The sequence below is a fragment of the Opisthocomus hoazin genome, chromosome 1, assembly GCF_030867145.1.
Source record: "Opisthocomus hoazin isolate bOpiHoa1 chromosome 1, bOpiHoa1.hap1, whole genome shotgun sequence".
Taxonomy (NCBI): domain Eukaryota; kingdom Metazoa; phylum Chordata; class Aves; order Opisthocomiformes; family Opisthocomidae; genus Opisthocomus; species Opisthocomus hoazin.
This window is the reverse complement of record NC_134414.1, coordinates 58,301,654-58,445,832: the sequence shown is the minus strand read 5'-3', so window position 1 is coordinate 58,445,832 and position 144,179 is coordinate 58,301,654. Positions and strand designations below refer to the sequence as shown.

The 144,179-nt window shown below is 40.1% G+C and overlaps 1 long non-coding RNA gene across 3 annotated transcripts; it reads left to right on the top strand.

Moving 5' to 3' along the window:
• The first annotated feature begins 49,331 nt into the window (after positions 1–49,331).
• LOC142361651 (uncharacterized) lies at positions 49,332–140,914 on the top strand. Of its 3 annotated transcripts, XR_012764289.1 has the most exons (6): positions 49,332–49,418; positions 73,277–73,369; positions 112,305–112,420; positions 114,271–114,332; positions 115,309–115,364; positions 137,840–140,914. It is a non-coding gene; the product is annotated as an uncharacterized LOC142361651 (long non-coding RNA). The 3 variants fall into 3 exon arrangements; XR_012764290.1 differs by lacking the exon at positions 115,309–115,364; XR_012764288.1 differs by lacking the exon at positions 137,840–140,914 and having other exon boundaries at positions 115,309–118,751.
• The last annotated feature ends 3,265 nt before the right edge of the window (positions 140,915–144,179 follow it).

Here is a 144,179-nt window from a genome sequence, read left to right as displayed (position 1 = left end):
CTGATTTAAATCTTCACATGAGCCTTTATCCACTCTCAGTAAAAGCAGTTTCACTAAATTAAATAGTTATGTATGCTCTTAAAATTTAATAGTGTTGCTTTCTGGCAGTATTTGGATACAAAACATATTAGGATAGCACTGTTTAACAAAATGCCATTAAAGGAGCACCAATTTCTGTTTCTAATCACTGGTATTGATTGTAGAGATACCATGAACTTCCTGTGCCTATTATTGCTTTTCAAGTATGCTAAATATGCATCCACACCATACAGCTTACCATACATGAAGTTTATCCAGATTGAAGGTGTATTTTCTACTTTCATATACTTTTCTGATGTAGTTGACATGCACAGTAATATACTAAGCCCAACCAGTTAGTGTTATGTCCACTGTGTAGCAGAGAATTAATCTGTTTGACTCTTTCTGTCCATTTATCTCTGTGATTTTTATAGTAGCTGTTATTTTCAGTATATAGTTACCTTTTTATCTTCTAGAACCTGATGCATTTATATGAATCCTCAATAACTCAGTACCTCTGTTTAATTTTTAGCCTTTTCCCTACTCTTCTTACTACTTGTGTTTATGCCTCATTGTTCTGCTGGCACAGTAATAAATGTGCTGGCTGCTTGTAGCCATTGAAGAAATTATGGCCTGCTGTACACTTTTGTAACACACATTAATAACTGTTCTTCAGTGCTCTTCTGGTGAGTTAAAAGTGTCACATATGAAGTCCTCCCTTTAAAACCTGTTCCTTGAATTGCTAGGGTAGTGTTCAGCTGTTCAGTGAGAGAAAATTGCAATGTATGTCCAAGTCAGTAGGAAAGTTTTAGAAATAAAGTTTTGGAAAACTTCTAAAAATAAGTCTACGAATGTGAAAATACAAGTCAGCTTGAAAGGCTGAGGAAAAGCAAAAGATTTTGTTTTCTGTACGTCTCCTATTGTTGCCTTTTATGTACACACAACATGACAGTGCCTTCCGATTTCTCATTCCCACACAGCACTATGTGGCAGTCTGACATTCCTACCTGTCTACTAAGACTTTTGAGAAGAATCACATCACCAGTTTCACAATGAAAGCTTAAGATGAGCAATATATTGCTCTGTAGAGAGACAAAACACTGTTTGTGTACTTAAATGTAGACATCTTGTGTCATTTGAGATGTTGTAAGTTTTCAAAAACATCCCCATGGAGTTGGGAGATATGTCACAGAAGAGGCAAAACAACTCTGTACCACTAAGGTGGTAGTTGGAGATTGGGATTGGACACACTCAAGCATCTGAGATGTCACCAGAACCGTTGTTGAGGTGGTTGGAGAACCGTGAACTGACTTTAAGAGACGAGAATTATAGCACTCCAGAAGAGAAACTGTCCATTTGACTGTCTACTTTGCAGGTACCCCTGACCATGGCTGTATTCGTTGCTTCTGATCTTCATGTCAGCTTGCTGATCTGACTTCTTGGTTTTACCTTGGTCCAAACCTTCTGGTCTCTGTGGTTTTCTCTAGTGATCTATTGGCCAAGTGTGGTTAATGTCACCAGGCCTGCTTTTCTCTGCTTGTTGTGAGACTGCACCCTTACTATCAAGTCCACTGCCCTGTCTTCTACCCTGTCACCCTCTGCCCTGGGCTCCTCGTCCTTGCAGAGCACCCCAGGCTCACTACTCGCTTACATGAAGAATGCAAGAAAAGCTCTTTGGTAAAGGATTTCCCAACCATTACCAGCACTTTTCCCACATCATCTTCTTCTTTAACTACAGAATCAATAGTTTAATGACCACAGTGGAATACTTTCCTAGTGTTGTGGTTTAGCACCAACGAGGTGAGGAGGAAAATTGGAAGAAAAAGTCACAACTCGTCGGTTGGGATAAGGACAGTTCAATAGAACAACAAAGGAAGCGAACAACACAAAAACAAAGGAATACAACAGAGCAACTCTCTCTCATTTCCTGATGCCCAGAGCACTCCTGAGTCATGATTCACCTCCCCCCGGCCAGCTCCCCCACTCAGAACTGAGCACGATGTCACATGGTGTTGAATACCCCAGTTTTCTGGCCAGTTTGGGTCAGCTGTCCTGGCTGTGTCCCCTCCCAGCTTCTCGTGAAATTAACCCTATTGTAACTGAACCCAGTACACCTAGAAAAGGGATATCCGACAAAAAATAAATAAATAAATAAATAAAAGTACTTTTCCTAGCTAATTTATTTCTCTCTTGTGTCTAAGCTGTCTTAGAAAAAAAAAATTTACCTTTGCATCTGGATGTGTGTACTCTGATGAGTGAAGAAGTGCCGTTGCAGTAAATAGTCTCAGGTTTTCTTCCACAGAATAAGTATTAATATTTTTGAAGTATACAGAAAAGAGTTCCTCAGTTTTGTTTCTTACAAGAAGTATTCCTTTTCCATTAAAGAGAATATGCTCTCTTGTGAGACCCCCACCTGGAATACTGTGTCCAGCTCTGAGGTTCGAAATACAGTTAAGATATGGACCTGCTAGAGCAGGTCCAGAAGAGTGCTATGAAAATTATCAGATGTCTGGTACACTTGTCCTATGCAGAAGACTGAGAGTTAGGCCTGTTCAGCCCGGAGAAGAAAAGGCTTCAGGGAGAACTTGTTGAGGCTTTTCAATACTTACAGAGGACCATATAAAGGCAGAAAAAGACTTCACCAAGACCTGCAGTGACAGGACAAAGGGCAATGGATTTAAACAGAAAGGAGGTAGGTTTAGATTAGACATAAGGAAGAGCTTTTTCACGAGGAGGGTGGTGAGACACTGGAACAAATTATCCGGAGAAGTTGTGAATGTCCCATTATTGGAAGTGTTCCAAGACAGGTTGGATGGAGCTTTGGGCAAACTGATCAGGTGAAAAACGTCCCTGCCCATGGCAGGTGGGTTGGAACTGGATGATATTTCAAGGTTCCTTCCAACTCTAACCATTCTATGATCCAATGATTCAATGGTTCGATGATTCGATGTTTACCCTGGATTAACAAAAGAGAAAAAAAACAAAACCAAAAAACACTGAGTAAGTGAATCTCACCTTATATGGAGATTTGTAAACCTTTTTCTAATGATGAGTTGAATTTGTGATGCTGAAGATAAATCATGTTTTCCAAACTGGCAATATCTCTCAATTTATAAAGATCAATAACAAATAAGGTTCTGAAATTGTAAACCTGTGTATTTATCAAAAAATCCATTTTGCATTACAAAATTTTAACTTCTTTCAAGCTAATGGCAAAAATTTCAACAAAGGGGCACATTTTGGTATATTTAAACACTTAAATCATGAAGCACTAGGCTACTATCTACCCAGTCATATTTAAAATTATTTTAATTAATTGCTCCTAGATCACATACAGAGCAAGATGTAACATCTTGTTTTAATAATTTAAGAATACTTAAATGAATACTTTTGAGAAAAATCATGAATTAACTTGGAAGTAGAAAGTGAAAAAGATTTTGTTGAATAAAACATTTATTTCTACATGCTCGTATGTACTTGCACTGCCTTATCACTCAGTAAGGCATGCAAATACAGGATAACAAGTTTGAAGATATTAATTAGGGCATTCAGAACTTCATTTTTCTTCCTAAATGAAGTATTCATCTTCTGGTTGCTGTTATTGAATTCATACTCCTCCTCTGCAACTGTAAATATTTGAAGGTCTCAGCTGACTGCTTTTCCTATGTGGCCCTCCAGCCTGACATAAGTAAATTAAAAAGACAGAATATCATAGAAATCAGAGACTATATTGGCAATATACATTTATCAGACAGAAAATCATTATACAGTTCTTAAGTTCATAAATGTTTTGTCTTTCCATGGATATGTCATCTCATCTAAGGAAAATGAGATCAGGCTTTCACTGTACTCCAGAAGTTTCACAAATCTGCTTTTATGCAGATTGCCAACTGCCTATAATAAGAATTTTGAAGAGAGTTGAATCATCTGTATCAACTGAATTAACTAGGGGAGGTATACTTGAAAATTTGGAGTAACCCAGAAGGGAGTCAATCTTCTTTAGTACACAATGAACAATATTTAGTAACTCGTATCAACTATCTATTTCCTGATTAGAAATGACAGCTTAGTTACTGGCACTCTTAATTAACCTGTTTGATAGAATATTTCCCTTAGGGAATAAAAAAAAATTTAATCCTTCTAGATGAAATTTAACTGGGACAAGTAAGTCTACTTACTCTTTTTTATTTGAGAGTGAATAGGAAGACACTCAGCACTTCTGATTCATTTGAACTGTTACAGAAGGTGAGTCAGAGATGATGCCTAATACCAAGAGGAATTTAAATTTATTCCTGTGAAGACAGAAACATCTTATCCCAATAGATGAGAGATACCTCCTCACTAGAACTATTTAACATATTCGTATCAAATTCTCTGCAGTAAACCAAGAGTGCAAACATTAACCCTTTCATTCCAGTTGCCAGCTACTTCTTTCTGAACTGCTTACAGGACAGTAGTGGCTGACTTAAAAATACTTCTTGTAAAAAAGCCAAACCGGACTAATCTCCGCAATGTTTAAAATGGAAAATTCCATTGATAACTTGTGAATATTTTGACCCATTAATTAATTTCAAGATATGCTGTCAGTGTGAAAGGGACAGAAATTTTGAATAAAACAATCTATTTAAAATTGACATAAAATGCTTACATTTCGAGTTTAGTTTTTGTCTTTTAACATGCAATCACCTCTCTCTTTTACTCCTCCTTCTTTTTAGCCTTACTTCTCATATGCATGCCTGTTCATCATAAAGGGCCATGATTATTTTTACAGGGTGATGCTTCTATCTACTTCACTTGTTTTGAATTCAGTCCAGTGAGAAAGATGACCTGCAAGGAACATGTACGGTTTCCTCCCTGAAATGTGAATTTCTTATAACTGGGAAATAGTAGTTAATTCTCTTTGAACTTTTTCTTTTTCTATGGCCTCCACCTTACTCAACTTTACCTCAAAGGCTTCAGCAGCATCATAACTGATTTGTTTGGAGATGTCTTGATATGAAAAATTTTCCATGGAGTTACTGGTCTAAGAAAATATAAAGAACAGTTTCAGTTAGTTTTAAAGTATCTTTAAAGGTCCATGCTAGCCTGCAGGAATGCTTTTGCCAAAAGCAACAAAGATATAAAAGACATGGTTGAGGAGCCTGAGGCCTTGCATATCAACTATGTGACTGAAACAGCATAAGTAAAATATTGGCAGCACAGTTCCAGTAGTACTGTAAGAAGTAACCACTGTTTTTGTCATATGTCTATACCAGAGAAGATCCTTAATCCGGAATGGATAGTACTATGGAATTTTTGGAGCAGCCAGATGTGGCATATGAGAGTTCAACACACAAAACTAAGGAGAACAGAAGTTATACCATACTGATAGTCATCTATCTTGATTGATTTTTTGTTTCCTCTAAACTTTATAAATACTTTGCAATCAGTTCTTGCTGAAAATGATGCTGCTAAGTGTAGAAGATCGCTATGAACCAATTTTGTCTCGACATTGCCTCTGAAAAAACTGCCACAACGACCTGCAGGAAAGCGCTTGCGCACAGAGTAGCGCGTGGACGGGCAAGAGCGGACTTGTCTAAGCGGGCAGCACGCATGGCATGAACTGCACGTACGCGGACATACTCTGCGCATGCGCACATGACCCTATAAAAGGGCAGCACATGCTCCTCAGAGCTCTCTCTCTCTTGCTCTCCTTGCCGCCTCGCTGCTGGGCTCCGCCCTCGCCAGGGCTTCCACGCCTGCACAGAGACTGAGCTGACTGGACATCGCTGGACATACTGTCAAATCTGTGGTGGTGGTAACTGATCCCATCCCCCCCGCACTTCTTTTCCTCGCCCACTAGGGTTTTTCTGACTTTACTCCTTTTTTTTTTCTGTCTCGTCTTGTCCCCCCCCCCGCTGCCATCCCCGCCCGACCTCCGATTCCCGGTTCACTGAAACAAAGTTTACAAGGTTGCATGGCATATGACTGCGTTTGCGTCTTAATCTCGTCTCCTGGGATCACATCAAAACCTCCCCGATATCAGATCAGGAAACTAAGGTAGCTAAACCTTTCAAACACTTGAAAAATATTCTTACTGAATGTGATTACTGGAGGGCTTTAAAATCAGTTATATCAAGCTGAAATGTAACTTCCGTGCTATGAATACTTACAGACTGAAGGAGAAATTCAAACTGTAACTGCTCAGTATTGGTAATTCATACCTAAGGAATGATTTGGCATGAAGTGCAGGAACACCTAATGAGATGATGAGAGATGATATACTACAGCATTGTCGTGTAGCAATTATGGAATATGGGTGCTCAAGAGCCACTTTCAGTAAACAGATCAGGCACTGGGAGATGAACCCAACAGCAGGCTGAGGTGCCTGATGTTGACCTTTAAATGATTAGTGCTGGTGCAAGTGTGTATAAGGAATTGACTTGTTCCATATCTTTGCAGGCTCCATGTAGAACTGCTTATGGTAGTAGGACTCCGCCCAATGCATTGTTCACTGAATCTTTTTATAGTTAAGCACAAAACTATGTTTAATTCGCCTCAAGAGGTACAATAAAAAATCCTCAACAAGACTATTGATATCCTTACATAATACGGTAGAGTGATAACGAAAGTCTTGTTAGCCTTTGTACAGGCATACACGCAAATACAAGAGCCTGCCTTAGTACACAATTAAATGCTTATTTGTTTGTGAACTTTTGATAAAAGTTGTGAAAATTTCTGTTTATTAATAGATTTTGTGCAAAGGATTTTACGCACTTTCTAAAAAGGCTTGAATCACAGATTAGCACTGGATCTCTTAAAGGAATCATCAGGACTACATACTTTCAATTTTCAACAATCAGGCCAAGGTCATAAAAACTGAATTATGGAATTCTCAATTATGAAGATTGATGTTAAAAAATACAACTGTAGTAAATTGCCCTCTTCTATATATTTTGTAGCACCAGCCATATTACATCTCCATTCATTGTAATAGTGAAGAAATTTGATAAAATCCAGTTCTAGTCTATAAGAAGCAAGATTTTTTTAATAATCGATTGAAGACTGTCAATCAAAAAAAAATTAAAAAGAAAAAGAAAAATAAGTCCTGTCATGTGCTGTGTGAGTGTTTTTCTTTTCCTCACAGAAATGTAACACTAAAAAGAAAGTTTCTTTGTTTTTTAAACGATGAGGATAAGGTTTATTTCCCATATTTGGATGTTTACAATTGACATCTGAATTTGTCCTTATGATCAATAGCATGAGACAAGCACTTTAAGAAACTTAGTTGTCTGATGTAGTGTGGGCAGTCACTTTGGGATGAGGTGAATAACAGCCTACAAGTGCTATTTCTTGTCATGGTCTGTAAAGGAAGTCAGCTGCCTAGCTCAGGTATAGACACCACATCTCAATCTACTTGCCTAAACAGTCACCTAGTGCCATGCTCCTGCAAATATCAAAGATACCTACACAGCATTGTCAGGTACCACACAGTATCAAGTGAAAATCTGAACTTATTCTAATATATCAGAGGGACATTAAAGAGGACATACTGGGTGTACAAATTATGTTGGATGCCTACATTCATACAACACGATTGAGTCATATATGCCTGTGTATAGTTTACTGAACTGAATAGGAGTCACAGAATCACAGAATCACAGAATGGTAGGGGTTGGAAGGGACCTCTGTGGGTCATCTAGTCCAACCCTCCTGCCGAAGCAGGGTCACCTACAGCAGGCTGCACAGGACCTTGTCCAGGTGGGTCTTGAATATCTCCAGAGAAGGAGACTCCACAACCTCCCTGGGCAGCCTCTTCCAGTGCTCCGTCACCCTCAGAGGGAAGGAGTTCTTCCTCATGTTCAGACAGAACTTCCTAAGCTTCAGTTTGTGCCCATTGCCCCTTGTCCTGAGTCAACTTGTAGATATAGGAACATTAATAAAATATTAGATAAACAGAGATTTGTGGAAATAAATTTGTATTGTTTAACTTGCTGTCAAATTGTTAGAAAATAAACTTTTCATTTTTAGTCACTACTTCATCAAACAGACCACTGACAACTATCATACTATTGTAAATGCAGTTCCATATTCTATTTTTTAAGGACTATAAACCACAATACAGCCAATTTGCTTATGATTTATTGAACTCTGGTCAACAGAATTCAAGTAAATCATATTGTTTCTACTGATCAAATGAGTGTAAATTCATGCTTAGAACGTATCAAATATGACTACATCCATTTAAGGCCTGTTTTGCACCATTGATTGAATTTAAAAATTTGAGTCAGATCATTTTTGTCTCCAAAAGATTTAATATTAATTTTAAATATCTGAGAGTTCTCTGTAATTCACAAGCGATCCGCCTAGTTTTACAGTTGAGAACTACTTTCTAAATGAAAGTAAATGTCTCTAAAAGACATTAAATGTGCAAAAGATGATACAACTTAAAGAAAAATAAAATCACAAATCTTTGAAATCTCTTCGTTACATTTTTTCCCAAGAGAATGAAAAACATATTTTTTTATATGCCGTGACTCGAGTATTTTCGTTTTATATAATGCTTTCATATTATTTTCTTCCTTATCCTTCCATCATCTTTCTTCGTTACTACTACTAAAAAATACAGTGCTTAAATATAAAGATTGATTTGACATTTTAAGTTATTTGATGTTAGTATTGTTAGTATTAATAGGAGTAGTAATAGTAAATTTACTAGTAAGGCTAGTAATAGTAATAGTAAAAAAAATAGTAATCTATTAGAACATATATATTTATTATTATAACTATAATAACCATTTTAGTCATCTCAGCAAGATATGAAAAGAAAGACAAGTCAGATGTTCAAACATGAGATAATTTCTAGGATAACAAAGGAAGTCAAATATGTTAGAGCCACAAGTACCACGAGCAAAACTAAAAGATCTCTGTGCCTAGAGTATACAGCATAATTATGTTCTGTCACTATTACCTGACATAAAACGCCTCATTATCTATAATATCTTTGCATACAAGTATAAATCAAGGACAAAAATAGATGTAAGTTCAAAACTCTTTCAGTAGGTAAAAAATATCTTTAATAAGAACTCAGATAATCAGCCGACATAATTCAGAAAAGTTCACCTAGTTCACTAGTTTACAGCAGCTCTATATTTCACCTGTTCATTTTTCATTTAAATATCATAGTTTTGTTGCAGTAACAGTGAAATACTTGAATAGGTATGCAAGTCCATTTTCCGTAAAAGCAGTACTTAATCATCAGTTATTTTTTAAATAAATGATTCTGTTTATCTTTGTATTAAATGCAGCACAGTCTTATTTAGTAGTAAGAATTGACAGTTGTAGTGAAACGTTCCCAAATGAAGTTCATAGAACTCGTTGCTAATGATTGAAGACACAGGCAAGATGTGTAGAAATTTTGAACATGGAGTTTTAACAGTTGGTTTTGTGGATGAAATTTCTAAAATACTTACATGCATATATGAACTCTCAGTTCGTGCAACCTTAGCAAAGTGGTCTTGAAGTTCTTTTTCAGCTGTGTTAATTTCTTACTTTTGATTTGCTATGCTTAACAGTTCTTTGAAATATTTTTGAAGTATGATGGGCATTGGTGAATAAGATGTTGCATTCCTAATAGTTATATATTCCTGGTGATCACTGATTGCATATTACTTTTTGGTTTGTCACTTTCATTGCTTCAATCTCAAGTGCGATTGTTATTTCAAAACAAACACCCATTCTGCACAGAAAAAGATATGCACCCTTTTTTCCATTTACGAATAATTTATAATAAACAACTGTTTTGTACCACATAGCTGCTGAAACAAAATTGTTTACACTGTCAAAACCTAGAAAAAGAATATGCAGAAAGAAAGTTTTGCTACACAAGCAGGGAAAGACCTTCCACTAGAGACATGGGAAGACTCCTGATTTTCTGTCACAAAAAGGGTCTCTTTCAAGTTGTTTTGATTAAAGTTATGTACCTATAAAAACATATACACAGTTCCACTAATGTAGGAAGAAATCCTTTCATTTTGACTTAAGCTAGAGCGGCTGCATCAGTGCAGAGGGTGACTTCTATTGCTAGTTCCAGTAACTCTTTTCCCACTTCTTTTTCCCTGCATATGAAGTTTGGAATGGTTTAGATATAATGAGGTCAGTGCCCTGTTGTGCCTGATCTATATGGGTCTGTAACCACTGGCTATTTTTGTCATAAAGAAGGTCAGTAATTGCAGTACTATCAGAGAAAAAACAGTGTCTGAAGAATTTTTATAGATCTTACAGTAGATCACTAATGGAAAGCTGTTTTGAGGGTTCAGGCTTTTTCCCACTGTAATAAATGCAGTAGGAGAACTGGGAGGATATAGTTCCCAAAACGCCTACAGGAGTTGATTTCCTTCTCTGAAAAAATCTACTTTTCCTAAAATGACTTTTATTATCTCTTACACAAAGGCAATTTTGTCTCAGTTCTGAGTCAGTGTCATCAGTTTTTGTATTGTTTCAATTGCTAAGAGGGGAAAAAGAACCATAGCTGAATAAATTCCCTGAGCTGCCGTGATATTGTCTTTTTGTTGATGAGAACAATCTGATAAAGGAATCAAAGAATGCTCATCAAACCTGGAAAAAACAGCAGAGATTGGATATGCGACACAAGGGGATATTTTTGGAAATTCAACAGCTGTACATCCAAATTGCAACCACACTTCAAGGGTAGTTGACTAAATCAAACACCAGCGAGTAGATTACTTGACAAACCACAAAAAACAAAGCTAGATTTCCATTTAATGATTATAAATTTATACTTACATATATAGGAAACCTGAGTCATCAGTTTCAATTCTTCATATACAATTCTCAAGCAAGGCACCTGCACAAATACTCATTGCTGTTGCACTCTTACAGATGAAGCCTAAACGTGGCTCTGCTTATGCTGTAAATTAGGGGAAGCTTCTGCAGCTTGTTGTGCCATTCTGTATGTGCCCATCTGTATCTGACCGAGTTATGCATTCCTTATAAAAAGCCTGGAAAATAATGCAACAGAAGGTTCATAATTTTAGAGATATGTAGCTTCCTCCAGCAGGAGGTTGCTATTTTTCTTCTGGATATAACTTTCTGATAGTATAATTAATGGCACCATTAACACAATTAAGCAATTCATACCTCTTTGTTATATGATCATTACTTTTGTTATGCCCTAAAACCAGTTTCTTTCAAGGGCTGTAATCCTTTAGTGATCAATAATTGGCCATCTGTGTTTATAGCCCTAGGACCTCTGTTATCAGCCCATGCTTGTATTCTCAGGGTACCCAAAGAAATATTCACTCTACATAAATTCTTATTCTAAGGTCATTGTTAGTTCATTCTATTCAGCAACTGTTCCTTAGAACACTGTATATGAATATGTATGCAATACTTCCTCAATTATGCGTTATTCATAGCTAATTATTACTACAATTATTGTCATTATTATAATTCTTTGCTTAAATTCCTTTGATTTTCTTCAAGGTACAACTTTCTGTTAGAGAATATTAGACAGAGAAAATAATTATTCCTAAGTGGTGGGAATGGTAAACTTGTAAACTTTACAAATGCCACCCTCAAGGTGCTCTAGTCACCACACTGACTGAAGAAACTATCTTTAAACAAAGTTCTGCTAATAAGTAAAACTTCACTACTTTACGTACCAACCAGCAAATTTATAACAAATTAGAAATAAGTAGAAGCCCCTATAATTCATTGTTGCTTTGTTGGACATATACGTCTTGAAACATTTGTCATTTCTCCAGGAAATGCAGAAAAGGAATGTATCCTTCAGGAGTGATCCTCTCTGTTCTTGAATTAAAAATAAGATCAGAAAGACCACTTTTATCTTATACACATTTGTACTCTTTTTGTGTGATGAGGTTATGGTAGCTGTGGGGCTACAGGGGGGCTACATTATCAGCCTGATTTGAGCTGGCAAAATTTGCACTTATTAGCCAGATGCCTATATAGAGAAAAGCTCCATAAAGCTGATAAAACAGAAAATCCAGAGTGATGAAAGAAAGATAGTGGACTGTAAAAGGAAAGTATATGAGGAGAAAAGAAGCTGTTTCCCATACTTCACACATTCTAATATTTGCTGATTGGTTTTTCCCTCTGACAATCTGTTGAATCTTAAGAAGAAATTGACACTGTGGAGACTAAATGCACTCGGACACCGAGACACTTTAATCATAGATATATACATTTCTTTTTGAGAACCATGTGACCCTCCTGTCCCACAGACAATAGGGTCCAGCAGAAAAGTCAGCTGTTGTCATCGCTTTCAATTTGCTGTCTGGGAAGTTCTTGATAGTTTGCAGCTTTTATAGTGATTGCCAGGTTGTTTAAGCTCAAGGTACGGCTCAACAGGGTTAAGTGAAGTTTGTGTGCTAATACTGCTGTCAGTCAAGCCCAGCCCATGTCACCAATGATACATATGGCTCCTCTTTCTCTGAATGTAAATGCTACATCAACTTAATTGTGCTGTTAAATTACTGGAGTGTAAGTTATATCATGTTTGAATGGAACAGATCTTCTTAAAATATTCTTCAGTTCTCTTGACACTTCTCTACTAACAAAACCTGGCATCAGCAGAAAAAAAAGAAATTACATGGAGCACTGTGTCTTCTGTAAATCCTGCCTGACTGCAGACAAAGAGGATCACTCGTAAATGTTAAGCAACAAAGTGATAATTACACTGCAGGAGAATCTTCAGAGATAATGTTTCAGATTAATCTCACTACAGTACCAGGTCATTTGAGTGAGGATGTCAGGAGAAACACTGTTCTCACCTTCTGAGAAGCATGTATCTCCTCAAATGGCTGACTTAATTCCCATAGATATTTTATATCTGTAGCTGGGTACAGATATGCATGTACATAGATGTATAGTCTCTTTATACATAGTTAAGTATGTAAACTCAACTTCAAATTGTTGTTATTTCATACATACATACATATGTGCAAATATATACACACATGCATATATATTTAGAGACTGAAATCCAGACTTATGCATTCTCGATTCCTTAAATATTTCTTGCTATTAGGTTGGATCAGTACCACATTTTCTCTTGAACTTGAATAATTGCTGAGAAATTTAGTGCATATGGGAAATCAGTAGAATATATTACAGAATATTTGAAAGGTTTAGGTTAGAAGGGACCTTTAAAAGTCATCTAGTCCAACCCCCCTGCAAAGAGTAGGGACATCTTCAACTAGACCATGTTGTTCAAAGCCCCATCCAACCTGACTTTGAATGATTCCAGGGACGGGGCAGGTACCATATCTCTGGGCAACCTGTTCTGGTGTTTCAGCAGGCTCATTGTAAAATATTTCTCCTTTATAATCAGTCTAAATCCACCCTCCCTTAGCTTACAACCATTACTCCTTGTCCTGTCAAAACAGGCTTTGCTAAAAAGATTGTCTTCATCTTTCCTATAGGCCCAAGGTAAGTACTGAAAGGCTGCAATAAGGTCTCCCCAGAGCCTTTTCTCCTCCAGGCTGAACAACCCCAAGTCTCTCAGTCTGTTCTCACAGGAGAGTTGTTCCAGTCCTTGGATCATTTTTGTGCCCATCATCTGGACCCACTCCAACAGCTCCATGTCTTTACTGTACTGAGGGCTCCAGAGCTGGATGCAGGACTGCAGGTGGGGGTTTCACCAGAGCAGAGTAGAGGGGCAGAATCATAGAATCATAGAATGATAGAATCATAGGTTGGAAAAGACCTCTGAGATCATCAAGTCCAACCATCAACCCAACATCACCATGCCTACTAAACCCTTATCCCGAAGTGCCACATCTACACATTTTCTGAACAACTCCAGGGATGGGGACTCCACCACCTCCTTGGGCAGCATAGGCTGACCACTCTATCAGTAAAAAAATTTTTCCTAATATCTGATTTAAACCTCCCCTTGAAGCAACTTGAGGCCATTGCCTCTCGTCCTATCGCTAGTTAGTTGGGAGAAGACACCAACACCCACCTCACTACAACCTCCTGTCAGGTAGTTGTAGAGACCAATAAAGTCCCCCCTCAGCCCCCTCATCTCCAGACTAAACAGCCCCAGCTCCCTCAGCTGCTCCTCATAAGACTTCTTCTCTACAGCCTTCAACAGCCTCATTTCTATTCTCTGGACTCACCCCAATAACTCAATGTCCTTCTTGTAGTGAGGGGCCCAAAACGGAACACAGTACTCCAGGAGTGGCCTCACCAGTGCCGACCACAGGGGCACGATCACCTCCCTACTCCTCCTGGCCATACTATTCCTGATACAGTTCAGGATGCCATTGGCCTTCTTGGCCACCTGGGCACACTGCTGGCTCATGTTCAGCTGGCTGTAAACCAACACTCCATAATCCTTTTCTGCCGGACAGCTTTCCAGCCACTTCTCCCCAAGCCTTTAGTGTTGCATGGGGTTGTTGTGAGCAAAATGCAGGACCCGGCATTTGGCCTTGTTAAACCTTGTAAAATTGGCATCGGCTCATTGATTCAGCCTATCCAGATCCCTCTGCAGATCCTTCCTACCCTCAAGCAGATCGACACTCCCGCCCAGCTTGGTGTCACCTGCAAACTTACTGAGGGAGCACTCAATCCCCTCACCCAGATCATTTGTAAAGACGTTAAACAAGACTGGACCCAAAAATGAACCCTAGGGAACACCACTCTTGACTGGCCACCAGCTGGATTTAACTCCATTCATGACCACTCTCTGCACTCTGCCATCCAGCCAGTTCTTTACACAGTGAAGAGTACACCCATCCAAACCATGGGCAGCTAGTTTCTCCAGGAGGATGCTGTGGGGAACTGTGTCAAAGGTCTTACTAAAGTCCAGAGAGACAACATCCACAGTCTTTCCCTCATCCACTTGGTGGGTCACTTTGTCATAGAAGGCGATCTGGTTGTTCAAGCAGGATCTGTCTTTCATGAACCCACGGTGGCTGGGCCTGATTCCCTGGTTGTTCATCACATGCCCAGTAAGAACACTCAGGATGAACCGCTCCATAATCTTGCCCAGCACTGAAGTCAGGCTGACAGGCCTGTAGTTCCCGGGATCCTCTTTCTGACCCTTCTTGTAGATGGGTGTTACACTAGTGGTCCTCGAGTCATCTGGGACCTCCCCTGTGAGTCAGGACTGCTGATAGGTGATGCAAAGTGTCTTGGACTTCTGCTCCGCCAGTTCCCTCATCACTGTTGGGTGGATCCCATCTGGCTCCATAGACTTGTGAGTGTCCAGGTGGCATAGCAGGTCATTAACTGCTTCCTCGTGGATTATGGGAGGTTTATTCTGCTCTCCTTCCCTATCTTCCAGCACTGGGGTCTGACTGCCCCGGGAATAAGCAGTGTGACTATTAAAGAGTGAGGCAAAGAAGGCATTAAGTACCTCAGCCTTTTTCTCTTCCTTGGTGGTAATATTCCCCTCTTACATCCAATAAGGGATGGAGACTCCTTGGCCCTCTTTTTGTTATTAACATATTTGTAAAAAAATATTTTTGTTGTCCCTTACAACAGTGGCCAGTCTGAGTTCTAGCTGGGCTTTTGTCTTTCCAATTTCCCCTCTGCATTACCTAACGAGACCCCTGTACTCCTCTTGAGTCACCTGCTCTTTCTTCTATAGGTGGTAAACCCTCCTTTTTTTCCTGAGTCCCAGCAAGATGTCCCTTTTCAGCCAGGCCAGTCATCTTCCCTGCTGGTTGGTGTTGCACATGGGGACATCCTGTTCCTGTGCCTTTAGACTTTAGACTTCCTTCTTGAATGTCCTGGGTTCGGCCAGGACAGGGTTAATTTTCACTGGAATCCAGGAAGGGACATAGCCAGGCGGGCTGACCCAACCTGGCCAAACAGAGCTGGGTATTCCATACCACGTGCCGTCATGCTGGGTTCTGGTGGGGGGGAGCGGGGCGGCGGGAGCAATTGTCTTAACAATTATGGAAAATGTTTTTGTCATTCTGTAAATAAAAGTGTTCTTAATAGAAGCTGAAAGTATATTTTTCTTGCAGAACAGTCGTATATGTAGTGCCTGGTTCCTCCTGATGGCACTCTGAGGTTCAGACTTCACCTATTGTGCTCAGCAAACATTTTAACCTTACTGAATATCATACTTTTAATGAACTCACCAAAGTTTATGTACATATGGATAAAAAAAGAGTTTGGTTCCTGGCTCACTTTTAAGAAAGAGACCTACTTTAAAATATGAATAATTCAGCCTCCCTTCCTGCCCCCCTATCCTATATAGGAATATGCTATATTTTAAATAAATTCACTTACTTTTTAAAAGCCAAGTTTAAAGCTCTGTTTAAAGTGAACTTCATACATCTCCTGCACATGGCACAGTAATTTTGCAGTTCAACCAACTCTTTATGAAAATGTCTTATGAAAAGACAAGCATAGACTCAGATAGAGGAGGGGGAGCAGGTCACCTGTTCACACTCTTCACTTCCTTAACAGTACCCAACATAGTGGCACATACTTAAGGTCACTAAAATGCACATCTCTCTGACCAAGACCATGCCAATTCTGACTAACTTGGTGGAAAAATTTATCTAAAAACTACGTTTAATTATTGTGGGTTGTCTTCCCCCCTCCCAGCCCCCAAGTTTTTAGAGGGTTTTTACCTGAACTAATTTCAGCCATTATAGTTTTGACCAACAAACCAACAGTGTCATACAATACAACATCAAAAAGTCATTTCGTTTTTCAGCTGATTGCAAAATATGCCATTGATACTTGCTGCCTGCTATAGTTTGACAAATTGAGTTAGAACTGCCAACTCTGCAAAACGGAGACAGAAAACACATTGCAGTGGGTAACTTGTTTATGCTCAGACACCGTCAGCTGGTTAAAAGAGGCAGATGGATTTACACTTTTTAAGCAAGAAAGTCTTCACAGAAGATAATCTGGTTTGTTATCTATCTGCTTTGCTTCATGCGAGCAGTCCTTAGAAGGAGCACAGCTGCAAAATAGCACTGTAATCAAGAAGACAAGAAGTACCAACACAAGAGAGTTCTGTAAAACCCCAGGGATGAGGAAGCATACTTTGTAAAACTCTCCAAGATGTAAATTAAGTTCAACCACATAATGTATTGGAACCCAATTCATATATACAGAATTTGATTTAAAAAAAGAAAGAAAAATAATATATCGGAATGGCCCTGGTGTAGTTGGGCATCACAACATATTTTGGGAATATAAAAGGTTATACGATTACACCTGAAATTGCAGTAATAATTGGAAAAGTAATTGGAAACAAATACAGTTTGACACCTACTGTTAACATTTTAACTAACACTACAAGAATGGAAGAAATCCCTAAAGAGTCACCAGAGTATGTTTGTACTAACCTATTGAATGTTAAAATGCTGGTGCTATAGCAGTCTGAAAACAGAAGAAAATACTCAGCTCTTTTTCTACTTATCTTTTGGGATGTGTTTTTGTACTCAGGACTTGTGCAGTAGACAATTAATTTGCTTTTCTTTTTTAGTACCAAAGTACACCTGGAATATGTCTTATACATATTCAGAAGATATTATTTATACTGATGTCCAGACTACTTTAATTAGCCTGGATCATACTTTTTTTAAGAAAAACAAAGAACTGTAGTTCTCTACTAAGACAAATAATTTTATCACCTACAGGACCTAAACCTTGCATTTCTAAAGGAGCTACATTCTAGACTATTAAATGGTTCAGTCCCCTTACTGAGCTCTCAGCTGAGAAGTAGTGTTACTGAAGTTAGTTGGTTTGTTTAAGTTACTAAGTACTCAACAGTAGGAATAAAATTGCACAATACTTCTGTTATTTGTGGCTCAGTGGTGTCTGTAACCCGCTGGACTTTTTGCATGACTTTGAACACCTTTTTTGAAAGATGATATTTAAACACACTTGCATGCACACTTTGCTTTTTTCTTCTTTCTCTTTTATCCTTTCTTCTGAAGCACTGAACTCAGGGTGTGCAACTAGAAGTAAGTTCTGCAAAGGACTGTGGGAAATATGTGAGATCAGAGAAAGGTAGTGACATAGCAAGTGTTACTAAGACTACAGTAAAAGACACTTCTTTAAACCAATCGCTGAAGAGTTTTTTCAAAGCAGGAACACTGTACTGTTGATTTGCTGCTAGTAAAAATAATAAATAAATGAAGTAAAAGTAAACCTAATCCAAGCAGTTACAAAATGAGAATTAAAGGTCAGAACCTGAGATGGTTGCTGCATGAGATGTGTTTATTTAATGACAGCCCTATCTAAGAAAGCAGGATTAAATGTTTTCCTCAGAAAGAAGATTGAATATCCATTGCTCCATGAGCAGGTGCTCTAACCATGAGAATATTGTATTAAAGTGGAAAAATGGGAACTCGGGATCTAGATTCGAGTGTCTGAACGCTGTTATCAAGTACTATCTGATACGGCCTAAGAGCTGATGAATGTGACCTTGGGCCTGTGGGACAACTGTGCCCTTTCATCCTGTCTGTGGGAAGCCTCACCGCTTGCCCTGGGGAAGCCCGGGAAGCACTAGGAGCCTATGCTTAGGCAACTAAGTTGCAAAGGAATACAAACTGTGTTTTGGATTACATGTAAAAGAGAATTATCAAGTGCAAACTTTAAAACACAAAGTTAGATTTCTTGCCATAAATGCATAAAACAGGGACTATCAAGCATAAGTAAGTGTCCGTCTTGGTATAGTCATAACTACTTTGGCTATCAAGGGTGCTTATTTAGTTAATGGAGAGGAGTCAGGTATTTAACTTTCTCTCGGAATTCTGCATTTGCCTCCTGAGCTCCCTTGCAGTGCTCCTTCAAGACAATGACAAAGCCAGGAGCACTGGGCACAAAGGTCTGTCTGAAACTCATAGCAGTCACCTCTGTTTATCTGGCATTAAAAAGTGGAGTTAGTTGAAGCAGGTAACATCTGGGAAAGAAGAAAAAATATTACAGAAGAATCCTCCAGTTTTACCTGTAAGTAGCTCAGATTTTCATGGAGAAAGTAGGTCCCAGAACATAGTCAGTTGAAAGGTTTAACTGTAATATTCTTGCATGGAAATGTGCATGCACTACTCCAAAAACATTAAAACATTTTAAAATTACAATAAATTAAAACTAATTGATGCTGTTCTGAGACCTTACAGGTTTGGAAGAAGTTAATTAAATGGGTATTGTGCCTCCTGAAATTTTTCTTGTCCTGAAGGGTATATATTTTATTTCTTTATTTCTGTGGAAGAAAAAAAAGGGGGGGGGGGGGGAGAAAAAAAGGGAGAGGGAAGGTTTAAGAATGTTTGAAAAAATTTTTTTATATAAAGAAAGTTTTTTAAGCAGGTGAAATTATATGTCTTGTTTTCTCAGAACTGTGGTTTCTTTATGTTTTTGTTAGGAAGGAAAGGAGGTAAAGGATTCCTGTTCCCATAGTTTTGAAATGGACAGAATAGAGATTTTTTTCCCCATTCCAAGACACTGCATTGCATTCCTTGGAATTCGTCTCCTCTTTTGCCACGCAGCTCTGTAAACATGGTGCTGCCATTGACTATGAAAGGTCACAGGCTGCATGTTAACGTCATAACACAATTGCTGGGACTTATCACTTTGTCTGAACTTGCCTTGGTCTGTCTGGAGAATTGTTTTGGCTAGTAACAGAAATTTATCTATTGAGCAGGTGACTATTAGCTTTGCAAATGGTTACCCAGCTTTTCTTTGGCCAAAACCTTGATAAAAATATTTCATGAGGTAGGAAATTGGGTGCAAATATTGTGAGAGTGTGTGTGTATGTGAAATGCACAGAAATCTCTGGTGGGGCACTTGCCCAAAACTGATCATGCTAAGGAATAAGATGACTATCAGCAGGATTAAACAATAATAAGGGAATTACAAAGAAAGAGTCATCCTGCTAGGAAACACAGAGGGAGAATGGACATGTGTGACATAGGGAGAGACAGTGGAAAGGCAGCAGCAGCCATCAGAGGGCGTTTGCCCCTGCCTGCAGTGTCCCAGGGTCACCCCAACCCATGACCAGGCTGAGTAGCGCAGCCTCCCCTTGGGGTGCAAGGAGCAGCTGTCACCCAGCTGTGGGCTGGCAGAGCGGGGACAGCAGGCAGGAACCCCCTCTTGGGGTTAAGGGACAGCTTCTGGGGTGCCTTCTTCATGGCGAGTACGTCAGTGCGATTTTGGGAACCTCAGGGGGGCAGATGAAGCTGGAGTAGCTGCATCTCCTGCAGGAGGGGTGTACGTCCACAGGATCCCCCGCAGCCAGGGAAGGGATGATGGTAACCTCTGTGGCTGAAGGTGTGCACAAATGGTGTGAAAGATGTGAGCATGTAACAGTATGACTGTGTGTATGTATAGTTAGAACTTTTGTCATTAATTACAGAAAAGAGTTTAGAACTGTAGAAGTATTTATTAACAGTTTGTAAATATCTATGATTGTGCTTTATCTGTTTTATTGCTGATATTGATCCTGAATATATGGTTCACTTATTACTAGCTGATTGCTTTCTTAATAAATCAATAAACCACTTTGATCCTGAGCTGAAGAGTTTATTTCTTGAACAATTACTTACTATGTTTCAGCTTTTGTGAACTTTCTATAATTTTTTGGTATAATGCCTATTACCTATATTTTGGAACTAATAGGTAGTAATAACAAGAAATAAGTACAGGCCTGGTATGATATTGGAGAAAAGGGACAACACAAGAAAGTTTCCAGATATGTCATTTTAATTGTATATAGCTTGAAATAAGTGTTTACATCATTGTAACTAGATTAATCAGAATTCTTTGTTAGACTATTTAGGCTTCAGATAAACTAAAACAATAAAAACTTTTAGCTTGGTGTATACAGTATATATCCTTTTGCCTGTGACAGGATTTGAGTATAACAAACTGGTGGGAATGCAGTCAATCTATTCTGTAACTTTGGTGCATCAACTTGGCAACAGCTCAAAGGCTAGGCAGCAACTGAAAAAAGACTACAGTTGTAACTTCTAGTTTTCAAATTAAGTGTTTGTTTCTCACCTAAGTTCAGTCTTAATTATCTATATCCTTTTTTTTTTTTTTTTTACTTGACCAGAAGCTTTGTTGCATTTAAAGTCTATTTTAACTGTGGATAGTCAATTTACCTTTAGTTCAACCTTTGTCTGAAAAAGATGAAAGCTAGAACTTTTTAAGCAAACTTCAAGTTGACCAAATCTCTATCTTTTCTTTTTATTTAGATACTGTTGCTACTGTAAATTGCTGTTTAATAAATGTAAGAGCAATAGTTCAAAATGCAGGACATTTACAGAAATGAACATATTTTTAAGCCATTAGGATCAAATGAAACGCCTTGGCTACCTTAGGGTGCACCTAAGCTACTAAAATAAAAGGGTCCACCATTGCTTTCTGGCACTAGCAGCCCAGGTCTTTACAATGTAACTCTCTTTGTCTGTGAAGAACTGTGACTGAATCTGCTTGTCAGGAATAGGTATCAGACCATGCTAACTTTAAAACTCTCCAGGAACTCTTTGGAGGAATTCTAACTTGTCAAAGACAAACATGTCAGCAAACATCCTAATCATTTAACAGTAGCGATTACTGAGTTCCCATACCTGGAAGTATTTCCCACTTATTTTACTAGTACATATGTACATCTAAATAATTTACATGGTAAATATAATCTTCCTGTGGGTGTACTTCAGTTACCTCAAAATGGGAACCTAATGTGAGAAAATCATATTTAGGTTTGTGATAGTTTTATGGGTTTGTGTGGCAAGGTTTTAGTAGCAGGGGACGGCTTCTGTGAGAAGCTGTTAGCAGCTTCCCCATGTCCGATACAACTAATACCAGAAGACTCCAAGACAGACCCGCTGCTGGCCAAGGCCAAGCCAATCAGCGATGGTGGTAGCACCTCTGTGATAACATGTTTAGGAAGAGGAAAAAACTGCTGCGCAAGAGCAGTCAAGAAAGAGGAGTGAGATGATGTGAGACAAAAAATTCTGTAGACACCAAAGTCAGTGAAGAAGGAGGGGTAGGAGGTGCTCCAGGTGCCACAGCAGAGATTTTCCCCTGCAGACCATGATGAAGACCATGGTGAAGCATTCTGTCCCCCTGCAGTCCATGGAGGCCCATGCTGGAACAGATATCCACCTGCAGCCCGTGGAGGACACCCCCTCCCCGAGCAGGTGGAAGCACATAAAGGAGGCTGTGCCCCTGTGGGAAGCCCATGCTAGAGCAGGCTCCTTGCAAGACCTGTGAACCCATGGAGACCACCACACTGGAGCAGGTTTGCTGGCAGGACTTGTGACCCCATGGGGGACCCACACTGGAGCAGTCTGTTCCTGAAGGACTACACCCTGTGGGAAGGAATCAGGTTGGAGCAGTTTGTGAAGAACTGTCACCCATAAGAGGGACCTCATGCTGGAGCAAGGGAAGGGTGTGAGGAGTCCTGCCGCTGAGAAGGAAGAAGTGGCAAAGTGCGATGAACTGACTGTAACCCCTAGTCCCCCTGCACTTCTTGGGGGGGAAGGTAGAAAATCGGGAGTAAAGTTCAGCCCAGGAAGAAGGAAGGAGTCGGGGGGAAGGTGTTTTTAAGATTTGGTTTTATTTTCTCATTATCCTACTCTGATTTGATTGGTGATAAATTAAACTTTTTTTTTCCCCAGGTTCAATCTGTTTTGTCTGTGACGGTAATCAGTGAGTGATGTCTCCCTGTCCTTATCTCATCCCACAAGCCTTTCATCGTATTTTTTCTGCCCTATCCAGTTGAGGAAGGGGAGTGATAGAATGGCTTTGGTGGCCACCTGACATTCATCCAGGCTAAACCATAACAGTTAGACACAGAGTTAGCCGCAAAACACATGGTTTAACACACAGGTAGCCGCAAAAGTGAAATAGTTAATTGCATTATAAGTATTACTTTTTTAAAAACATACATTTAAAACCAACTTCTAGTAGATGTTTCTGTGAATCCTATGAGAGTTCAATATTTTCATGTATTGAAAAATAAACTTTGATAGGTATTTGAGTGAAAACTATGAGAGTTTGGTGACTAAATAAAAATAAACAGTAGCAGTATGACCCTAAATACTTGTCTTTTAACATTTTACATTAATTACACATTAAGGCTATATACCACAACACCTCAGTCAGTTTAGAGGGAGCTTTCTTGAGGGTTCAGCTGAAATCCCTACAGATTATTACAAACCACTGTTTAAATTTATAAAACTTCACTGATCTATCTTATAATTCTGTACAGTATACCACATAGTTCAATGTATGCACACGTCATTTGAACCGTGCCTACAAATTTAAATAAAATTGACCTCATTTTCAAGAATTAACTGATAATGATGAATGCTTTTTAAGTTAATGAAAAAGATTCTGAAGATCTTCCACTGGAAAAAACCTGCTAGTTGAGCACTGGAAGATTGGCTTAGAGCTTCATTATGAGTGCCTAGATTTGGAAAAATCTCCCAAACCAAAACATCCCAAGCCAAAAAAAACCCATAAAAGTTTGCTATTCAGCAGAGGAACTATATAGAAACTGTGCAGAGATGTCATTTGCTTTTTCCTTCTCTTGTCCTCTTTGCAGAATGTTGATTTGCCTGCTTTTAATAGGATTATCAGCTTCATTTCTGTAAGGGATAGATACATGTAGTGCAATATATCTTCTTAGCTCATAAACTAAGCTGTATATTAGCTTAGTCAAATATGACATGAAGTAACGGACACAGATTTTTTTCTTGACTAATCATTTGACAGTATTTCTGGGACAGATAATACTTGGTAATCAGACAATTAATTCTTGTAAGAAGTTAACCTACAATAAGCAAATCAAATTGCATGTTAGTTTTTTAGCTTTCATGACTTTATACTGGAATCTTATGTACTTTTCCATATGTATGAGTTCAGTATTAAATTACGTCATCTTAGAACAACACTTGAAACATATATCAGAATGTACTCACAAAAAATAGCTGTTTATCTCACTAATACTACTACATGCATGTGCCCCTACTGTTAAGATGATTCATCTTTGCATTTCTCCCACTTCCATTCTATACACCGTAGAGATAAAGAAGATAGATGACTATCAGTGTTTTCAATGGAATAATAAATGTAGAATTTCCATAGCTAACTCTGTTCACAATTTAAATTTTTATATCAGTACCATAATTTTCAAATAGCTTTTTCACAGAGCAGTGAATTTTTTTTAAGAAGTAGTATTAGGACAACAGCTAATAAAAGTTTGTTGAGTATGGTGCCATTGCTAGGTTTAATACTATACAATAGTAATTATGTATTACATAGAAATAATACCTGAATGGCATTAAAAATATTTCAGAACAGTGTTAAAAATATATTTGTCATTATGCAACAAACACTAATTATGTTACTCCAAAATCAATGACTACTTTCAAGGCAAATGTTAAATCATTTTCTTTCCCTATTTCTACCATGAGTGTGTGCTGATAGTGCTGTTTCCAGACATAGGACAAGATTAGCAGTATAGGAAGCAGAGAACCTTCCAACCCTGTTTGGGGGTTGGAGACAGTACTGTCAGGCATAAACAAGGAAAACTGGAAGACAAAGAAGATTGGTTACCAGCCTACTTCAGTCTCAACTTTCATCATTGATGAGCTTTCAGACCTAATCACCTCTACCTTATGGAGGAACCACCAAGGGCTGCAGCCAACAGCACTAATAATACGACATGAGCTCCATGGCATTGTGTATTCACAATTAACCTAAGAAAAGATTGTTGAAGGGTTGTGTATATAGTGCAATGATGATTACCACAGTGTATAAATTGATCCTTAGCACAACATGTGTTTCTGATGAATGAATGCAGTAAAGTTTTGCTTCAAAATCTAAAATTAATTCAATTTTTCAATCTAGTAAACACTCACATCCCCACAAACTTTAATTCTGACTAACTACACTGAAAAAATAATCATGTCTTACGATCCCAAAGGTATCACATAAAACTCAAAGGAAACCATGAGGCAAGTGACATGCAGTGTAGCAGCTTTTAAGTATAAGCCAAGGTACACCATTTAGTTTGAAGCTAGTAATGTCCTGGAGCAGATCAATTTCTCTCTGTGAATGTAATCACAGAAGCCACTTTCCAAAACAGTAAATATGCAGAAGACCAAATGAAGTGCTAACTCAGGAATATTTCCGTAGAGCAGATGCTATATTTTGGAAAGAACAGGTCATTACAGAATCACAGAATTACAGAATGTTCGGGGTTGGAAGGGACCTCTGTGGGTCATCTAGTCCAATCCCCTGCCGAAGCAGGGTCACCTACAGCAGGCTGAACAGGACCTTGTCCAGGTGGGTCTTGAATATCTTCAGAGAAGGAGACTCCACAACCTCCCTGGGCAGCCTGTTCCATTGCTCTGCCACCCTCAGAGTGAAGAAGTTCTTCCTCATGTTCAGACGGAACTTCCTATGCTTCAGTTTGTGCCCATTGCCCCTTGTCCTGTCACTGGGCACCACTGCAAAGAGTCTGGCCCCATCCTCCTGACACCCACCCTTCAGATATTTATAAGCATTTATTAGATCCCTTTGCAAATGTTGAAGTATTGTTTTGTGTTGAAGTACTGTTTTGATTTGAGCTATTAATCTTGGAAATACAGAAAGCATAGGCAGTCAGTAGGGAAGCACTTGTAGCGCACACTGGATGAGGATAGGAGTAAGATGGGAACTGCATTTTTTTAAACACTTGCTGGAAAAGGTAAGCCAACAAATAAATTGCAAGGAAATTGGTTGTGTTTCCTTACACTGTAATCAAGAAGATATTTTTGTTTATATAATACAGTGATATAATGATATACTGATTAACATTATTGAACAATCAAATACTTGACTCATATAATTGTTTTCTTCTCCTAACAAAAGTACTCCAGCAAGGCCCAAAATATTTGAAAAGTACTGTGGGCTGAAGTCAACTATGCACATTATTTATCCATTAACACAAATGTGTGCTGAGGTTTGATAATCTGTTACTGTTTCTGGGTAGATGATTATGGAGATATGATTAAAAGGAGATTTTGCTGGTACTATTCTTCATACGGTAAATCCAATTGTAGTAGAATAGCATAAGCCCTGTACATAACAGGTTGAAGTATAGGGTTACACAGAAGTTAAAAACAAAAGAACAAGCATATTAGCGCAAAACAAATGCTTCATGCAGACTAGTATGCTGCTTTTAACAGTAATCTACAGATTCTTGCAACAAAAATGTAAGAAAAAAAGACAAACAAGTTTCCCTTTGAAATATCCTGCAAACTTCTAGTCATTAAAACTTTGCTGGACTATTGTGTTTACTAGCCTAAAAGTATCCATTCTGAATTTGCATACGTTATGTTTGAAAACACTCATACTTTTACAGTTACTAGCCAGTGTATTTCATAAATTAATCATGTTATATATCCAAAAGTTGGTTTTCAACCTGCTACTTTATAATTTAGTAGGAATGTTTTCGTAGGGTTTTTTTCACACCATGAGAAATAGTGAATAATTATTCCCTATTTGCCTTTTCTACCCATCCGTGAGTTTAGACCACTAGCATATCCTCTGTTAGCTGCTGTTTTGTAAGCTGATAGTTCCTAGTCTATTTAGTTTTCATCTCACTAAAGTCGTTCTGTACCTCTGATAACCCTTGGTTTTCTTTGTGTCTATTCTATATTTGTTTTGCTGTGGTAAGAACTTCAGGCAAGTTCCAAGGACTGTATGCCTCATAGATCTCTATGGTAACAGTGTTGTGTTTTCAGTTTCATTCCCTTCCTTTTCTGAGATACTTTCACATTATTTGCCAAGTGGACTAATACTGACCATTTAACAGATGCTTTTGGATAATTATCCACAAAGACTCCAGTATTTGTTTACAGCCTGCTAAAAGCAACTATACAGAAAATAACACAGTATTTTTCTTTTCTCTGTGCAACTCTCCAGAGACTTTATTGAAACATGGAATTGTGAAGGCAGTTCTAGTGGTCAAGAGCTTCTTTGAGAGTATTAGGCTTTTTCACTGGCAAGATACAATGCTATTTTAAATTCTGAACTGAAGACAATTAGCCAAACTATATTGTAAGTAGATATCTCATTAATGAATAAGGAACTCTCCCTCCTAAATAAGAGGGTAAGTAATAGCTAATTTGGAAGTATTTGTTACAAATTGCCTTACACTGTTTAGTAACTGAGGAATATTTTCATTCAATGAAAAAAATGTTTCAGAGTTTCAGCTGTTCTCATATGAGAGAAACAATAATAATTTAAGTCCAATGTTAAACAAATCAGAAAAAAAATTATACCACTTTATTTTTTCAATGTGTTACGTAGAAATTAACCTTCAATTATTTGGAATATTTAAATAATTGTACATACAGTAGCTTGGAAGAATGATAAGCCACTATCTGTTTTCCTATCTGTATGGGTAAACAAAAGTCCAACAAAGAACAGGTTTGACAAATAAGACAGTTAAGGACAGATGATAAAACAGCTCACAGTCACCTTTGTTCCTTTGCAAGAACTCAAAGCAAATAATGACCCTACACATACTGCAGTGGAAACAATTCTTTTCTCTCAGTCTAAATAAAAAAGTCGGACCTCAGAATCAAACCTTCTTAGTAATGCAAGAATGAAAAATAGAAGAGGATGGATATCTTGTATTATATTTCTTTTCTTACATCAAGACTGAACAGAATGTACAGCAAAGAGCTAGATGAAGAATGAAGGAAAGGTGTAGAAAACTGAATAGTTCTGAGCTTTGGTCTTGCAGAAGTAAAGATTTTATGGGCTTGGATTTGGTTTTCCTGAACTATATTGTGCAATTTTGCAGACTATATACTTTAGTAATCAGCTTTTCTTTGATACTGTTTTACAATACAAGTTCACTACACTCCCATTCCTCCTTCAAGTAGAAGTTCAGATTCAAATTTTGTACAACAGTTCCTTTGAAAACAGCTTGGATATATCATAGACAGCTACATTCTGCAAATTCTGGTTGTATGTTATGCCATCATCATACTCCACACAAAGATGTCTGATTATGTTAATAAGAAGCAGTTTCCATACAACGGCACAATAATTTTTAAATTTGTTCACACTTAAGAATGATGGAGAGGATGGAAAGCTATTATCCACTGTATGTGCCACAAGGTCTTCTGTTTGTTTACATGGATCCATTCTTTTTTATTTTTCTCATTTGTCTTCAGCAGTAAAACTAGTTTAAAATGTGGTAAAAATTGCAAGATCGGTTTTTCATTTTTGGACGTGCTCTAATTTAGAAATTTGTTTGCCGTGAACTTGTGAACACCAGAATAAAATAACTTAAAAGTGAATGAAAACATTTGTTGATACAGAAAAATAAGATTATTTTTTGAATATTGCAGACCGAACAATGGAAAGTAGGCAAACTACATATAGTGTAAGTCACAAGCAGGCATGTACCATTCATTATAGTGTAACATTCTTCAGAAATTTACCCACGTGAAAAGAAAAAATATCTTCTGTATTCTTTCACAACATTATTTCCATACTATACTCTGATGTGTTATGGGGACATTCTAAATTAAAGGATATGTTCCATATGAATACTGTAGTGGTGGTGTAGTTTTTTAATTTTTTTTTTAATGGAATACAACACACGTTTTAAAATGATACTTTTCCCGAATACAATGTGCCAAAAGCAGTAGTAATGAAGGTGGCTGAAAGTCTGAGAAAACAGCCAATATGCTCATTGTCTCATTCACTCAACTACCTGATTATTTCAATTTATTCAATTTCCCCACCCCATTTTAATGAAAACAAGTGAAAGAATGACGTCTCATTTGTTTGGAGATTAAAGGAAACTTTCAGATAGTCATACATACTTCATTTATACAAGAAAAAAGAATGAGAATGCAAAAAATAACTGCCTTATGAAATTTGATGCAAGTAACGACTGAATGATGGCAAAACTACATTTCCTGGAATTACTCTTTCTTCCTTCTTTTGAAGCCTAGTAAAAAAAGAATCACTTGAACATAAATTACGCTTCCAGTACATAAAATGGTTCACTAGAAAGGTATATCGTGTGTTTAAATCAAGGTGTATAATTAGTATCATTATTTATTTGAGCTCTGACACATTTTAACCACTTATTCAATAAAATCTGTTCAATAAACATCAACTTCTTTTTTTCTTTTTTTATTTTAATGGAGCACAGTGGTTGTTAGTTAAAAAAACCAAAATCCAAAAAAACCAATAAATATTCTTGGCACACTAAAAGTTAATCAAATAATCATTTTTAGTCCAACTCTTCTGTCTGAAGAAAGTTCAGTAAAATCAACTTGTCATCCTGACAGTTTTACTAAAAGCTGAAAAAATAGCCCCATAAATTAAAAAGCGCCTTGGTTAAAATAAGACCATTTGTAAATCATATAGTGTAGCATTTTGGGGTGCTGGTATATAGTTATTCTATATGCACTATGTGAATTTCAATAAAAATTCCTATAATAAAATTATTTGTTGAGAAACTTTGTGTAAGATTTGTTTTCTTTAAAAGAACAGAATATGTGGGATTCAAGCATTTCATTCAACAGACCAATTATGTTTAGATTCTATCTAAATGTCTTTAAAAATTTCGTAGCTTTTCCAGAATTTTCCAGAAGGGTTGTTCAGCCTGGAGAAGAAAATACACCATGAAGACCTTCTTGCAGCCTTTCAATACTTAAGAGGGTTCCGTAAGAGAGAAAGGCGTTTTACCAAGGCCTGTAGTGACAGGACAGGAGGCAATGGTTTTAAACTGAAAAAGAGTAGGTTTTGATTGGACATAAGAGCTTTTTAAGTGGAGCATGGTGAGACACTGAAACAAGTTGCCCAGAGAACTTGTGGATGCCTCATCACTGGAAGTGTTCAAAGTCAGGTTGTATGAAGCTTTAAGCAACCTGATCTAGTGAAAGATGCCCCTGCCCATGGCAGAGGTGTTGGAACTGGACGAATTTTAAGATGACTTCCAACAGAAACCTTTGTTTGATTCTGTGATTCTGTGATTAACAGATAATACTTTAACTAATAGAAAACACTAACATCATTGCCAATATATGAGCAAACAGCATGACAGAAAACAAAGTAACAAAACTTTGAAAATTCACCCAGTCCATCTTCCTGATACGCAAATTGTATGATCTAAGATATCTTAAGCACTACTGGTACCAAACTTGCTTTTTTTTTTAAAAAAATGACATAAACGAGCAAAGAAGATTTTGCAGCCTACCTAAGCAATTCATACTAGTATTTGACTGTTCTTACCATTACAAGGTTATACTTAAAATACAATTGAAAACTTCCATAGTGCTGTATGTCATCATACTCTGTCATCCACATGAAGAACACCTTCACCTTTGCTGTTTAGATTTGAAAACTATTTTTGAAAGTGGGAATAAATGTGACAGTTATCTTTTCTTCTCAGATAAGTTCTAGCGACTGCTTACCATTTATGATTTGCTGCTTTGGAGTCTATGCTGTTGAGTTACTTCCTGCTAGAAGTATATCACACAAGGCAGAACAGAGATTTCCAATCATGATCTTACCAGTGGTGAATAAAAGACAGTTCTCGCAGGCAGCGAGCGCAAGGAAGGCGGAGGCCCTCCCCCAGCTCCCGAGGCAAGCTCAGGAAACTCATCTGCAGGAAGGAAGCTCAGCCATGGCACCCCACCGTCAGAAGGCTGCTTCTTCTCTGCTGGTCAGAAAGGAAGCCGCAACCCAAACTGAGGTCACTGGAAAGAATGCAGCTGTCCAGGTCTCTGGCTGCAGCGAGTGCCACCAGCTAGTGCCCTTGTCCTGTTACTGGACACCACTGAAAAGAGCTTGGCCCCATCCTCCTGACACCTACCCTTCAGGAATTTGTAAGCATTTATAAGGCCACCTCTCAGCCTTCTCTTCTTCAGGCTGAAGAAGTCCAGCTCCCTCAGCCTCTCCTCGTAGGAGAGATGCTCCAGTCCCCTCACCATCCTTGTAGCCCTCCGCTGGACCATCTCCAGTAGCTCTTCATCTTCTTGAATTGGGGAGCCCAGAACTGGGCACAGTACTCCAGATGAGGCCTCACCAGGGCAGAGTAGAAGGGGAGGAGAACCTCCCTCGACCTGCTGGCCACACTCCTCTTGATGCATCCCAGAATCCCATTGGCTTTCTTGGCAGCCAGGGCACACTGCTGGCTCATGGTTAACCTGTCATCCACTAGGACACCCAGGTCCCTATCCGCAGAGCTGCTCTCCAGCAGGTCCGTCCCAAGCCTGTACTGGTGCATGGGGTTGCTCCTCCCCAGGTGCAGGAAGCTGCATTTGCCCTTTGTCGAACCTCATCAGGTTCCTCTCTGCCCAACTTTCAGACTGTTGAGGTCACGCTGAATGGCAGCACAGCCTTCTGGTGTATCCACCACACCTCCCAGTTTGGCGTCTTCAGCAAACTTGCTGAGGGTACACTCGAACTCTTCATCCAGGTTGTTGATGAAGAAGTTGAACAAGGCTGGGCCCAGTACTGACCCCTGGGGGACACCACTAGTTACTGGTCTCCAACTAGACTCAGCACCGCTGATGACAACCCTCTGAGTTCTGCCATTCAGACAGTTCTCAGTCCACCCCACCGACCACTCATCCAGCCCACACTTCTTGAGCTTCCCTAGGAGGATATTACGGGAGACTGTGTCAAAAGCCTTGCTGAAGTCTAGGTAGACAACATCCATGGCTCTCCCTTCATCTACCCAGCCAGTCATGTCATCGTAGAAAGCTATTAGATTGGTCAGGCATGATTTCCCCTTGGTGAATCCATGCTGACTACTCCTGATATCCTTCATTTCTTCCACTTGCTTGTTGATGACCTCCGGGATAAGCTGCTTCATCACCTTTCCAGGGAAGGAGGTGAGGCTGACCAGCCTGTAGTTCCCTGGGTCCTCCTTCTTGCCCTTTTTGAAGATTGGAGTGACATTGGCCTTTCTCCAGTCCTCGGGCACCTCTCCTGTCCTCCAGGACCTCTCAAAGATGATGTAGAGTGGCTCAGCAATGACATCCGCCAGCTCCCTCAGCACTCGTGGGTGCATTCCATTGGGGCCCATGGATTTGTGGACGTCCAGATAACTTAAGCGATCCCTCACACAGTCCTCCTCGACCAAGGGAAAGTCATCCTCTCTTCAGGTTTCTTCTCTTACCTCCAGGGCCTGAGATTGCTGAGGGCCAGTCTTAGCACTGAAGACTGAAGCAAAGAGGGCATTCAGTAGCTCTGCCTTCTCTGCATACTCTGTCACCAGGACACCCGCCTCATGCAGCAGTGGCCCCATATGGTCCCTAGCCTTCCTTTTGCTGCTGATGTAGTTGAAGAAGCCCTTCTTGTTGTTTTTGACATCCCTTGCCAGCTTCAATTCCAGGTGGGCCTTGGCCTTCCTCGTGGCATCCCTGCATGCTCTGACCACATTCCTGTACTCTTCCCAAGTGGCCTGTCCCTCTTTCCACATTCCATGGACCTTTCTCTTCCACCTGATCTCCGCTAGAAGCTCCTTGTTCATCCATGCAGGTCTCGTTTGCTCGATTTCTTTCTCAGGGGGATGCATTGCTCCTGTGCATGGAAGAAGTGTTTTTTAAAGAGCGACCAGCACTCTTGGACCCCCCTGCCTTTGGGAGCCCTGGCCCACGGGATTCCTCTCAGTAGCTCCTTGAAGAGGCCAAAGTTAGCCCTCCTGAGGTCCAAGGTTTTGATCCTGCTTATCGCCCTGCTTCCTCCACGCAGGATCCTGAACTCGACCATTTCATGGTCACTGCAGCCGAGTCTACCTCCGACCTCCACATCCTCCACCAGTCCCTACTTGTTTGTTAATACAAGGTCCAGCACAGCACCTTTCCTTGTTGGTTCCTCCACCACTTGCATCAGAAAATTATCATCGATGCTCTGTAGGAACCTCTTGGATTGCACCTGCCTAGCTGTGTGGTCTTCCACAGGCAGTGGAAGCAGGCACCGGCTTCCTGGGAAGAGTACAGGGAAGCTGCCCGCTTGTGTAGGGATGGGGTCAGGAAGGCCAAGGCACAGCTTAATCGAACTTGGCAAGGGATGCAAAAAATAACAAGAAGGGCTTCTACAGGTATGTCAGCCGGAAAAAGATGGTCAAAGAAAGCGTATCCCGCTCATGAGCGAGACCGGCAAACTAGTAACAGCAGATGAGGAGAAAGCTGAGGTACTCAACAACATTTTTGCCTCAGTCTTCACTGGCAACCTCTCTCCTCAGCCCTCCCGAGTCGATGGATGGCATGAAGGAGACCAGGAGGGTAAAATCCCTTCAGCTGTAAGTGAAGACCAGGTTCAGGACCTCCTGAAGAACCTAAACATACAGAAGTCCATGGGACCTGATGAAATGCATCCCAGAGTCCTGAGGGAACAGGCTGATGTAGTTGCCAAGCCACTCTCCATGACATCTGAAAAGTCATGGCAGTCAGGGAAAGTTCCCAGTGACAGGAAAAAGGGAAACATTGTGCCCCTTTTGAAAAAAGGTAGGAAGGCAGACCCTGGTAACTACCTACCTGTCAGCCTCACCTCTGTGCCTGGGAAGATCATGGAACAGATCTTCCTAGAAGATATCCTAAGGCACATGGAGGCCAGGGAGGCGGTTCGAGACAGCCAGCATGGCTTCACCAAGGGCAAGGCCTGCCTCACCAACCTAGTGGCTTTCTATGATGGTGTAACAACAAGGGTGGAGAAGGGAAAACCAATGGACGTCATATATCTGGATTTTTGTAAAGCCTTTGACATGGCCCCCCACAACATCCTTCTCTCTAAATTGGAGAGCCATGGATTTGATGGGTGGACTGTTTGGTGCATAAAGAATTGGTTGGATGTTTGCATCCAAAGAGTAGTGGTCAATGGCTCAATGACCAAATGGAGACCAGTGATGAGTGGAGTCCCTCAGGGGTCCGTACTGGGATATATTTATCAATGACGTGGACAGCGAGGTCGAGTGTACCCTCAGCAAGTTTGCAGATGACACCAAGCGGAGTGGTACCGTTGAGACACCAGAAGGACGGGATGCCATCCAGAGTGACCTGGACAAGCTGGAGAGCTGAGCCTGTGTGAACTTCATGAGGTTCAACAAGGCCAAGTGCAAGGTCCTACATCTGGGTCAGTGTAATCCCTGGTATCAATACAGGCTGGGGGATGAAAGGATCGAGAGCAGCCCTGCCGAGAGGAACTTGGGGGTACTGATAGACGAAAGGCTGGACATGAGCTGGCAATGTGCGCTGGCAGCCCAGAGGGCCAACCGTCTCCTGGGCTGCATCAAGAGAACCATGGCCAGCAGGTCGAGAGAGGTGATTCTGCCCCTCTACTCTGCTCTGGTGAGACCTCATCTGGAGTCCTGCGTTCAGCTCTGGAGCCCTCAGCACAAGAAGGACATGGAACTGTTGGAGCGGGTCCAAAGAAGGGCTACAAAAATGATGTGAGGGCTGGAGCACCTCTCTTATGAGGACAGGCTGAGTGAGTTGGGCTTGTTCAGCCTGGTGAAGAGAAGGCTGTGGGGAGACCTGATTGCAGCCTTTCAGTACTTAAAGGGAGCCTATAGGAAAGATGGGGACAATCTTTTTAGTAGAGACAACAGTGACAGGACGAGGGGTAATGGTTTTAAACTAAAACAGGGTAGGTTTAGGCTAGATATAAGAAAGCAATTCTTTACAATGAGGGTTGTGAAACACTGGAACGGTTTGCCCAGAGAGGTAGTGGAGGCCCCATCCCTGGAAACATTCAAGACCAGGTTGGACAGGGCTCTGAGCAACCTGATCTAGTTAGCGGCGTCCCTGCTCGCTCGGGGGGGGGGTTGAACTAGATGACCTCTAGGGGTCCCTTCCAACCCAAAACTTTGTATGATTCTATGATTCTATGAAAAGGTTTATCTGTAGCTGGAAATATTATTAACTGAAAAATGAAAGATGTCACCTTTCATACTCCTACCTTTTGTGTTCATTTGAGCCTACTAGTATTCCCATAGTGGTTTTTGAGAGCCAATATAATATTTGGCGCCTGAACTTCTGTGTGTCTCCTCAAAACGGTTGCTGTTTAAATTCACAGTGGAAGTGACTTGGTAAGAAAAGTGTAGATTCATTAAGCCAAGCCATGAGTCTGACATTTATTTAATGACATGATCTTGATTAAAGCTGAAACAGAAATATTTATTTGTAGTTTACATAAATTAATGCATTTCCTGATGAAATAACTTGTTAATTGTTAATATTTGGGACCGTCAGAAAGCAATGATTGCTTCTATTTTTCTGATTTTGTCAAAGGTATACTGACAAATAAAAGTCTCAGAATCCTTAAGTATAAGATTTCATTAATCAAGATAATCTTATCTAAAGAATTAAAAGTAAAAGTTGCTTTTTGTAAAATCCTGTGACATATGATGACGGTTGACTAGAAAAGAAATCCAAAAAAACTAACATATTAAACAAAGAAAACAATTTGTAGAAGTTCTAAGAAATCTTAAGTACATAATCCAGCTTCATATTTTTATCTATATTTCAGAAACTTTACTATCTATTAAAATAATATCATAAGAATTTCTTTTAAAATGGCTTGTGGATCTATATTGGCTTGTGGATTGATATTCTGTCAGAATCTAAACATATGGGTAATTTCCTAATGAAAACTGTCTCATTAAATGGAATAAATCTTCCACAGATATAACTACTACTTAATGCAGGGCACAAACAGATAAAAGTGAATTCAAACCCATGTCTGTCTCATCTAGTAGTGTATATGCTAAATGTACAGAATGAAAGGATCAGGGATTTTGGGATCAAAGTTACCAAAATTAGCATTGCTCAAATAAGAAAAATACTTATCTAAGTAAAACCTTACAAAACTCATATCCAGCCAGAATAGTTATTTAATATACAACCATAAGAAATAAACATTAAGAAACAGATCTGAAGTACTCTATGCATTCCTAAATTTTTTGAGATTTCTTAACTACCTTTGCAACATAAATCCTGTATTATGTGATCTCTTCAGCATTGATGACGCTGCATTTGGAGTACTGGGTCCAATTCTGGACTCCCCAGTACAAAAGCGACATGACTTTACTGGAGAGAGTCCAACTCAGGGCCACAAAGATGATTAAAGAACTGGAGACTCTGACATGAGGAGAGGCTTAGAGAGTTCAGCCTGGAGAAGAGAAGGAAGAGAAGCGAAGGCTCAAGGGAGATCTTATCTATGTGTATAAACACCTTATGGGATCTAACGAAAACAAGGGAGCCAGACTCTTTTCAGTGGTGCCCACTGACAGGAAAGGGTCAATGGGCAAAAACTGAAATGCATGAAATTCCATCTGAACACAAGAAAGTACTTCGTTACTGTGAGGAAATTCAAACACTGGAACAAGTTGCCCAGAGAGGTTGTGGAGTCTCCATCCTTGGAGATATCAAAAACTTGAATGGACTTGGTCCTGTGCAACATTCTGTAGCTGACCGTATTTAAGCAGGGGACGGGAGCAGATGATCTCAAGAAGTCCCTTCCATGCTGGATGGTTCTGTGATTCTGTGTGATTCTGTTATCTCTCTATTGCAATTAAATAGCGATGGAGGTTTTGAGAAAATAACTAGCCTAAGTGAAGGCAGAGAGAGATCAGAGACAAGTGATGTTAAAATCATACACCTCTCCTTAGTTCCTAGTGAAAGAAAACCACAAACAGCTTTGTCTTATTCTTTGTCTTGGACTAATATGGGTTTGGTACAATGAGAAAAAATGATAAATCCTAACCCTCTGATTCTCTGACAGTGGTGAATTAATAAGTGCTGTTTTAAAAAATCATGTGGAATAACATTTATAGGATATAAGTATTAGACACACAAAACTATTCCCATGAGAAGTCTACAATGCAAAAAAAGAGACAGAAACTCTTTGAACAAAGGCAGTTTATGAATTCCTGACACTGTTTAAAAGATTTAGACAGCCTGCACATTCACTTAGGGTGTAATTCCCTCTGTGATAACCCATCAGAAACCTATAAAGCATTTAACTCCCACTTACAGTCTATTATTTTAAGTTTTTAAATGGGACTTCAAAACTGTCTGTGCATCACTCTGATAATCTTTGCCAGGACATAGGGCCTGATTAACAGGCTGATTCACGTGGATGTACTTCTGTATCCAGCAAAGTGATTTAATGGAGCTTAGCATAGACCCAGAGACATCCATTACAGATGCATCAGCCTGAGAGAATCAGGGACTTATTCTTCTGAAAAAGTAATTTTCTCACAGACATAATGACTGCTGAAGTTCTGGATGGACTTCTAATGGAGAATATATTTTTCTATACTCCCTGAAAAGGTAACAATAATAATCCATCATCTATTGATTTTAATAGGTACCATAATCTGTATTTATGTGATGTGGCAAATACTTCTGATAATCACGTGGTATTTTTTTAATAAGAAAAATCCTCACATTTCCCAGCTGTGTTAAGTATTGTATCTCATCTTCTTTTATTAACTAATAATCTAACTAATATTACAAATTCATTCCTTAATATCACAGAAAAATCAGACAGCTAATACCTGGGAAGCCAAAGTAGTAGAAAGCTTTCCTCCTCCTTCCCCCCCCCGCCAATTAATTAAGATACAGGTTTTCTCCTGTACTTTCGTTTTGCTGTGATTACTCTTCCTTTCTGTGTGGACTTTCTGTGAAGAAACATCCTTCACTCAGATAAAGTTCAGGGGCAGTTGGTGTTAAATGTTTACAGCAGTGTTAATACTACTCAGAGATGCATTTCCCCTCACCCTACAACCACCCCAGAGGTCATTAAAATGAAAGAAAAGGGTTGGGATTATTTTTTATTCCTGGCAATAGCCTAGGGATAATGTGGCCTGCCCATTTCTGTGTACGGTGGAGTGTTTAGGAAATGATTCAGCCTTCATGAAAATGAAAAGCAGACCCATGAGGAAGTATAAGCTTATATACATGATATGTCATCTACCTTCAGAGGTCCGTATATCGGTTTATTGCACATGTGCTATTTAACAGACTTCAAGTTGTAACTGGGAAAAGTGTTACACCTCTATTGATCACTGATTTATTGCAGGGTGAAATTCTAAAGGCAAAGTTTTCCAAATTGGATATCTAGAGCTAAATTAGTAGATCAAAGTGCAGATATCTCAAAGTCTTGATGTCCAGAAAGTGAAAGAACCCGAAGTAATGACCTTTGATTTAAATGTCATCCAAACAATTGAGGAAACTGTTTGCCTTTTTCTGTAAATTATACAAATAAAGAACAGCCAAACATTTATCTGTTTCCAGAAAAAGTCTATGTAATTGTAAAATATTATGGTTTTCCTTTTGATGACATTTATTTAATAACTCAAATTAATACTCCTTCCTTTTTCAAGCAAAAAATACATGCAAATGTAGCACACATTTTCTGTATCTGTGTATAAGATGAAACCCTTAATGATCAATATGCAATAAATTAAAGAATCAGTATGTAATATTTTTACATCAATTTATGGTACAGATATACCTTAAAAGCAGAAGGGAAATTCAGCATTGTGTGTTGTGTTTCCCAGGAAAGTTTTTATTGGACACTTTGCTTTGCTGATTTCCCAATTTGTCTTCCCTCTGCAGAACTGTTTAGTGCCAACCTGTTGGCCCAGTTGCCAAGATAGTACCTCAAAGTACACAACATTTCCTGGTGTTTATTAATTATTTTTTGTTGGTTTTAGTGAATTCTTTTGATAGAAAGAATTAATCAGGTGATTTTATTGAAGCAATTAAAAGCAACAAGAATTTTTCCAGTTGTCTTTCTTCCAGAAAAACACAAAACCTATAAACAGCAAAACACACCTGTTCACTTCTTTGTTCAGTTTGTCAACATCTGGCTCAGCAAAATAGCTCTTCAGACACCAGTGATTGCATTGTACAGGAGGTCTAGTTATCCGAGCACAGGCATCTAATTTAAGTGAGATATCACAGCTGACTTCAGGTCTGCTCGTGAAGGGCAGGGTCATTTATGCCTGGTGACGCAACTTCTAGACCTAGTTAAATGTTTCAGATATGCTCAGGTATCTCAAATTATAGTAGATTCATCTGTCTGAACCAATTAGCCAATTGATTTGAATGATGTGCTCATGCATATGTGCCAACGTACCTGTATATAGTCTGGAGCTGAACTTCTAAACTGTAAATCCTTAAATTTAGATGTATGACTCTAGAACTGAATCCAGAATAAAATTTTCTTGTACAACTAAAATGTCTAAACTCTGAGTTCATATATGAAATTTGCATCATTCATATGTAAAACCAGTTGAAATGATGGCAGGTCAGGATTAATCTACGTGTAGCTCAAAGCTGTTAGAAAGAAGTGTGAAAAGGACATCTGTGAAAAAGTTAATGTGTTTTCTAACACCAATGTTTTCTGGGTCTAAAGGAGTCTGAAAATCCAATTTTATTCTTCAGTGCAAAGAAGTAAAGTCCTGATTTGGTCCTGTTTCATTAGATTCTGCAGTTTATTAGAAGTATGTTTGCTTGATGTCGAAGTTAATTATTCTAAGCTCCTTTTGTAATCACTGGAGAGAAATACATATTTCTTCAAATAAAAGTATCTAAAATAGGTCAGCTGCATCCGACCCTCTAAGTGCCTGTTAGCAGGACTATTTCAGATATAGATTCTGTGCTGTGTACACCTATTAGGTGAGACTAATCCACCTTGTCAATTTATGTTTGTTTTATAGGAATAATCCACTAAGAATCTGAGTTAATCTTTTCCTTTTAGTATCTCAAAGGAAATGGAAACCAGATTATGTTACTTTTTACCTTCTTGAGAATTTTAAGTTCAACATGGCAAGAGGGAAAAGAGTATTTTGTAAAACTGCAGGGAAATATTTTGACATATGAATGAAATTATGCTTCGTAGTGTCAGAATGGTGTTGAACGATGTTGGGGTTTTTTTTTGAGATAACCAAAATTTGCTTCCAACAGTCCAGCAATCTATAAAAATGCTTTTCACTTGTTTTGGTGTGATTCTGAAGATCTGTAACAAATATTTGTTCTCAGTGAAGCTGATATGAGTTGATGTTATGTTATAATTTATATGTAAAAGCAGTATTTTTCTAAATCAGGATTTTAAGTGTTTTGATCTAACAGCTGTTCCCACATGTTTTGTTTTCAAATATACATGAAAAAGTAAATGAATATGGAAATTTACATTAGTAATTTTTATCTTCCATTTTTCTTAAAGAAAACAAACAGATAAATGAAAAATACCTCTAAGCTCACCAAGGAAAGAAATTGGAGCTCTTCTAGTTTGTTCTTGAAGTAGACTGAAGTATTCTTTTTCCTTATTGTATGTTAACCCTCAATAAGCAAGAATAGCCAACTTATGTTCCCAGTGTAGTAGCAGAAGACATTGTCAGAGGCTGACTCCTACATTAGATATAAATTTTCTTGCATATTCCTTCCCACGTCTACATTAATATGCTGAGGGTGACAAGATGACTATTTTATTCAGCTAGATTACTGAATCAGCCTGTATGAATCCAAACCTGAGAATCCAGGCCTGCATTTTCACATGGATGCTGCCAGTATGTCGTGGTTCAAACCCAGACAACAACTAAGCCCTATACAGCTGTTAGCTCACTCCTCCTGCAGGTGGATGGAGGGAATAAAATTGGAAGGGTAAAAGTGAGTACAATCATTGGTTGAGATAAGAACAGTTTAATAACTGAAATATAATAATAATAATAACAATAATAATAATAATAGTAAACATAAAAAGGAAAAGAATAAAGAGAGAAATAAAACCCAGGAAAGCCGAGTGATGTAAATGAAAACAATTGCTCACCAAAAACTGCCCGATGCCCAGCCAGTCCCTGAGCAGTGATCCTCCCACCAACGTTCCCCCTAGAGTTAATTTACTTCATAGTAGCTAGCATGGGTCTGTGCTTTGGATTTGTATTGGAAACAGTGTTGATAATTCAAGGATGTTTTAGTTACTGCTGAGCAGTGCTTTCACAGACTCAAGGCCTTTTCTGCTTCTTATACCACCCCACTAGGGAGTAGGGTGGGGGTGTACAAGAAGTCGGCTGGGGACACGGCCAGGGCAGCTGACCCCAACTGACCATAGGGATATTCCATACCATGAAACATCATGATCAGTATATAAATTTGGGAGAAAAAGAAGGAAGGGGGTGGATGTTTGGGGTGACGGCATTTTTCTTCCCAAGTAACCATTATACGTGATGGAACCCTGCTTTCCTGAAGATGGCTGAACATTTGCCTGCTGATGGGAAAGAGTGAATGTATTCCTTGCTTTGCTTTACTTGCATGCGTGGCTTTTGCTTTACCTATTAAACTGTCTTTATCTCAGCCCATGAGTTTTCTTACTTTTACCCTTCTGATTCTCTCCTCCATCCCATCGGGAGGGAGTGAGCGAGCAGCTGTGTGGTGCTTAGCTTCTGGGTAGTGTTAAACCACAACACACCATATGAATCTCACCTGTCTAGTTTGGAGAACAGCAGGCTGAGGGGCAACCTCAGTGCTCTGTACAGGCTCCTGAGGAGTGAAAGTGGACAGGGAGGTGCTGAGCTCTTCTCCCTGGTATCCAGTGACAGGATGCATGGGAAGAATGGGTCAAAGCTGCCTCAAGGAAGGTTAAAACTGGATATTAGGAAACATTTCTTTACAGAGACAGTGGTCAAACACTGGAACAGTCTTCTTAGAGGGGCGGCTGATGCCCCAAGCCTGCCAGTGCTTAAGAAGCATTTGGATGATGCCTGTAGTACTGTGCTTTAACTTTTGGTCAGCTCTGAAGTGTTCAGGTAGTGCGACTAGATGATCTTTTTAAGTCTCTTTCGACTGAAGTGTTATATTCTACACACAATGACTGATTGGGAAGACAGATGTCATAACTCCAAAAGACCCCCTCTTCCTCCTTCTTCCCTCTGATTTACTGCTGAGTATGACATCATATGCTATGCGACATCCATCTTGTCATTTGGGGTCAGCTGTCCCAGCTGTGTTCCCTCCCAAGCTCTTGTCCACCCCCAGTCTACTCGCTGGTCGGGCAGTGTAAGAAGCTGCCCAGCGTTTAGCTGGGATAGGGTTAATTTTCACAAGAAACCAGGAGGGGACACAACCAGGACAGCTGACCAAAATTGGCCCAACCAACGGGCTATTCAATACCATGTAATATCATGCTTGGTGTTGAGTGGGGAAACTGGCCAGAGGGAGGTTAATTGTGGCTCAGGAGCACACTGTGCATTGGGTGGTGAGAGAGAGCTTCTCTGTGTATTCCCTTGTTTTTGTATATTCTTATCAGTATTGTTGACAACAACTTTTCATTTTGTTTGCTGTTGTTATAACTGCGTTTATCCCAACCCAGAAGTTTTGCCTTTTTCTTCTGATAACAGGACTGTATGGTCTTTTGTTGCCAGCTGGGGCTAAACCACGATAGAAGCAGAAAAGACCTTGACACTGTGCAAGTACTGCTCAGCAATAATGAAAACTTACTTGTGTTATCAACACTGTTTTGGTCACAAATCCAAAATAACACACCATACAAGCTACTATGAAGAAAATTAGCTCTATCCTAATCAAAAACAGTACAATGTGCGTGTGTGGAAGTCTCAGTGCCTCAGCATCTGGAGAAGAGGCAATGGGCCATAGGGGTCTATAGATCTATGTGTGAGAAACAGGAGAGATGGGCTGTATGTTTCCCTTGGGAACATCCATCCTGTGCTGTATGGAATTCACTAGTGAACTTCAAGGCAGTGTAGTAAGCAAGTAGCTGACAAGAAAGTATAGAAGCCAGATACTGGGGAGACCACAAGTCTAGGAGCTTGATAATGGAGTGGGGTTTTGAATCTTGGGGCCTCGTACATTTCCGTGCCAGCAAGTTGAGAGATCTGGGTATCTGGGGTCAACTATTGGGTAGACTGAATGTCTATAATTTCTATTGTATATAAATATGTATACCTGTAATGGATAGGTGTTCTGTCAGCAGACTTCAACCTTGATTAGTGGAGAGGAGAAAGCTATCAGCCCACACATGCTTGTGTGAGTGTTGTCTTTTCTGTCCGTGTTGATCCCTGAGGCTAGCCGTGTGTATGTGTATTGCATGTCTGTGTATTCATGCATGTGTGGATATCAGAAATTTGTGCTCATCCTGGTCACTGGCTGGGTCCGTGTGCATGGAGACACAGCAGCCTCATACTCATTGGGCTACTGGATTCAGCAACCTCTAACACTTACACTGCTGAAGCTGTCAAAAACCTTATTTTTATACAGCCTGCTCCCCCTCACTACCTCACTTTTGACAGCAGAGGAAAACGAGGAAAATGATAAACCATATGTCTGATTCCAGGATTTTTATTGTGTGCATCACCAAGATTTCTAAATTAAGTCTAAAAAAGCAGGTCATTAGCTGAATGCTATCTAGTTCTTTCATCCTTGGTGCATAAGACCTGGCTAAAGAATATAATTTTATTTGTAAAAGTGGCCTATTTTCGTTCTGCTCCAAAATAAAAGAATACTGTGAGAAACCTCATAACTGTTGCTCTCTCATGTCCCCAGAGTACAGTCTCCCTCCAGAAATTCCATGAACAGTAGGGTTGTACTGCAGAGAGCTTACTGCCTCTGGCATGACCATGTTTCCCGTTGGGATTCAGTGAAGTGAACTGGAAGAGAATGAATGAATTGGGCACAATGACGATGTACTCCTGGTGAGTGCATTCATAGACAAGGCACAGCAGTCAAAAGCATTCTTTCCAGGCATAGCAAGAAAGAATGAATCTATTAGGGGTTGGAGGAATATTTTTTCTTCATCTTCCCTTAGGATAAACACAGAGACATTTCCATAATGTATAGAAATGGGGAAAGGCATTTTTCATAAGGATGCTTTCCTACAAGATCTTACAAGATTATTACAGTCACAAAAATCAAATGCTGATTGTTTGCATCTCTTCAATAAAGAAGGCAAATATCTCCAATGAAAAGCTATCTATCACTCCCCTCTTTTCTTCTAAATTTATGTTTTAAGTATCTTCAAAAAGACTGTCATCAGAATTCATCTAATGGTCTTCACTAAAAAGATAACATCCTTGCAATTCCATTATTATTCCTTTGGGAGGAGGGAAAGGCTCTATACATGTGTATATGAAAACTACATTTATTTATATTTGATACCACGAAAAGCGCCTTTGATGTGATGAGGACTCTTTCTCAGAAGTAAATTACTTTTTAGTAATACTAATTAAACCTTCAATGACACAGAGAATTCACCTTAAAGGATAAAGTTATTTACAAAACACTCAGAAAATCGCTATAATCTGAAATCTGTTGCTTTCTCAGAATATAAGAATCAAAAACTTTCACATGAATATGTTACTGGCATCATTTGTTCTTTAAAATTGGATGTTTCAAGGAAGTTCATAGAACAATAGAATAGTTTGAGTTGGAAGGGACTTTAAAGATCATCTACTCCCAAACCCCCTACCACAGGCAGGGACACCTTTCACTAGACCAGGTTGCTCAAAGCTCCATCTGACCTGGCCTTGAAAATTTTCAGGGAGGGGTCAGACACAACTGCTGTGGGCTACCTATTCCAGTGCCTCACAACCCTCATAGGAAAGAATTTCTTTCTTATAACCAATTTAAATCTACACTGTTTTAGTTTAAAGCCATTAGCCTGTTTTCTGTTACTACATGTCTTTGTAAAAAGTCCATCTCCAGCTTTCTTTTAGGCCCCCTTCAAGTACTAGAAGGCTAGATGATCTCCCCAGAACCTTCTCTTCTCCAGCCTAAACAGCCCAAACTCTCTTAGCCTTTCGTCATTCGAGAAGTGTTCCAGCCCTCTGATCATTTTTATGGCCCTTCTCTGGACTTGCTCCAACAGGTCCATGTCTTTCCTGTGCTGAGGGCTCCAGTGCTGGAGGCAGTACTGCAGATGGGGTCTCAGCAGAACGGAGGAGAGAGGCAGAATCACCTCCCTTGACCTGCTTGCCGCTGTTCCTGTGATGCAGCTCAGAATACTGTTGGCCTTCTGGGCTGTGACCACACACTGGCAGCTCCTGTTGAGCTTCTCATCTACCAGCATTCCCAAGTCATTCTCCTCAGGGCTGCTCTCAATCCATTCTCTGCCCAGCCTGTATTTGGGCTTGGGATTGCCCTGACCGATGTGCAGGACTTTGCACTTGACCTTGTTGAACTTTATGAGGTATGCATTCCTTCCCGTCAGCATGTCAACTGGACCACACAGCTTGGTGTCGTCAGATACTTGCTGAGGGTGCACTCAATCCCACCGGCTGTGATGCCGACAAAGATGTTAAAAAGCACTGGTCCCAATACACACCTCTGAGGAACACCACTCATTACTGCTCTCCACTTGGACATTGAACTGTTGACCGCAATTCCTTGAATGCGACCATACAGCCAATTCCTTTTCCACCGAGTGGTCCATCCAGCAAATCCACGACCATACAGCCAATTCCTTTTCCACCGAGTGGTCCATCCAGCAAATCCATGTCTCTCCAATTTAGAGACAAGGATGCTGTGTGGTACAGTGTCGAATCCTTTGCACAAATCTAAGTAGACGACATCAGCTACTCTTCTGTTATCCACCAAAGCTGTAACTTTGTCACAGAAGGCCACTTAATTTGTGAGGCACAATTTGCCCTTAGTGAAGCCATGTTGGCTGTCATCAGTCACCTCTTTATTTTCCGTGTGCCTTAGCATAGTTTCCAGGAGGATCTGCTCCATGATCTTGCCAGGTACAGAGGTGAGACTGACTGGGATGTAGTTCCCTGTGTCTTCCTTTTTACCCATTTTAAAAATGGGGGTTATATTTCTCGGATTACAGTCACTGGAACTGCATGATTCCCAGTTGATGGTATATATTTTGGTAGAACAATAGGTTCATTAATTGCAACAGTAATAGTATTAGTGCAAATATTCCAGTTAATGTAGAATGTTTCATAGTAATTGGTTGATGTATTCGCCAAGTCACTCCCTACGATATAGCAGAAGTCATGGCAGTCAGGTGAAGCCCCTGGTGACTGGAAAAAGGGAAACATTGTGCCCACTTTTAAAAAGAGTAGAAAGTGCCAACCTGTCAGCCTCAGCTCTCTGCTAAGCTATGCTCAGGCACATGGAGGACAGGGAATTAATTCAAGACAGCCAGCATGGCTTCAGCAAGAGCATGTCCTGCCTGACCAACCATGTGGCTTTCTATGATGGAGTGACTCCATCAGTGGACAAGGGGAGAACTATGGATGCGATCTATCTGGACTTCACTAAAGCCTGCGACACAGTCCCCCACAACATCCTTCTCTCTAAACTGGAGAAATGTGGATTTGATGGGTGGACTGTTTGGTGAATGAGGAATTGGTTGGAAGGTTCCACCCAGACTGTGATGGTCAACGGCTCAATGTCCAAATGGATGCCTTTGACAAGTGTTGTCCCTCAGGGGTCCGTACTGGGATTGGTGTTGTTTAACATTTTCATCAATGACTTAGAAAGATCGAGTGCACCCTCAGCAAGTTTGCAGATGACACCAAGTGGAGTGGTGCAGATGACACACCTGAAGGACAGGATGCCATCCAGAGGGACCTGGACAAGCTGGAGAAGTGGGCCTGTGTGAACCTCATGAGGTTCCACAAGGCCAAGTGCAAAGTCCTGCACATGGGTTGGGGCAACCCCCTCTATCAACGCAGGCTGGGGGATGAAGGAATTGTGAGCAGCTCTGCGAAGAAGGAATTGGAGGTGTTGGATGGCCAGAAACTCAGCATGACCTGGCAATGTGCACCTGGAGTCCAGAAGTCCAACTGTATCCTGAGGTGCTTCAAAATAAATGTGGCCAACAGGTCAAGGAAGGTGATTCTGCCACTTTGCTCCTTTCTGGTGAGACTTCACCTGAAGTATTGCACCCAGCTCCGGAGCCCTCATTACAGGAAAAGTCATGGAGCTTTAGGAGCAGGTGCAGAGGACAGCTGCAAAAATGATTATAGGGCTGGAGCATCTCCTATATAATTAAAGACTAAGAGAGTTGGGATTTGTTCAGCCTGGAGAAGAGAAGGCTCTAGCGAAATCTTACTGTGGCCTTTCAGTAATTAAAGTGGGCTTATAAGAACTATGGGGATGGACTTTTTAGCAGAACTTGTTTCAATAGAACAAGGAGTAATTGCTTTAAACTAAAAGAGGGTACAATTATAGTAGATAAAAAAAGAATTTTTTTTACAATGAGAGTGGTGAAAGACTGGCACAATTTGCCCAGAGAGGTGGTAGATGCCTCACGCCTGGAAACATTCAAGGTTAGGTTGGATGGGGCTCTAAGCAACCTGATATAGTTTAAGTTGTCCCTGCTTATAGCAGGATGGGTGGACTTGATGACCTTTAAGGGTCCTTCCCAATCTAACCTATTCCACGGTTCTATGATAGTATAAAAAGGAAAAGTTCTCCTGGACTAATGATGATGGCTACTTTTATCCACTCCAAATTCTAGATCACTTCCTGAAAGCTCTGCCAAAATGTGTGCCAACATTTTCTTCAGAGTACTGTGAGGGACTTTCACAAAAGGTGGAGTTGCTTTGATGTCTGTAGCAGGCACTGAAAGTTGAATTAGACAGTTCAGTGATGCAGAATAACTCTACTTTCTCTCCTCTGGTAGATGTGTTTCCCTGGAGCTGAAACAGGTGATGTCTAGTCAAATAATTTCCTCATTCATCACAAATACAACAGATATGTGGCTCAAATCTAGAGTATTATTTTTTTGACACATGTTGTGGTTACTCAACATGATCTGAATACTGGAGGTTATAATTCAATTCAAGAATTATTTTACTTTGAAAATATTAGCATTAATATCATCAAACTTATCTTTCAGTTTGTGCTGGTTTTAGTTAAAACAGAACAGATTCTATTTTAGTGAATCTTCCTAACAGTTCAGTTAAAGAATCACAGAATCACAGAATGGTAGGGTTTGGAAGGGACCTCTGTGGTTGGTTGCATATTTTACAGACAGTGTCACTCCAAAGCTGGTAACACCTAATGTTTATAGTCTTGCTGAGCTAACGGTAGGAATGGCAGGCAGAAGAAGCTCCCTGTTTATCATTATTACTATGGCAGCCAAGGTCACTGATGGACCAATTAGGTCCCTCAAGTGAGGTGTCGTAAAGGGTTGTACTTGCAGGGAGAGGTCAACAGAACAGGTGACACAACATTGGTCAACTAGGTATTCCATGCCATATATGTCATACTCAGTTTAAAGCTAGGGGATCATGAGGGTCTCCCTCTCTTTGTCTATGGCAGGCTTCTGAACAGAACCCTGCTCCTTGTCCTGCCTGTGATCCTGATCCAGATTCTGATCTGTGCATTCCTGAGTCCAGTTCCTGTCTGCTGCTGAGGCCAGTCTGGGACTTCCTGGTGCTGCCTGGCAGCTGCTGGTGGTATGCCAGCACGCCGGCACCCAGCTCTGGGAAACTCAGTGTCAGTTTTGTATACTTTCCTCATTTCTCTTATTATTAATATTATTAGTGTTATTAGTGTTATTAGTAAAGCTATTTTAATTTCTAATTTGTAAGTCTCTCTCCTATTTCCTCCTTTTTCCCTTCCTGTGGTGGGACGGTAGGGGTTAACAGAGAGCATCTGCCACTGTTTATTGCTACCCTGCTCTAAATGGTGACAGTTTCTCTTGAACGTGTTACATAAAAAAAATGTATACAAACAAAGGCTATTCTTACAGATCTATGTAAAACGGTTTGACAGTTTCCAGATATTTTCCCCTTTTTGTTTCCCTCGCTCTATCACATTTCCTCTGCTGCTTCTCACTTCCATAGTCATGAAACTGAAAAGTCCAGAAAGGTTTATCTACCCTGCAGTTTCAAGAAAGAGTTCTGTTCCTTCAAACCACATTAGAAGTACAAAAGATAAAAAAAAAAACCCAAAACATGCACGGTATTGAGTCTGAATAGCAGGAAACTACTTATCCTTCCCAAACAACCCATAACCCCAAATTAATTTGACTGTGCTTCAGTTAACTGTAATCCAATGCCTAGTAATGTTGCCACATAACTGCATAATCTTGACTTAAATTCCTGGGAAAAGTTATTGAGTTGTGAAAAGGATCTGTGATAAAATATGTAGACTACATACTTGCAAGATACAAAAAGTAAAATTGCAGAGAAGGTAAGATTGTTGCTGTGAGGAAAACTGGAAGGTCAAGCACTCCAGGCAAAACCCAGTGATATTGAAAGGGAAAACCAAAAGATTCCAGGGCTGACAACTCAGCAATATCCAGGATCAAATTGCTTCAAGGACCTTCTTTCCCTGTGTGACAGCTGCCTTAGTCAGTAAAGAGTCACCATAGATCTCACTGGGTTGGTAAGCATAACAGTGCTGAACCTTCTAGCTCATTAGTCCCAACTACGTATATAGCCAGTAAGTAATTAGATTTTTCTTTTAATTTATGCATAACCTATTCACATAGTCTCTTAGTAGAAGTGGCCAAAAAAAGCCCAGTGTGGGAGGGTCACAAGGTTAGTAGAAGTCAAATAAATATTTATTTGTATCAAGATAAAAATGTTAAAGAGGTAATACACCTGTAAGAAATGAGGAGGGATATAAAATCAATGTGTTTATGAAATAGCTGAGCTAATGAACTGCTTTATTAAATCAGTATTTAACAAGGAAAAATAAATGAGAAGGGTATGCAGAATTCCAGAACGATAAAGACTTTGTTAATTTATAATTTGATAAGAAGATGTTGAGGGAGTACAATCCACCTGGCCTGGAATGTCTGTATTCCTTCATCTCAAAGGCTATTGAACTGCTATCAATTCTTTCTGAAAATCATAGAGAGGTGACAAGAAACCTCTTAGTTTCTGGTGGAAAATCAGAGGCTGGGTGTTATTTTCAGTAATTTTTTACTAATGGTTAGAATTCACTGTTAATGACACTTCTCAGTGCGTCAGCACCGTAGAAAGTAATGCAGTGCCTGTTAGCAATGAGTGCACTGACTACTTGTATACTAGCTCAAATGGTAAACAGTAGCATGTACAAGAAACTGAGATTTCAAGAATTATTTTTCAATATTATGACCTTTGATTATTTGGACTAGTGGTTCATGAAAGTGTATGTAAGGGGGACAAAGGAGTCCTTTATTGGTTATTGCTGTACAGAAAACATAGAAGAGCCACACTTTCACTATAAAAAGACAACAGTCCAGAGATCAGATCACTCTGTTAGGATGACAGAACTTCAGATCCAGGTGCTGGGTGAGGTAAGAAGCATGCTTCAACTGAGAAAAATCATACCTTGGAGATAATTAAATAAGTATAAATAGATATATATTGAAAGGAACAGCAGTGCAGTTAATGAGCATTTTTAGTTTAAACAAGCATGGCACTCATTTGACTGTTCTGGTTATTCTAGTATGTCTGACTTTCTACAATTTCAATCTTTATTAGTCCTTACGTATGCATCACAGAATTTTAAACTATGAACCTTGCAATAAATTCGGTTTTAATTCAGTGCATGACATGGATAACATTATAGAAATTAATTACATTTATACAGTGAGTGAGGCTGTTTTTAATACCACTGCCACCTCAGTTGTTATAGATTCTAAGAAAAGAACTGCATGTAGCTTAAGATAGGCAAGTCTGGAAAGAGAGAAAAAGAACAGAGCATCATGATTAAAGAAATTGTATAAACACATTGGAAAAAAAATGTCTGTGGCAGAATCATTTTTAGAAGTGGCTGGTTTTAGAGTTTTTCATGAATGTCCATTCTTATTTTCTTCAGGACTCAGAGATAAAAAAGAAAAATAAAGGAAATGACTAAAGTCTGCAGAACTACTGTTTGATGAGCAGTCGTGACTGCTTAAAAAATGAAAACAGAGCAGTACTTGCAGTGAAATAAAATGTTAAATAGTCTTAAAATAAAAAGAAAGATGTGTAGAAAAGAAGAAGAAGAATTTAATTGATAGTCATTAGATTCTCCTCCGTAGTGGTCCTAACCAGACTATAGCACATCAAGGAGTTAGTGCTCTGTATACAATCAACTGGAGTAGGCACAGGCATGTGCTGCATTGCTCTTCTCTTCTGGCCAGTGGATGAACTTTGCTGGCTGCAACAGAGAAATCTGTATGTGACTCACACTTGGCATCCGGGCAAAACACCACCTGCATGTCTCATCTTATCTCAAAGTGAAACGGCAAGTGTTCATATAATATAGGTTTTTTGACAGTAGAAATACTGAATAGAGTGGTTAGCCTCTAAGAGAACCCTATAAAATCTTTAAAGACTAAAATGCTCGTGAACCTCTCCCTGGATGGGATCTGATTTGCATGCCATGACCTGATTGGGTTTCATTCAGTACTGCAGTACTTGCGGTTCTCAGCATGTGAAGGGATGCAAAACTATCTATATTATCCCTTTTTTTCCTTTTTGTGCTATCTCCTATAAATGATATTTTAATCAATACTCATAAAATCTCAGTGTCTTTCATATTGGGATCCATAATGATCACTTGTACCAGGGCTTTACAGTCCCAGCTAACTTTAATCACCTATAAATACTTAACCAACAGAAAATGACATTTCCAGAAGTAAACTAAGGTTTTAGTTGAGCTGAATTGGTCCACAACGCCAGTTCTAACCAATTAATTTCTAAGGAATATAAGTGATTATAGACGTAAAATATCTAGCATGTTTATCAGTGGTGGGATTCAGATATATATCTAAATTTATGTGACAATGTGTCTGCATGTGAGCTAAGGATGGAATTCAGTTACAGAGAGATACATGGATAATGTAATTTTGTATGCTCTAACATACACATCCAGGCCTCCAGCTGTTATTTTAGATCCCTTCATTTATTTTATCTAAATATACTGATAAAATAAATACAGCTGTGTGTAATTAGTAAAGCACAGGATGATCAAAAATGGTATTATGTATTTGTTAATGTGTTTTTAATATAGCGAGTTTGATTCACTTCAAAAGACTTTTTGTTTTTTTTAACTTTCAACATTCTGGTAGTCACTGGTCGTTTGTTTTGGTAACACACATAATATACTACATCACTGCATAATTGGAATATCTAGACTTAACTATACCTTAAAACAATATTTGCAACAGCAACGAGAACCTAGCATAGTTGAAGCCTAAGCAGACAAACCAAATTAAATAAGATCAAATCCAAATGATTTTTACGGACTATCACAGGTGTTGAATGCTGACTATCAGCAGAGCTGCGTCAATCCAGTGCTTGCTACCTGCCCTGACCTTTTTAAGCACTTCAGTTTTATTCCATTATGTATTGAATATGAATTATTGATAGAGTAATGTTGATCTAACAGAATTAAAGATATTTCTTTCATGATTTAATAAAGGAAATCTTACTGATGTATAAACTGGTCCATCTCACTGATACATAAACTGGTCCATCTTCTGTTTAAAATCTACCATCAGTTTTCTTTCCTTATTTTTCAGAAATTATGTACTATATAAATCCACATTCCTAATATAAAACTAAGTATTATAAATCTGACGGTAGATGAAATTTCTAAAACTCTAAAGTGTGCTTTATGGGCAAAATTTTATCAAATTCCTGGTATAAACAGTACTTTGAAAAAAAGCTCACTTAAAAAGAAAACGATTATGTTCCAGATATGAGTAACAGACAGTCTGAGAAAGGTGATGATAATTTTTCTGAAATGTCGTAAGAGACTATATACAGGGTAAAATGAGATTTAATCTAACTTTCCTGTAATTGCATTTCTCTAATTTGTTACTACAGACTTTGACTAGGTTTAGAGTTCAATGTGATTGCAAACCATGGATTTATTTCCTTCCCTAAGGTAACTTTTTATTATACTGCGTACCTCAGAACATTAAATAAAAAGTTAAATTTCAGTTTTATACACATTACTTGTATTACACCTGACATCAAAGGTTACTTTATTGACATTGATTTAAGTGAATTTCATGCTTGAAAGAAGGATGCTTTGATGAATTTTATATTACAGAATACGTGAAGAATATATTATACTTGTATTAAATTTAGAATTTGTTATTCTCATATTTATTGCAGATAAAACTAGAATAAATAAGGTACATAAGCTCTCCCTTAACTCAAAGGGAATATACGTAATTTAAAAATGACTAGGTTCAGTGAAACTATTTTATCCTATCAACTCAAATGTAGAAGTACAGTAAGAATAGGTGTGGTGTATATATTTTAAAAAGCAAATAAATTGTAGGTGTCAATAAAAGTTTCAGGTCAGAAAAATATTCCTCATCATGCTTAAAACTTTGTACCTTCAAAGGGTTTAAAAATATTCTTGTCTAAAACTTGATATTGTGGATAAGTACGTAGACTCTTCCATTCAGTAGTTTAAGAAATTATTAAAACAATGAGAACATCATCCCAACTATCCCAGTCAGGCCTGTTTCAGCAAGTAATGAAATCAATTAGGTTATTCTTATGTTTAAATTTAAGTATAATTGTTCTGAGACAATGCATCTCTTAGAAGCAGTAGGATCATACGAAGACTTTGTGAAATTACAACTCCTGCTTCTGAATACAAGAAAACTGCCTCTACTGTGTAATTCCAATGGCAACAAAAAAGTGGGCAGTGATTTTGTTATGCATTTTGATGTACCCTGAGGCATTATTACAGCCCATTTTAATGGTCCAAACACAAAATTTTCTAGCTAAGCCCAGCAGAGAAATAACCTCTTCTGGTCTTTCACAGATAGTGAAGTGTAGTGTAGAATTAACGGTTATGCTAACATGTTATTCATATAATGTGGTATTGCCATTTCAACTAGGAGTACCAGAAATAGTATTTCACTACATTATGATAATTTCAATAGGTGTTTACAACTGGTAATGATAAACACAGAGTTCTATGATTGTGGGTCTGAAATCCGAAATGGATTTCCCATGTACTCCAGTCAGTGACCTGTCTGAAATGTTAATACAGTAACATTATTATAACTGTTGTCACATATTTGAATGACTAAGTTCAAAGTTTGCTACTTTTATCCATAACATTTCCACAATGAATTATTCAAGCCACCAAATTTGTGACTCTAGTTTTAGCACTCAGCAATTATTCCACTTTGTCACCACTTTTACAGAATCACAGAATCACAGAATGGTAGGGGTTGGAAGGGACCTCGATGGGTCATCTAGTCCAGCTCCCCTGCTGAAGCACGGTGTCCTAAAGTAGGCTGCACAGGACCTTCTCCAGGCGGGTCTTGAATATCTCCAGAGAAGGAGACTCCACAACCTCCCTGGGCAGCCTGTTCCAGTGCTCCGTCACCCTCAGAGGGAAGAAGTTCTTCCTCATGTTCAGATGGAACTTCCTGTGCTTCAGTTTGTGCCCATTGCCCCTTGTCCTGTCACTGGGCACTACTGAAAAGACCTTGGCCCCATCCTCCTGACACCCACCCTCCAGGTATTTGTAAGTATATATTAGGTCCCCTCGCAGCCTTCTCTTCTTCAGGCTGAACAAGCCCAGCTTCCTCAGCCTCTCCTCTTAGGAGAGATGTTCCAGTCCCCTCACCATCCTTGTAGCCCTCCGCTGGACTCTCTCCAGTAGCTCTTCATCTTTCTTGAACTGGGGAGCCCAGAACTGGACAGACTACTCCAGATGGGGCCTCACTAGGGCAGAGTAGAGGGGGAGGAGAACCTCCCTCGACCTGCTGGCCACACTCCTCCTAATGCACCCCAGGATGCCATTGGCCTTCTTGGCAGCCAGGGCACACTGCTGGCTCAGGGTGAATTTGTCATCCACCAGGACACTCAGGTCCATCTCTGCAGAGCTGCTCTCCAGCATGGCAGCCCCAAGCCTGTACTGGTGCATGGGGTTGCTCCTCCCCAGGTGCAGGACCCTGCACTTGTCTTTTGTCGAACCTCATCAGGTTCCTCTCTGCCCAACTTTCCAGCCTATTCAGGTCACGCTGAATGGCAGCACAGCCTTCTGTTGTGTCTACCACAGCTTCCAGTTTGGTGTCATCAGCAAACTTGCTGAGGGTACATTCTAACTCTTCATCCAGGTCGTTGATGAAGAAGTTGAACAAGGCTGGGCCCAGTACTGACCCCTGGGGGACACCACTAGTTACTGGTCTCCAACTAGACTCAGCACCACTGATGAAAACGCTCTGAGTTCTGCCATTCATCCAGTTCTCAGTCCACCTCACCTACCACTCATCCAGCCCACACTTCCTCAGCTTCCCTAGGAGGATATTATGGGAGACTGTGTCAAAAGCCTTGCTGAAGTCAAGGTAGACAACATCCATGGCTCTCCCCTCATCTACACAGCCAGTCATGCCATTCTAGAAAGCTATTAGATTGGTCAGGCATGATTTCCCCTTGGTGAATCCATGCTGACTACTCCTGATAACCTTCTTTTCCTCCATTTGCTTGTTGATGACCTCCAGGGTAAGCTGCTCCATCACCTTTCCCGGGATGGAGGTGATGCTGACCGGCCTGTAGTTCCCTGGGTCCTCCTTCTTGCCCCTTTTGAAGATTGGAGTGACATTGGCCTTTCTCCAGTCCTCGGGCACCTCTCCTGTCCTCCAGGACCTCTCAAAGACGATGGAGAGTGGCTCAGCACTGACATCCGCCAGCTCCCTCAGCACTCATTTGTGTATTCCTTCAGGGCCCATGGATTTGTGGACGTCCAGAAATCTTAAGCGATCCCTCACACAGTCCTCCTCGACCAAGGGAAAGTCATCCTCTCTTCAGGCTTCCTCTCTTATCTTCGGGGCCTGAGATTCCTGATGTCCTGCCTTGGCACTGAAGGCTGAAGCAAAGAAGGTATTGAGTAGCTATGCCTTGTCCGCATACTCCGTCACCAGGACACCCGCCTCATTCAGCAGTGGCCCCACATTGTTCCTAGCCTTCCTTTTGCTGCTGATGTAGTTGAAGAAGTCCTTCTTGTTGTTTTTGACATCCCTTGCCAGCTTCAATTCCGGGTGGGCCTTGGCCTTCCCCGTCGCATCCCTGCACGCTCTGACCACATTCCTGTACTCTTTCCATGTGGCCCGCCCCTCTTTCCACATTCCATGGACCTTTCTCTTCCACCTGATCTCCGCTAGAAGCTCCCTGTTCAACCATGCAGGTCTCCTGCTTCCTTTGCTCGATTTCTTTCTCAGGGCAATGCACCACTCCTGAGCATGGAGGAAGTGAAATTTAAAGAGCGACCAGCACTCTTGGACCCCCCTGCCTTTGGGAGCCCTGGCCCACGGGATTCCTCTCAGTAGCTCCTTGAAGAGGCCAAAGTTAGCCCTCCTGAGGTCCAAGGTTTTGATCCTACTTATCGCCCTGCTTCCTTCACAGAGGATCCCGAACTCGACAATTTCGTGGTCACTGCAGCCGAGTCTACCTCCGACCTCCACATCCTCCACCAGTCCCTCCTTGTTTGTTAATACAAGGTCCAGCACAGCACCTTTCCTTGTTGGTTCCTCCACCACTTGCATCAGAAAGTTATCATCGATGCTCTGCAGGAACCTCCTGGATTGCGAATGCCTAGCTGTGTGATCTTCCCAGCTGATGTCAGTGTGGTTGAAGTCCCCCATGAGAACCAGGGCCTGTGATTGTGAAGCTGCTTGCACCTGCCTGTAGAAGGCCTCATCAATTTCCTCCTCCTGGTCAGGTTTGTTAATATTTAAACTTCACTGTACATTCACAGTGATTATTTCAATTAATTACAAGTACTGAAAGCATAATTTTCCCATGAACAGTTACGTTTTTATTTTGTTCTAGAGGCACAGTGATGGTATTTCCAATCTCAAATAAGGTAACTGCATGGAGAGAAGTTTAACTATAGCAACTGAAATCTATGTCCTTGCTGGTGTGCTGTAGAGGAGTTTGTCTTACAGTCTGTAGCAGTGAAGAGATGACTTCCACATACTATTTTCTTTTCACGCATGTAAGAGACTGAAGCATTAAGGACTTAATTACCTCTTTTTTGGAGCGTGCTGTGCTTCAACCCCAGTAGGCAGCTAATCTCCACACAGTTACTTGCCCACTCCCCTCTTTGGGATGTGGAATAGAATAGGAAGGGTAAAAGGGAGTAAACACAGGGGTTGAAGTATTTTTAAGAGGTTAGTCTTGCCAGCAAAGCAAAATAATTAACTACTTCCTGTTGTCAGGCACATGTTTAGCCATTTCCAAGAAAAGCAGGGCTTCATTATATGCAACATTTACTTGGGCAGAAAGATGCCATAACTCCAAATGTCCCCACTTTCCTCCTTCTTCGCCTCTAGCTTTACTGCTGAGCACAACTTCATGTGGTATGGAATTTGGGTCAACTGACTGTGGTTAGTTGGAGTCAGCTAACCAGCTATGTCCCCTTCCAGCTTCCTGGCCAGTCCCAACTACTTACCACCTCAGTAGGGGGTTGACATGACAAACATGATGCTCGTGCAAGCACTCTTCAGCAATAATGAAAACATTGGTGTATCATCAAACACTGTTTTCTTCACACACCTAAAACACAGCACCATACATGCTACTGTGAAGAAAAGTAACTCTATCCCAGCCAAAATATCTGATGAAGCTCCATGACAAAGTTATATTTGATTTCCAAGCTAACTGACTTGCATTAAGTAGGTGTGTTTGAGTAATAACCAAAGGTAGCCATATATCACCTTTCCACTTTGCATGTTTTCACCGCTGTGTAAAACAGACATCAGGTTTATCACATCATCTGATCAAAAGTATTACAAGTGCCCCACTATGGGTTGGTTTCTGTTTACATATATATTTTCCAGAATAGATCAATTCTCACTTGTATTTGTTATAGACCTGCAATAATTGATAGCTCTGTGGAGCAAATGGGGCACAGTTGGAGAATTTTGCCTTTGGCTACTTCCTAGAATTACATATATGACACTCTTCACAGGACATCTGAGACGGCCATCCTACTACCCCAAATAAAAATACAAAGGTAAATAAAGAGTATTAGAAGAGGTATTCTCAGTACTGGAGTAATTTCAACTTTTTTTTTTCTTTTTTTTAATGTGAATCCTGGGCGTAACGAAATCTGTGATTACTTCTTCCAATGTTTGCACTACAGTATCTGAATTAAAAACATTGTCCACCCTGCCACAAGAAAAGGCAGGTTAATATCTTATCATGCACTACTACTAAGATGACATGTTAACAACTGCCTTGCATAGTGAACATGAATTCTGCACCAGGCAGTACAGCACAAAGTAGAAGTGGAATGATTTTATGGATCATTAACCTCAATTCCTTCACTGCATCAGCCTCAATTTTCTATGCTCCTCTAACGGAAAATAGGGTGTTCCAGCTGGTAGCATAATGAGCTGGACTAAACCAGTTTCACATCAGAAATGACTACAAAACAAGGTTTTAATTCTAAAGGGGCAAAGCAAGGACCTGCCTTCCTTCTTTCTTTCTTTCTTTTCTTTCTTTCCTTTCTTTCTTTCTTTCTTTCTTTCTTTCTTTCTTTCTTTCTTTCTTTCTTTCTTTCTTTCTTTCTTTCTTTCTTTTCTTTCTTTCTTTCTTTCTTTCTTCTTTCTTTCTTTCTTTCTTTCTTTCTTTCTTTCTTTCTTCCTTTCTTCCTTTCTTCTTTCTTTCTTTCTTTCTTATCTTCTTTCTTTCTTTCTTTCTTTCTTTCTTTCTTTCTTTCTTTCTTTCTTTCTTTCTTTCTTTCTTTCTTTCTTCTTTCTTTCTTTCTTTCTTTCTTTCTTTCTCTTTCTTTCTTTCTTCTTCTTTCTCTTCTCTCTCTCTTTCTTTCTTTCTTTTTTCTTTCTTTCTTTCCTTCTTCTTTCTTTCCTCTTCCTTCTTTCTTCCTCTTTCTTCCTTTCTTCCTTTCCTTCCTTCCTTTCTTCCTTTCTTCCTTTCTTCCTTTCTTCCTTCTTTCTTCCTTCTTCCTTTCTTCCTTTCTTCCTTTCTTCTTTCTTTCTTTCCTTTCTTTCTTTCTTTCTTTCTTTCTTTTCTTTCTTTCTTTCTTCTTTTCTTTCTTTCTTTCTTTTCTTTCTTTCTTCTTTCTTTCTTTCTTTCTTTCTTTCTTTCTTTCTTTCTATCTTTCTTTCTTTCTTTTTCTTTCTCTTCTTCTTTCTTTCTTTCTTTCTTTCTTTCTTCTTTCTTTTCTTTCTTTTCTTTCTTTCTTTCTTTCTTTCTTTCTTTCTTTCTTTCTTTCTTTCTTTCTTTCTTTCTTTCTTTCTTTCTTTCTTTCTTTCTTTCTTTCTTTCTTTCTTTCTTTCTTCTTCTTTCTTTCTTTCTTCCTTTCTTTCTTCCCTTTCGTTCTTTCTTCCTTTCGTTCTTTCTTCCTTTCTTCCTTTCTTCCTTTCTTCCTTTCTTTCTTCCTTTCTTCCTTTCTTCCTTTCTTCCTTTCTTCCTTTCTTTCTTCCTTCCTTTCTTCCTTCCTTTCTTCCTCCTTTCTTCCTTCCTTTCTTCCTTTCTTCCTTTCTTCCTTTCTTTCTTGGAACAGAGGCAAAGCCTGACCTAGGTGTACCAAATATCCTAATTTTGCATTGATTTTAAATTGTGCTGTCACTTTGGGACACTATATTAAACTAAAATTGTTCCTGCTAAATCTGAAAAGATAGTCAGTATACATCTATATTGGTAGAATTTTAGATGGACTTGGTCTTCTGAAACAGTTATTGATAAATATATATAAAAGCCCACCAACATTTTTTCCTCCTGTACCTTCTTCTATAGTGTTATAGCAACGTAGTTCAGGACTGTTAAGTAAAATAAAACAAAATAGGTCAAGTGCTGAATGCTTTGCTTTTTAAACTATTGTCAGCTGCACCTTTGTAATATTTCTATTATCAAGAAGAGGAACTGCAAATTTACCACACGTTGTTCAGAATATTTTCCATTTCCAATGACACATTATTACATAATAAGTTATGACGACAACTGATTCACACGAGCTTAGAAGTTAATCTTTCTTTTGGAATGTCTAACTCCAATGATGTTTGTCATTGATCATTTTTGCTGAATAATTCACATCTAAAGGGATTACTAAATCTGCAACACAGTTATGTTTTGATCAATAAAAGAAATTTCTGTTCTATCTCCCCGCCCTGAACTGCACAGAATCTATTACACTGGTAAATGAAGAGCTCCATATTTAGGTATTATCTGAAACAAAGCAACAAGTGTGTGGAAGCTCTAAATTGTGTAGCACTGTATGTTTTAGAATAATCAAGATTCTTAGACATCAGTCTCAGTATGCAGCATAGCACTTCAATCGGAGTTAAGAAACGTAAGAAGATAGCAGCAGAATGTGGAAATGTTTTATAGAGAAAGTCATTCACTATTAGACTGCAGTACTCTAGAACCACAGATGCAAAATCCTGACACACATTATCTTTTATTCAATAGAATCAGAAAAAAAAACCTAGTGTCTCCAGAGACAGTCCATAATGTAAGACTACTATAAAAATAGCACAAATCATTGTATAAATAATAATGATAACAGAATCATCTATATAATATAGAAAGCTTTTTCTTTTTTTGTTTTTGTTTTGTATTACTGATGCATATGTAGTAAAAATCCTCAAAGTAGTACTCATGGAGAGATTCGTGCAGGTAGTGAGATCATGTAGCTGCAAGATTATTTAATAACCATGTATGGAAAAAGGTAGTCTAATATTTTAGTATACACAATGACATAAAAGATTTTCTATTTTCCAGAGGAATTATCTAGGTGATTTAGAGTATTAGTTTAACTGCTTGATTTAACAATAATTATTTCAGCCTATGAACAGTATGAAGATGATCTCCAGATAATTATAGAAAACAAAAATATATTTTAGATATTTTTGTATTAGATTAATTTAATTATTGTTTTCAGTTAAAACATTTTTCATTTGAGAACACCTTCTAAATAGTGTCTGATTTCCTATCTGAATTAGACCTATTCATTTAAAAAATTTATAATTAACAAAGGACACATTTTATCCATGTGCATTTCTTTAGTTCATTATTATCCATCTCTTTTCTATTTTTTTTCCCTACAGGATATTATTAGTATATTTATTTTCAGATTATTCTTCAGGGAAATAACATTCAACATATCTTGCAACAGACACAACATGATTTAAATAGAAAAAGATTCTTAATCTCTCAAGAATATATCTAAGAATGAGCTATGAACATTTCTTTAACTATTCCCACACCACTGAGGGGAGAGAGAATTGACAAAATGTTAACTTGCCTGTCCTTCATTCAATATTTCTTACCCCACATTTTTCACCCTACCTAAGCTCCAATTCAAGAAAGCACATGAAAATGCACTTTCATTTTCTTGTTCAAATTTCTTTCAGTGAAAAAAACAAAACAAAATAGAACCAAAACTGTTGTCATTGATATACTTTATAGCTGCTTTAGATAGACTATGTATAGTAGCTAAACATGCTTTAAGTCTATACAACAAACCAACTCTGCTGTTAGCATCCACTGCCAACACTTTCATTATTAGGTCGCTCTCTCCAGTTATGAATTTTTCTTAAATTTTCCCTAAATTAAAATGCATATTTTATGTGTGACTGGTGCAATTCCCCTTTGCTGATAGTACTGTCCACCAGAGACCAAATATTTAGACTGTTCACAGAATCACAGTATCACTGAAGTTGATATCTACTCCCCTCCCCGCTCAAGTAGAGTCAGCTACAGAATGCTGCCCAGGACCAGAAGCAAACGGAAGGAAAAGCAATACCACTAGTCCCACGAAAAGGCTTTTTTTCTGTATACTTAAGAATGCACACCAGTTTAAATAACTCCTTCAAATACTTCTGCACTTCCAAGTAAAAAACAGAATACTAGAAAACTTGTCATTACTTTACTGACATAAGAATCAAACATATCACTTTGCTCCTAACTGTTCATATTGAGCCTGGGTAGACAGTCCACTTTTATTTTCTGTGTTTAGAACTGGCTTACTTTGCTTCCACAGCAGACTTTCAGCAGTAGTGATCAATTGATAGTATTTGGGTTCAAGTCAAAGTAGTATTGCAAAACCAGATCAAAACAAAATATACTATTGGCAAAAATTCACCTTAAGAAAAAGATTTCAGCACTTCAAGCGAATTTAACTTGTGTTCATCCTTGCAAAAAAAGTCAGTTTTCATTTTAGTTTATAGGCTCACACCAGATGGCTTTTAGGAAGACCTAAGGACAAGATATGAATCCTTAAGAATCTGGTTCCTTTTTCTCTTTTCCATTATTTGTGGAATAAGCTGAAGTATAGTTTACATGATTTATTTATCCGACCTATCTTAGCTGTGTGGATGAATTATTTAAAAAGATCTATACCTTTTCATCCCTGACTTCTCACTCCTGGTAACCCAGCTACAAAACCTGTCAAACAGAGCTGAAGCTGTGCCAATATCTTGACACAGGACTGCCTAGGCTAACACAGCCCTGTGCCTCATGATGAAGTGACTTATAGACTTCTTCATAGAATCATAGAATCATACAAAGTTTTGGGTCAGAAGCGACCCCTAGAGGTCATCTAGTCCAAAGCCCCCCCCGAGCGAGCAGGGACGCCGCTAACTAGATCAGGTTGCTCAGAGCCCTGTCCAACCTGGTCTTGAATGTTTCCAGGGATGGGGCCTCCACTACCTCTCTGGCAACCCGTTCCAGTGTTTCACAACCCTCTTTGTAAAGAATCGCTTTCTTATATCTAGCCTAAACCTACCCTGTTTTAGTTTAAAACCATTACCCCTCGTCCTGTCACTGTTGTCTCTACTAAAAAGATTGTCCCCATCTTTCCTATAGGCTCCCTTTAAGCACTGAAAGGCTGCAATGAGGTCTCCCCACAGCCTTCTCTTCACCAGGCTGAACAAGCCCAACTCACTCAGCCTGTCCTCATAAGAGAGGTGCTCCAGCCCTCACATCATTTTTGTAGCCCTTCTTTGGACCCGCTCCAACAGTTCCATGTCCTTCTTGTGCTGAGGGCTCCAGAGCTGAATGCAGTACTCCAGGTGAGGTCTCACCAGAGCAGAGTAGAGGGGCAGTATCACCTCTCTCGACCTGCTGGCCACGCTTCTCTTGATGCAGCCCAGGAGACGGTTGGCCCTCTGGGCTGCCAGCGCACATTGCCAGCTCATGTCCAGCCTTTCGTCTATCAGTACTCCCAAGTCCCTCTCGGCAGGGCTGCTCTCGATCCTTTCATCCCCCAACCTGTATTGATACCAGGGATTACCCCAACCCAGGTGTAGGACCTTGCACTTGGCCTTGTTGAACCTCATGAGGTTCACACAGGCCCACTTCTCCAGCTTGTCCAGGTCCCCCTGGATGGCATCCCGTCCTTCTGGTATCTCAGCTGCACCACTCCGCTTGGTGTCATCTGCAAACTTGCTAAGGGTGCACTCGACCTCGCTGTCTATGCCATTGATGAAAAAGTTATACAGCACCGGTCCCAGTACAGAACATGACTTGTCAAAGGCATCCATTTGGATATGGAGCCATCGTCCGCTATCGTCTGGTTGAGTCCTTCCAACCAATTTCTTAGTCACCGAACAGTCCACCTGTCGAATCCATATTTCTCCAATTTAGAGAGAAGGATGTTGTGGGGGACTGTGTCGCAGGCTTTAGTGAAGTCCAGATAGATCACATACATAGTTCTCCCCTTGTCCAGCAATGTAGTCACACCATCATAGAAAGCCACATGGTTGGTCAGGCAGGACTTGCTCTTGCTGAAGCAATGCTGCCTGTCTCAAATCAAATGTTCTCCAAGTGCCTTAGTATAGCTTCTAGGAGGAGCTGTTCCATGGTCTTGCCAGGCACAGAGGTTGGTAGTTCCCAGGGTCCTCCTTTCTACCCTTTTTGAAAACAGGCACAATGTTTCCCTTCTTCCAGTCACCAGGGTCTTCACCTGACTGCCGTAGCCTTTCAAATTTCATGGAGAGTGACTTGGCAACTACATCAGCCAATTCCCTCAGGACTCTGGGATGCATCTTGTCAGATCCCATAGAATTATGTGTTTTCAGGTTCCTCAGGTGATCCTGAACCTAGTCTTCTCTTACAATGGGAAGGGCTTTACACCCCTGGTCCCCATCTTCATTCCATCAAATGGGGAGGGGTGGGGAGAGAGGTTGCCAGTGAAGACTGAAGCAAAACTGTTGTTGAGTACCTCAGCCTGCTCCTCATCTGTTGATATGAGGTTGCCATTCTTGTTCATCGGGAGGGTACACTTTCTTTAATCTTCCTTTTCTGGCTGACATACCTGTAGAAGCTCTTCTTGTTATTCTTATCATCTCTTGTCAAGTTCAGCTCCAGCTGTGCCGTGGCCCTCTTGACCTCATCCCTATGCAACCGGGAAGCATCCCTATACCCTTCCCAACACACCTGTCCCTGCTTCCACCCTCTGTGAAACATCTGTGTGTTTCACATAAAGATTATCTTTTCCTGTTGATATATATAGGTTTTTCAGGGGGTGCTTAGGGTGTTAGCTTACTAAAGTGATAATGCTGTTGATATGAAAACATCTGATTCAAAAACAGGACAAGGTGACCTGAAACTAGGGAGATTTCAATGCCTTTCCAAATATACATATTCTGATAAAGTCTATATTTCCCATGTGTATGTAAAAGGTAGCTGAGTTCAATTCTTAGGCCTGTTGTACTCACACTCTGAGAGACAGTAGCTTCCCTTAGAAAGAGACAGCAGAACCACTCATGATGATTCCGTCTCCCACCAAAGACAACAGCATTGAGCTGACAAATTTTTCATTTCAGCTGATAAAGTGGATGTATTAATTAACAATGGGTAATCAATAGTTATTAAACCACCTACAATTTATTGTGTTGCTAGATTGCTATACAATATGTGTTCAGTAGCAAAGATCTATAGTGCCCTCACCTCTGCCTCCTGTGGTTTTGATGCCATAAAGCAGTATATTTCACTGTGACACTGCCTTCTGTTTTATGAGTTTTTTGTTACTGGTTTAGGAAAAAGGGCATATCTCTTGTTCAACACTATTCTTCTGCATAGACTACTAACAAAACCAACAGCATAATCATGCTATATGTTCACTTCTTTTGCTTTTACCTAGACAGCTCTGATGTTAGTTTACTATTACAGTGAAATAGTTTTACCACATCTGTTACTTGTTGTTGCTACAGGATGCGTTGTATGTTTTTTAAAGTAAAAAGACACAAGGATACTTAGCAAATATTTTGACCCTTTGGAGTTACAAAGAAAAGTATGGAAAAAAACCTAAAATAAGAGTACTATATCAAGAGCTACACTGTTTGTTTCTTTATGATTTTGTCTTTAACCATAGCTATTAGCTCAATTCTAAAAATGTAATTCTATGAACCATATGCATAGAGGTACAGAATTATGTATTTCGGAATTTATTTTGTGATCACCTCATAAAAAAAAAAAGAAAAAGATAAAGCTAACTCCCCCTGAACTCTGATCAATATCTGAACAAAATCTTAGTTCAAATATTAATGAAATAATAATAATATAATTATAATATATCTATAATAATAATAATATTTCACAGAATCACAGAACGTTCGGGGTTGGAAGGGACTTCAACTAGATGACCCACAGAGGTCCCTTCCAACCCTGAAGATTCTGTGATTCTATAATTCTGTGAAGGGACCTCTGTGGGTCATCTAGTCCAAACCCCTGCCGAAGCAAGGTTACCTATAGCAGGCTGTAGAGGACCTTGTCCAGGCAGGTCTTGAATATCTCCAGAGGAGACTCCACAACCTCCCTGAGCAGCCTGTTCTATTGCTCCGTCACCCTCGGAGTGAAAGAGTTCTTCCAATGTTCAGAAGGAACTTCCTATGCTTCAGTTTGTGCCGGTTTCCCCTTGCCCTGTCGCTGGGCACTACTTAAAAGAGCTTGGCCCCATCCTCCTGACACCCACCCTTCAGATATTTATAAACATTTATAAGGTGCCCTCTCAGCCTTCTCTTCTCCAGGCTAAACAAGCCCAGCTCCCCCAGACTTTCCTCATAGGGGAGATGCTCCAGTCCCCTCACCATCCTCGTAGCCCTCCGCTGGAATCTCTCCAGTAGCTCCTTATCTTTCTTGCAATGGGGAGCCCAGAACTGGACAGACTACTCCAGATGGGGCCTCACTAGAGCAGTGTAGAGGGGAAGGAGAACCTCCCTCAAACTGCTGGCCACACTCTTACTAATGCATCCCAGGATCCCATTGGCCTTCTTGGCCACCAGGGCACACTGCTGGCTCAGGGTGAATTTGTCATCCACAAGGACACCCAGGTCCCTCTCCACAGAGCTGCTCTCCAGCAGGTCCGCCCCAAGCCTGTACTGGTGCATGGGGTTGCTCCTCCCCAGGTGCAGGACCCTGCACTTGCCCTTGTTAAGCCTCATGAGGTTCCCCTCTGCACAACACTGCAGCCTGTTCAGGTCACGCTGAACAGCAGCACACCCTTCTGTTGTGTCCACCAGTCCTCCCAGCTTTGTGTCATCAGCAAACTTGCTGAGGGTACATTCTAACTCTTCATCCAAGTCATTGATGAAGAAGTTGAACAAGACTGGACCCAGTTCTGACCCCTGGGAGACACCACTAGTTACCGGTCTCCAACTAGACTCAGAGCCGATGATGACAACCCTCTGAGTTCTGCCATTCAGCCAGTCCTCAATCCTCCTCACCGACCACTCATCTAGCCCATACTTCCTGAGCTTCCCTAGGAGGATATTATGGGAGACAGTGTCGAAAGCCTTGCTGAAGTCAAGGTAGACAACATCCATGGCTCTCCCCTCATCTACCCAGCCAGTCATGTCATCATAGAAAGCTATTAGATTGGTCAAGCATGGTTTCCCCTTGGTGAATCCGTGTTGACTACTCATGATAACCTTCTTTTCCTCCATTTGCTTCATGATGGCCTCCAGGATCAGCTGCTCCATCACCTTTCCCGGGATGGAGGTGAGGCTGACCGGCCTGTAGTTCCCTGGGTCCTCCTTCTTGCCTTTTGTGAAGATTGGAGTGACATTGGCCTTTCTCCAGTCCTCGGGCACCTCTCCTGTTCTCCAGGACCTCTCAAAGATGATGGAGAGTGCCTCAGCAACGACATCCGCCAGCTCCCTCAGCACTCGTGGGTGCACTCCTTTGGGGTCCATGGTTTTATGCGCATCCAGATTGCCTAAGCAATTCCTCACACAGTCCTCCTCGACCAAGGGAAAGTCATCCTTTTTCCAGGCTTCTTTTATTGCCTCCAGGGCCTGGGATTCCTGAGGGCCTGCCTTGGCACTGAAGACTGAAGCAAAGAATGCATTGAGTAGCTCTTCCTTGTCCGCATACTCCGTCACCAGGACACCTGCCTCATTCAGCAGAGGCCCCACATTTTCCCTACTCTTCCTTTTGCTGATGGTGTAGTTGAAGAAGTCCTTCTTGTTGTTTTTGACATCCCTTGCCAACTTCAATTCCAGGTGGGCCTTGGCCTTCCTCGTGGCATCCCTGCATGCTTTGAGAACATTCCTGTACTCTTCCCAAGTGGTCTGTCCCTCTTTCCACCCTTTATGGACCTTTCTCTTCCACCTGATCTCCGCTAGAAGCTCCCTGTTCAACCATGCAGGTCTCCTGCCTCCTTTGCTAGATGTCTTTCTCAGGGGGATGCACCGCTCCTGAGCATGGAGGTAGTGATGTTTCAACAGCGACCAGCACTCTTGGACCCCCCTGCCTTTGGGAGCCCTGGCCCACGGGATTCCTCTCAGTAGCTCCTTGAAGAGGCCAAAGTTAGCCCTCCTGAGGTCCAAGGTTTTGATCCTACTTATCGCCCTGCTTCCTTCACACAGGATCCTGAACTCCACCATTTTATGGTCACTGCAGCTGAGTCTACCTCCGACCTTCACATCCTCCACCAGTCCCTCCTTGTTCGTTAGTACAAGGTCCAGCACAGCACCTTTCCTTGTTGGTTCCTCCACCACTTGCATCAGAAAGTTATCATCGATGCTCTGCAGGAACCTCCTGGATTGCGAATGCCTAGTTGTGTGGTCTTCCCAGCTGATGTCAGGGTGATTGAAGTCCCCCATGAGAACCAGGGCCTGTGACTGTGAGGCTGCTTGCACCTGCCTGTAGAGGTCCTCATTAACTTCCTCCTCCTGGTCAGGTGGCCTGTAGTACACACCCACAATAACATCACCCATATGAGGCTGTCCCTTAATTCTAACCCATAGGCTCTCAACTGCTTCTTCTGCCCCCAGGGCAAAGCTCCATGCATTCCAGTTGCTCCTTCACATACAGAGCAACTCCACCACCTCTCCTTCTTGGTCTTTCTTTCCTAAAGAGTGTGTAGCCATCCATGACAGCATGCCAGTCATGCGAGTTATCCCACCACGTTTCCGTGATGGTGACCAAGTCGTAGCTGTCCTGCTGTATAATGGCTTCCAGCTCCTCCTGTTTATTGCCCATGCTACGTGCGTTGGTATAGAGATACTTGAGCTGGGCTGTCAATCTCACCCCTGACCCTGGCATGCCAAGCCTGGGCTCATCCCTAGTGAGCTGGGCTGTGTCCCCTTCCCCCTTCAAACCTAGTTTAAAGCCCTCTCAATGAGCCCTCCAGCTCGTGGCCAAGAATCCTGTTTTCCCCTTTGAGACAGCTGGACTCTGTCTGTCACCAACAGGCCCAGTGCAGTGTAAACTTCCCCGTGATCAAAGAAACCAAAATTTGACAGATGACCCCAGTCCCCGAGCCACCTGTTCATCAGGTGAGCTTTTTTGCCCCTTTCAGTGCTCTTCCCTGACACTGACGGGATTGAGGAAAACACCACCTGCGCCCCTGATCCCTCAACCAGTCACGTCAGTGCCCTGAAGTCCCTTTTGACGGCCTTGGGACTTCTCTCTGCTATCTCGTCCCCGCCAACCTGCACTACCAAGAGGGGGTAATAATCAGAAGGCCGCACCAGACCAAGGAGTTTCCTAGCAACATCCCTAACCCGGGCCCCAGGGAGGCAGCAGACTTCCCTGTGGGACGGGTCCGGTCGGCAGATCGGGCCCTCTGTTCCCCTCAGAAGGGAATCGCCTATGACAATTACCCACCTTTTTTTCTTCACTGAGGCAGTCATAATGCATGGGGCTTACTGATACGTCCTAGGCAACCACTTGAATGGACCTTCACCCACATCCTCTTTGGCAGGTCCCTTACATTCTGGAGCCCTGTATCTGTTGTTTTCACTGAGAATGGCCCCACTACAGATAAATTTGTCCTTGTTCATTCCTATAAAACAAATGAAATCAGATCAAGCACATTTAAAAACTGCCTTAGGTTCAAAATGACTTTTTTTTTCATCTTACTTCAGAAAGCCTGATGTAGCCTCAAAAATGTTTTTGTTGCGTTATTCTCAGACAAAAACGGAGCCCCGAGCTTAGGTCCAATTTTCCCCTGAAATACATAATATTTGCAATAAGTCAGTGTCTGCTTCTTTATAGAGTTAGTGACAGCAGAGTAACAGTAATTTGGTAAAACATTCTGATCTCAAGCAACGTCTGTCAGTGGTTTAATCTTCAATTCATTAAGTCTTCTTGCAAATCACAAAATACTTCCTCTGTTTCTCAGATAGAGGCTAAAGTAATCACAATGCAAATTCCTTAAGAGAAGATTATAATGGGCCAGATTCTCAGCTATTACGGCTTGGCAAAGCTTTATTATTTGTTGTTGAGACCTGTCAATTTATATTGTCAGAGACTCTTGTCAGTAGTTAATATTCTGCTTCAATGATTTATACCTTTATTTTCACTGAAAGTTTGTCACAGGGGGGCAAAAAAGAGATTTTATGAAACAATCTTCTTTCCTTTATTAGATTTCTTAGAAAGTGTGATATTAAGTTGTGGTCATTTGACCCCAACCAGCATCCAAACACCCACACAGCCATTCACTCAATCCGCTCTCCTGTGGGATGAGGAGTAAATAGAAGGAAGTCAAGAGGACTCAAGGATAGAGATAAAGACAGTTTAATAGTTTTAATAGAAATCAAGACCCTTGCACTCCAATAGAGCAAAGAAGGGTTTTTATTCCTTACTTCCCATCATCAGGCAAATGTTTAGTTCCTTCCTGGAAAGCAAAGCCTTAGCACGCGTAACAGTTGCCTGGGAAGACAAAAGCTATAACCATGAACATTTCCCCTTCCTTATTTTCCTCAGTTTTTATTCCTGAGCATGATGTTGTATGGTATGGGTTATCCTTTTGCCCAGTTGTGGTCATCTGTCTCAGCTATACCTCCTCACAGCCTTTTGCCAACCCCAAACCGACTCACTGGTGGAAGGGTAATGGATGGGGACAGAGGGATGGAGTGGGAAAAAGGAGAAGCTTTGATGCTGTGCAAACACTGTTCATTCATAGCCAACACACTGGTGTTATACCAAGACTGTTGTAGTCACAGATCCAAAATACAGCACCACATGGTTTGCTACAAAGACAATTAACTCTACCGAAGCCAGACCAAGTATGTAAGCAAACAAAGGTCAAATATACATTACATGAGTTCCAGCAGGTGCTGGAAGCCTTCACAGTCTGCTTATTATATATAAATATATATATATATATATATTTTATATATATATATATATATAAATATATAATATAAATTATATATATAAATGAGTCCCCAGATCTGAAACATTCTCTTTGTAAAAACTTTAAATAAAATGAGACAAGGCATGTAAGTACATATACATTCTGCATCATTATTAAACACAGATAATTATGTGTATTTGTGCAATTCTTCATATAATCACTTTATTTCCCCAGCTCAGCTAATATTTTTTAAATATTCTTGGTAAGGATATATATATAAAGCATTCATTTTTGAGTGTTACAGACAGATTTTCCATTCTGCTTGTATTCTTATCAATTCATTTTGTGTTGGATTTGGCTCCTCTGAACTGAGTAGAATCATATGAGATGATTAATACTGGTATTTGTCTAATCTAATTTACAAATATAAATGCTTATTTAATATCTTATGCTGATATTTATTGTCCCTAGAAATGCCTGTTTCTCTTTTCTCTCCATTTACTGTAAGGACACATAATTTGACTAGCTCACACTCAAAACCTTAAAAACTTCAAATTTGGGCATTTGAATTCTACTGTAAGCTTCTCTTTGCAAGACACCTTGCTTTCCTCTTCTTGTGTCTTTACATGTCATAAATATCAAATTCTGGTAATCAGAATTGCACACAGGTGGATAAATAACTGGGTTTAGATGCTTCGGTTATTTAAACTCCTCCAGCACCATTATAAGATTTAACCTTTGTTCCAATTCTAGGGCCACTTTTTTTTCCCCCAGACAAAGAACTACGAGAATTAATAGACAGTCCAGGAGAGCACCTGGAATGCATTTTTCAAGTTCTGTGTGGCACTCAGGATATGGAGGAGGATCATTAGAGTCTTGCACTAGATGGGAAGCTTTCCAGGATGCTGTCACATGATTGTTAGAAATGTCTCTGTATATATTATTTCATCTAGCTGCCAGTATATCCTGTAGCATGGCTGCAATTGTGGCAACAGCCTACATTTTACTGACATGTTTCTCAGCTTCCTCACTATCACACAGTAATCTTTCTTCATTGTGCCAGGTGACAAATTACTTCTGTTGCCTAGATATGTTTATGTTTTTCGAGCAATAGCAAAAAATCCAGCAGTTGCCAGAACACTGCCCTGTTGCTGTAGTCTGGAAGGTAACAAAAGACTGTGTTCCCTGGTGCTGATAGGGACAGGTAGTAGTAATCAGGAACAAGTTGTTTGACTTTAGTCTGGTATCCCTTAAAATACGTGGTAAAACCTGTTGTCTGTTTTCAGTGACCCATTTCTTAGGCATCATATGTGAAGTTGGCAAAGATAGATTGCTGCTCAGCTAAAGGCCTTTTAAAATGAGTTGTTACAGGAGGGATAAAGAAGGGGTGTTATGCACAAGTGAGAGAAAGTAGAAGTTTGCGTTGGTGTAGTGGTTCAGTGGGAGGAGGAATATGGCATCTGATTATCCACAGGCTTCTCATCATAATATGCAAACATGAATTTCAAATGTGTGAATTGTCCTCTAGAAATAAAAAGTGAAGTTTTCCTTATTTGCTTTGCTGAATTGAGGTGCTAATTACCTTGTGATTGCTACATCTATATATATAAAATATATACAACAAAGCATTTTCCTGTGACATTTAACTTGGAAGTAGTACAATGATTTAGATATTTTAAGATGCAATTGAAATGTAGAGGCTTAAATGTGATAGTGCAATAACTTCTTATTGTTAGCAAAACCTCCTGCGATTCTTGGAAAATATAACCTCTAATATTGAATTGGAAATGTATGTGTATTAAGAAGCCAGAGCTTATAATTTTGTATCCATCTAGTACATGGTTAATCACCATTACCAATCTTGGCACTATCTAATTTTACCCCCATTAAACTGCAGTTGTGTCACTACTGTCCCATTTAAAGAGTGCTAGTCACTATCATTACAGTGAATTACAGTTACCTAGGAGATAACCCAATAAAACAATCTTCCTGATGCAGTTTCCCCATTGAAGCAAAGTGCACTATAATAACGTCCTACATTTAGAGGGTACTTTTCATCCCAAAGCACTTCACAAATTATGTACAGAGAACATTACAAAACTGCATCAGCTTCTAAGTAGTGAGGGGCGTAAGGCAACAAGCGTGTGGGATGCTGCCTGAGAGCAATATGGAGGAAGAAATTTAAGTGACACTTTTCCTATTATTAGACTATTCCTGCATTTCCAGTACTTACACACACAACAAATAACTCTATTTAGCATCTTTTATATGGTGTACATAGAGACAAAAAGAGAACAAGAGACAAGCTGAGGGGAAAGAACACAATAAATGGGCCAGTCTTGCTTAGTTTTGAACCTGGGGCTTATAGTAAATATAAAACTCATCTTCAGAGCAACAAGGTATTCCATCCCATCGAGATGCAAAGCAGCCTACAATAGTTACAACACATTTCTCAGAAATATAGATTCAAATAACTGTCATTTAACCTCATGAACTCCTTAAATCCCTGTAATCTAAATGGCAAAATCTTGCACATTTCATAGATCAGGTTTGCATAAGTCTGAGATTCTTCAAGAGGGGAGACAAGACAAGGTGAGAACATTGTTAGCCTTTCTATCTAGCTTGCTATACCATTTCTCCTTCCCATCATATTAAACAGACATCCTATAAAATTCAGCTTCATGAAAAAAAAAATGTAACTTTTTTTCATCTGAAGTTACTCTAAATTTAAGTTCAACTGCATTGATCGCAAGTATTAAAAAGTAAAATTTAACTGTCTGCAACTTCCTCCTGTGTAGGAAACACTGATATACCTCTGGGTGTGAATAAGCACTTTTCAGGAAGACTGACAAGATGGTAACAACAGATGCAGACTCCACATCATTTTAAAGGTAGGTAAAAAATCTACCTAAGGTTAAAAAGCCTGTGCTGTTTGATTTCTTATGTTAATGATTTAGTATTTTGTGAACAGTGTGAGTTCCCAGAAGTAGGAGGTCCATGAAGGTGTTATGGCTCCCGGGGCATGATGTCAGTATGAACCCCTTCCTAATCTCTGCAAGCACAAGCCTTCTGACCTGGACCTCAGGAGGATCTAAAGCAAGTCTATCTCTCACATTATCTGTATTTTCTCATATCTTGTAGCTGATCGGAAGGGGAACAGAGTTGATGTTTCTCTTATACCAGCTTGACTATTTCCCTCAAAGTTCCACAAAGATATTTCCTCACTCGTTCGTTTTATCTGGTTTGAGAGACTGCTGTTCACCACCAATATTTATCAATATGATAACTTAGAAGCAAGATGTTTCATCCTTCAATTTCAAGAACCTTGTGTGCACACCCACCTCCTGCAAACTGCTGTTTAGACTGCAATTTAAACATCCTGTAATGTAATAAAAGGTTCTATATTTGAAATACACCCATGTTATATAACTGTATAAACAAGTATACATTTCAAAACTTCAACATAATTAATTAAAAAAAGGGATTAATCTCCTTTGTAAAAAAAGTTTCTGCTTTGGTATCTGATACCAAGGTACTTGCATAACATTTGAATTCACTGGAAGGTTCAGCATGTAAATTGTGAAAATTTGGACTGTTAATGATGTTTAAAAAATGAAATGACCTCTCCCTTTTCTTTTAAAAATAGTACAAATTTACTTATTCATGAAATCTTGAGCTAGCATAAATTCATTTTTTATAAACCGCACAAATTTAATCACCTCTACATGTGGCACCGGGAGTGCCTGTTTCTAATTTGACAAAGAATGATCAAATACAGCTGACAGACAATTTTCAGATGATTATAGGAAGTGAACTATATCCCACTCTTTATTTTTATTTTCATTTCTGGGGCCCATCTGTCAACTTCTGCATTTCTAATAAACAATAGTACATTATATAGTGCTAAATTTATCTGCTTTTATTCCTTTTCCTCCTTTCTGAACCTTCTTGGCTGAAATCACATCCAAAGTTAATCTCTGGGATTTAATAAATTTGTAGCCACGAACTCCTTTTGAGAGTGCAAAACCTGAATTTTGTGAGATTCTGCCAAGGAAATATAGTGTTTTAATGTATGTATGTAGTCTAATGAAATCTCCTTGTAAATTTTCAGATTTTGCTGCAGCAGATCTCGCCCCAGTCCTAAACTATCTGTTCAGTTTCAGGCCAGAGTGTAAAGAGATGAAGACCAATAAGAACAATTTCTGAGACTCTATAGGGATACGAGTCTGAAAGGTGGAGGGTGAATCCAGGTACTTTAGTACAATTTTGACAATATTAGTGACAACTGGTTCCCTGCAGGGAGAAAAAGCTGTGCTGCAGCACCTTCAAAGCAGTGTTTTGAAGAGGATAAGGAATTAGATGAGCAATGAGGAGAGGCACTTGAAGCACAGATGACATGTCAGCCAGAGCTTTAAGGTGAATTATCCTAAATATTTTCTTCCTAGTGCGCTCTTCAAACCTTGTAAACTTTAAATAACTTGCAAAATATGTCACAGGGAAGTTGTATTTTAAATGATAAAACTTGAAGTTACCAAGGAAGACAGCACAGAAACAAAACACAAAGTAGAAGAAGAGCTCAGAAAGAGTTCTTGCCCTGCCTATTGTGTTTTTGCAAGCAGGTTTAACTTTAGAGTTAGTTTCAGTCAACTCAGTGACTAACTTGGAGGTAACTGTGCATTTCTTGTTCATAAAAGGACTTCTTCCATTGCTTCTGACACTTTTTCTCCTTCCAGGTCTTATCAGCATTCTTTTGAGCTGCAGTCTTTCATCTCCTTGCAGGGACTCTCCATTGCTACTGCAGTATCCTGCAATCTTTGGAGTCTTTTTTCACTCCACAGCCTCCCGTCACTCACCAGGGAAAAAGCAGTCTCCTTGCTTCCAGAAAATCCACATTACCCATTAACTCTCAAAGGAGAATGGTATAACATAGAGAATACATATTAAATCATAAAATGTCTGCCAAATATGTCCAAGTGAAGCTTTCATAACATAGAACAACTTGTTTTCCAGATTTAAAAAGCAGCAACAAAAGAGATGTTCTCTGTTTCATGTTGGTTTTTTTTATTTATACGTAATAAATTAAACACTTCCCACCAAGAGCTATTCTGTTTGACTGGGACACTTCAGAAGTTAATTTGCCTGTCTGTATACGCAAGAGGCTTTTTTTACCAACTGTCTAGTTTTCTATAGCTTCATACATGGAAGGCGTTTACATAAATCCTTTAAAATAGTGGCAAGATCCCAACCTTACAAGTCTTTCTCGAGTTACATAATTAGAATACAAATTGGTTTGCAAGTACCTTTCAGAATTTTGACACAGAGCTAAGAAAATAATGCTAGAGGGTGCTCCTTATTTCAGCAGTGTTTGAAGAGCAATAAAATTAGTAACAATTATAAATAAAGCAGCTTAGTGTTGCATAAAGCAAGATGAGCTTGTTGAAAGATAGTTTCTTGATAACTACCCTTAAAGAAAACAGATTCTGTTAAGGTCTGGGAAGACCCGAGCCCTAGAGATTCATTGTTATTCCCAGAGAGAGATTAAGACATAGATAAGGTGAAATGCCACCAGTCAAGCAGGTTTATTGATCACCTATTCAAATAAAGGCATGAGGAAACAGCTACAGGAAAGAGAGAAAAAGACATGAAAGAAAGAAACCTAGCAAGCAGCTGGGATAGAGTCAAAAGAAATAGTCACCAACATGGATCCAGTGTCTTCCTGTTGGTCTGTAATTCCTGTATACGTTGGCGGTGTGGGTCCCCATAGTTCCTGTGTGCATCAGTTGAGGGCGTCTCTTCCTTGTTTGGTTGCATGGCCTTTTATAAGGTGTTCAGGCAGATTGTTCCCTAGGCAATGGCACATACCCCACGTTCCCCCAGTCCCGTGCATGTGTTTTTTTGGTCAGTCCTGGCTCCGGCATGTCGGGGAGGGGGTCGGTGTCTAGACACATTTTCCACAGCGAGGTACCTGTCCTCCAACTCCCTTCAAAGCTGGTTTTGGGCAGTTGTTTATTCCTTGTCTGGTTTGTATTTGGCTGGCCTGCCAGGAGGTCCTGCAGTGAGCTTTGAAAACAAGATTTGAGGCAATTGCCTTAAGATATGGTCTCAGATAGACTCTTGATCAAATAATACTATTGGTAAGGGAGACCAAGCAAACTACCTACATCTAGAAATGAACCATGTTTACAATTACCTGTCTAAAGGTTTTGTACAGTCCTATAGCAAGTTCCAGCAAACTTATTAATTCACATTCTTTACAGGCAGAAGTTCATTGAAAAAGCTATAATAGTTTGCATGGATGTAATGTTGTATTTTCATGTATGTTCATTGTCTGTATGATTTTATTGGCAGAACTGCAGTTTTGCAGTTCTGACACAAAAGAATGTGACTTGGTTGTCATCTTAAATTCTCTGCAGATAATCACGTGAGATCATCTGCCAGAGAACCTGTCAAGGCATGGAATTTAATTACTTTAGCAATGCATTTGTGAATCTCAGACAAGTGAGGAGAAGAACTTTCTATGAGAGTGAAGATATTTGGGGATGACCAAGTTTATCAAGAATCTCATTAGATTAGATACCTTTTAAATAACTGCACATCAACAAAACATCTTTTCATATGGAGTTATATAAAAAACAGACACAGAAGGTTCTCCAAAGTTGTTTTACCTCTTGGAAAATATTATAACAGAGGCAATTTCTGCTTGGGTGTTTTGTCGGTTTGTTTTTTACATACCAATGTCATAATCTTTTAATCTAAAATGATTTTGTGACCAAAGTATAGAAGTATATTGATAGGTATCTTCCATTTCTGTCATGTAACGGAAGTACTTGTTATTCTTGATAAGCTTTCTACAATTAATTAGAACACTACGAGATCCTTTACTCTCAGCTTCATGGAGTTTCACCACATATCTTGGCTATGAAACAGCAGGCCTGGCACCCAGGAACTGCACGTGGGGAAATTTTAGAAAAGTTCTGAGCAGGCTTTGTCCTGTTAGCAGGACTGATTACCTGTGCTTGCAACAAGTCATTCCCACTGGCTCTTTCCTTCCACCTCCCTTTCCTTTAAAAACACAATCTCTCTCCTACTTTTTCATCCCAGAACTGAATGCAGAGGCATCTCTTTGATAGATAGTGCTGCTGTGTAAACATGGCTAAGAGAAGAGCTTGCATCAGAGATCTAAGCCCCCTCCCTTGTGTTTGGGTAAGAGGCCTGATATGCAACCTTCTGGCCTGAAACTAGGGTGAAGTTGTTGGAAAAATGGCTGGGAAAAGACTTTCCAGGAGCCCTCCCTCTTTGCTTGAGACCTTTATCTCAGCCTGGGTGCTTACCCTGCCTTTGCTTGTTTGTGATCCCACTCATTCAGACCCAAAGCCTCACCCACAGGCTGTCATCCCAGCCTGGCCTTGGTCCATCCCTGTTCCCATCTCCATTGCCCTGACAGGCCATCCTGGGTGAGGGGACCCTGGTCCCCCTCACCAGGCTTGATCCTGACCTTCATCAGTGGACCTGCATCTTGGCCTGGACCTTGGCTCATCCCTGTCCCCAGGGAGATGCCCAATGACTGGGGCTGGGGCTGAGGCTTCCCCAGTATCCCCTGGCTGCCCTGCTCCTGGTTGCCAAGTACTGCCCTCATGGACCTTGGGTCCTCCAGTAATCCCAGGACCTTGATCGCATTGTTGTTCCTTATCCACAAACACACAGTCTGTCCTGTAATACGTAATAAATCTCTTCAATCAGAAAGTACTTTTCTGAAAAGAACAATGCAGCTGAAAAGGTGAAAAAAAAAAAAAAAAAGGAGATAGAATTTTCCAAGTAGTTTTACAAAGGATTGCATGAGTACAGGGTTGAGTCAGCGTAACCAATGAACACAGATAACTGTGTTTTGCTTCATAAGGAAGGACTGTGAAAGCAATTTTAATTTGTCAGCTGAGACCCATTGATTCATCTGACAAAGTTAAGGAATATGAATGTAACTGCTATGAGACAATTTAGCTTTAGAGTCAAAAAAACTGGAAAATATCTGATTTTTCTCATTCATGAGGTTGTAATTTTGGTTAATACAGAAATTATGCAGATACATTGTAGATGCATAATATTTTTGTTAAGCAGGTGACTGAGTGTCACACACTGGTTTAATTGATTAATAGCAATGTCCAGTGTAAAAAAAGCATCTGTTAAAATAATTTGGAACAGTTAACAGGGATAGCTAAATAACTATTTGTCTAAAAAGGATCATCACCTGATGGGGATATTTTAGTTGTGTTCTGGCTACCTGCAATGCTGTTAATAGAAAAAATGGACAGAAATATAAATCACTACTGATCATACTTATCTATGTAGAAGTGGCCAATACAGCGAGGAGTAATACCAAGATCAAATCGATCAAAGAGAGATAACCGGAACATGTAGTGACCTAAGTCCGTTCAAAGAAAATGCAATTTGATACAGCTAAAATCAAAGACATATCTCCAAGAGCAAGTTCATACCTACATATTAGAGATTGTTCTGAAAACCAACGATGAGGTGGAAGAGTCTTTGCTGATGAAAATCTTTTTTTGTCCAGAGGACACAGTGGTGAGCTGTTCTAGGGTTAGCCCCAAACCAAAAAACTCATCACTATCTATCTCATACATCTGGCAACCCTCTACTGTACTTAGTGTGAGCCAAATTCAGGCTAGATAGATGATCCCTCCTCCTCATTACAACTGGAAAAACTAGCTCTGCCCTTCACAGCACTTTGACAGGCTTTCCTGTCTCTGCCTATTTATATTTGTCTTTGTATATTATCTTCCTTTCACTTCTTTCTTTATCATTGCTTGAGGAACAGAAGAGTGAGATTATCCACTGCTGCAAGGTGAAGTAAAGCATCATACAGGAAAATGAGAGAAGCATTTGCAAATAGCGAAAACTATATTAGTTGGTCTTGTGAGAAGGAGGGCTGGCCTGTAGGGCAGGCACTATGGGGATCAATGTGTAACAGTAAAAGGCTAAAGGTAAAAGAATTAGACAAAGCAAGTCAGACCCTCACTCCTGTCCATGGTTTCTAAAACTTTCCTCAGACTTACAGAAATCTCAGAATAAAACTCTTGGGATGGAAAAAAAAATCGGTTTCAACTACACTGCTGAGAAGTCTTGAGACAGCTCTGGCTAATGTTACACTTGAATGCAAGATGGGAAACAAGTAAGCAGAATCAGTGCAGAGAATTTACCTTTGTACTAAGGTGTAGGCACTGTTAGATTTCAAATTCTGAATTTAATTTTGTTATTTTTGTGTTTCAAAATGTATATTGAAAAATTGAGGGCATCTGAGAATGTTAAAAATGTTTGTGCAATAGAAGAAACATCTTAAAGTGAGAATTTCCATCTCTTAGCTTCTCAGTAAGTCATGTGAAAAAAAAATATCTGATGGAAGGTATCTTTTCTTCCCTTGAAGAAGAGAAAATATTGAGGCAAGTAATACTTTTTTCCTAGTGCCTACTTTGTAAAGGAGCCTCTGAGAATACTTTTTATCAGCCTTGGAAATATACAGTACCTGATTAGACACGGTCCTGAGCATTCCGCTCCACCTGGCCCTGCTTTAAGCAGGGTGTTTGGTCCCTTTTGAGAACGCCTTCCAACCTCTGTAGTGTTTCTGATTCTGTAATTTTATCTTGTGCTGCGCTTTACGTTACAAACACCCTCATGATTTTTGAATGAACACTTTAACTTGACTCTTCACAAAATCCAGAAACAAAATCATGTTACTTAGAACAAAACAGTTTTAAGATAGTTTCCAAATATTGCTTCAAGATGATACGGGAAACTTTATACAAGAAACACTGTGATATCAGGAAAAGACTTTTTTTCTAACATACCTCTCCATATAAATCTTTCTGTATCATAGCTTAATATCTAGGGTCAAATGTTAACAGTGATAAGGAGATTTAGGTCAAGATGGCCAGATAAGTAAACCTTTGGTACAAAGTTATTGTGCAATAAACTGTAGGTCTGCAGTGTTGAATCAAGGAAGCGAGCTACTGTCTCTAAATTGATTTTACGTTACTTTTAGATAAATGCTGTCTCAACTGGATACTTCCTAGATGTTAGAAAATTTTATACAACACTAGGTTACTGATGTTATAACTCGACTTCTCTCTCTGAGGAGTTTAAAAAGCAAGGGGGTCCACTCTGAACCTTGTGACTCAATGGGAGGTCTTTCCCCTAGCTTGCCACTTATCAGAGTCCTTGAAACACTTTAACATCACAACAAATGAAGAGTGGCATTCCTTAGGGTTCGGTACTGGAACCGGCACTGTGTAACATCTTTGTCAGTAACTTGGATGGTGGGACTGAGTGCACCCTCATCAAGTTTGCTGATGGCACTGAGCTGTGTGGTATGGTCAGTACACAGGAGGGAAGAGATGCCATTCAGAGGGGCCCTGAGAGGCTTGAGACATGGGCCAGTGAAAACCTTATGAAGTTCAACAAGGGCAAGTGCAAAGTCCTGCACATGGGTCAGGGCAATCCCAAGCCCACATGGGCAGAGAACAGCCCTGCCGAGAAGGACTTGCAGGTGTTAGTTGACGAGAAGCTCAACATGACCCGGTAATATGTACTTGCAGCCCAGAATCATTCAAAGATCCACTGTATCCTGGGCTGCATCAAAAGAAGCTTGGGCAGTAGGTCAACGCAGGAGATTCTGTCCCTCTACACCACTCTGGTGAGACTCCACCTGGAGTACCGCGTCCAGCTCTGGAGCCCTTGGCACAGGACAGACATAGGCCTGTTGGAGCGGGTCGAGAGGAGGGCCAAGAAAATGATCAGAGTGCTGGAACACCTCTCCTATGAGAAAAGGCTGAGAGCGTTGAGGCTGTTCAACCTGGAGAAGAGAAGGCTCCAGAGACACCTTATAGCAGCCTTCCAGCACCTAAAGGGGGCCTACAAGAATGCTGGCGAAAGACTTCTTACAAAGACATGTAGTGATAGGACAACGGGTAATGGCTTTAAGTGAAAGCGTGCACATTAAGTTTAGATATAAGAAAGAAGTTCTTTACTATGAGGGTGGTGAGCCACTGGAAATTTTGCCCAGGGCAGTTGTGGCTGCCCCCTCCCTGGAAGTGTTCAAGGCCAGGTTGGAAGGGGCTCCTAGCAACTTGGTGTAGTGGAAGGTGTCTCTGTCCATGGCAGGGGGGGTGGAACTAGATGATCTTTAAGGTCCCTTCCAACACAAACCATTCTTTGATTCTGTTATTCTATGATTAATCAATGCACGGAAGTTTCTTTTCTGAATGTAGTTAGGATCTACTACATTATTTTCAGATTATATCAAGGGTGGGTGTCAGGAGGATGGGGCCAAACTCTTCAGTGGTGCCCAGCGACAGGACAAGGGGCAACGGGCACAAACTGAAGCATAGGAAGTTCTGTCTGAACATGAGGAAGATCTTCTTCACTCTGAGGGTGACAGAGCAATGGAAAAGGCTTCCCAGGGAGGTTGCAGAGTCTCCTTCTCTGGAGATATTGAAGACCCACCCGGATAAGGTCCTGTGCAGCCTGCTGTAGATGATCCTGCTTCGGCAGGAGGGTTGGACTGGATGACCCACAGAGGTCCCTTCCAATCCCTACCATTCTGTGATTCTGTGATTCTGTTGTATGCAATTTTCTGTAAATTTCAGGTGGCAAAATGATACGTATTGAACTGAAATTTTATCTAAGGAAAATCTGAAACTGGAAGTTTTTGTGTGTATGCACATTTATATGCAATTTATTTTCTTCAGTTTTCAGAAGAAAAGGCTCCTATTTATCATTGTGGAATCACATGTTTATTCTTAAATTTTTTTCATAGAGAAAGAAGAGTCTGAACACTGATTTAGTGAAACCAAAAATTCCAAAATACTTAAAAGCTTTAAAAAAGGAAAGCTACACTTTTGACATTTTATCCTAGCTCATCCTTGGACTCTGTAAATTCTGATACATTCAGAATAAATATGTTACTATTGCTTTATGAAATTTATACATAAACTAGAAGGTTTTGCTAAGTTTCACTGGTAAAAACATTAAACTCAAATGCTTATTTCACCTGTTAAATTTAAAAGCTAATAGGTAGAAATAAGGGAAAAATTAAAAATTCAGGAATGGTTTTAAGTAAACTAAAATGTTAAATAAGACTACAAGAATCCATAGATTAGTGTTTGCTATGCAACTAAAAAGTTCTACATAATTTTAATGCAGATGGCTAAAGTCACAGGCCAGGGATCTGATAAACTCTCACTCTTAAAAGTAGGATTCAATTCTATTAAAATTATATTTGCTGTTGTTGAGCTCTTAAATTCATGGAAAAATTGAACAGAACAGAAGGATTTTTAAAATTAATAATAAAACCAATGAAGTTTTTAAAGGTGAAAGACTACAGGGCGTATTATAGTTGTCTCCAGAATTTCTGCCCCCTTTTTGTATGTCAATGCAAAGATCAGCCAGAATCTTGTAAGAACTCACAAACAATGCTTGACTCTGCACTTACAAAACACAACATAGTTACCATTATACCATTCAGGACTCATCTCAGAACACTCTGTCTCAGCAATGATCAAGTTTAAGAAATGTTCCTTAAAAACTGTAATCCCTATGACTACCACAATGCACAGTGAGCAATAATACTGCTTGAGGTCTATTCATGTATCTGCGACCTTCCCATACTTCCTGTATGTGGGAAAAACACGTTCTGTAGTTTTCAAATATTAAATATCCATACACAGTTGAAAAAATAGGACAAAGCCACATGGTCACACTTTCTGGGCAGAAAAAGCTATTCTTAAGTGCCTTCCTATATGGTCTTTCTTTCTGTTAATCATTCACAGTTAAGCAAAATGGGGAGAATAGAAAGTTCTGCATTCTTAACTTGCCGATTTAATTTGTTCCTCACAAATCTTTTGTCTGGATTTGCTTTCATGTTGACCAACGTTTATGAAGGGGTTGTTTTTTTTAAATAACTTTTTGTGTTATAGTCAACTCTAAGTCTACTAATTCCTACTTTATTTTTTAATTATTGAAACAACAGCGTAATATGAAAAAAGACTAAACAAAATCAGTCATGACAAAACAGAAACAATAGCCTATTAATCACTGTCAAGGACAGTTTTATTTAATTTCTCTCTGACACATCTAAGCAAATGCATTCATCATTTAACATATATACAGCAGTACAAATGCTTAGCCTGACATAGCCAAGAGTTGCTGATGGTAGATTTGGAATTAAAACTAAAGAGGCTGTGTGCCCAGAGTAGAGCAAGTCTGTTGCATGGTGATTTGGCTTTGAGTTTAAGTTGTATGGAAAAATGTATAGACATGTGTCAGTTTAATCTCTTTTCTCTAGTGTCCATTTCTGTTGTTGCCAGTCACATCCTGATGGACGGGATTACTGAGCTATTCCCTTTTTTGAGCTAACTTTTTTCCGAGTGGTCCATCCTTATTTGATCCCGTGTCTTACGCACTCGGTGTACACCTATTACTGCATTTTATTCAGTTGTTAAACTATAATCTCTACATAGCCAAAGGGAGAGTCTTATAAATTTCTTTTTTCCCCCTGTAGTAGTGAATAATGTTTTAAAATGTTCCAATATTGGTAATTCTATTTAATGACTACTCACATTTATCCTACAGAGAGGTTTAAATTTTCATGTAGAGTAGTGTGAATTCTTCACAGCTGTTCAGAGCCATTCAGAGAAGCCAGTGCTATAAAGGAAGCACATATGGCAATATATGCTATTCTTGCATGTACAGTGATACCTATTAGGTCAAGAAATTTACTAGGTGCAGCCATGAACTACTAATCCAAATATTTGTAATAAACTAATAGTTCAAAAGCATAACTTCAGTTATGCAAATAGAGTAGAATCATAAAATAATTGAGGATTTGAGTGACCTTTAGGAGGTAATCTAGACAAACTCCTCACCAAAGGACAAAGCAGAGCCACATGACAGTTAAAACAGGTTGCCTGTGATGTTGTCCATTTGAGTCTTGAATATGGACAAAGATGGATATTCCGCAACCTCTCTGGGCAATATGTTCTAGTGTTTGGCAACTCCCACAGTGAAAAAAAAAAAAATCTGATACAGAAATTCTATGTGCTAACTTGTTTCTGTTGTCTGCCATTATTCCACTGTATAATTCTGAAAATCTGGATCTATTTTCACTACACCCTCTCTTTAATAAGCTATAGACAGTAATAACAGTTTCCCCATGAGACTTTCCTTCTTCAGCCTAAACAGATGCCTTCCCTTCAGCCCTCCCTCAGAAGTTAGTTGCTCCAACACCTGACTCTCTTGGTAGTCCTCCACTGGACTCTGTACAGTTTTGACAATGTCTTTCCTGCATTGGGGACCCCAGATCTGGACATAGCATTCCAGGTGTGGTCTCACCAGTATTGTCTAGAGAGGAAGAATCACCTTCCTCCACTGACGGCAGTGATTTTCCTAATACATCCTGGGATGCTGTTGGCCTTATTTGCTGCAAGGACACATTGTTGGCTCCCATTCAGTTTGTATTCCACCAGGATTTCAGATCTCTTATTTATATATAAAGCTCCATCTTTGGAGTCTCCATCTAGCACTCATTCAAGGATAGACTCTTAGTGTCACTTTTTCAGCACAACATGGGACACAGACTTTTGCCTCTGCAGAGCCTCTGTGAAGATCCTGTTAGATCTCCTGCTTATTCTTCCTAAATTTGCAATAGTAATTATCTATCCTTGAACATTTTAAATAAGGATTTCAGTCATTGATTCTGACACTATATAATATGTTTTTTTGTGTTTGTTTTTTAATCCCTAGTCCATAAGCCTTTTAATACTCAGCTGCACTATATTCTCACACTTGCTGGGTAATGCCTACCAAATTTCTGAAGTCCAGATTTTTCTTTTCTCTAACACTTGATTGCTTGTATAGTTAAATGCCTGCTTAACTTCAAGTTTGTGAGTAGTTTCTCTGGAGTCAGTTCTGTTGATTAATGTTAAGCATGAGCTTAATTGCATTGTTGCACTCTGGCCAGAATGACTGATGTCTCATCTGTTGCAAGCTATTAATGACTCCTTGTAATCAATGCAGATGTAGTGAGGAAACAGAAAGCCTTCTTCCACAGTGAAAGAGTGTCTATTTCCTAAATATAGATACCTAAAACTTAGAATAAAATTTAGGACTAAAAGGTCTAAACTACTAATCTATGCTGTCTGTGATGAAACAGAGAGAGATAAAGACCTTCGCAAAATCCATCTTCTCATTGCAAGGAAGGTGAAGTATTCTTGGGAGACAAATCTTTTTCTCATTGTCGCCATGAGAAGGAATCAAGACAACTGGATCAAAATGCATGATAAACTTCATATAACAGAGGCAATAAGAGAGGAATATCACCTTGATACTCAAAACTGTGCTGAAACACTACAGTGCTTGAATTATGGCTATTAAGTATGTGGGAGAGATATATTTTTTTCTTGTGCCATAGAAAGCACTGTCCTTAACTGATGACCTGGATAGAGAGGAAAGCATACATAGAAGAGAGAACCTGGACATTGGTGGACCATGCTTCTTGGCCACACTCTGCTTAATGCACCACAGGATCCCATCGGCCTTCTTGGCAGCCAGGGCACACTGCTGGCTCATGGTGAATTTGTCATCCACCAGCACTCCCTGGTCCCTCTCCTCAAAGCTGTTCTCCAGCAGGTCCACCCCAAGCCTGTACTGGTGCATGAGGTTGTTCCTCCCCAGGTGCAGGACCCTGTACTTGCCCTTGTTGAATATTATCAGGTTCCCCTCTGCCCAGCTTTCCAGCCTGTCCAGGTCACGCTGAATGGCAGCACAGCCTTCCGGTGTGTCTACCACACCTCCCAGTTTGGTGTCACCAGCAAACTTGCTGAGGGTACATTCTAACTCTTCATCCAGGTCGTTGATGAAGAAGTTGAAAAGAATGGGCCCAGCACTGACCCCTGGCGAACACCACTAGTTACTGGTCTCCAACTAGACTCAGCACCGCTGATGACAACCCTCTGAGTTCTGCCATTCAACCAGTTCTCAATCCACCTCACTGACCACTCAATCAGCCTACACTTCCTGAGCTTGCTTATGACGACGTTATGGTACGCAATGTCAAAAGCCTTGCTGAAGTCGAGGCAGACAACATACATGGCTCTCCCCTCATCTACACAGCCAGTCATGCCATCGTAGAAAGCTATCATCACATTGGTCAAGCATGATTTCCCCTTGGTGAATCCATGTTGACTACTCATGATAACCTTCTTTTCCTCCACTTGCTTGATGATGACCTCCAGGATGGCTGGCCAGCCTGTAGTTCCCTGGGTTCTTCTTCTTGCCCTTTTGTGAAGATTGGAGTGACATTGGCCTTTCTCCAGTCCTCGGGCACCTCTCCTGTCCTCCAGGACCTCTCAAAGACGATGGAGAGTGCCTCAGCAACAACATCCGCCAGCTCCCTGAGCACTCGTGTGTGCATTCCATCAGGGCCCATGGATTTGTGGGCGTCCAGATTGCTTAAGCGATTCCTCACAAAGTCCTCCTCGACCAAGGAAAGGTCTTCCTTTCTGCAGGCTTCCTCTCTTACCTCCACGGACTGGGATTCCTGAGGGCCTGCCTTAGCAATTAAGACTAAAACAAAGAAGGCACCCAGTAACTTTACTTCTTCAAGAAGCCCTTCTTGTTGTCTTTTACATCCCTTGCCAGATTTAAATCCAGGGGACCTTAGCCGTCCTCTTTGCAACCCTACATGCTCTGACAACATTTCTGTACTCAAGTGGCCTGTCCCTCTTTCCGCATTCCATGGACCTTTCTCTTCCATCTGAGTTCCTCTAGAAGGTCCTTGCTCATCCATGCAGGTCTCCTGTCTCCTTTTCTAGATTTCTTACTCATGGAGATGCACCGCTTCTGAGCATGGAGGAAGTGATGCTTAAATAGCAACCACCTCTCTTGGATCCTCCTACCTTCTAGAGCCCTGACACATGGGATTCCTCCATGCAGTTCCTTGAAAAGACCAGAGTTAGCTCTCCTGAAGTCCCAGGTTTTGATCCTTCTTACTGCCCTGCTTCCTCCATGCAGGATTTTGAACTCCACCTTTTCATGATGGGATACATTAGAGTAGAAAAGTTATACTATTTCTTTAACACACGCACTTACTACTGAGAAAAATGGTAAAATCATGTCTTTTGAAGCTGAATCATCATCTTTATGAAAAATGAGTCATAGAAAAAATCTCATGTGTCAATAGAGGTGGTTTTGAAACAAAATTAATAAAATGAACATGTTGTCTTCACTAGACATTGTTCACACAGTATTTTTAAAGGAAAATAGATTAAAAATTGTTTAGTCATTAGGTGTAGTGTTTATCACCCACTGCATTCTTCCACAGAAGAATGGAAGGCAATAAACATAATACCATTTTTTTTTAAATAGCCCTGGCTAACCTGAGGAACAGTAGGCCAGAAGAAATGCAAGAGAACTGAATAAAAAATAAAAAATAAAATAGAGAATATAAGAATCAGAACACAGAGCAGTAAAAATCCCTTTAAATTGACTAGCAGATACACTGTTTGAAACAATAACAGAAATAGAATTAGTGATTTTGTTTGTATGTATAGCCTTTATTAATCATAGAAGCACAGTATACCAGGTTGGAAGGGCCCTCAGCGATAATAGAATCATAGAATCATAGAATCATAGAATCATAGAATGGTAAGTGTGGAAAAGGACCTTAAAGATCATCGGGTTCCAAACTTGCTGCCATGAGCAGGGACATCTTCCACTAGACCAGGTTGCTCTGAGCTCCATCCAACCTGGCCTTGAACACTGCCAGGGAGGGGGCATCCACAGCTTCTCTGGGCAATCTGTTCCAGTGTTTCACCACTCTCACGGTGAAGAATTTCTTCCTAATATCTCATCTAAATCTGCCTTCTTTTAGTTTACAACATTCCTCCTTGTCCTATCACTCCACACCCTAGCGAAAAGTCCCTCTCCATCCTTCCTTTAGGCTCGCTTCAGGTATTGGAAGGCTGCTATGATTTCACCCCGGAGCCTTCTCTTCTCCACGCTGAACAGCCCCAACTCCCTCAGCCTGTCCTCATAGGAGAGGTACTCCAACCCTCTGATCACCTTTGTTGCCCTCCTCTAGACACACTCCAACACATCCATGTCCTTCTTATGCTGGGGGCTCCAGAGCTGGACACAGTACTCCAGTTGGGGTCTCACAAGAGCGGAGTACAGGGGCAGAATCACCTTCCTCAGCCTGCTGGCCATGCTTCTCTTGATGCAGCCCTCGATACGGTTGGCTTTCTGGGCTTCAAGCGCACACTACTGGCTCATGTTGAGATTCTCACCCACCAGTACCCTAGGTCACAGAATCACAGAATCACAGAATAGAAGGGGTTGGAAGGGACCTCTGTGGGTCATCTAGTCCAACCCCCCTGCCAAAGCAGGGTCACCTACAGTAGGCTGCACAGGATCTTGTCCAGGCGGGTCTTGAATATCTCCAGAGAAGGAGACTCCACAACCTCCCTGGGCAGCCTGTTCCAGGGCTCCATCACACTCAGAGGGAAGAAGTTCTTCCTCATGTTCAGACGGAACTTCCTGTGCCTCAGTTGGTGCCCATTGCCCCTTGTCCTGTCACTGGGCACCACTGAAAAGAGCTTGGCCCCATTCTCCTGACACCCACCCTTCAGATATTTGTAGGCATTTATAAGGTCCCCTCGCAGCCTTCTCTTCTTCAGACTGAACAAGCCCAGTTCCCTCAACCTCTCCTCATAGGGGAGATGCTCCAGTCCCCTCACCATCCTTGTAGCCCTCCGCTGGACTCTCTCCAGTAGCTCTTCATCCTTCTTGAACTGGGGAGCCCAGAACTGGACACAGTACTCCAGATGAGGCCTCACCAGGGCAGTGTAGAGGGGAAGGAGAACCTCCCTCCTCCTGCTGGCCACACTCTTCTTGATGCACCCCAGGATCCCATTGGCTTTCTTGGCAGCCAGGGCACACTGCTGGCTCATGGTTAACCTGTCGTCCACCAGGACACCCAGGTCCCTCTCCGCAGAGCTGCTCTCCAGCAGGTCCACCCCAAGCCTGTACTGGTGCATGAGGTTGTTCCTCCCCAGGTGCAGGACCCTGCACTTGCCTTTGTTGAACCTCATCAGGTTCCTCTCTGCCCAGCTTTCCAGCCTATCCAGGTCACGCTGAATGGCAGCACAGCCTTCTGGTGTATCTACCACACCTCCCAGTTTGGTGTCATCAGCAAACTTGCTGAGGGTACATTCTAACTCTTCATCCAGGTCGTTGATGAAGAAGTTAAACAAGACTGGGCCCAGTACTGACCCCTGAGGGACACCACTTGTCACCAGCCTCCAACTAGACTCAGCGCCGCTGATGACAACCCTCTGAGTTCTGCCATTCAGCCAGTTCTCTATCCACTTCACTGACCACTCATCCAGCTCACACTTCCTCAGCTTCCCTAGGAGGATATCATGGGAGACTGTGTCGAAAGCCTTGCTGAAGTCAAGGTAGACAACATCCACGGCTCTCCCTTCGTCTACCCAGCCAGTCATGTCATCGTAGAAAGCTATCAGATTGGTCAGGCATGATTTCCCCTTGGTGAATCCATGCTGACTACTCCTGATAACCTTCTTTTCTTCCACTTGCTTGATGATGGCGTCCAGGATAAGCTGCTCCATCACCTTTCCCCGGGATGGAGGTGAGGCTGACTGGCCTGTAGTTCCCATGGTCTTCCTTTTTTCCCTTTTTAAAAATGGGGGTGATGCTGCCCCTGCTTCAGTCGGTGGGGACCTCCCCAGACTGCCACAACCTCTCAAATATGATGGAGAGTGGTTTGGCAACTTTGTCCGCCAGTTCCCTCAGGACCTGTGGATGCATCTCATCAAGCCCCATGGACTTGTGTACCTTCAGGTTCCTTAGGCAGTCTCGAACCTGATCTTCTCCTACAGTGGGTGGGTCTTCATTCTCCCAGTCCCCACCTTTGCCTTCTGCAACCTGGGCGATGTGGCTAGAGCACTTGCTGTTGAAGACTGAGGCAAAAAAGTCATTCAGCACCTCAGCTTTCTCCACATCCCAGGTAACCAGGTCTCCAGCTTACTTCTGGAGAGAGCCCACATTTTCCCTAGTATTCCTTCTATCAGTGACATACCTATAGAAGGCTTTCTTGTTCCCTTTGACATCCTTGGTCCAATTTATTTCTGTCAGGGCTTTAGCTTTTCTAACTTACTCCCTGGCTACTCGGACTATTTCTCTGTATTCATCCCAAGCTACCTGTCCTTGTTTCCATTCTCTGTAGGCCTCCTTTTTCTGCTTGAGTTTGTTCAGGAGCTCCTTGTTCATCCATGTAGGCCTCCTGGCGTTTCTGCCTGACTTCCTCTTGGTCGGCATGCATTGCTCCTGATCTTGGAGGAGGTGATCGCTGATTATTAAGCAGCTTTCTTGGGCCCCTCTTCCCTCTAGGGCTTTATCCCATGATATTCTACTAATCAGGTCCCTGAGGAGGCCAAAGTCTGTTCTCCTGAAGTCCAGGGTAGCGAGCTTGCTGCGCACACTTGTCACGTTAAAGGGGGGGGTAAGGGGAGTCTGATATTCAACTTGCCTGCAAGAGCCCTTCCAACGACTTTCACTGAAACAGTTTCTCAAAGTTGAAACAATAAGTAATTTATTCAAGCGACAGTTATCACAGATTCGGAATTGCCATTGATAAATTCACTGTCTACAAAAGTTGAGCTCAAAGTAATAGTTTAGTGCTTTAGTTAACAATGTGTTCCCAGGGATACATCTGACAAAGTCAGAGGGGCAACTCTTGCCAAAAAGGCGTCACTTCTTGGGGGTGAAAGAGAGGTTCAGGCCGATCGACCCGTCCGTCAGGTGAAGTTCTCGCTTGGCTCCTCCTCCCAAAGAGAGTTTTCAAGTGCCAGTATTTATATGTTTGTTTGGAAATCTTTTTGCGAGGTGGGACTAAGTCAATTATTGTGTATGGATTGGCTCTTGGCATGGAATTTCGTGTTGTCAGAAGCGGGACTCAGCAGTGTGACGCGCCTTCGGAGCGGGCATCTGGGTTTGTGCATTCGGAGGCCATCTGTGCTTTATCCAAAGCAATCTCTGAAGCAATCTCTGGCTGCACAGCCTCCGAGGTGCCCCACAGATCACTGGGTTTACAGTGATGGGCTATCCCCCCTTATTTTTGTCTGATAAGATAAGCACCAGTTAATTACTTCCTTGTTTATCTTTCCGGCTCTTGACACCTCAGTGGAGAGACGCCTCAGACAGTTTGTCTTGCATTCGATAAGTCCAGGAAGGCCATCGATTACAACCCTCCTTGCTGCCCGAAGGATCTTGAACTGCATCATTTCGTGGCCACTGCAGCCAAGGCTGCCCTTGACTTTCACATTCCCCACCAGCCCCTCCTTGTTGGTGAGAACAAGGTCCAGGATTGCACCTCTCTTTGTGGGCTCCTCTATCATTTGGAGGAGGAAGTTGTCCTCAACACGTTCCAGGAACGTGCTGGCTTGCCTGTGCCCTGCTGTGTTGTCCTTCCAACAGATGTCGGGGTGGTTGAAGTCCCCCATGAGGACCAGGGCTTTTGAACATGAGGCTTCTCCTGTCTACCTATAGAGGGCCTTATCCACTTGCTCGTCCTGGTCTGGGCCTCACTAAGACAGCGTAGAGGGGAAGGAGAACCTCCCTCGACCTCCTGGCCACACTCTTCCTAATCCACCCCAGGATCCCGTTAGCCTTCTTGGCAGCCAGGGCACACTGCTGGCTCATGGTCAATCTGTCGTCCACCAGTACTCCCAGGTCCCTCTCCACAGAGCCGCACTCCAGCAGGTCAGCCCCGAGCCTGTACTGGTACATGGAGTTGTTCCTACCCAGGTGCTGGAAGGGGCAACGGGCACAAACTGAAGCATAGGAAGTTCCGTCTGAACATGAGGAAGAACTTCTTCACTCTGAGGGTGACAGAGCACTGGAAAAGGCTTCCCAGGGAGGCTGTAGAGTCTCCTTCTCTGGAGATATTCACGACCCACCTGGACAAGGTCCTGTGCAGCCTGTTGTAGGCGACCCTGCTTCGGCAGGGGTCTTGGACTAGATGACTCACAGAGGTCCCTTCCAACCCCAAACATTCTGTGATTCTGTGATTCTGTGATTCTGTGATTCTGTGATTCTGTCTGGTGGCCTGTAGCAGACTAGCATTGTAATGTCTCCAGTCCCTGGCCTGCCTTGAATCTTGACGCATAAGCCCTCCATGGGCTCCTCATCCAATCCCGGGCGGCACTCCCTCCACTCCAGCTGATCTTTGACATAGAGGGCAACACCTCCTCCTCATCTCCTCTACCTGTCTTTCCTAAAGAGCCTGTATCCTCCCATCCCAATACTCCAGTCATAGGAGCTGTCCCACCATGTCTGTGTGATGCTTGATGATATCATAGCCCCACAGATGTGTGCACATCTCTAGCTCCTCTTGTTTATTCACCATGCTATGTACATTTGCATAAAGACATTTGAGCTGAGCCCACGATGAAGCTGTACTGTTGCTGCCACGCAGCTCCCTGTTCTGTACCCTCACTGACTTAGCAGAGTGAAGGTCCTAGCAAGCACACCATTCACTAGCAGCTGAGTTGCCACCCCCAGCCTGTTCACTACCTAACCTGGTTTTACCCCTTCCCCCTAAAAATCTGGTTTAAAGACCTATCAATGAGCCCTGCTAACTCCTGAGCTAGGAACCTCTTCCCCCTTTGTGAGAAGTGTACCCCATCTGTTGCCAGCAGGCCTGGTGCCATGTAAACTGACCCATGATCAAAGAACCCCAAATTTTGCCTGTGACACCAGGCTTGGAACCAGGTATCGATCTGCTGACTCGTCCTGTTTCTTCCCTCATCTTCCCCTGCAACTGGAGGGATAGAGGAGAACACTGCTTGTGCTCCTGATCCCTTAACCTGTCGCACCAGAGCCCTGAAGTCCCTTTTGGTTGTCCATGTGCTTTTGTCCCTAACCTCATCACTGCCAACCTGAACAACCAAGAGTGGGTAATAGTCAGAGGGCCGTACCAGACCACGGAGATTCCTAGCGATATCTCTCACCCGGGTCCCAGGGAGGCAGCAGACTTCCTGCTCTTGGGGCCTGGGGAGTGGGGCACGCACTCTCTCCCTGGGTGCCTGTCTCAGCAGCTCTGTCACTTAGAAAAAGTTCCCCCAGTGCAATCCCTCGCACTGGAGCCCTTCGCCACACGGATCATCTGATCCAACCTTTCTTGGCAGAAGCTCGGTCTAGACAAGATGGCTCGGCACCCTATCCAGCTGATTCTTAAGTGTCCAGTGCGTGGGAATCCACTGCTTCCCTGGGTAGACTTTTCCAGTAGCTGATTGTTCTCGTTGTGAATAATTCTCCTCTTGTGTCCAGTCTGAATCTTCCCAGGAATAACTTGTTCTCATTGTCCGTTATCTTTTCCATGTGATTCCTTGTAAAAAAGGAGTCTGTATCTTCTTTGTAGCCATCCTTTAAAAAATGAAACATGGTGATAAAGTCTCCCATAAGCCTTCTTTTCTCAAGGCTGAACAAACCCAAGTTTCTCAGCCTTTCCTTATATGGTAGGCTTCCCAGTCCTTTGATCATCATTGTGGCCTTTCTCTTAACCCTCTCCAGCCTGACCACATATTTTCTGTACAGCAAGGAGAAAAACAGACGACTATTCCAAGTGTGGCGTGACAAGCACTGAGTAGAGTGTGATAATGACTTCTTTGTCTCTGCTGGTGATGCCCTTCTTGATGCAACCCAGCATTCTGTTGACTTTCTTTGCTGCAGCAAGACACTCATCACTCATACTGAGTTTTTCCAGCAGAAGCGCCAGGTTCCTTTCCACAGAGCTGCTCCTTAGCTGGGCAGTTCCTAGCCTTGTGCTGCACTCCTGAATTCAGTTTTCACAGGCACAAGACCTTGCATTTGTCTTTCTTGATCTTCATAAGGTTCTTGTTAGCCCAGTCTTCCAGTCTACCCAGGTTTTCTTGCAGGGTGTTTCCCCCTTCCAAAGCATCCACTTCCCCACTTTGTTTGGTATCATCAGCAAACTTCATTAGGGTACACTTGATCCCATCATCCAGATCATTTATGAAAATATTAGCAGTGTTGCAACCAATATTGATCTCTGGGGGAACCCACTTGTGACCTGTTGCCAGTCTGAAAAGGAGCTATTTACCACCACCCTCCAGGTGTGACCTGTCAGCCAGTTCCTCACCTACGATGCGTACCACTTGTCTGACCGTAACGCATCTTTTTCTCTAGGAAGAGTCTGTGGTAAACCAGATGAAAAGCATTGGAGAAATCCAGGTAGATAATGTCCATTGTTCAGCCCACTTCAACCGAGCAGATTACATTTTCATAGAAGGTAATCAGGTTTGTCAAGCACCATTTGTCTTAGGTGAATCTGTGCTGGCTTCTCCCAATCAATGCTTCATTTGACTTGTGATAATGAAGCCGCATGAAGTCACGTGAAGTCACATGAAGTCATTTGACTTGTGATAGACCCCAGGAGGATTTGTTGCCTAACTTTCCCAGTGACAGAAGTAAGTCTGATGGGCCTTCAATTTCCTGGCTCCTCCTTCCAGACCTTCATGTAGATGGGGATGATATTAGCCTTCTTCTAGTCTGCTGGGATATCCCGCAATCTCCACTACTTCTCATAGATTATGGAAAGCTGCCTCACAATGATGTCAGCCAGTTCTCTTACCCTCTAGTGGATATTGTCAGGACGCATCGATTCATAGGACTTAAGTGCTAGTAACAGTTTACATACCAACACTTCCTTCACTGACAGTGGGTCTGTGTTTGCATCAATATTTGGATTTTTGTTCCCAAGACCTGAGGCCCAAAAGTGCTGGTAAAGGCAGTGGTAAAGAAAGCACTGAGAATCTCTGCCTTTCCAGCATTGTTGGTGGCTAATTCACCTCTCCTGTTTAACAGGAGAAGAATAACATTTGTAGAAGTACTTTGCATCTCATACGCCTGTGAAGATGTTAGCAAGCAAAGGAAGAAACCTGATCCATTCAATGTCCCTGTACTCTTTAATCTAGAAACACTTCCATTTTCCTAGGACATCATGCATGGTATCACAGAATCACATAATGGCTGAGGTTCGAAAGGGCCTCTGGAGGTCAACTTGTTCAACTCCCTTGCTCAATCAGGGTCAGCTACAGTAGGATTTCCAGGACTATGTCCAGAGGGTATGGTCACAACTGCGCTTAGTGCTGGAGAAAGATTGCAGTACCAAGAATCTCTCTGTGCTCTCCCTTCCTGCTGCTGCCTACAGAGATGAACTCCTAACGATCAGGATGTCTAAAAGCTGTGATGGAGTTCAAAATGACCTATAACACCACTGCAAGAGGTTCACAAGATATACTACAGCCAATATGTAAGTGCAGGTACAGCCATAGTACACATAGATCTATTATGAAAAAAAATGAACAAGTGGTTTTGCTATGAAGTTAATTGAATTAACAGTCAGAAAATAAGAGAGAAAGTCTTGTTAACATGTCTGTAGAGTATATGGAAAAAGGAGTAAAAACCAAGGCAACAAGATATACTGAACCATTTAGAGTAGTGAAAACTAAAACATTACTAAAGATCTTCAGAAGAACCTCAGAAGTTTGAAAGATGGACTTCTAAGTGCAATTCAGAATTCTATCTGCAAAGCAGAACTCCATAGGAGAAGCAACTGTAATCATATATGCACAGTGATATGTTGTTAAATAACTATCGATGTTCAGGAAAAGGGTCTTATTGAGTCATCCTACACGGTCTTCTGAAAACAGTAAAACAGAGGCCATAAAACCAAGAATGATTGTATTGAGTCTGGCTGGTGGTGTGACTTAAACCCAGCTGGCAACTAAGCACCACACAGCCATTCACTCACTTACCACCCCACCCACCTGTGCGATGGGGAGAAGAATGTTAAAAAAAGTAAAACTGGTGAGTCAAGATAAAGATAGTTTAATAGGACAGCTAAGGAAGACATGATGATGATGATGATGATGATGACGATGATGATGATGATGATGATGATGATGATGATAATGGTGATGACAGTGATGACAATAATAATAAGAAAACAAGTGATGCACTATGCAATTGCTTACTACCCGATGACAGCTCATTCCTGAGCAGCAATTGCAGCCCCTCAGCCAGCTCCCCAAGCTTACATACTGAGCATGAGCATCATATGGTATAGAATATCCATTTGGCCAGTTTGGGTCAGCTATCCTAGTTGTGTCCCTTCCCAGTTCCCTATCCACCGCTTGCCTTTTCGCTGGTGGGAACAGCATAAGAAGCTGAAGAGTCCTTGACAGCTTAGCAACTGCTAAGAACATCAGTGTGTTATCAACATTACTCTCATACTAGATCCAAAACACAGCACTATACCAGCTACTATTAACTCTATCCCAGCCAAAACCAAGATGGCTAGAATGGAGTAAATTTTCTTCATAGCAGTCTATATGGTGCTGTGTTTTTGATTTGTGATTACAACAGTGTTGATAAAACACCGGTGTTTTGGCTGTGGCTGAACAGTGCTTCACAGCACTGAGGGTTTTTTTGGTTTTGCTGCTGTTTTAACTTTTTCTCACTCTACCACTCTAATAGGCTGGTGATGTGCAAAAATATGGGAGGGGATAAAGGCAGGACAGCTCACCCCAACTGACCAGAAGGATATTCCATACCATATGAAGTTGTGCTCAGCCATAAAAACTCAAGGAAAAGAGAAAGAAGGAGTAGTTTGTGGTTATATCATTTGTCTTCCCAAGCAATCGTTACATGTGCTGAGACCTTGCTTCCCAGGAAGCATCTGGACATCTGCCTGCCAGCTGAAAGTAGGGAATAAATTCCTAGTTTTGGTTTGCTTGCAACTTGTCTTCAAATGTTAAACTGTCTTTATCTTGATCCACAATTTCTTTCTCACTTTTGCCCTTTCGATTCTCTCCTTCATCCTGTTGAGGGGGAGTGAGCAAGTGACAGGATGCGGGCATAGCTGCCCACTGGGATCAATCCACCCCAGTATTATTAATTATTATAAAGAGCAAAAAAAGCCATAGGTTTTCCACTTCCTAGTTCCATGTTGGACTTAGGTCTTGAAAATCAAATATATTCTGATCTTCTCACTCAATTTGCAGAAGATATTCTAGAATCAAAAAAAATGACAGAACAGGGAAAGAAGAATAAATTAATACATCAGATGCCTGACACCTGAGAAGGTACTAAATAAGCAGGTAGGAGAAGTGGTGGATGAGGGGACATACATTAGATAGAGACAAAATTATGAAATGTGTAATTATGAACAAATAAGGAATAGTAATTCACAGCTGCTCATGGTCTAGAAAGATTGCATTTGGCTTAATTTGAGAGACTGAAAGCAAATAAAGATAGTTTTTTTTTCCCAACCCAACTGTAATTAAATTTGTTAACATGCCACCAAAAGTTGTTGTGAATGCCAAAAGCAAGAATCGTTTTAAAAATTTATGAGATGGTGGTGATTTTCAATTATTATTTATAAATCTAGATGTTCACTTCATCTAGGAATCACCTTTTTCAGAAGCTGAGATGATACATCAGATATAGAGAGTTTATTATACCATTTATCTGAATATTTGTTATTAAGCACTGTTGGGGCCAGGGAATAAGATTAGATGTAGTAGATCCTTCACCTGTGCCATCATATCAATTGTCATAAATTTATGTACCTCGTAAACATGATGTATTCTCATACAGTGAATGTAATCAATAGCAAGAGCCAGACACCTCTGGGCAGTTACTTGTCTAGGTTTCTCTGTAAGAGATACTGTAAGTAAGTGTCTGCAGCTGGATTGCATGAATACTTCTCATTGATTTGCATGAAAATAACTTTCTGTTTGTGCAAAAGAAGAGATAGTTGTCCACAAAGAATTTCTAAATATTCCATACAATGAGCAGGCCAGAATATACAATGTTCAAGGTAGATATGCTTCTTTAGAGTTATTTTAGAATCACTTTTCCTCACTTAGTTGTGCCATGCACATATAAACACTTCCTTTATGCTTGTACAAAGCTAAAACAATATTTATAGGATTCTGACTGGAGACCTGTAGGATATAACTCCACTACTGTCTTAAAATATGTGATAAAAGTGTGTCTTCTTAATTTCCAAGCAATCTTGACTCCATGGCCTTTCTTAGCATCACAGTGGCTCGAAGCTAAAAAAATACATAATATTCTTCCAGACCTCACACATTTCACTATAGGTCATAAAAGGTGCTGTACTTGTTCTGTTAGTATCTCACTACATGCTGTATTAGAATGCTGTTGTTTTAGCTATTTAAAAGCCTTGCTTTAACATGGCCAAGATATGCCATGAATGTCAGAGTGCTTTAAATGAAAACTAAAAACTGACTTGTTTTGCCCTTTGCTTTCCATCATTAGCTTGACACTGCAAGCTGTGTTATTAATTACTGTACATCTTTTGTAAAACACCTTGAGAAGTCTTGCTGAGATAAGATATTGTGTCCTATAAACGGAAGTTGTTGCTGTTATTCAGTTAGAACTGAGTCTAAAGTGCAGCAGAACAAAGTCTTTCAAAAGTTTCATCAGCTATAGAAAATTGATACTATCAGCAGATCTGATTCTAGAATCTGCAGACTATAGTTTACAGCTCACAGAAGCCTTTACGACTGTGTCTCCATAATAGTTGTATATTCGTAGTGATTTACATCAACCTTGCATATCTTTATTCAGGTACAACAACCCCATAAAGAGAAAGACAGAGGAGATGTATATTTAAGATTTCTGTTAGTACTCAGATAACGCCAGTCCTAGACATAACATTTGCACCGTATGTTACTGTGTTAGCACAGAGGGACTGGTAAAGCAGTCAGACAGCTCAACCTAAGAGGAGGACAGTTACAAATCAGGGTAGTTTCTTGAGGGAAGAAACTTCTTTGACACTGCTGAGCTATTTTAATGCTTTGGTTAAACATCATTGGGTTTCAAAGAGCATCTGAGACATTAACAGTTTATTTTAAAATCGGACTAACTCTAGTTTTGGAATGCTGGGATTACCTTCGGCTTTAAAGCCAATCTTGTTTTTAGCAACAGTGTTTTAAAAATGTACTTGGCCTAATTTCACTGTGATTTAGGCTATTTCTTAATACAAATAATTTTCTACAGAAAGAGAGGTTTAAAGGTTACAAAAATGCTACCAAAATTATGAAATCACAAGAAAAAATTTAGAGAATGGAACATCCTTAACATTAGAGTTGACTTCACTGCTGAAGTCAAGGTTTGCTCAAATAAACAGCAGACTGACATTTCTCCTCAGTTAGTTCTCTTTCTAGCTGTGAATGCAATGAATATCTAGATCACACATCATTATTTTTACCTGTAGATCTCCAAATATTTAATAATACTGAAAATGATTTAATAATATTGAAAATAATTGTATCACCGAAAGGAAAAGTGATCTTTCAAAAGCTCAGAAGAAGATGACTGACAGGTGGACATTGAACTCTTGTCTCCAATGAGTGAATGCGGTTCTCCACATACTCATTCTAGTTTTATAAACACGTCTTCAGAGATCCTCTAATCAAGGCATCACAGACAATTATATGCAGAGGAGTTCTAATGTTACAATGCAAGCAACTCTAAGCCATGGTCAGATATTTATTAAAATCAGTTTTTAGTAAAAACATTTTGTACATCAAATACAGAAATTGAAAAACTAAGTTGAAGAAACACATGCATCACTATTTTTTGAGTTCTTCTGTGTCTCAGAATTTTTGTCTTGTGATCACCAACGGAATGAACAGATATTCCAGGTACACTGTGGCTCCCTCTCTTCTCACTTCTGCCAGTGAGTCATGGTATGTTAAATGCTCTAGTCCTGTGGAGACGGAAGAATCAGACTTCGTGGTATCCACAGAAAACTGCCAGAGAGCACTGAGACAACCTCAGGATAACTATTAAAACAAAATGTACAGTTTTTATAATTGTAGCCTAGACATTGCTGGGCAGCAATGGACAAACAGAAAGAAGTGATTACAGCACCCTGACTGCAACTGAAAGATTCCCAATTTGGTGTCAGATCTAGCCTCAGGACAAGCTTGGTTTTTAATCAGTATTTTGCCATTAAGTAAAGGATGACCATACATGAAAAAAAAGAACTCATTACAGTGAAGGTGTCAGTCATGACAACATTTATCATTCTAAGCCCATACACAATTACTTGAGTAAAAATTATGAGACTGGGATCCTGATGAACAGGAAGGAACATTTTACTTATTTCTTGCTACCTATTTTTCATTCCTCAGAAGCAAGTAGTAATATAGTGAAGAATATCACGTCTAACATCAAGGACATAGAGTTGAACTTAAAGATACCATAGAACTGAGCAGGCCCTGACAGAGTCAGCAGTTTATCCCTATCTCTTGAAATTTCCAGGCTCAAGACTAATCTGAATTTTCTTTTGCTATTGCATCTTGCATAATGCTTAAAAAATCACATGTAAAACACAGGCTGAGGGCTTCAACAGCAAAAAAGATAGGAAGTGTGACATAAGGCAAAACAGTAGAGCAGTAGAATATCAAAGTGATTTCAATTAAAGCATGCATTGTGTTTTCATTTTCATAACACTGAGAACACCCTGAAGATTAGAATAACTTTCCCTTCACCCTTTTCTCTTCACCACATTATACCATTACAGTTATTGAATCTCATTTACCCATGAGGATGATGTGATATGTTGTAAAAACTTGTACACTTCCAAAGACTGTATTTGCAAAAATTGTACTCATGTCGAAGATACTTGAGCAGACAAAAAAGTGACGTTTCCCCAAATAAGGCTTTTATGAAAGAAATAATTCCCATTTACTTACACCCATTTTCTTAAAACTACTTTCTTTCCTCTGTGAAGAAATTGTAAGTGGTAGTTCAAAAGAATCTTGATATCAAAGCTAATGTTTGAACTGATTGGTAAGCCACGTGCACTTAACAAGCCCTTGTGATATACTTTGCTGTGCATTTATCTCACAGAATGTTAGATTTCAAAAGTAAATGACGAGCCTCCGTTTATTTCACATACCTCTGGTAAGCAGACATATTTTGGTGTCTATTTGAAATTGAATCTAAAGATTTTAATACTGGTCTGTCTAATAACATAAGTAAATGTGTTTCTAACATGACAGTTCAAAATAAATGATGCTATTGACTAGAATGAAAATACAAATCTTAACATATCTTTCTGGCTCTACTCTGTTCTCATTCACATACAATTTTGATTTTATCACAAGTGTTTCCTTATAGTGCAGACGGAGCTAATAAAGAATAAATCAATTTTCTTGCAATAAAACCTCAATTACTTAATGTTCTGAAGTGAACCTGGACCATATATTGATGATGGATAAAAATATCCCTTAAATAGGATCATCTTTTTCTTTTGTATCTGCAGGTCCTAACAGGCTTAAAATTGCTTTCAAGATTGTACACCTTTTTAAAATAACTGTTCAGTCTTTCCCCATTCTTTCTTGTATATTAATCCAGCAATACAGGCCTGAACAGCTTTGCATATACCAACTCTAACTAGTTCAGAAGTCATTTCTTCTATGTATGAATGTATGATGAATTCATATTTACCTCCTTGGAGATGCCATTTACATGTTCCACAGTGCTCAGATGGAACACTCCTACAGTACAGTAGCCAATGGTAAATCTATCAAGTATTGTGTTACTATTCAGATTTAAATTATTATTCACTGCTCTTCAAAATGTCAGATGTCACTGCATTGTTCATGTGTGAATAAGAATGAAAAATTCAGCTGCAATAATTATTCATAGAGAATTGTAACTAGCATAGGTCAGTAATGATCTGTAGCTGCAAAACTGATGGACTTAGATTTCTTAATCATATGTCAATTACTTCTTATAAGAGGCAAAACTGTGATAAAGGGGAAAAAAAAATTTTTATTAGAAATGTAAATGCTTTGAAAATGTGTTAATTTTACAAGAACTTTTTCAAAGATATCATAACGTACCATTTTGATACTTTCTCTTAAATGACTTGTCTGAATTCTCTTAAATTAATCTGTAATTTTGTACAATAAGAAAGAAGTTGCTAAGATATAAAATATGTATCTTGATTTGAAACTTTTTTCCCTGAGAAATTTACTTCAAATATTTTCATTTAAATTGAAAAAATATCCCTAACAAATTCTCTAAACTCAAAATCCTTTATAGCATTACATTTATTCTCCCTCCATTACCACTTATAAGTTTTTCCCTTTTCAAATGCCAGTTAGTCTTATTTATTCTCATTGATTTCAACAGCATTTCTAAAGAAGTTTGAAAATATTATGATTATAGTCTGTCAGATTCACAGTAATTTAAATAATGGGGTCACATACAGTATTTTAGAGCAGATGTGATTACTGTAACATTTATTCTGACCTTATATATGTCAAACAATTTCTCTCATACAGTTACTCTTTACTGAACCCCAAGAACTAATTATGACTTGATCATCCCTGCCAACGTCTCTGACAGTAATCAGCTGTCCAATTTTTTAATTTGCTTAGCTTCAGAATTCAGAAATAAATTCTTGTCATGCTTTGGAACAATAAAGAGGCTGTGAGAATTTAGCATTTCCTCCCAAGAGATTAATAAATCAAGAAGATATCTTCTAATTTTCTGACTGATAAATTAAAAAATTCCATACATTCAGGTCTACCTCAGAAGACTTTTTCCTTCACAGTAGTCACATCTTCTTATGGGATTTTCTGTGAATCTTCTTAAATCTTACAGACAAAACTTCTAGTAACGGGCAGGAAAAAGTCTTTAAGGCATGTGGACCAAAGCCACAAAATCAACACCCGATATCCATACACTACATCACTGTACTGGTATCTCCTTCAATTTTTTGTATACCACAACCTCAAATTTTTTTTCCTAGCCTTATCGAGCTAGAATACAGTTCTCTGTGCATCAAGCATGACCTGTGTTCCTGGCTTCTAGACAGACCTGTGTTTGGCAGTTTGAAATCTTGTTTCGTTTTAGTGAATTCATCTTAAGCAATGACCCAGATCATTCTGTATGACTGCCCTGTATGGTTCACTGTTTTCCACTCTGTCAGTCTTGTACTATCTGCATATCTTGTCAGCAGTGACTTTATATTTGCTACTCTGCCACTGATAAAAATATTGCCAGATCTATTATTGTGCACTTCACAAATCCAGCGGAAATGTCCTCATTCAAAGCTTTGATTGTCACAGACAACTTCAGGAGATTTATCAGCCAGGCATTGCTACTCTTTAAATGGGCTTTACTTTACTGTACTATTTTTCTGCGCTGAGTTAAATGCTATAAATAAGCCTACTCTTTTCAACAAAATATATAATCAAATAAGACAAAATCTACTGATGATGTTATTTACAAAGAAGAAATTATCAAAACAAGTATCTAATAAAATTGTTGAAGGATATGTAAGACATACACAATGAAGTAAACTTTATCCCTCAAAAGTTATTTTATTGCATGAATGTCCTTCAATATATTCAGAAGTTGTGTAAAAACATATATATTTGGTAGTTTTTTTGTCTATGGTTAACACAGCTAGAACAAGTATTCATATTTATCACCACATTTTAAGCAGTACACTTCATGTACTGTTAAAGATGGCTTAAAATTTATTAAAAATATTTAAAGGAAAAATAAGAAGTAGTATCGTTAGTCTTGGCTCCACAACTGCATTCTAAGACAGGAAAGTAGAGTTAGTGATATTTTACTTTTTCACATCATTTATATCGCTACTGTTTTCCACGTAAAATCATGGACTTTATCAAAGTACTCAAGAAAGAAATCTAACGGGGTTTTTTATGTATAACTGAAAGAAAAGAATTTATATATTTCAAGAAAATTATTATTCCACAGTAAAAAGCAAGTTCTGAAGAGCTGCATCTCTTGGAAAGTCTCATTTACATTCTTTAATTGTGATAAAATTCTAAATTTGTTTTGGAGACCACTTTATGATTCGGATCATATGCTTTAACTTGACACTTACATATTATGGTAAATCACTTTGGCATCACTTTGCGTGGCCAGCAGGTCGAGGGAGGTGATTCTGCCCCTTTATTCCACTCTCGTGAGACCCCACCTGGACCACTGCATCCAGCTCTGGAGCCCCCAACATAGGAAGGACATGGATATGTTGGAGCGTGTCCAGAGGAGGGCAACGAAGGTAATCAGAGGGTTGGAGTACCTCTCCTATGAGGACAGGCTGAGGGAGTTGGGGCTGTTCAGCCTGGAGAAAAGAAGGCTCCGGGGTGACCATAGAGCAGCCTTCCAGTACCTGAAGGGGACCTACAGGAAGGATGGAGAGGGACTTTTCGCTAGGGTGTGGAGTGATAGGACAAGGGGGAATGACTGCTCACCCCTTTACGTCAAACTGTTTACCATATATGTAATATAAACAAAATCAAACAAGAGGCAAGCCAGACACACATGAAAGGATTCAGTTGTGTAAATGTATTTGTTTAGTGCAATTTGAAGTATTCTCCTATATCCTTATAGAATCATGGAATGGTTTGGTTTGGAAGAGACCTTAAAAGGTCATCTTGTCCAACCTCCCTACTATTGGCACATACATCTTCTACTAGGTGAGGTTCCTCAGAGGCCCTTCCAACCTAACCTCGAACGTTTCCAGGGATTGGGCTTCTACCTCCTCTCTGGGCAACCAGTTCCAGTGTTTCACCACTCTGACTGAAAAAAATTCTTCCTTTATATAGTCTAATTGTACCACCTTTGTTGTTTAAAATTATAATCCTTTGTCTTATTGTCCTGCTAAAAAGTTTGTCCCTATGTTTCTCAAAAGCCCTCTTTCAGTACCAAACGTCCACAGTAAGGTTTCCCTGGGGCCTGCTCTTCTCCAGGCTGAACAAACCCAGCTCAAACTCTTTCAGCCTTTCCTCACAGGAGAGGTGCTCCTGCCCTTGGACTATCTTTGTAGTACTCCTCTGGACCCGCTCCAACAGCTCCATGTCTTTCCTGTACTGAGGGCTCCAGAGCTGAACACAGGACTCCAGGTGGGGTCTCAACAGAGCGGAGTAAAGGGACAGAATCTCCTGTGTTGACCTATTGGCCACGCTTCTCTTGTTGCAGCCCAGGTTACGGTTGGCCTTCTGGGCTGCGACTGCACATTGGTGGCTCATGTCAAGCTTTTCATCCACCAGTACCCCCAAGTCCTTCTCGGCAGGGCTGCTCTCAATCGTGTCATCCCCCGGCCTGCATTGATAGAGGGCGTTGCCCCCACCCATGTGCAGGACCTTGCACTTGGCCTTGTTGAACCTCATGAGGTTCACACAGGCCCACTTCTCCAGCTTGTCCAGGTCTCTCTGGATGGCATCCCGTCCTTCAGGTGTGTCAGCTGCACCACTCCGCTTGGTGTCATCTGCAAACTTGCTGAGGGTGTACCTGATCTTGCTGACTGGGTCATTAATGAAGATATTAGAGTACTGGTCCCAATACAGACCCCTGAGGGACGCTACTCGACATTGATCTCCATCTGGACATTGAGTCAATAACCACTACCCTCTGAATGCAACTACCCAAACAATTCTTCATCCCCCAAACAATCCTTCCTTCAAATCCATATCTCTTCAATTTAGAGGGAAGGATGTTGTGGCAGACCATGCCAAAGGCCTGACAGAAGTCCAGATAGATGACATCTGTATCTCTTCCCTTGTGCGCTAATATAGTCACTCCATCATAGAAGGCCACTAAGTTTGTCAGGCAGGACTTGCTCTTGCTGAAGCAATGCTGGCTGTCTTGAATCATCTCCCTTCCTCCATATACCTTAGCATAGCTTCTAGGAGGATATGTTCCGATCTTCCCAGGCACAGAGATTGGGCTGTCAGGTCAGTAGTTCCCAGGTGATTCCTTTATACCTTTTTTAAAAATGGGCACAATATCTCCCTTTTTCTACTCACCAAGGTTTTCAGCTGACTGCCATGGCCTTTCAAATTTCATGGAAAGTGACTCGGCAACTACATCAACCAGTTCTCTCAGGACTCTGGGATGCATCTTGTTAGGTCCCATAGACATATACATTCAGGTTTCTCATGTGGTCACAAACCTGGTCTTCTGCTACAGTGGGAGGGACTTTGCTCTCCAGTTCGTGCCTTGAGGTCGAGCCTTTCGTTGCCTCTCATAAGATGAAAGATGCATGAGGATGGAAGGATGCAAATTTTCGCTATATGTCCTCTGTCATTTTAATAATGCTGCTCTCTAAATTTCTAGTCAAGTGTTAATCGTTTGTGAACCAGCAGGCAACAAATGCTCATTTCAAATCCTTGACACCTTTGTGGTATTTACATACGACTGGTAGAACTGTGCTCATCTTAAGAGGCAGATAGTGATCAGGCAGGATATCCTAATGTTTCTGAAGTGTTGTGAGACATCTGCATTTAGGCATCTGAAACCCACTGTTAGTGTCAATTAATAATCAACACATGAAATTGTTCTTGATTAAGTATTGTCCTGTGTTTGGCCAGCACAGGGTTAGTTTTCACAGGAAGCCAGGAGGGGACACAGCCAGGCAGGCTTGTGGAGTCCTGGCTGGACGAGAGGGGACATAGTTTGGTGCTTTGAGCAACCCAGGTTCCGATCTGGAAGTGAGCCTTGGGAGCGGCGGACACGGAACCCTGCTGGGAAGGCAGAGCGACGAGCTCGGGACACTGGAGCAGGGGGAACGTCACTGTTTCCTGCCACACTGTCACTTCCTTCCTGCCACGTTGTTGTTTCCTGCCACAGTACTGTTTTCACATCGAGATGCAGCTCTGCACCAATCACAACGAGTTGCAGTAGTTTTACCTATATATGGATTGGGGGTTTAACCATTCAGATGCTGTAATAGTCTTGCTATATAAACCTTGTTTTCGCTGACTAATAAAGGTGAATGATCATATTCATATTGGGCTCACATCGTTACAATGGATCCGTAACCCACACCAACACAGGCTTACCCAAACTCTCCAAAAATCAAGATATTCAATACCATGTGCCATCATGCTGGGTTCTGGTGTGGGAACTGGCCAGGGGGAAGTGAGTCGTGTCTTGGGAGTGCGCATGGCATAGGGCAGTGAGAGTTGCTCTGTGCATTTCTGCTGTTTATTTTGTATGTTCTTATCAGTATTATTGTCATTACCATTCGCTTCATTCGCTGTTCTGTTAAACTGCTCTTATCTGACGTGCGGAATCAAACTTCACAACTCAGAGAGTTATAAAGCAGGTATGTTTATTGCAGCGCCGGGTGCAAGGGGGATCGCTCCTCCTAACTTGCACACCAAGTCACGAAGCGTGCACCTATTTATTACAAAGCTTATCTAAGTAGGCTGGACTATTGTAATTATTTTTAGGAACTCTTTATCATATTCCACCCCCCTTTAGCTCTTGCGCAGTGTCGTCTGGTGGTCGTCTGTGGGGGTCTTCTGGATGAAGGCTCGTAGTCTTCCTCGTTGTGTGCTTTCACCTTTGGCTCAAAAATTCCTGAGTTGTCTGTGTTGGCTGAGTCCCAAACCATAGAAACAGTTTCAGCTAGAGAGTTGCTTCTTACAGACAACAAAGTTCTGGTTATCAGTCCTTGTTTCTTTTCGTCTGTCTCGCAGGCAGTCCTTGTTAGCTACATTTGAGCCACAACAGTCTTTGTTAGCAAGATTACAAAGAGCAGAACTAAATTAATTAACAGTGTTTAACTCTTACCTTAATATAGATGCAAAGTTATATAACGAAATTAGATTAAAGCTATAGCAAAATTGAACTAATTGTCATTTTCCCACATCATATCCCAACCCACGAGTTTTGCGTTTTTCTTTCCTGGCTCCTTTCCACACCTGTTGGGGAAGGGTCAGTAGACCGACCGCGTGGTCCTTTGTTGCTGGCCACAACCAAACTGCAACAAAAATGTTTCACATTTGGAGGTCAGATCAGTCATACTAAACACAGGTCTTTAATATTTAAAGTATCTGGCTTACACTCTCGCAGTTTCTCCAGAAGTATGCAGTTGTCTGCCAGGTTCTATGATGTCATGCATAGCTGCTCTGGTGAATGTCTAAAAGGGCTAGCTGTAGCTTCATGATATAATTAAAAGAGCATTAGACTCTGTGTTGAATTGACTGTATCCTGCTCTCAGGGAGCTGAATAATTCTGCAAATTCCACTGGCAGCGTTGACAAAGAGCTCTTTTGTTTGCCTAAATGTATACATCTAATGGTATCCGAGATACCATGCGGCATCTGAAATATGCTCACAGAACTGGAAGACATACTGCAGAACCTCTGGGAGATCCACATTTTTTCAGAAGCCAGACGAGCAACTCCCCAGATCTCCTTTGACTACAAGGGACATCATACATAATTCGTATACAGACACCAATGTTCAAACAAGCTTTGCATTTATGTTGCTTCAATCAAAAAGTGAATTCAAACCCTTGAACTTGTATAAGTTTCTCACATACAGGCATATAACATAATATGGGACTCCCTGCCAAATCTGCGTTTAGACACCTTGAGGCTCCTTCACAGAATGGTAGGGGTTGGAAGACACCTCTGTGGGCCATCTAGTCCAACTTCCCTGACGAAGCAGGGTCACCTACAGCAGGCTGCATAGGACCTTGTCCAGGCGGGTCTTGAATATCTTCAGAGAGGGAGACTCCACAACCTCCCTGGGCAGCCTGTTCCAGTGCTCCGTCGCCCTAACTGTAAGGAAGTTCTTCTTCATATTCAGACGGAACTTTCTATGCTTCAGTTTGTGTCCATTGCCCCTTGTCCTGTCGCTGGGGACCACTGAAGAGAGTCTGACCCCATCCTCCTGACACCCACCCTTGAGATATTTATAAACATTTATTCAGTCCCCTCGCAGCCTTCTCTTCTTCAGGCTGAACAAGCCCAGCTCCCTCAGCCTCTCCTCATCATTAAACATCTCTCCTCATCCTTAAACGTCATGTGGGCAAATGAGTTAATCAACAAAAAGGTGTGTCATCCCAACTAAATTGAATACTCTCAAATTATTGAAAAACAGTATTTTATCTTAAAATTTTCTTGTCATATGTATGTAAGTATGTATATACTTACACTCTTCTGTTTTAATTTGTTTTAATATTCAAATATAGATAAAGTATCACAACTCTAACTTATTGTCAATGCATGTAGAAGGAAAGTCTTCAATTGTTCTTCCTGAAAATGTGCATGTTAGTTATTGCCTCTTCATTTATTTGAACAGCAGTTCTCTAGGATAACAGCTAAGAGTTTACTTCTTTTATTATGAAGTATTTGTATTTGTTAGTAGTAATATCTTCATCTTCACTGTCATTATTATTTTTGCTTCACTTATCAATTGTAATTGAAAAATTGCTGACTGACAAGGACCTGTGCCCAAACTCATATGTGTTTATTTGTTCTAGTTAATAGTCATGCTTTCATTAAATTCGGTGCATACTGAAAAGTCCCATAAAGCCATCTGAGCTACTATAATCAATTCCATGTATTTGGAACAAAACTGATTATTACGTTACAGCTTTGTTCTTTCTAAATGTAGATGCTTCTTTTACTGTAATTGTAATAAATCTATAAATTCCAACAGCTAGAACTCTTGTCTAGAGCAATAATCTAGGGAAAAATATACTCTTCTGAAATAAGTTCTAGAGAATCATTAACATTTGCCATCCATTACGGCAAATTTCCATTAGCATTGCCTATTCTATATGCTATTTTAAAAAATATCAAAACTGGACTACATTGTTGCAACGAAACAGCTCTTGCAAACTTCATGTTTGCATCTTTCAGTAGTTTCCCCTCCTGTCTAGCTAGAGATTCATAAACATTAATGAAAACATTTGGAATCTGAAAAGCAACTTTACATTATTAAAAATAATCATAAAATGTTGAGAAATATCATTGTTTCTCAAGATTTACTGTTTTTCCTTAAGAAGGACCAAAATCTCCCATTACCTGTGCTCTACCCTGACATCAGACTGTGTCCTAACTTGTACCTGAAGAATCTTATTGTCTTCAATATCATGGTACTGACCTAAAACTACTACTCGAAGACAAAGTCATTTCAATGTTCAGTTGATAATGAAGATTATTAGAAGTGTAGATGGTAACAGAATGTTAGGTCTTTTTCCATTAGTTTTGATTCTGTGGAGCAGTCAAGAAAAACAAGAGGTAGAAGAATTTTGTGAGTGTGCTGTCATTAGTAGAATATCACTTGTTAGTACTTGCTATTAGTACATTATCATTTACCTGTCTTCATTGGACTCTTTCAGAAGAAAATGACTGGACCAGGCATTTCACCTGTGATGAGGGTGAGGTTAGAATCAAGTTTTAACCCCAAAAAATGATTCAGAAGTGGACGGGGGAAAAAAAATGGGCAGCTCAGGAAACAGTATTCAACCTCAGTTTGAATGTTGTATATATTTAAAAGAATACTTCTGAAGGGTCTGTTTTGTTAGTGATATACTTAAGAGCCTTGTGTGAGTTGCTAACGCATTATGAATCCACATTTAACACTTCATTTTGAATGAATAGGCTTGCACATAACAATTCATCTTTAGTCTTTCTGGTATATGACCATGGCTTCTAATTTGCGTTCACTGCTTGTGATAAAAAAGTGTAGATTTGTGTTATATAACTACTAAAACACTATATATATATATATATATAAACAACATATTATGTATTTTATGATATGTATTGATCTTGTACATCCTATATTAATTTTTCAGTCACCAGACCATTGTGTAAAAGAAGCACAGTACCATTATGTACTCAACTACTCAGTATAATTTAAGGAAAAAAAATACTCTTTCTTTACTGTTCTATGGAAATTAGATCTAACTTCAAAAGGATAATTTAAACAGGACAAATATTGATCACAAACTATTTCACTAACAATTGAAGTCTTAGAATTTCTTGGAATGGTTAAACTTTACCACCATTAACTAGCAATAGATATATGCAGCAACTACATTTTTCTTGTGAAGATGACTGGGGAAAAGTAAAATGAGTATCTTGAATGATGGACCATGGGCTTAAGCTGATTTTGATGCATGTTAAAGGACTTGGCAGAAAACAGGGTTTAGTTTTTAGACATGAGATACAATAAAGTTAACTCTACAACTGTGTGCAGGTGACTGCCTGTCACTTCTCAGCAGAGTTTATTAGTGTATAGAAAAACTCCACCCTCAAACATAAACACACTGTGGCCCTCCAGGTGGTCATCCAAAGATGTTTTTTTTTCCATAACACTGTGTTACGCCAAACCTTTCCTGTTTTATTTTCTTGAATATCCTTCTAACTTATTAACCATACTCAGTTCTGAACTGGATTCTGGCATGCAGCAGATAAAGAAATACTTTTTTATTGTTATAAAATAATAGTACGAAAAGCTTGAAATGTCTGTTATTTCTGAATGTATCATAGCGCTGTGGCCCATCCAATATGGTGTTGTTATTGCTTGTAAAGTCCACTGGTCACTAGACCTCAGCTTAGCCCAAAATCTTGACTTGACTTCTGCTTGCTTTAGCTCCAAAACAAATTTTTAAAGTCAGTCAGGTGGTACAGGGACTATTTAAAATCAGTTATCTAATGCTTATTCATGCCACATAAGCCATAAAATTTGGGTAAAAGCACAGCAAACAGTCTAAGGTAAGAAAATAATTAGCATAACATAGCATTGCTGACCAATAGGAAAGGTGCAAAACCCCCCAAAATAGTAGAAAATAAGAATAACAAAATCAATGACACTGACCTTTTCTCAGAAGGAGCTCAGCAGCCAGCACATTTCTAGGACAACCACCTCCCAGTCACCTGTGGCAGAAGAGTCAAAAACCTCAGAAACCCATGGTCAGCCGGAAAGGTGAAGAAAGTACTTCAGGTAAAAGAAGTTTTAAGATGCTATACCCCATTTATTAATGTTAGAACAGCCTTATTAATTTCTCAGCCTTTTATGTTAATTTTGGATACTGGTATATGGGAGTCACTTAACCAGAGCCAGTTTGTCTTAGTGAAGTCGCACTAGCAATAAAATCTTGAGTCCACACAGAAGATGTGTTGTCTTTTTGCTCATAACTAAATTTTACATGTCACCAAAGGTACACACATGTTTGAAAGGAAAAAAAAAAACAAACCACTCTTAGAGAGGTTTACATTAAGATAAACTCTGTCTACACTGAAATGAAAACCCTGAATTTCTATCTTTGGAAAGCAGAACACTTTTGTTGTTGAGTAAAGTCTTCTGAATATATTTTTTCTATGTTATATTGCTCTTCTCACTCAGCACAGAATTAGAGACAGCGTTCATTAAAAAATCCTAAGCTTTAAAATAAGTGGGAAGTTTCTCTGAATAATAATTGATGACTGATTTACTTTTGCTCCATTTATTGTTATGGTGCTCACCTAGTGATACACTTTAGTCACAGAAACAGAAATAAAAGGGAAAAAAAATTCAAAATTAATTCCTAAAATAATGCATGTATGTCTACAAGAATTTAAATAGCTCATATTTCTACACTGGAATCTGAAAGAAAAAAATATTAATCAGAATTGTGCTCAGAAAAGTTTAATGTCTCACATAACCTTCTGAAATGAATATATTTCTATGAAAAGTAAAAATAGTTCTATTCAAAATGACATTCTGATCTCCTAAGCAGTTATAACTTTTATAATAGCAGTTTTAATTTTTCTTTATACGCCCAATACCCGAGACTAATCACTTCCTAATACACTTCAGTGCAAACTTACATGGAGTGCTGTGTATCATTTTAAAAGATATTCTGAAGATGTCAGTGAAGTATTTTTGTGTATTCAAGTTGGTTAAAAGCAAAAATTAAGATTGAACTTTTGTAGAAAACATTTTCATAGCAATCATTTTGAAGAGCTTTAACTTTCAAGCATCTAAATCTTATGACACATTAGAAGTTTATTTTCGAGAAATTTAGTCAGCATTTCTAACTCTCAGAAGCGCAGTATAGTCTTTTAAGATGCATTCCTCAAAATTTCCAGTTTTTTCCCTACAAATACTTTAAAGACAGCTTTTTTTACACAGTTTGTGATACTATTCAAAAATCTGTAATATAGCATTAGAGTTATCTTAGCTTCTTACTTTCATACTGGGAACTTTCCACGAGTTTCTGATTTTTTTTTCTTTCTTGCTTGTTTTAATTGTGGTACTATTTATTTCTCCTCTGCCTTTTAATCCATTATGGTGTGCCTTGTATTAACACACTATTTTCTTCTTACTCTTCCTCAGCAATCTCCCTTAATCTGGTTGCCTTTCTAGAACTTTTTTTTTGCTGATGTGAGAAGTGCAAAGTAGTGGACTGGATTCATCTTAGAAGATGTAAATTTCACTCTCAGTACTGCCATTCATCTTTTGATAGAAAGTAAATTATTTCTCTGTGAAAGTCTCTGTCTCTTTTTCCAAACGTTGGCTATTTGGAATGCAACTTCTTAGTATATCTGTTGTTTGTTTTCTATTTTGTCAAAAAAAAATCAAACAAACAAAGACCCTCACTCCACTGAATCTCGCTTTCTTCTAATAAAAGACCTTTAATATTACAGTTCTCTTTCTTAACCTTCAAACTATTTTACTCATGATGTTACATTTTCTTGCCTTTATCAGTCCCTATTTCTTCAGGTTTTATTTTTTTCTGTTTTGCAGCTTTTTGTTGACTGAGTTGTTACTCCAGCACCCATACCCAAATTCCTCTTTCTTATTGTCAACAGGACTGTAAGTCTTGACTGAAGCGTCTGCATGAAGACAAATGTTAACCTGACAGAAAGCACAAGTAAGGCTCTGTTAGTAATTATGAAACTTTGGCTGCACAAGATGTCTGCACTGTTAGAGCTAATGGCATTTTCCATAGCTTTTATGTTTTCATGTACTAAGGCCAGCCGAAAAGAGTTAGTATTTTCTTTTAACTCCCCTGAAGGTTCTAAGGGTGTCTTCCCTGTACTGGAAAAGAGGAATTCTTCATAAGACCAGGTTTTTGTGACTTCACACAAAAGAATAAGCTATAGGATTTTATTTGGTCAAATTTCAGGGGAATTTAATAAATCAGATATATTAATAGTGTGTCTGATAATTAATACTGAGGAAATACACTGGATATGGTCTGCCACCTACAGTCTTTTAACATCAATCAATTAGATAATTAACACACTCTTTCTTAAAATGTGAATTTGTTGACTAAATCCATATTGTTTTTATTATATTATTAACAGTGATTTTCCTTAGCAATTTTATGCTCATAATTCTACAGATTCTGACTTAAAACAATGTTGGAAACTGAAGTCTTGCCCATTCGCCAGAGACAAGACAGTGATCAGTTATTCTTAAAACATTTTTGCTGTTCAATTATTTTTAAGGAAATTTGTTTAACTATGCTTTAAAACTTTAAAACCAGTTAGAGTGCTGTTTTTCCTCAATCTTAAGATGTTGACTATAGGATCATAGAGTCAGAAAATGTTTTGGGTTGGAAGGGACCTCTAGAGGTCATCTGGACCAAGCCCCCTGCAGCAAGCAGGGATATCTTCAACTAGACCAGGGTGCTCAGACCTCCGTCCAACCTGGCCTTGAATGTTTCCAAGGATGGGGCTTCCACTACTTCTCTGTGCAATCTGTTCCACCGTTTCATCACCCTTATGGTAAAAAATGTCATCCTTATATCTAGTCTAAATCTACCTTCCCTTAGTTTAAAGCCATTGCTCCTTGTCCTATCGCAACAAGCCCTGCTGAAAATGTTTTCCCCATCTTTCCTACAGGCTGTCTTCAGGTACAGAAAGGCTGTTAAGGTCTCCTCAGCCTTCTCTTCTCCAAGGTGAACAGCCCAAACTCTTTCAGCCTTTCCTCATAGGAGAGGTGCTCCTGCCCTCGGACCATCTTTGTGGCCCTCCTCTGGACAGGCTCCAACAGCTCCATGACCTTCTTCTGCTGAGGGCTCCAGAGCTGAACGCAGGACTCCAGGTGGGATCTCAACAGAGCGGAGTAAAGGGACAGAATCTCCTCCCTTGACTTGTCTGCCATGCTACTCTGGATGTAGCTCAGGATACTGTTGGCCTTCTGAGCTGCGAGTGCACATTGGTGGCTCATGTCAAGCTTTTCATCCACCAGTACCCCCAAGTCTTCTCGGCAGGGCTGCTCTCAATTGCTTCATCCCCCGGCCTGCATTGATAGAGGGGGTTGCCCCAACCCATGTGCAGGACTTTGCACTTGGCCTTGTTGAACCTCATGAGGTTCACACAGGCCCACATCTCCAGCTTGTCCAGGTCTCTCTGGATGGCATCCCGTCCTTCAGGTGTGTCAGCTGCACCACTCCGCTTGGTGTCATTTGCAAACTTGCTGAGGGTGCACTCGATCTCGCTGTCTATGTCATTGATGAAAACGTTAAAAAACACCAGTCCCAGTACGGAACCCTGAGGGTCACTATTTGTCATAGGCGTCCATTTGGACATTGAGTCAATGACCGCTATCCTCTGGCTGAGACCTTCCAACCAATTTCTTAGTCACCGAACTGTCCACCCATCGATTCCATATTTTTCCAATTTGGAGAGAAGAATGTTGTGGGGGATCATGTTGAAGGCTTTACTGAAATCCAGATAGATCACATCCGTAGATCTTCCCTTGTCCACTGATCTAATCACGCCATCATAGAAAGCCGCTTGGTTGATCAGGCAGGACTTGCTCTTGCTGAAGCCATGCTGGCTGTCTTGAATCACCTCCCTGTCCTCCAAGTGCCTTAGCACAGCTTCTAGAAGGATCTGTTCCATGGTCTTGCCAGGCACAGAGCTGAGGCTGACTGGTGAGTAGCTCCAAAGGTCCTCCTTTCTACCCTTTTTGAAAACAGGCACAATGTCTCCTTTTTTCCAGTCACAAGGGACTTCACCTGACTGCTATGGCCTTTCAAATTTCATGGAGAATGACTTGGCAACTACATCAACCAGTTCTCTCAGGACTCTGGGATGCATCTCGTCAGATCCCGTAGACTTCTGTGTGTTTGGTTTCCTCAGGTGGTCATGAACCTGGTCCTCTCTTACACTGGGAAGGGCTTTGCACCCCTGGTCCCCATCTTTCATTCCATCAACTGGGGAGGGGCAGGGAGAGAGGTTGCCAGTGAAGGCTGAAGCAAAACTGTTGTTGAGTACCTCAGCCTGCTCCTCATCTGTTGATATGAGGTTGTCATTCTTGTTCATCGGGAGGGTACACTTTCTTTAGCCTTCCTTTTCTGGCTGACATACCTGTAGAAGCCCTTGTTGTTATTCTTAGCATCCCTTGTCAAGTTCAGCTCCAGCTGTGCCTTGGCCCTCTTGACCTCATTCCTATACAAATGGGCAGCATCCCTGTACTCTTCCCAAGATATCTGTCTTTGCTTCCACTGCCTGTGCAGTTCCCTCTTGACCTTTAGTTTGACCAGCAGGTCTTGACTCAGCCATGCTGAGTCCAAATATTTTCTCCTTGACAGATTTATGAAAACATATTGACCCTACAAAATATGCTTATTTTTCAAGATTCTATGCTTCCTTTTTATTTGCATCAATACAAATAGGAGTTGATGTGCTTTGTACTAGCGAAAAGCAAGCAAATGAATACGTGAATAGTATTTTACATTTGTAGTGAAAGCTGCTGAAATTAAAATGCCTATGAAAGGCCTGACTAATTTCCTTCCATAAGCAAAATAATGATTTTTCTTGCCATTTAATGTGACTTCACAGAAATTTCATTGGACATTAAACTAACTTTGCAAGACAGAAAGGGTCAGTTATGGAAATGTCAGTATCTATATATTAATAGTTCTCATTTTATTTCTTATCTGTATCTCTGGGCTAGAAGCTCACAGGGAAAGGACTTTGCCGTACAATTTGTTTGTAACCAAAGTATGAGACAAAATGAAGTATACTTCATTTGGACCACTATTGGGGATTTTTCTGTTTACTTGCCTATAACTACGATAAATTATATCTGCAATAATAATTCAATGCCTCTACTCATATTTTGTAATTGAAGAAAAAAGAATCACAGATTTGTGCTCTATTGAGTTTTGTTCTTTTAGTCATATCAGCTTTTCATTATATTCTGCACAGTATCATGACTTCAACAGCCATGATCTGAACTTGTTTACAGATGGCTAATCTAACCCTGTCTAATTTTACCTTGTCTATAGCATGGTGGTAAGAAACCATCCTGGATGCTAGAAATATAGATCTGAACTCCTGAATGCCAGAAATACAGATTTGAACCTCTTCTAGCTAAGGATAAACCCAGTTTGTTTCTTGGTGAATAGCCATTAGATTATTTCATAAAACCCTGATGTCCCACTGAACATAATCAGTGATGTAGAGTCATATAAATATGAGTGGGACTGGTACCTGAAATTCAAATAAGGAGATATTCCAAGAATATAAGTGAGGATCAGGGAAGAAGATAGGATATAGCTCTTATCAACATACCAGTCTTTTTGGATCATGCCTCTGAGATGCCCAGCCCTATGTATATTGTGCAGAGTTTAAATGCCTCAGTTTCTTATTGCACTATGAAAGCCTTCTACCTAAAACCAAACATTTTACTTCAGCTACAAGTCCCTATCTTCTATACTGGATCCAGCTCTAAACATTTATTGATCTTGTTCTTACGTAGGTAAGTCATTTTGTAGCTTAAAATTAAGTGCAAACTTTAAGAGCTCTACCACCAAGCTGTTCATCCTTTAATTCATTACCAGGATTTCCAAAATACAAAAACTGATTAGTTAACATTCACAATACATATAATAAGAGAGAAACAGTCTAATTCATAAAACAGAGTAATAATTTATTGATATATAATGAAATATGATCCATATAATGCGTATTGTAATAATGTTTTATTATAATGAAATTCCAAAATATAATTTTAAATTTAGCTGAGTATGTATCATTCACTCTCTTCATTATAACACATTCTATTGTAAAATCCTGTAATATCAGAAGCTGTTTTTTAAGAAAATTCTGGCTTGATGTCCTTTTCTTTAGAGACTTCTGTTTAGACATACTGTGTAAAATAAACCTCAAACATTTTGCTGTTTTTAGTTTGATGGATATGTATGTGTGTGTGTACACGTAGAAGACAATCAGTGAGCAATATCATATAGGGTAATTAGCAATTTAGCCTTCCAACTTATTTACACTTGCTTCTGTGGTATAGGAGTATCAATTTTCTCCATTGATTCATTCCCACAGTAATATAAATTACCTTGCAGTAATATTTTTTTAAGCACTATAAAAATTCAAGCCCTAATAATGCTGAAAGCTTATGTCTAATGACAGACTTCTGTTCATAATCTATGGATATAGTGTGGGACACAACTGTGTTTGAAATGCATAATTAATGTAGAAGTCTTTGAAAGTATTAATTTAAGAACAGAGTAAGAAAGGGTTATAATTCAGTGAGATGAATCCTTCAGACATAACATCTAGGACATATCTATAATATTTTTAGAATCACCCCAATGTTGCTAAAAAAGCTGTGTAATTATCTTTCTTTGCTAATTAACTGTGTTAGTATTTGTTGGTCTGACTCATTTCAACGTTGTTTTCAAAGTCACACAACATTGTACTATGGAGTGAATCTGCTAAATACTCTCCTCTTAGTTCATGTTTTTCAGGCGTATATGATCAAACCTTCAGCTTCATTGTACTGTTCATAGATTTGGCTCAAGTTTTTTCAAAAAAGTTGTTTCATGGAGCTCTGTGCACTGCCTACTGAGTCTTCTTTGCAGTCTCTGCTACACATACGGGTTATGCTTAGGGAAGTCATAAACAGATAGCTATGTACCCTCGATGAGGACATATATGTGAAAACAAAACAAAACACAAACCTAACTTTTTAGATGCTATTTCTACTTTTCCTTTTTCAGTGAAGGATATCCTCATCTGACTATCTGTACTTAGAAAAAGTGCTGTCACTCAGATGTCTGAAAGTGTTAGACACTGTATTGCTTAGATTTTATCCATGTAATGTCTCTCATTGTGGGATCCAGACACAATAGAAAGTATTAAAGACAAGAAACCATCTGTAACCATCTCTCTCCAGTTAACTACTGGAATGGATATTTTGAGTATTTGACTCAGCTTTCACAATGTGAAAGTCAGAGACGGCGACATTAGGACCCTAGAGGGGTGGGGAGAGGGAAATAAATTTTTAAAAATTAGGAATGTACCTAAGTATGCAGTAAGGAAAATTCCAGCTGATGGCTTCTGCATTGGGTGTAAAAATTTACTATTAGAAATAGATTTTTTACTAGCAGTGTATTCTCTGTGCCTCTGCAGAATTTATTTCCTGGGGCATCCTCTTGACTTCAATATTCCTTGCTGTGTTCTCTTAAGATGTCAGACTGAAGTTCAAAATTAATCTTCTGTGTTAAATTCTGTTATTTTACTATGGTAACCATCTATGAAGATGATTTCTTCATGACAAGTAGATCAATGGTGATTAGTATGAAACAATATAGCATCCCATGAAAAACAATCAGTATACTGTGGAAAACATACAAAGTGCTTGTCTACATTAGTAAGGACATTATTCTATGTCATTGCTGAAGCTTATTTTAGCTGGGGTTGTGATGACACTGGTTCAACAGATTTAAGCCATCTATTAAATTGCTATTATATTGAGCGAATCTATAGAAGAAATGAGCATATTTTCTAAGACTAAATCTCATTCAGATCTGAATGTAAAACATTCCTTTAAGCAAGAAGCTGTCAGAACTCTTAACTTACGTCTTCTGTTACCAGTTGTGAGTGGTACAATGTTCATTTACCGTAAGTGCAGGCTTCGATTATATCTATTGAATTTCCACAGAAACAAAAATCAATATTGAAACAGGGAAAAAAAGAAGAAAAACAGTCAACAACCCAAGTATTGTTACAAGGATCATACACAACCAGTTAGGATATAAGATGATATCACAGAGATATTAAATTAAAGGGTTGTATTACTTCAACAACCAGTGCTGGAGTGACTAATTTTGAATGATCTGTCTAGTCCTGAATTAAAAACTTCAAAAGAACCCTTTTGGGTCTTTAAGAAGAACCATTTCAAGAATATGGAGATGTCAAAAAACCAACACCTGATGAGACAAGAAAATCCTTACAGGATCAGAAGTTGTTCCTTATTGTGAGCAATTCAAGGTCTGCATAAATCTAGCTTATTCTGAGCAAGATTAAATGCCTGAATAAATCACAGACTATAAATATCTACATGAGGAACAAGAATCTGACATTAGATGACTATGCAGTATAGTAGAAAAGCAAGGAATAGTAATGGAAGGTATAATGACTGGAAAGCTAAATAGGCTTTCTAAGAATGAGAGTAACTAGCCATCAAGTAAGTTTTCAATGATTTTAAATTATTTTCTAGCATGGAAATTTTAAAATAAATTTATTAGTTTTTCTCAGCTACATGTTTCTGTATAAGGAGCCACTATATATACAGCAGGAAACTCTTGTCTTTTCAGAAAGTCAGATTGAATAATTAGAATTTATTACTTATGCAGCTGACAAGGTATAATTTTCCTTCAACCAGTGATGAAGTACCAGAAAGTATATATGCTTTCAGAAACACTGTGGCTATAAACAGTGACATTTGTTCAGCTGACTAATTGTCAAAGGCCTCTTGCCTCTCTCGACTACAGGAAAAATAAATTGCCTGGACAGAGATGTCTGGTGCCTTTTTATGAGTCTAAGTATTCTCCTGACCTCCACCTGCCACTCCAGAAGAACACAATGATCCCATAGGTCCTTGGTAACATCTGTCAGTCTTGTGCTGATGCTAAACTATGACACTAAATTTGGGGCCCAAACGTGGGGCGGGGATAATGGCAGGGCTGAGCAGCGTGTGTTAAAACAGCTTTCTTAGATTTTGTTATATGCATTTATTTTGTTAGTTAAACAGTCGCTGGTAAAAAATGTTTCTGAATTTGATCAAGTGGCTCTGGTATGTAAACCCGTACCTGCTTTCTGTGTTCGTTGCAGTGCTGTTCGTTACCTGGGGGAAAAGGACCAGGATGACGATTTTGCTGTACTGTATGATATCGAATTATGACATGGTAACATCACTGTGCATGAAATTAGAATTGTATTTGCATGCGGCACTGTGGTTATTTCCATACGTTGGATCCTATGTCTTTGAGTTTGCTAATAATCGAAACCAGCCTGTGGGGAAAACAGGAGGGGATACCTTCCCCCACTCTGTCAACTGCCCCCCTCCTTCAGGCTAGTCCTAACAGCTTTTTAGAATTTCGAGTACCCGCGGGATGCTTAGGCCAGTGAGTTTCGATTGTTATGCCTCCTGAATGGGTTGCAGGTTTTGTTTAGGGTTAAACAAGTAGTTAAGAACATCGTGCAGAGACCTGCCCCGGGGCTGGATGGCTATGAGTGGCTGGGTGTGTGGGACAGCATGGGCAAGTACCTAGGGCAGCGGGCACCCCCAGTGTCTTTGAAACTCACCCCTGAACAAGTGCAGAATCCGGACAAACTAGTAAAATATCTGCAAAAAGTGTGCTGCCACCCTGAGAACTCCAGAGAGACACAAATCACAGCACTGTGCTGGCGTCTGGCCCACGCCTACCGAGCTCTCTTCTTCAACAATGTTCAGTGCCCTAAAGGGGAAAGGCGGGGAAACAAGCGGCAGACACTTGGACTGGCACTACCCCCCCAGCCGGCCCTGCAGCCCCTCCAGCCCAGCAGGCAGTCACAGCTCACCCGACCGGCACCACCGCTGCCACTGTCACGATCGAAGGGGCGGCCCCGGTTTGCCCGGCAGGCACGGCAGCTGCTCAAGCCCCAGCTGCGGCAGCTGGCATCGCGGCTGAGTCCAAAAACCAACCTGTGCCGGTAGCAGTCGCCCCTGTAAAACTAAAGAAAGATGCAAAGAGAGCAGATCGCTCTGGGAAGGATGACAACGAGCCAGGGTCATCACGTGAGACAGAGACAGAGATCATCACCCAATCCCTGTCCCTGAGTGAGCTGCGAGACACGTGGAAAGATTTCAGCTGCCACCCTGGTGAACACATTGTCGACTGGCTGCTGCAGTGCTGGGATAACAGGGCCAGCAGCTTGCAATTAGAGGGCAAGGAAGCCAAGAAGCTGGGATCCCTGGCCAGGGACGGGGGCATTGACAAGGCCATTGGGAAAAAGGAACAAGTCCTCAGCCTCTGGAGGAGACTTCTGTCAGGCGTGAGGGAGAGGTACCCCTTCAGTGAGGACGTGGTATGCTATCCTGGCAAGTGGTCCAATATGGAAAGGGCTATTCAGTACATGAGGGAATTAGCTGTGCGGGAGCTGCTTTACTATGAACCAGATGATGAGCAGTTACCCACAGACCCAGATGAAGTCCAGTGCAAACGATAGATGTGGAGAAAGTTTGTGTGGAGCACACCATCCTCATATGCCAACTCACCGGCAGTAGTAGACTGGAAAGATAAGGAGGCACCCACTGTGGATGAGGTGGCTGTCCGACTCTGGCAATATGAAGAAAGCCTCTCTTCCTCCCTCGTGTCAGGCATGGAAAAATTGTCCCAGAAGGTTCAGCGACTCAAAGAGAACATGTCCTACTCCCCACCTGTACGGGCGAGCATCTCAGCCATTAGGGGCAAGTGTTCCTCTGCTCAAGAGAGAGAATACAGAGGCTATACACCACGGGGCACTCTGAGATTTTACCTGTGTTATCACGGAGAGGACATGTGGAAGCGGGATGGAAAACCTACCTCAAGTCTAGAGGCACGAGTGCATGATTTGCAAGGTAAAACAATCACCAAAGGGGATTCTGTTAGGAAAAATGCCTCTCCAGTTTCCAGAAGCCAGCTCTCCAGACCAGGTAGGCAGTTTGATCTTGATTCCGATCCTCTGGAAGGGACCTCCAAGTCATTCTTACAGCAAGTGAGCAGCAAATTCTCTGACCAGGATTAGAGATGCCCTGCCTCCAGCCAGGTGCAGGAAAGGGACAACTATGTTTGTTGGACGGTGTGGATTCGGTGGCCTGGCACGTCAGATCCGCAAGACTATAAAGCTCTAGTGGACACTGGTGCACAGTGTACTTTAATGCCATCAGATTTCCAAGGGTCAGAGTCCATTTGCATTTCGGGAGTGACAGGGGGGTCCCAAGAGCTGAGTGTACTGGAGGCTGAAGTGAGCCTCACTGGGCAGGAGTGGCAGAAGCACCCCATTGTAACTGGCCCCGAGGCTCCATGCATCCTTGGTATGGACTATCTTAGGAGAGGGTATTTCAAGGACCAAAGGGGGTATCGGTGGGCTTTTGGCATAGCTGCTTTGGAGAGGGAAGAAATTAAACAGCTGTCCATTTTGCCTGGTCTCTCAGAGGATCCTTCCGTTGTGGGGTTGCTGAGGGTTGAAGAACAACAGGTGCCAATAGTGACCACAACGGTGCACCGGTGACAATATCGTACCAACCGAGACTCCCTTACCCCATTCATCAGCTGATCTGCCAGCTGTAGAGTCAAGGAGTGATCAGCAAAACTTGCTCGCCCTTTATTAGTCCCATATGGCCAGTGAGAAAATCTACTGGAGAGTGGAGACTGACAATAGACTACCGTGGCCTGAATGGAGTCACACAACCGCTGAGTGCTGCCATGCCAGACATGCTAGAACTTCAATATCAGCTGGAGTCAAAGGCAGCCAAGTGGTATGCTACAACTGACATCGCTAATGCATTCTTCTCCATCCCTTTGGCAGCAGAGTGCAGGCCACTGTTTGCTTTCACCTGGAGGGGCATCCAGTACACCTGGAATTGACTGCTGCAGGGGTGGAAACACAGTCCCACCATTTGTCATAGACTAATCCACACTGCACTGGAAGAGGGTGAAGCTCCAGAACATCTGCAGTACATCGATGACATCATTGTATGGGGAGACTCAGTGGAGGAAGTTTTTGAGAAAGGGGAGAAAATAGTTCAGATCCTTCTGAAAGCCGGTTTCGCCATTAAGCGAAGTAAAGTCAAGGGACCTGCGCAAGAGATCCAATTTTTGGGGAATAAAATGGTAGGATGGGTGCCGTCAAATCCCAGTGAATGTCATCAACAAAATAGCAGTTGTGTCTCCACCAACCAGCAAAAAGGAAGCACAGGCCTTCCTGGGTGTTGTGGGTTTTTGGAGGATGGACATCCCAAATTACAGCCAGATTGTAAGGCCTCTGTACCACGTGACCCAGAAGAAGAATGATTTTGAAAGGGGCCCTTAGCAGTGACAGGCATTTGACCAAATTAAACGGGAGATAGTTCATGCTGTAGCCCTTGGTCCAGTCCGGTCAGGGCAAGATGTTAAAAACATGCTGTACACGGAAACCTGGATTCTCTGGCAGAAAGCACCAGGGAAGTCTCGAGGTCAACCTCTGGGGTTTTGTAGCCAGGGATACAAAGGATCCGAGGCCCGCTATACTCCCACTGAAAAAGAGATTCTGGCAGCATACGAAGGCGTTCAAGCTGCTTCAGAAGTGGTCGGCACTGAAGCACAGCTCCTCCTAGCACCACGGTTGCCAGTCCTCGGCTGGATGTTCAAAGAGAGGGTCCCCTCTACGCATCATGCCACTGATGCTACGTGGAGTAAGTGGGTTGCACTGATCAACCAGCGGGCCCAAATGGGAAACCCCAGTCGCCCAGGAATTCTGGAGGTAATCATGGACTGGCCAGAAGGCAAAGATTTTGGAGCATCACCAAAGGAGGAGGAGGTGACACGTGCTGAAGAGGCCTCACTGTATAACCAGCTGCCAGAAGGTAAGAAACAGTGTGCCCTGTTCACGGATGGGTCCTGTTGCATTGTGGGGAAGCAGCGGAGGTGGAAGGCTGCTGTATGGAGCCCTACACGAGAAGTCGCAGAAACTGCCAAGGGAGAAGATGCGTCCAGCCAGTTTGCAGAGGTGAAAGCCATCCAGCTGGCTTTAGACATTGCCAGTCGAGAGAAGTGGCCAGTGCTCTATCTTTACACCGACTCTTGGATGGTGGCCAATGTCTTGTGGGGGTGGCTACAGCAATGGAACAAGAACAACTGACAGAGTAGAGGCAAACCCATCTGGGCTGCCCCATTGTGGCAAGATATTGCTGCCTGGCAAGAGCAGTTGGTTGTAAAAGTGCATCATGTGGACGCCCATGTCACTAAGAGTCGTGCCACTGAAGAACATCAGAACAACCACCAGGTGGATTAGGCTGCCCAGATTGAAGTGGCTCAGGTGGATCTGGACTGGCAACATAAGGGTGAACTCTTTATAGCTCGGTGGGCCCGTGACACCTCGGGCCACCAAGGAAGAGACGCGACATACAGATAGGCTCGTGACCAAGGGGTGGACTTGACCATGGACACCATCGCACAGGTTATCCATGAATGTGAGACATGTGCTGCAATCAAGCAAGCCAAGCGGGTAAAACCTCAGTGGTCTGGAGGACAATGGCTAAAATATAAATATGGGGAGGCTTGGCAGATTGACTACATCACACTGCCACAAACCAGCCAAGGCAAGCGCTATGTGCTCACAATGGTGGAGGCCACCACCGGATGGCTGGAAACCTACCCTGTGCACCATGCCACCGCCCGGAATACCATCCTGGACCTTGAAAAACAAGTCCTGTGGTGACATGGCACCCCCGAAATGGTTGAGTTGGACAACGGGACTCATTTTTGTAACAGCCTCATAGACACCTGGGCCAAAGTACATGGTATTGAGTGGGTATATCACATCCCCTACCATGCGCCAGCCTCTGGAAAAAACGAGCGGTACAATGGGCTGCTAAAAACCACTTGGAGAGCAATTGGGGGTGGGACTTTCAAAAACTAGGATGCTCATTTAGCAAAGGCCACCTGGTTGGTTAACACCAGAGGATCCACCAACCGGGCTGGTCCTGCCCAGTCAAAACCTCAGCGCCCTGCAGAAGGGGGTAAAGTCCCTGTAGTGCACATTTGGAACATGTTGGGGAAGATAGTCTGGGTTAGTCCTGCCTCGGGCAAAGGCAAGCCCGTCCGCGGGATTGCTTTTGCTCAAGGACCTGGGTATACCTGGTGGGTAATGCGGAAGGATGGGGAAGTCTGATGTCTACCTCACAGGGATTTGATTTAGGATGAGAATAGTCCATAAATAAATTGTACAAAGTTAATTGTTAATTAACCCTGTCACTGTCTGTTATCACTGCTATAATTGTTGCATGTTATACCAGTAGTATCATAGTAAGAATCGTCCAGATTAAAGAAGGATGGACTTTTTGATGAAAACCTAGCAGAGCACAGCGATGATGGGACTGGACCTGGTTTTCAACAACTGGCATCCAGCAACTTCATGAACATCAACATCTGCTGCAGACTCTGGGCACGAGCCACACCGGATACATCAGCTGCAGGCTCCGGATGCAGCAAGCGACCGCCCATCACCAAACATCACCTCTCCTGCCATGGAAGACTGTTACGACAGATGGAGCCCGAAGTCATGGATCAAATGAACTCAATGGACACTTTAGAGTGATGATCCATAGACTGAGGGAATGATATCTCAAGACAGGAGAAGTGGTGGTGATCATCTGGACAATGGGGGACCTGGGCATGACGTAGATCATATAGAATAAGGGGTGCATAATGTCCTGGGTTCGGCCAGGACAGAGTTAATTTTCACCAGAATCCAGGAAGGGACACAGCCGGGCAGGCTGACCCCACCTGACCAAACAGAGCAGGGTATTCCATACCGTGTGCTATCATGCTGGGTTCTGGTTGAGGGGAAGCTGGGTGGCGGGAACTCTCTTGTGGCTGGCGAGCGCAAGTCGGCGGCAGGCGGTGGGAGCAGCTCTCTGTGTTAGGCTGGTTTGTTTTTTGTATTCCCCTTGTCTGTATCATTGTTGTTATTGTTCCCTTTATTTGCTGTTCTGTTAAACTGCCCTTATCCCGACTCACCAGTTTTTTTCCAGTTTCTTTCCATTCTCCTCCGCATCCCAATGGGGGGAGGGGCAGCTGTGTGCTGCTTTTGTTGCCAGCCACAGCTAAACTATAATAAGCAGAAACCCTAAAGCATCAATAATAGCCATTAATACCTAGATAGCTGAACTGAGTCTTGCACAATTAGCTCATATGTAAATGAGAATGTATTAAAACCTACTTCAGGACTCTACAGTCTTACTTCACATATTTCTTTTCCTAATTACTATTCTCTTCAGGGCTTTATTTAAACCAACTTTAAAGGTAACCAGAAGTTATTATACGAAGATACATATTAGGTTATACAATATTTGTCAATCTAAATCCCAAATCAGACTCATTATTGTAAGCATTCAAGAAAGAAGGGAAGTTTATGTAAATGACAACATAATACTTTGTCATAACTAGAACACATTGGTCTTTTGCGTCCCCATTAGTAGTTTCCTTGTGTTAAAGATCTTTTGAATACAGTAATATTTAACAGATTATGAGACGGATAAATTATAGATATTGGGGATTTTTACTTCCTGCAGAACTCAAGGTGAAAAAAATCCCACTAATTTTCAACTTCAAGCATGGATCTGGATGGCTGAAACTCCATGATTCTGAAAACCAACAATCAATATATGCTGGTCTGCACTTTGAAAGCAAGCTCTACAAATAAGATTTATTGTGTAGGTGCAGGTGACTAAATATAAGATTTATTGTGATTCCAGTTTTTTATGCAATGTTGAATTCACTACACTTACCTATACATTGTGCTCAGGACCTCTGTACTAGTAAAGCTCTCAGTAGATCAGTTAGGTTATTGTTGGATCCTGTACTCCACTTGCTTGATTGGAGGAAACTGAAGGAAATGTTTTGCTCTTAAAAGGGATTTTTCTTCACTTCAGTGACCATATATATTCAAGTCTGATTTTCTCTCATGTTTAGCATCTTCATAATTTAAATCTCCCATCAAATACTTAGGACAAAATACACATCTAAAAAAGAACAAAGCCTATGTTTTAGAAAAACATAACTTTAAAAAAAACCACTGAACATTATGGTTATAAATTGTAAAACCTGCCCTTTAGGTTTACCTAAATAAGGGTGTTTCACGATCAGATGTTTTTGAGGGTCTTTCCCCTTAGATGAAGTATCTTAAATAGTAGAACAAATCAACAGAATGTACGCGCTCATTATTACATGTTTCAGAAATCATGGACATAAAAAAAACCATCATAAGTGTTAAGGTTAACTCTATGCACAGACAAGGGGAACAGAAAATGTACAAAGCGAATGTACTCAGCCCAAAAATACCTTAAAATATTATTTCCTACACTCAAAGGAAAAGACCTATTCTCTGTATTTGGGATTAACATTTAAAGTGTCCCACTGTCTTCCTCAAGGCAAACAGCATTTTGCCTTCAGACTTCCAATTTCAGCACAAAGACATTTGTGTCAATAGGCTGTTCAGAAAAACATAATATTACTTTTTAAACAGAAGGGCAGAAGTGATATCTGACTTATTTGTTCATGCATAAAAAGAAGAAAACCAAAGACAAAGATATTTGAACATAAACTAGATTTTATGACTCTGAAATGAAAAATATTTGGGAAATAAATTGCTTGTGTGTGGTTGGCAGTGGAAAAGGTACGGAACAGAAAAATCTGTGCTATACCTAGGACTCCCCACTCCTGCTCTGGAGAAAAGGAAAAATGATGAGAGCCAAGGCGATTCTATTCTGACATTCTTATTCCGTCAAGAATGTCCTCCCTCATAAGGGATGTATACTAAAATGCTCCCTATTGGCTAGCCATCTTAACAAGACTTTTGTCACTTTACAGGGTGGGAAAATAAGTGTGAGTGTTATCACTATGTATATGCTTAAAGTTATATTAAAATCCTTGTTTCATCTAAAATCTGTCATGGTCCAGTTATAACCATCATTCCTCTAAACAGCTACAGAATTTGAACAGTCTTCAGCCACCACATCAATCACCTTAGTTAATTTATGTTTTCTTCATGTCCTTGCTGGTGTAAAATGGTAGGATAAGCTTCAAACACTAACATTTTAGTGTTGTCAAATACTGAGCATCAAAGCAATGATCCTGCAGGCTTGCCTTTTCTCGTCCAGTCATCTGGTACATATATCAGGAGAGAGATTGCCTAAAGCTATTTTCTGTCACTTATTAAAATACAGTCAATTGCTGAGAGGTCAGCCAATGAAATATTGCAGAGACAACCTCAAGGCAAATCTTCACTTGTGTGGTATTATTTCCACAAAATAGAAGATTAGAATTAAATGCCATGTGCTAAAACAGATTGTGTATATGATGCTATTAAAGCCTACGAGCAACAATAGCTTAACATCATTGTACAGAATCCTGTGGATATCTTGCAGGTGGAGTGATGCTGGAGGAAATGGGAGTCTCCGCTGAAAGCAAAACCAGTTTATTACTTGTTTTTTTCAGTTTTATGATGCCTTCAGAGTCTTAACTGACACTGTTCATTGACCAATCTGTTTTCCTTTTGCATCCAGTTTATCAAATTTCATGAAAGTCTCACAGATATTCATGCATAAGGTATTGTTTTCTGTTCATACTTCAGATTTAAATTCTTGATGCTATCTGAATAAAAAAGTAGTTTTATTCCAAATACAAAATCATTTTATACTTGCATTATCTTCTTTCTGTGTTTAGTTTGTCCTTTCTAATAGATTTAGTTTTTTCCTTAGTCTTTTTGTTTCTTATTATATCCACAGCTGCCAGATGTGATATTCCTGGAGTCATAGATGCCAATGAGCCTGCTCATTTTGATATCAAAGCTTGTATTGGCTGCTGTTGAGACAACATCCTGTAATGATTCTTTCATTTTCAGATAGACCCCTGCATTTTGTTTGCTTCTCAAAGTTTCTTTAGCAGCGTTTTTTACTAAAACAAAATTTATTATACGACTTATTAAGCTATGCTGTTGTGATTTGACTCATTTCTCTCTTTTAGGTAGAAATTACAGAGTCTGGAATATTAATTATGCCTGTTGAAATTCTTCCTTTCCCTGATATGCTGTTATGATTTTCTGTTTTCACTTTGTTAGTCTGACAGAGTGCATGAAGCATGATTTATCTCAATGAACTTTGTATATCTAAAAATTATACACTTAAGTCTGATCAAGTCATTTTACATTCTTTTTATTGCCACTGGAGAGATCTGGACACTAAAGACAGTGGTTTATCTTCCCTGACTAGTATATCGTCCTAGAACGAGACAAACTTCACCTGAAAACGGCTATTTCTGTCTACTGGCTGTAAAATACTGTTGAGTTCTAGGTAGTAGGCAATAAGCCTGAGGTTTAGCAAAAAAACAAGTATGTTTCAAGGTAGATTTTAGGAGGAAAAAACCCTGCCAAAACTCTTCTAAATTTAAGAATGATTGAGAACCTGAACAGATTTTCTAGAAAGGTTGTGAAATCATGATTATTTTTCAGAACAGATGAGATGAACATCAGAGGAAATAGGTGATGTCTTGCCATTTCTCTCTCGCTGTCCTCTATGGGTTCATGAACTTGTTCTGTTCACCAAATCAACAAAAAAATGGTTTATTGTTTATTGTAATAGCTAAATATTTCTAGATATTTTTTGTTTTGATAAGATTTTATTCTAGAACTGGGCAATAATTAGAACTGTCTTTAATATTATAGGACCTAATATTTCCATTAATCTTGGTTTAATATTGTTTTTCTATTTTTAATTTGTTTTGGAAAGAACTTTGTGAATTTCATGCGTGATGCAAAAGAAAAGGAAAAATAAAACCCCACCAATCTCTCTATTCTTCTGTATAGATAAAATATCTTGGAATCAATTCCTAAATTGCCTTGCTATTACAGTCCTTCGTGCCTTATGGTTAGAGGCTGCTTTGTACAGAATGTACAACATCATATCAAGAAAATCACTTGATCTTAAGGTCAGAGAATATATTTCAGTTGAGACTGAAGACAGATTTCAAGTAGTTCTTTTGAGATGAAAATTCTGTTACATCATTATATGAACTGTCTATCTTTCCAATTCTACTAATTGAGTCCTAGAGATGTGTATACTTTGAAACACTGGGAGGGAGGGTGGTGTCTGATTTTTTTTTTCTTCATGCTGTTTATACACAATTCTTCAAAATACAATTCCAAAAATGTGCAAAGTGATCTTTTTAACTGGAATGCTGTAGTTATTTCAGAGAAATAAATATTTGCTTTTTTTCTGTCAGCCTTATTCACAGCAATTAAGAATTTACTTTGTGAGTAATCTAAGGGAAAAAATCAACATCAGCCTGGAGTATAATATTACCCAACAAAGGAGACAAAATATTTCCATCAAAGATGTAAGATTCTTTTTTTTTTTAGTTGGGAATCTTTCCATACTATGACTATCTAATTACTTCTGTTGTTAATAATAAACCTGTAAACATAGATATTGATGTGATGAGTATCACAAAATACCGAGTAATCTTCACCCTGCCCCAAATCACATAATTAATGTCACACACAGAATTTTAAGTTAAATGGTCCTTTCATTTTTACAGCAGTATTGTTAATCTTGAGATATCTAACGTCTTCTTTTCATGAAAATGTTCCACTCAGCATGTAAGATACTTTGGAAGAAGAAATGTGGACACCTGCAGCTGAAAATATTCAATAGCAGGTATTCAATAACTATCATCTTATGGTCCTCTGACCAAAATACAAACAAATAAAAAAAAAAAACAAACTGAAAAAATAAAACCCCAAAATCCTACAAAGCTCTCATGAGAACAGAAAAAAATTTTTAGTGCCTGAGAAAAGCACACTGTCACTTTGATAAAAGAGAGCATCCAAGTTCTACTTCTCAAATTAGGTAAGTTTATTTTACCACACACTACAAGTCATAGTTTTTATTTTCCTTTGTGGAAAGCAAAATTATTTTTCAAGTGTAGATAAAGCTTACCCTTTTTCAATGATGTTAATTCTATTGAAATGTAACAACTATGAATATAGTGTGAGAAGGCAGATAAATTTTGGTTCAGGGGAAAGCACAATTCTATGCATTGGTGCCAGTTCTCACACTGGGAATCCTATTATAAGTGTGTGGCAAGGGTCTGATATTAATCAAAAGTGAGAAATGTTTCTGTTTAACTTTTGGGATGCAAAAAAAGCCCCTTCCACTGAATGCAATATTTCTTATGAAGTCCTCCTGCTTCTGCAAAGCTGGAAGAAAAACAGCGATCTTTGTGAAAAGCAGCTGATGTTCTCAAGAAACACGTGCAGGCCAACTTGACATGGGCAAGGAATTAAAGGGACCACAAATCTCGTTATATGAATTGAAACAACACAGAGTTGATAAGATGCAACATTAGAAAAACAAAATCATAAAAAAATAAGAGAAAAAAATCTTTTAAACAAAGCTGATCGGTGCAAACATCATATCCTGCAGAGTGGAAAAAATAAAAAGACAAAACTCACACACAAACTAAAAAAAACAACCAAACAAAAAGCCTGTCATATTTTGAAGTGTATTTCCAAGTCACTGGAGCATCCATGAAGACTAAATGAATGACGAACTATGAAATCTGTTTAATATTACTGAATACGAAAATCCCAAATCACACATAGTTCAGTCTGCAAGTGTGAGAGTGAATAAACAGCAGGCATTTGTGATTCACTAGAACAGTGACTGACAGTACAATCCATGCAATGAAAAAAAAACAAACCAAAAAAACCCACAAAAAAGTAGTCTTCCGATTAAGCATCTCTGCATATCTTCCCTCCTGAAGAGAGGCACACAGACTGAACATAGCATGTGAAACTTTTTCTTTTATGAAAATAAGGAAAGAAGAAGATGAGACACTGACCTGTATGTGTGTCAGATTACATCAACTAACATTTGAATGAGTTTGATGACAGAAGATGAAGCATGCAAGGCTGTTCTCTAGCTAAAGGTTTTGACAGTTTTTGGGTGAGGTAAGGCAAGGCATTGAGAAGTGAGGTGAGGCAAGGTGAAACAAAGCAAAGCAAGGCAAGAAAACAAAAAAAAAATACCTGGCAAAAGACAGATACATTTGGAAATATGGAAAATTAAACGTGGAAAAACTCATGTGGCCCATTAGAGTCCAATTACTGCTGCAGCAACTGAAAAACAAATACTGTTTCTATTTGAAGAAAAGAACATACTTTTCTATAAAGTCAGCAAAGACTTTTAGCACAGCGAATATCAAAGTGCTTTAGAAAATGTGTATTTCTTTTAAGAATGATATTATGTTCCTTTCAACTATTTTTTTTTTCTACTTATTGGCTGAATAATCATAGCTATCTAATAATAAGAAAAAGCTCTGAACAACTTTATAACTAGAAATGGAAAAATAAGAAAATCATCATCTTCCACTGCCATTAAACTTCAATTTACAGGACAAGTCCTCTCACATCTCTCAAGTCCCTGAACCTCAAGGCAAGGACTAGGGGAACAAAATCTTTCCCATCATAAGAGAAGATCAAGTCTGAGATCACCTGAGGAACTTGAATGTACACAAGTCCATGGGACTTAGAGATGCATCCCAGAGTCCTGAGAGAATTGGCTGATGTAGTCACTAAGCTGCTCTCCATCATATTTAAAAAGTCATGGCAGTAAGACAAAGTCCCCAGTGACTGGAAACAGGAAAATATTGAGCCCATTTTTAAAAAGGTTAATAAGGAGGAACTGGGAACTGCCAACCATGAAGGCGCATTTCAGCCCCCTCTCCTGAACTGCTCTATGATCTCAGGAATTTCCAACAAGTCTTGACTTTTGTGTAATGAGTTTGTCAGTTAAGTGTCCTTTGACCATACCAGGATCTCTTGCATGGCTAAGGTGGGGAGCGACACTGACGCTGAGCCAGAAACTCCACTTTCCTGGACAAGATGGGGAACAAGAGCAGGAATAATCAGTCATTCCCTGACAGCCTTGGAGCACAATCTTATTTAGATAGTAACTTGGGTGTATCAGTGTCCTGTCCCACTCAATGGGTGAAGGGGAAGGTAAACTTTTTAATTCTCTGTATAGTACCAAGAGTCATAAAAATGACCAAGAGCCTTGACTAAAACCAAAGATTTACGTGGAAGGCAATGGAATTACAAAAGATGAGAACTTTGAACATTACTTTTAGCACAGTGGGGTTGGAATAGGATATTGACTTGGCAAAGGTCTCAACAACACAGTATTTGATTTCACAAAACCACAGAATACAGCAGGATGACAAATTGACAACATTTACCCTTATATGCCCAAAGAGACAGAGAGGAAAACGAAAGGAGAGAGAAGAGAAGAAATAAGCGAAAAGATATCACTATCCTTGGATCTGGCAGCGGTCTCTGAGTTGGTGGTAGGGGTCTTCCGGTGGTGGGCGTGCACAGCAAGGGGCTGGCCCGTTCTCCTTTTATACCCTTCAGGCACGTATCTCATAGCTTGCCAAAAGTTCTTAAAAATGAGTTAGTGGACATGGGGGAAGGTCTTGATGGTCTCACAGCCCCCCTCCCGCTGAAGACAAAATGCTTAACTTCTTTGCCTGCGTGACATAGGCAGGTTTTGCAAGCCAATAGGCTGCCTCTACAGGGTTTTTCTCAGTCTTCCACACTCCCTTATCAAGACAAGGAAGTTCCCAAAGCACCATGCCTGATTTTGGAGTTTACTTAATTTGAGCGTCTTTATCTGTTTCTCAAGAAGGATGTTTGTGACAACTGCCCACCCCGGCCTGGGGCTTCACAATCACTACCAGTGTTACTGGAATTGTGAGAATTCCAGTAACTACTGACCTGGACTGGGGCCAGGATGGAAATTTATTGATGTCTGAAGTCAATCATCTGGTGACCCTATAAACAGAGTTCCTAAGTGAGGCCCTTTGAACTCTTCTGAACGGCAGCAGGCTGCAACCAGCATCTCCCTCTGAGTGGGATGCTTCTCAGAGCTTTCAAACTCTCAATTTTGTGAAATTCAGAGGACCATCGCTGAAGACCAGTGGCGGGACCTGGGCTGAAACCCTTCACATCTTAAGGTTCAACCCTCACCTATTGAGAAATGTGATTTCACTGTACTCGAGAGGAATTTTTAACAGCTAAATCTTTATATGTTTATATATCTTTGTGTCTGTGTGTGTGCATATGTGAATTGATTTGGGTACCTCATAGTAAATATAGTATAAATATTGCCATCTTGAATCTGTAATTAATTCATTGTTGTGATTGTAGAAATTCTATCGAATCACTTAGTAAATGTAAATTAGTCAATGATGAAGGGTTGCTAAAAATCTTATGATCCACCTTAAAAATGTGAACAAACCTGAGACTGCTGCTAGAAACATATAATCCTTTAAACATAAACCATTTATATAGTCTGGGGCTAAGTCTGCATCTAGCCGCACCTAGGCTCCTCTCTGAGGAGGAGTTTAGAAAGCAAGGTTATCCATTCTGAACCTTGTGACTCAACGGCAGGTTCTCACTTACACTTTTCTGTCTTTGGTCTCTGTATAAATCATTCTAATTCGTTTCTAACTCAGTTTTCCTCTGTGTGTTCCATCCATGTAGCAAGTGATAGAGGGAACCTTATTGTCAAACTTCGTTACACTTTCATAAATTCTTTTGATAATTTCTTTGATGGTGATTCTTTAAATGGTCTAAATCACTCATTCATGATAGCAACCAGGCAGGCTCACGGCCATGTTCATTAAAATCACAGAACAGATCCTCCTGTAAGACATGTCAAGGCGTATGGAAGACAGGGAGGTGATTAGAGACAGCCAAAATAGCTTTACCTAGGGCAAATAGGACCTGGCTAATCCTGTGGCATTCTATGATGGACTAATTGCATCAGTTGACAAGGGAAGACCTACAGATACCTTCTGGCTGGACTTATGTAAGGCATTTGCTACAGTCCCTCACAATATCCTTCTCTAAATTAGAGAGATATGGATTTGATGGATGGACCATCAGATGGATAAGAAATTGGATAGATTTTCACATCCAAAGAGTTACAGTCAACAGCTTAATGTCTAACAGGAAACCAGGAACAAGAGGTGTCTTTTAAGGGTCCATGTTGGGACAAATACTGTTCAAGATCTTCATCAAAGACATACACAGTGGGACTGAGTGCACATTCAGCAAGTCTGCAGATGGCATCAAGCCGACTGGTGCAGTTGTCACACTTGAGGGAAGAGATACTATACAGAGAGACCTTGGCAGGCTTGAGGAGTGGCTATGCAAAATTCATGAAGTTCAACCAAGCTAAATGTGAGGTCTTGTACCTGAGTTAGGGCAATTCCCAATGTCAAAACAGGCTACGGGATGAATGGATTAAGAGCAGCCCTGCAGAGAAGGCCTTTGGGGTACTGGTGGATGGAAAATTGGATATGAGCTGGCAAAGTGCACTAGCAACATAAAAAAACAGCTGTATCTTGGGCTATGCCAAAGGAAGCGTGACCAGCAGGTCAACGGAGGTGATTCTCTCCCTTCTACTCCAATCACATGATACTCCACCTGGAATATTGCACTTAGCTCTGAGGCCCCTCAGAACAAGAAAGACATGGACTTGTTGGAGCGGGTACAGAGGAGGGCCACAGAAATGATCAGAGGGCTGGAACACTTCTCCCATGAAGAAAGGCTGAGACAATTGGGGTTTTTCAGTCTGGAGAAGACTCCTAGGGGATCTTATTGCAACCTTTAAATACTTATAGACTACTTATAAGAAAGACAGAGAGACTTTTTACCAAGGCCTGTAGTGAGAGACAGGAGTGACAGGGGTAATGATTTTAAACCAAAAGAGGGTAGGTTTAGATTAAGCATGAGGAAGAATCTTTTTATGAGGGTTGTGAGACACCAGAACAGGTTGCCCAGAGAATCTGTGGATGCTCCACCACTGGAGGTTTTCATGGTCAGTTTGGGCAGGCCTCTGAGCAACTTGACCTAGTAGAAGATGTCTCTGCCCATAGCAAGGGGGATTGGACTAGACGATCTTTGAAGGTCGCTTTCAACCCAAACAATTCTATGTTTCTATAATTCTATAATTTTGTGATTGGGCTTCTCCTGATTTTAGTATGTAGAAATCTGTGTAAATTCAAGCATGCTATTAATGGTGTGAGAATAGAGATTTTACTGTTTTTTTAAGTTTGAAGGACCATCAAGTAGGCACTGAATAAGTATGTAATTTTTTTGCATTTACTAGTTTCTGTTTGGTTAATGCCCTTTTTCAGTCATTTCAGATTTAGTTTTCTCCTGATGTAAGGCTTGTCTTGGTGGATAAGAAAGTACTGCTGCTTCTGTTGTCTCAACATTTCTTGAGCTCTGTCAGTGCTGATTCTGATTTTTTTTCTCATCGTTACTTTCATTTCAGCCAGAAGGATGAAAACATTATCTCCATATACGCTGCTAAAAGTGCTTTTTCATCAGTTGAGATGGTGCCAACTAACAAAGCAATGAGGAATCATTTCCCCTCCAGGAGACCAAGCTTGTTATTCCTCTTCTTAGCTACATTCATCAGTGGGAATCCTAAGGTTGCTTTTGTATCTATGTCCAGCCGGATGAAACACTGGCTCTCAGAAAGGGGTTTTGTCTGTGTTTTTGTCATTCCCTCATGTGCCAGATCTTATGCAGGTCACTTTATCCCCTTTCGCATTAAGACTAAGTTCTGTACAGACTCCTTAACTCTTATGTCTGCTTGATAATGTAAATGTTAGTCAGAATGTGCAAGTGAGTAGAAATGTTTAGTACAATTGCTAACATCATCCATCTGTAAAAAAATCTGTGAGATTCTTTTCCCAACTGGCCCCCAGCCCTCCCTTCAAAGCTCAGCCATCTCTTGCATATCACCCTCTGAACTATCTGGATTATGTGGCCTTCTCTCATAGCACTGTATATGAGCTTCTTACTCTGCTTCTTGCTCTTTTACTTGTAATGTCCAGCCATTTTTAAGTCACTTGTCTCTGTTTCTCATTGTCTGTTCCATTACCCAAAATTTACATCAGGCTCTAGTGATCTGCTTGCATACCATAACAAAGACCATAGCTTTGTATTAGGAAAAAAAAAAAAAAAAAAAAAAAAAAAACAGCAAAATACAACAAAAATAGCCTAGAAAAAGAAATTACTTCAAAGTCTCAAGTTGATGTTGTTAACCTTAAAAATACAGTGTATGTTACATTAGTGAAGAAGTGAAAACGACTGTTTAGAACAGTGGGTACTTCATCTCTATTTCTACCTCCTGCATTCAGTCCTATAGTATCACATTTATTCAATAGCAGACCTTTAAGAAATTGTCCATGTTGTTTGCTTTATTTCTGAGAAGTTGCCTTTCTTATTATTAACAACATGGCAGAAAAAATACTCCACTTTCACTCCAGCCCCTGTAGCTAGTGAGAAGAGGAATATTCACCACACAGAAGAAGGAAGACTTCTGGCTTTCTTCACTAATTTTTCTTGTTTGGGAATGAAGTCCAAAATAGAAAAAGCTTTACTGCTTCTTTGAAAAATAAGCTCACTAGAGGAACAGAAATAAAAGATTAAAGATAAAATAGGAATATTTTAAGATACAAGAAATGTAAGATAACGAAGAGGAAATAGACAAAATTGGGGAAAAGCAAGAGAGGCAAAGGATAGGAGTGGAGGAAAGGGAAGAAATATGTGCAGAAAAGAATAGGCAGAGAAGAATTAGATTAAGACATAAGGAATAAGGAAATCATGAAAGAGCAGAGCGTCCATTTCTTAATATCAGCATATGAATATATGCTCCAGTGACAAACTGAATTGTAAGAAAAGTGCCCTGGTTAGAAATCTGGATTCAGACACAAGGAAGATCTTCACAGGGTAGAAAGATATCTAACAAAAAAAAGATGGAAAATTCATGAGGGAATATAATGAGAATCTGAATGTCTGAATTAGCCTTAGAATGCAAAAGTTAAATTAAATATAAATATACACATATATATAGTATTTAACAATATAAGCAACTAGGAATAAGCACAAGTGATAGAGATACAGAAATTAAGAAAATGAATGAAAAGTCAAAACAGAAAAAAGAGAAAGTAAAATTTAATTACTTAAAAATTTTTTATGATTTTAAATATTTAGAAGTATGTTAAAATTGGTTGTTATACACCTAGATTCTTCTGAAAAAGACTAACATTATTTCAAACATCCAACTCAATATATAGTATTTTAAAATACAACGTAGCAGAAAAAACATAATAGTAAACTGTTTTAACTAAGCTGGGAAGTCATTTTTAGAGCTGGTTAGGAAAGACTTAAATCATAAAGAAATTTCATATTGTGAAAGCAACACCATCAAAATAAGATGTTTAAAAAAATGGTTGTTATTTTTTTTTTCCTGAAATCTGATAAAAATGCTTTGATTTTGTTTTATTACATTTTCTTTAACTAATAGCAAACATGTGGTTTAAATTCTGTCCTCAACTTTTTGTCATTTTATTATTGAATTGCATTGAATTGTTATTACCTTAATTTCAGATAAGCATGCACAAATGACAAAAATTTTATATATAACTCTGTCCCAAACTAGTGCAAAAAATATCCAAATACTGACGTTTAATATTGTATGAATGCTGTTCACCAAACATCTCGACTGTGTATCACCCTTCTTTCTCAAAGCAACTTTTTTCCTAGGATTTCCTAGAAGGATTTAATCTAGAGAATGGCATTATGTATCGAATAGAGTTATCTTGTTCGCCTGGTTGTAGCTGTATTTCTTTATGGATGGCTGTTCTGGAAATGATGGCATCCAATAAAATTACGTCGGCTAGCCTGCTGAGCACAATTCCCTCAACTTGAACTGCTCTTAAAAAGTATATATAACATTAAAAATACTTAGCATAAACTCCTACGGTGTAATTAATAACATCCAACATTAAGGATTAAAAAGTCTTATCTCTACTTTAAGATTGAAATGTTGGTTTTCTTCCTTCTTAAGGGAAATTCTTCCTAAAGGCGGTTAATCTGGTCCTGAGATACTCTGTGCAAGCAGCAGAATTAAGGTACTAAACTTCAATGGCCACCTGTTCGGTTATGTGGAATTCTTTTACAAATTTTTTCTCTGTTTTTGTCTAATCCTGTTCTGTGAAGAATTCAGACTTTTGGTTTTCTTTTTAAAATACTTTAAAATACTTTTGTTTTGAAAAGTTATTTGCCTCTTTCACTCAGAGAAGAGAATGTTGTACTAAAGAAATATTTGACTAATGCCAAAGAGTCTTTAAAGTGAAGTTAGCATGAGGCCAAGCCTTGCATCCCCACCTGAACCACAGAAGTCCATCTCCCTGCAGACTTCCAATATTTTAAAAATGTTGGTGGATCAAGATCTGCAGAAGTGTTTATTATTCTTCTTCCTAAACTGTGGCTTGCCTTACTCATCACATGTTTTTATTCTTATTATTTAATTTAACACATGCAAGTGCAAATAAAATCTGTTGGAAATACAAAATGTGTCTTATTCTAAAAGCAGAGAGGTCATCAATTCCATTTGGTGCAAACTGGCTAAAAGACTCAAATGGCAGCACTATTTACAGAGGTAAGGATGATTATCCAAGTTCCTCACCACTTCTGCCAAATATATGCCAGCAGTCCAGAGGTGTTTTCTTAAAGAGCAGGTGAAAATGAAATTGTGTGTGGTTTCACTATGGCTTTCACTAAAAGGTTCTTGCCAAGTGCACCTGTAGATCTGTTAGAGTGCTGATGCATGCTGAAGAATTTGGTGTCATATCTCATGCTTCCTGTCGTTATGTCTAGACAGAAAAAATACATTTATTTTTTTAAAGTCTGCCCTTTTATAAATAGAATCCTTAATGTATTTGGCTGGTCAGTCACTTCGGTGGAGGCAGTTTTACAGTTTGACAGCTAAAGGCAAGTGGTCAGCAACAAATACTTTCAGGAAAAACTATTGAAAATATTACTCTCTCTTGCCAGACCATTGAGCAGAACTCCACAGGAGCTGTGAAAGGAACGGATTTCCTGCTATCAGCTAAAATTTTTGAACCACAGGGGCTATAATGATATCGAAACAATAGAATTTTGCCAGAGCTTGATTGGTCCATATGACTTCTGCCCTGTACGCTCTCCGGGAGACAATATAGGTTATATAGTATAGTGCCCTATCTAACAGATACTATTGTAATGCTTAAACTATGAATAGTGTGACCTGCCAGATCTCAGTGACAACAGACAGATTAATAACAAGCTGACACACTATCCAAATTGATTAAAGAATACCTTTGCTGGGAAAACTGTTACTGATAGCTAAAGAAGCTGATCTTTGTAGAGAAAGGAGACAAACAGTCCTGGTTTTAACTTAAATGTAGATGTTGTATGAAGTCTTTATTCACTCATCCGAGTATCATGGGTTTTAAATTAAGCTATCTAGAAAGAGAAGAAGTAATATATACTCACAGATGAGTTTATTTTTGTTTGTTTTTACAGGGGTAAATACGTTTGCACATCTAGATATGCTTATCTCTAAAATAATAGCAGTGAAAAACTTTCTTCTCAAATGTTATAGTTCATTACCATATTTGGAGAAGGAAGTAGATTTGCTTCATTTTAGTAGCATAAGTAGAGACCCAATGCACTCAGGAAGCAGAACACACAGCAAACTAAACAGAGCATAAATAGTCTTTACTTGCCCTGAACCCACAAATAAGCATACCAAAATAGCATGTCCAGCAGCAATGCATTAACATTTTGTAGCGTAGTTAAACCTAAGCATTTAAACAACACATAATGGGAAAGAAGTAAAACAAAACTTGTGGTATAACTGCTCAAAAGGAGAACTGGAAAACATGTGCAAACAGTAAAATCTGCAAGAGAAAAATAAAGGATACAGAAGAAGTAGGAAAGATGACTGGCAAATTCTGAACCACTCTTAGTCCCCAGAATAAGCTGAACTATATTAGGAGAAGATAAACTCGCTCACTTTCCTTTGAAGAGGAAACCAGGAGCATAAAAAAGCGATGATGAGAAGAATGATGGGGAGGAGAGTTTGGTCACCCAAGTTCTGTCCTTTTACATCAAAGAGCTCTCACATCTGACTAATTTCTATTTGGTGACAAGAACATGGCAAGGTCCATAGTCGTCAGCAGGAACTACACAGCTTCCGCTCTGTGGTAGTATGTACTCTCAGCTGACCTAGGATAGGATCATGAAAGAATGACTGCTTCAAACAGATAATGATAAAAATCGACAATGGGAGATGGCTGTTGTCAACATTAGTCCAGCAGTGTTGTTTTGAATTTGGAAACTGGACTGAACTATCAGTCATCAAAACATTCCCACCACAATGAACCCTAATTCCCTAACTGATATGCATACATTTTCAGTTGCAACATGTATCTTGATGTCTGAGATAAATGTCAATATTTGAAAAGACTGCCCTTGCCTTCTTTTATTTTAAATGGAGAAAAATAGGAATTCTTAGGGGTAATTCAGTCTGATTTATTTTAGTTACCTACCTAGCTCTACAGATAAAATGTCCTATGGAGTGCATATCTCACCCCACGGAATACAAGGGCAGACTAGAATAATTATTTCTCTAATTTCATTAAATTTACCACTCTACCTTCCAACACAAGTAGCAAATACAGTACATACGATCACATTCCCCAGACATGATAGGTGACATTAAGCTTTTTTTAAAGTCTATTAGTTGCAGAGTCAGATAGACCAACTGACGTCCAGCAACTGCCAGAAAAAGTAGGACAGAATTTTTGCCTGGAGTGACTCCAACTTTCTTTGCCTCCCAACTGCTGGAAGCTGACTATACCAGGCAAGTGTTCTGCAAATGAACTACCTCCCTGTCTTTTGACCAGACAATTGGGCTTGAAATCAAATCATCTAGAATTCATCACTAGGAGTCATAGAATGAAAGTGGTGAACTGATGACTAAGATCTACTGTTACGGGAGCAGGAAGGCAGCAAAGTGAAAACAAGCTGGGTACGTAAGAGGACTTTCAGGAAGTTGAGTAAAAGTGCTGTTCAAGGAATTTCTGAAAATAACTTTTGAGAGGATAAACTGAGGGAAGAAAAGTTGTGCCAATTATGAAGCAGACTAGCAGAAATGGGAACATGAAGAAAAAGTGATAAAAAGACAGATTTTTATAAAGAAAAATTGAAACAAAGTACTCTTTCTGAATTATTTTTTTTTCCCTGACATTTATTTTCTCATGTATTGCTATAGTTTGTCTTTCCTTTGAAATGCAAATGGTTTTCCAAATTCGCAGAGTCATACTTTTATTAGCTCTACTTGAAAATTTTAAACAGTGTTTCAACTTCAGTTACAGGTTATGCTTTCATTGTAACATTTCCCAATGTTTTCTGCTGTATACAGATGACACAATAGATTAAGGAGTACTAGTGCCAATAACTGCTTAATGAGGTGATGTGGCTTCTGTCCAAACACTCAATTATTCCAGCTAATATACTTAAACAAAAGGAAAACCCTTTTCAACAGACAAACAATCAAACAAAAAAACTTTTATTTTTTTCTGATGCATCTGACACTGTCCAAGGCCTGAGTTGTGTCCCATAAGTAGACAGGCATCACATGCTTCATCTTCTTTCCAGTACACGTTAGTATCAAGGTTGTCAAATAGTTTAAAAATGAAACATGACATCTTAATGAAAATGAAAAGCTGCCACTTGCAATACAAAGTGTATTGACAGAAAATACCCTACAGCCA